The sequence below is a fragment of the Vitis riparia genome, chromosome 17 (assembly GCF_004353265.1).
Source record: "Vitis riparia cultivar Riparia Gloire de Montpellier isolate 1030 chromosome 17, EGFV_Vit.rip_1.0, whole genome shotgun sequence".
Taxonomy (NCBI): Eukaryota; Viridiplantae; Streptophyta; class Magnoliopsida; order Vitales; family Vitaceae; genus Vitis; species Vitis riparia.
The window spans coordinates 16,471,300-16,576,881 of record NC_048447.1 but is presented as its reverse complement, the minus strand read 5'-3'; the positions used below and the strand labels follow the sequence as shown (position 1 = coordinate 16,576,881).

The 105,582-nt window shown below is 33.8% G+C and overlaps 9 protein-coding genes across 15 annotated transcripts; 2 read left to right on the top strand and 7 right to left on the bottom strand.

The window, feature by feature from the left end:
- Positions 1-1,763: 1,763 nt before the first annotated feature.
- Positions 1,764-2,836, bottom strand: LOC117904441 (ribulose bisphosphate carboxylase small chain, chloroplastic-like). Its single transcript, XM_034817035.1, has 3 exons — positions 2,607-2,836; positions 2,329-2,463; positions 1,764-2,232 (listed from the first exon to the last, which is right to left on the bottom strand). The coding sequence occupies exons 1-3, from the start codon at positions 2,787-2,789 to the stop codon at positions 2,008-2,010; spliced, it is 543 nt and encodes a 180-aa protein (XP_034672926.1). The 5' UTR covers positions 2,790-2,836; the 3' UTR covers positions 1,764-2,007.
- Positions 2,837-4,526: 1,690 nt separating this feature from the next.
- On the bottom strand, positions 4,527-13,513 carry LOC117904439 (kinesin-like protein KIN-14P). 2 transcript variants are annotated; one of them, XM_034817032.1, is made up of 22 exons: positions 13,411-13,513; positions 12,853-13,134; positions 12,604-12,761; positions 12,408-12,518; positions 11,922-12,147; positions 11,563-11,690; positions 11,361-11,444; positions 11,153-11,230; positions 10,979-11,071; positions 10,846-10,875; positions 9,361-9,957; positions 9,192-9,273; positions 9,012-9,107; positions 8,746-8,925; positions 8,538-8,644; positions 8,272-8,450; positions 7,750-7,914; positions 7,411-7,664; positions 7,096-7,259; positions 5,508-6,010; positions 4,907-5,007; positions 4,527-4,814 (listed from the first exon to the last, which is right to left on the bottom strand). In XM_034817032.1, exons 2-22 carry the CDS (start codon positions 12,965-12,967, stop codon positions 4,741-4,743), a joined length of 3,525 nt encoding a protein of 1,174 aa, XP_034672923.1. In that variant the 5' UTR covers positions 12,968-13,134; positions 13,411-13,513; the 3' UTR covers positions 4,527-4,740. The 2 variants fall into 2 exon arrangements, with proteins under 2 accessions (XP_034672923.1, XP_034672924.1); XM_034817033.1 differs by having other exon boundaries at positions 12,613-12,761.
- Positions 13,514-16,796: 3,283 nt separating this feature from the next.
- LOC117904440 lies at positions 16,797-29,188 on the bottom strand. Its single transcript, XM_034817034.1, has 9 exons — positions 29,036-29,188; positions 27,921-28,072; positions 26,463-26,575; positions 22,824-22,902; positions 21,547-21,575; positions 20,544-20,637; positions 19,901-19,990; positions 19,597-19,786; positions 16,797-17,266 (listed from the first exon to the last, which is right to left on the bottom strand). Exons 2-9 carry the CDS (start codon positions 28,062-28,064, stop codon positions 16,848-16,850), a joined length of 1,158 nt encoding a protein of 385 aa, XP_034672925.1. The 5' UTR covers positions 28,065-28,072; positions 29,036-29,188; the 3' UTR covers positions 16,797-16,847.
- Positions 29,189-32,914: 3,726 nt separating this feature from the next.
- On the bottom strand, positions 32,915-34,256 carry LOC117934383 (LOB domain-containing protein 41-like). Its single transcript, XM_034856035.1, has 2 exons — positions 33,896-34,256; positions 32,915-33,795 (listed from the first exon to the last, which is right to left on the bottom strand). The coding sequence occupies exons 1-2, from the start codon at positions 34,083-34,085 to the stop codon at positions 33,167-33,169; spliced, it is 819 nt and encodes a 272-aa protein (XP_034711926.1). The 5' UTR covers positions 34,086-34,256; the 3' UTR covers positions 32,915-33,166.
- An 8,551-nt stretch (positions 34,257-42,807) lies between these two features.
- LOC117905159 (NADH dehydrogenase [ubiquinone] 1 beta subcomplex subunit 10-B-like) lies at positions 42,808-46,969 on the top strand. Of its 2 annotated transcripts, none has more exons than XM_034818079.1 (3): positions 42,808-43,117; positions 43,230-43,282; positions 46,668-46,969. In XM_034818079.1, exons 1-2 carry the CDS (start codon positions 42,829-42,831, stop codon positions 43,256-43,258), a joined length of 318 nt encoding a protein of 105 aa, XP_034673970.1. In that variant the 5' UTR covers positions 42,808-42,828; the 3' UTR covers positions 43,259-43,282; positions 46,668-46,969. The 2 variants fall into 2 exon arrangements, with proteins under 2 accessions (XP_034673970.1, XP_034673971.1); XM_034818080.1 differs by having other exon boundaries at positions 46,649-46,969.
- A 6,289-nt stretch (positions 46,970-53,258) lies between these two features.
- On the bottom strand, positions 53,259-55,219 carry LOC117904246 (zinc finger protein CONSTANS-LIKE 16). The gene is made up of 2 exons (XM_034816761.1): positions 54,069-55,219; positions 53,259-53,900 (listed from the first exon to the last, which is right to left on the bottom strand). The coding sequence occupies exons 1-2, from the start codon at positions 55,011-55,013 to the stop codon at positions 53,643-53,645; spliced, it is 1,203 nt and encodes a 400-aa protein (XP_034672652.1). The 5' UTR covers positions 55,014-55,219; the 3' UTR covers positions 53,259-53,642.
- Positions 55,220-61,938: 6,719 nt separating this feature from the next.
- On the bottom strand, positions 61,939-65,731 carry LOC117934440 (lysM domain-containing GPI-anchored protein 1-like). 3 transcript variants are annotated; one of them, XM_034856119.1, is made up of 6 exons: positions 65,645-65,731; positions 64,823-65,521; positions 62,789-62,903; positions 62,536-62,697; positions 62,321-62,352; positions 61,939-62,225 (listed from the first exon to the last, which is right to left on the bottom strand). In XM_034856119.1, exons 1-6 carry the CDS (start codon positions 65,646-65,648, stop codon positions 61,975-61,977), a joined length of 1,263 nt encoding a protein of 420 aa, XP_034712010.1. In that variant the 5' UTR covers positions 65,649-65,731; the 3' UTR covers positions 61,939-61,974. The 3 variants fall into 3 exon arrangements, with proteins under 3 accessions (XP_034712010.1, XP_034712011.1, XP_034712009.1); XM_034856120.1 differs by having other exon boundaries at positions 65,698-65,718; XM_034856118.1 differs by having other exon boundaries at positions 64,823-65,689.
- Positions 65,732-67,839: 2,108 nt separating this feature from the next.
- On the top strand, positions 67,840-89,501 carry LOC117934438 (carbon catabolite repressor protein 4 homolog 5). 2 transcript variants are annotated; one of them, XM_034856116.1, is made up of 14 exons: positions 67,840-68,233; positions 75,816-75,979; positions 76,495-76,560; positions 76,656-76,708; positions 77,120-77,201; positions 78,329-78,375; positions 85,387-85,468; positions 86,162-86,254; positions 86,363-86,395; positions 86,557-86,654; positions 86,847-86,964; positions 87,293-87,378; positions 87,461-87,545; positions 89,150-89,501. In XM_034856116.1, the coding sequence occupies exons 1-14, from the start codon at positions 67,918-67,920 to the stop codon at positions 89,216-89,218; spliced, it is 1,392 nt and encodes a 463-aa protein (XP_034712007.1). In that variant the 5' UTR covers positions 67,840-67,917; the 3' UTR covers positions 89,219-89,501. The 2 variants fall into 2 exon arrangements, with proteins under 2 accessions (XP_034712007.1, XP_034712008.1); XM_034856117.1 differs by lacking the exon at positions 75,816-75,979 and having other exon boundaries at positions 68,159-68,233.
- A 2,004-nt stretch (positions 89,502-91,505) lies between these two features.
- On the bottom strand, positions 91,506-93,811 carry LOC117905108 (ethylene-responsive transcription factor ERF118-like). Of its 2 annotated transcripts, none has more exons than XM_034818012.1 (3): positions 93,615-93,811; positions 93,260-93,471; positions 91,506-93,090 (listed from the first exon to the last, which is right to left on the bottom strand). In XM_034818012.1, the coding sequence occupies exon 3, from the start codon at positions 92,895-92,897 to the stop codon at positions 91,875-91,877; it is 1,023 nt and encodes a 340-aa protein (XP_034673903.1). In that variant the 5' UTR covers positions 92,898-93,090; positions 93,260-93,471; positions 93,615-93,811; the 3' UTR covers positions 91,506-91,874. The 2 variants fall into 2 exon arrangements, with proteins under 2 accessions (XP_034673903.1, XP_034673904.1); XM_034818013.1 differs by having other exon boundaries at positions 91,506-92,890; positions 93,615-93,810.
- Positions 93,812-105,582: the final 11,771 nt, after the last annotated feature.

Genomic DNA, 105,582 nt, shown 5'->3' with positions numbered 1-105,582 from the left:
ATGGTATTTTGAGAAAATATTTTTTTAATTTTTTTAATTTTTTTTCTAAAAATAATTATATAAATATAAAAAATGATTAAAAATAAAATACTACGTGTTAAAAACGTTACAACTTTCCAAACAAATTTTTATTATACAAAACATTCAAGAATATTGTTTAGTATTTAAAAACTCCTTGAAAACTATTTTTCAAAATTATTATCGAAAATACTTTTCAAATATAATTTAAATTTTATTTTATAAGGGATGTGATTAAACAAGGAATTAAAAACACCTCTGCTAACGAAAATTCAACAAATATGATCATAAAAAAACCTATGCCTAAATCCAAGTTTGATTTGTGCTTGAACTTGGTGAATATCAAAACCTTGAATAACCCTTTGAGGGCATCTACGGTGATCAATGAAAGATTAGATTCTATTTGAAAATTGTTTTAGAAAATTGTTTGGAAAAATAGTGTTTTATAACTGTTTTTAAAAATTATTTTTTGATATTTTGTAAAATAAATATCTATTTAAAAATTAATTTGAAATATTTTTATATTATTTTATATGTTTTTAAATATGCTTTAAAAATAACTTTTATATATAATATTTTATTTTTAATCATTACTGAATAATTATTTTTTAAAACAATTTTTAAAAAACAATCGAAAACCAGAAAATAATTGTTACCACAGTTAGGCAATTGCGAAGAATTACAGCACCGAACCAGGAAAGAAAGCCGGTCCCTGACGTTATGTTGAGGGTAGCTGTGCGGCTTGTGTCTCACCAAACTTTTGCCTTTGACCTTCAGGCACTTGCCAACGCTCTTGTGATTGCCATGGACCCGAGCAAGTTGTGCTGGCTGATGGGTTCCTTTCTATGCTCCTTTTCTTGGCTTTGGCATTGTAAATATTGGTCATGTGACAAGAAACTTCCATGATATTTTAATGCTATCCGAACTTATCTAACACTCAACCATATAGCATTTGCTTGAAGCCTTTCACATTTTCATGTGGAAAAAAAAAAGTTTATTTATAAAATTTAAGGAAGGAAAATAAGTTAAATCAGTAATCATTCTTACATCAACTTTAAGAATAAAACTTTTTCAAGGTTTTGACTAAATATATCTGATACTTATTGATTTAAAATTTCATCAAATACATACTTCTTTCGTCATTTTTATTTATCATTTTCACTCATTTTCATAACTTTTATTAAAATAAGATAGATATTTGATGAAATTTTAAATCAATAAAAATTATGTATATTTAACGCGAATTTGAAAAGAGACGAGTAAAATTAACCCTTTATATAATATATGTTGTCGGAAAAAAAAAATCATAGAATGAATTCATGGACATCATGGGAATTCATTGTTAAATTTGGAAGACTTTGTTGCCACCAAAGATCTTGAAATTGGGTTTTCATTGAAATGGAGGAAAGAGTATCATTAGCCTCTTTGACAAAGGCTAGCTAATTGGGTTTTCATTGTATGTCAAAGTTATGTACAACCCACTACTCCAGAAAAGAAACCCATCATCAAAGAATTAAATTAAAACAAGATTGAATACAGAGGTGCGAAATTGATCAATATTATTTAATGGTCCCACATGAAAATAGCCTTTCCAGCAAGTCCATTCAATTTTCACAAGACATCCAACCATATCCTCAAGGATGACCTCCCACCACACAATCCTTGTACCACCTTATCTCATATATAGATAGGAATGATCAACACTTACAGAAGTATATATTAAGCAAGCATGAACAGTAAGTGAATATAAAGCTGAAAGCAAAGAGCATAGGTATTATTAAAAGTGGTGGCGTTTACATGGCCACCAACGATTAAAACATCCGACGATGATGATACACCATATCCTCATACAATATTCCATTGCATTACTCCATCGGAGACTTCGAATAAGCAAAGAAAAAACAAAAACAGACACAAAAAATAAAATTCCACAAGGGTCCTAAACATGAGAGTGAAAAAACATGGACATCAAATATTGCGGAAACAGGATCAGCTGGGCTTGTAGGCAATGAAACTGATGCATTGCACTTGGCGGTTATTGTCGAATCCGATGATTCGGATGTGGGCGTTAGGGTACTCGGTCCTGGCTTCTTGCACCTCCTTAATCACCTGGGCTGAGTCAGTGCACCCGAACATGGGCAGCTTCCACATGGTCCAGTACCTTCCGTCGTAGTATCCTGGAGATCTGTTGTGCTCTCTGTGGGGGTATGGGTACTACATTCACATACAAAATAATAATCCAATTATTCTACAAATTAAACCTCTATAATCCTAGTTTAAAAGCTTCACAGAAAAGTTCATGAAAATAACCAGCTTGGTGAATTCCAAGCAAGGAATCCAGTTCATGCGGAGAAGGTAATCCACTTCCTTGCATAGCTGTTCGTCGCTGAGGGGTGGGAGGTATGAGAGAGTCTCGAACTTCATCAACCCTTCTGTAGGCCAAACCTGTGGTTTTCACATGTACAATATCCACAGTTTAATTCATCATATATATTAAAAAAAAAAAAAAAAACCCAGACGACTAATGTCTTCTAATAATTCATAATTGAAGTGAAGTTGTGGCTTGTGAGGCAGGGTGGTGGTAGTACCTTCATGCAGCGAACTCGGCCACCATTGCTAGCGACGGAGGTGATGTCGGTGTTGGCTTTTCGGGTGCCAGGGAAAGTCGACAAAGATTTGAGTCCGGTGAAGGGGGCCACCATGTTGGCCTGAGCCGGGGTAGCACGGTTGATTGTAGCCACGGTGGCGGAGGAGACCATGGAGGAAGCCATTTCGCCTTTTGGGTTTTGCTAACACCACCACTGCCTTGTGACTTGTGAGTTATGGCTCCTGCTTACCCCATCCTATATATAATCCTCCGAGCTTTACTCTCTTCTCTAACTGGCCTCACATTTGCATCTAAGGGCTGAAGGTCGAGGGGTCTGGGGTTGGAGGGCTTTGGGCCGTTGGATGATACCAGGGGATGACATGAAAATTTCGATGACCACATATCAGAATTGGATGGGTGCCTTATCGTTATGGCACCCCTCTCGGAGTGTCGACACGTGTCGACACCTCATTAACCTTATCTAACGTTGTGAAGAAGGTGATTGTGTGATGTTTTCTGGCCCTTCGTTTCTGGGGTGACTGCCGCTCTTCGCCCATGGATATTTGGAGTTTTGTTCAATTACCTAATTGCCCATCTGGGATTTTTTTTCAAATATTATTTTTTTATTATTATTATCATGTTTTTTTTTAAGTGATGCGATGAGGTATGGAGGTACCATGATAAGTAGTGGTGTGACTGCAAGCCATCAGATCAGAGGGTCCCCCACTTGGAATATTGCTCCAATTCTACGACTAGGTGACTAACACTCAGCAGCCCTTTAAGCGGAGGAAGAAATGTGACAGTTTCTATAAGTGGAGGAAGTCTGAATTCTAAAAGGCATCGATAAGGCCTTAAAACGTATCTATTGAAGGCATAAATCACTATGTTCTCTTTTGGCTTACCCCAAAAAAAAACACACATTCCCTGATTCATGTATTCTTACTTCTCGAAGTCCTCATTTTGGACTATTTTACAGGCTTTCTTCCTAGAATTTCAAATTCAAATTCAAATTCAAGATCATAAAGAAGCCTCCACCACTCGAGGTTTATCTTCTCTCCTAAAGGGAGATGATATTTTGCCATACAAAGGTTTCAGGACCTCCAATCGAAAACAGTACTAATTTTGTGTAATTTCAGTATGCTTATGAGTTACGACTCAACTCAAGTCCCGGTTGGTGAGCATCACTTCTAAAATGCAGTAGTGTTGGGTCAATTTGTTAGGTGGACCATCACTTCTCCACAGAAACTTCTAGCTCTTCTCTGCACTTGTGGCCTCTATTCTTTCATATAAGATGTAAATATTCTCACTAAATAAACCCAAAAGAAAAAAGAGAGAAAAAAGATTGGTGGAGGTTGTTTTGGAGGAGGGATCCCTGTGATCCACATGTAACAATCAAGGTTTCCATTCAAGTTGATGGATAGGCCTGTGTGCTATAACAAAATCTTGTGCAACTCCACCACAAATTCTCCAAATCAAATCCCACTGTCAAGCCAAGCAACATCCTCCAGAAAGCGAATTCTGAAACCTTTTCTAGATCAGTGACAACAGATGTGTTTGTGTTTCTTGTTTCAATGGAGAAGCCAAAGCCTCTTTAAGACGTATTAGTGCTGTAACAGGAAAAATAAACTCATGTTTTGATCTTGTAGAAGAGATTGAAAAGGCATGATGTATTGTTTATAATGCTGGTGTAAATAATGAAACTGTTAGAAAGGGATTGTAGGGAAATTGCTTGTGTTGAAGATGGTCCTTTGAAATCATAGTTTCTGCCTTACCTTCAGCTTCAGGCTAAACCCACAGGCAAAAATGGCAAGAGAAACCTTCTAACACTCATTATCTCCCATCTGCATTGGGAGGGTAATACCAAAAACTAATTTATGCGGATTAAGACTGATTGAGAGAGGGAATGTGACATTCAACAGGGAATACAAAAATCATAAACTGAAAAGTTTGTTTATTAAATCCAATTAAATATGACATTGCCCACCACGAAAAGCAGTGGAATACCAAGAATGACTTCCAATAGAGGAGCTTCTGTACAGTTATAAGCAGGAAAAAAAGAAAGAAAAGAGAAAAGAATTACATGGAAGTACAAACTGCATAACCAGGAAAAAATATGCTACTGACTTCCTTTTAATTTACTGCCATCGTCTAGGAGGCTTGGTGAAAGTAGAGCTTCCAGTGCCACTGATAGTAGCACTTCTTCTCATTCCTGAGAAGAGCAGTTACAGGGAAAGATAAGAGATTGAAGGAATATTATTAGCAAGGAGCAATTGATCCCAAAAACTCTAATATTTTACATACCTGTTGTCGCCTTTGGAGAATCCTTAAGATGTGATGGTGGAGGAGATGAAGTTCGCAATGTTCTTTGTGGTGGTCTTGTTATTCTAGAGGCTGGTTTAGACCTGTATAAAATAATTTAGTTCAGGTTTTGGACTTGGATTCAATTCCATCAGTATACAAGTACATATCAAAAAGCCCCAAAAGTAATCTCTACATATAGACAAAATCAAGCAACGAAATGCAGTAGGCTGCTGCTTTGGACTAGCTCATTACAAGAACAGAAAATTATTTCACCCAAGTCAGGGGTAAAGAATGGTCTGATATCTCATGATGGGAGAATTAGTACCCACATTGGTCAAGGTCTCAAGTTGAAGGGAGACATAAAATGGATATTACCACAGCAAATTATCAACACAACCATTACTTTCCAAAAAAAGATTTTGCACAAATAAAATGAATTAAATGTAGTAGCAGACCAACTGATAGAGCATTCAGTTTTTTAATAATGAAGAAAATGAAAACAGAAAATTGAAGCTCTCTTTTTCAATTTTCATATGTTTTACTCACAGATGAATCTTTGTATCAACACCCAAAGACTGAAGTAAAGAAGAAAAATACTCACTTCTCTGTGGTCTCTGATGCTTTAGATTGAGCAGGGCCATTATTTTCTGTTCGCATAGGAAAACCACCATCAGATGTATCACTTGATCTCTCGTCACAATCTGTCTCCCCAAATCCTAAGATCGAAGCATCTGCAGGATTATTCTGACCTATGTCCCCACCGGCAAGCTTTGATTTCCGAAGGGATTCATTTGGTTGTTTAAAGTCTTCCATGGACTGCTGGGAATCAGCATCAGAATGCTTATCACTGTATTCTGAGCTGTTGTCCTGATCAGAAGCTGCTCTCTCAGCTGGTCCTAAGCCTTTCCCACCTGGTAGTTTCTGGCTTAGTTGAGCAGTCCCACCCACGAAATTCCTGCTTGGTGGGGAAGATCCATACTTAAACGAACCTGTAACACTTCTCTCACAGTTGAGACCAGGATGTACATTTTTGAGATCTTTAAGTAGTTGCAACCGTTCAATCTCCTCATCTTTTTTGGCAATTGTGTCTTTGAGAGATGCCACCTGCAAGATCAATAAGGTATTTAGAAAACAAGGAGCTACCAGTGCCTTGAAAGATGATTACTAGTTTTGATGTTTAACTAAAATTTGAGATGACTAAACAAGCAGGTATATTCGGTATGAAAAGACCTAGATGGAAATCGGATGATAGAAAATCCACCTTTTCACATGTGCACATATATCAGTAATCAATCAAAAAGGAGTTCTAATGTATATAAACAAAAGAACAGGGTACAGTGTATTGCAAGAGCACAGTACAGGGCGTTCAAGACTGTCTTTGAATGCACCTCAATATGATCACTAGACTCCAAAGCTCAAGAAAAATGGTGTCCCTCCTCTTAAGCATATAGCTCCAGTTAAGTGATAAATAGAAAAATGCAAAAAGCACATACCTATCCCAAGTGTTTTCAAATATGAAATATCTCTTTCTTTTCATCTCCAAGTGTTCCTATATTCCTTCTTGTTTTGTGTATGTACCATGTATACACATAAAGATATATTTGTGTATTCTGTTTTCAAAACCAAAAGCCAAAAACATTATCCCCTCATTTCCTTATAGCGAAGGGTCAATAATCTCAAACTTATTTTTTCACCTTCTAAAACATTGGTGTGGAGGTGACAAAAGCAGGGTCCACAAGGACTCATTTGTAAAGCAAATCAATTATCTATGACAATTTTCCTCCTAGTAAATTGTTGTTGAACATATGAAAGCAGTAGCCCCTAGAAATCAACTGATATTTTATGTAACCATGTGACCCGACAACTAGAGGAGTAAGATCTCCTACATCCTCAGCAATTATTTTGAGATGAATGTCTGGAATTAAAACACAGTCCCTATTCTGAACGTAGGCTGAATTGGATAATAACTGAAAGATTGATTGATCGCTCTGCAAGTTAAGAAAAGCAAAGGAAAAGGAAAAAAAAAATGATCCTGAGGTCCACTGAGAAATTAGACCTACTCAACTACTTGAGTAAACCTTATATATTTCAATAGTGCCTGCAATACGTCTTGAAAAGCATAAAATTCTATTTAGCACCATGGCTAGTAAATATTCAACAAACTGCTACTTAAATGAATATGAGAGAACCTGATCCATTAATTCCTTAACGTCCCTGCCCTCTTTGCTACTCCGTGCGGCACCTAGCTCGACTCCAGAAACCCTCTCAGCAAATTTCAAAGTACTTGCAGTTTCAGAAAATGAATTCACATCAGGATTAAGCTGCACAAACATAAGGGTCTTTGCTTGACCACCTGTAGTTTATAAAGTAGAAAATAAAAATCCGCTATATGAAGTTCAAAAAGAGGACTATTGGGAGCTAAGGAAATAATTTAGAGTCTTGACGAAACAATAAGACAAGTGAAGGGATTTATTGCTAAAAGCAACTGGAAAACGGTGAATTACCTAGAGAACTCTGAAGGACTTGAGTAAGCTTGCTGTTTCTGTATGGTACATGAGAGCTCTTCTGGGCAAGAGCAAAGATAACATCTCCAAGGGCAGATAGCGATTTGTTTATATGTTGTGCTTCCCTAAGTCTATCTCCAGTTACCTCAGAGCGATCTACCCTTTCACTTCCGGCAAGATCCACCAAGTGAAGACTACCGCGCAAAGAAGCACCAGTCTTCAAATCCGTCCCCCAAGCATGAATAGTTACAATACTGCAATAACACATCTAAGTGAAGATCATAACATGTAGAACATATACAGTCTGAAGATGGTAATATCTAAAAATGAAATGAGAACCTGTGGGAGCGGCTACTTCTTTCATTCATAGCAGTGGCACCTACAGATCTATTCTTTTGTCCAATGTCCATTAATTCCATTACATCTGAGGTTGATTTGACTGGGAGCATGGTAGCATCAGGAACAGCTAACCCATGGGGCTGAGAGGTAGTCAAAATCCCAAGTGTGTGCAAATTAAGGAAAACAAAGGATTTCACGCCAAAACACATGAAAACTATTTTTCACTTAATCAAACCCAAGAAGAAAAAGGCCAAGATGCAGAATTAACAAAGATTTCAAAGAGAATTATACCACACCAGACAGATAAATCTGGAAAAATCTAGAAAACAAGAACAACCCGAATTAAGATGTAACTGGAAGATTATAGAGAAATGCTTTATGACAGTTATCTGTCAGACAAAAACTAGTCAATGGATTAGCCAGAACAACTCAAAGCAAAGCCAGAAGATGAAAATGAATAGAGAAGGATATCCTTTTTACATCTTTATGGCAAAGAATGAAAATGAATAGAGAGAAGGATATTTTTTTTGAGAACTATCACTTGATAGTAAATCACGCACTTGTTCATTGTATATTTCAACCATTTGAACTCCAATTTCATACATAAATGAGCTTCTCCTGCTTTGAGTGATCTCAAAGAGGTCACTTAGTGCACGATAATTGACACCCCATTCCTCCTTGGATGCTGCATTGGGGCCAGTCTAGAGGAAAGACAATACATTACATAAGTTTTTATTGAAAATATCGACGAATATGCCGTGTAGACTAAAACATATACAAGTTCATACCATTGTGTATGTCTTGCCCGAACCAGTTTGACCATAAGCAAATATACATACATTATAGCCATCAAGAACAGATCGTACCAAGGGTTGAGTGTCAGAAAACACCTCAGCTACAAACATTTTCCAAGCATAATATGAGTGAAGCATTATAATGATTTCTTGAAAGAGATCTATTCAAGGATCCAAATTATAAAATATAAGGATGAAAAACCTTGAGTAGCAGCTGGGCCATAGACCTTATTGAATTTGAACAACCGATGACTGTCTTTTCCTTGTTTTGAGGGATTCACAATACCAAGCTCCCCATCTTCACCAATATATTCTATGGTTGTCTGCTTTCCATTCTGTCCACGGAGAAATGGCCTTATCCGGCAATACACCCTAATGTTTCCTATCCAAGAAATACATGCATCAGCCAAAAGATGCATTCATATAAAACTAGTCGTGATTCCAACAGAGTTAAATTGGGCATGGAACCTTTTAAATCTTGAACCTCATTATAAAGTCTCCTATTATCAGCAAGAACTGCATGATAGTTTTCAGAGGCATCTACTAATGCTTTTAGCTTTACTCCTGAACAACAGAAAAATCGATCTATGAGAACATGCTACAGAAATTTATATAGAATCAGGAGAACTTTGTAGCAACCAACCCCACCTAAGCATTTAAAATCCTCTGAATAGCTCTTCTGTGTTTCCAATACTTCTTTCTTGATGGACTCAGAAGTGGACCTCAATCCCTGATTGTTTATTCAAAGTTCAAGTATAAAACATAAGCATTAAATAGTATAGTTTGAAAGGTCAAGATCAATTTGGTTAAAGCGGACCTGCAAGGCACTGAATAGAAAATTCACAAGTCTCAGGTAGCTTTGCTCTTTCTTATCCCACCTTTGGCCTTCTAACCCAGAATAAGCCTCAAGTTTATTTATCTTATTCCTTGAATCAGCTAGGAGCTGCTCAAGTTCCCTTGACCTCTTCTCAAACTCTGCTTTATCTCCCATACCTTGCTTTTCCATTTCTGAGAAACGTTCTTCATATGTCTTCCTGGCTATTTCCAGTTCTTGCTTCAGAGCAGTAATTTCAATATGATTTTGATCCTTCTCTTTGTTGGCTATTTCAAGTTCTTGCTTCAAAGCTGAAATTTCAATGCCACTTTGATCCTTCTTCTTCTTGGCCATTTCCAGTTCTTGCCTCAGAACCAAAATTTTAGAATCATTTGGATCCTTCTCTTTCTTCCTTGCTATTTCCAGTTCTTGCTTTAAAGCTGAAAGTTCCAGATGGTATTGCTCCTTCTCTTTCTTCCGGGCCATTTCCATTTCTTGCTTCAGAGAAGAAATTTCAAGATTTGTGTCATCCTTCTCTTTTATCAGTCTAGCCATATCCTCCTCAAGCTTCTTCTTGTCTTCCACGTTGGCCTTTTTAGTCTGAAATAAAAAGAAATAAAATTAAAGACTTCAAAGGTATCCATACAACCAAGAAAGCAATATTATTTTTTCTCAGGCAAACAAAATATGCACCATGTCATCTCAAGCAACTGATCAACAATTGCAGCAAGTTAAGAATAGAATCAATTGTGAATATGCCTTCCACCTCCATCATGAAAGGAGAAATTTGATATATCAGTGGGCAGTCCAACCCCACTATTTCCATCCTCATCTTTAACATCATTCAACTTTTGATTCTTAATGAACACAAATCAAGGATATCAAACATATTAAAGTGGTTGAAAATTGTGACAAGAAACACCAGAATCCAGTAAATGAAGGAAGAAGCATTGAGGGAAGGCGAGGATACCATAGGACTCAAGAATTTTTTTTTTTTTATAACCGAGGAACCTTCCATGGCTAAGCCCTTAGGACTCTCCATGGGGACTCAAACCTCGGGGTGCTAACTACCCTGCAACAACCAGCACCGGGTAAATTCAGGGTATCATCAATAGTAGGATTCAAATCTAGGACCATGTGCAACTTACTAGGACCACACTTCCCAATGTTCGCCCTAACCAACTGGGCTATCCTGGCAGGGACCATAGGACTCACATAGCTGGCTGCACATGTTTTCATGTAATGTTAACTAAAATTTTAGTAAATCTTAGACTACCTAAAAGTTGTTTTATGAATCCCTTGTTTTAGGTGCAACAAATTGAACAATTATGGGAAGCAAAAGCAAAAAATACACATCGGTATATTTTGGAACAGAGAATAGTCCCTAAAGGATATCAGATACAGGATGTTTGAAGTAAAAGATGAATAACATAAAAGAGACTTTCTAATATCTCAATTAAGAAAAATGCTCATGGATTATAGCCATACCTTTATCTGCTGGAGATGATTCAATACAATCTGCAGCAAATAATTTCATTTGGTGAATCCAGTAGTTGTACCAAATAAACAAAAAGGCAAACCTGACAATTTAGAATCTTTCAATACAACATATTTGAAGTACCTGGTTTTCATCATTAGTCCCAGTTGCAAGGGTTTCAAGTACTCTGATTCTCGACTGGTATTTCTCTTCCCGAGACTTAAAGAGATTGTTTTGCTGCAGGCACAAACCAATAGAAAAGAATTGATATGGACTAGACAATAAAAACCAATAAAAGAAACAAAGTAAGTATATTACAGTTCTTAAGTGTTCTGCTTGAGTTGATATTCGCCGCTCAATTTCCTGCACGACTTTTCTCAATAGACATGCCACACGCTGAGGAAAAAAAAACAAAAAATAAAAAGCATCTTTAGATAAGTTTTTTAGCATTAAAAATGCATTTATATTATCAATATATATATACATATGCCTTAATTTAACACCAGTTGCCCTCTCATTGCCATACGTGAGGTATCTCTTCATTCTTCCTTTCGACGCTTTCATCTAGAATTCCATTCACAACACTCAAAAGTGACTGAGTCGGGGCATTCTGCAAAAATGAGATGCTTGAATGCATTAAAGAAGCATAAAACTGAAAAGCCCACCTAAGAAATCCTAAATCTTGCCCAATTATGTCCATTGACAACATAAGGTGCCATATGACTTACATCTAAACTGTTAGATTTCATCATTTCTGTAAGCTTAGCAGCAGGAATATCCGCATAGCGTCCTTGTTTCAGTTGAAACACCTCATGGAACTTGTGTCCCACATGATACATTAATGCAGCTGATGGCTCTACGAAAAGGGGAAAAAGTAAGATAACAACACTACGTCAAAATAAAATTATCATTATTGAGGAGCATCTGCTAGTTTTGTGTTGTTAGAATACAAAAAAACTATCCACTGTCTCAATATAGCAGATCTCACTTCACAACTTCACTATGGATAAAAGCTGTTATCATATATTTATATGGCTGCATTAGAACAGACAAGCACATAGAGGAATAGAGTACAAAAAAACCATACCAGACTTGACAGGACTACGCAAAGCACGTTGAAATTTGGATTCTGAAAAACTCTTCTGCCTGTCTTCTCCACATGGTGTAGGCCCACGCAAAGGATCATCCACTTGAGGACTAATGTTTCCAGATTTAGAAAATGAACTGCTGAATGGAAAATTATTTCCACATACATTTGGTATACTGTGTGCTTTAAGTGTTAAAATGCACTCCAAAACATTCTTCATAGATCCCTGCAACATAAAATCAACATTATGATAAATGCCGAGAGCTCTGGTGAAGCTAAGAAAACATATACTCAAATTCATTTGAGCAAATTAATCAAAAAAAAAATTGAAATTCACTACTTCAACTTTGAGATGTTTGCAAATTGCTAAGAAAATAAATGTAAATAAACCTACAATGACTTCAGTGGGAGTACTACTAGTTTGTGTACATAATGGATAGTAATTCTTATAAACAATTGATAGTAGGTCATGAAAACAATTGATACCTTTTCCAGGTCTGCAATTTCAAACCCGGGCATCCCTAATGCGTCCAAAGCCTCCAGAAACTTTTTAACATTCTCATAGCGCATCCCAGAAGAATGATCATAATCACGCACCTAAAGTAAAAAAAATGCACATCAAAACAACAATTCTAACATCCAGAGATGAAATTCAACACTAACTGCATCTAAATGAACAAACCTCACTTACAGAACCAGGTCTCAGTCTGTTCAAAAACCGACATAAAACAGCACCATCAATCAAGCAGGCCCTCAATTCCTCTACTGAAGCTTTTACTGGCAAATTTAAATTAGGAAGCATGGAATTTAACCACTCCGCCACAATGGCTCGCTTCTTGTCTGCATAAAGGGGAATGAAATAAATACAAAGTTCAGTAAATTAAGATGGGAAAAACAAAGGAAGAGAGGAGCAAAATCACCCTTTCCTCACCTTTATCATCAGCATTATGAGTTGCCATTGGTTCAAAAACATCCCCATTACCAGATACTCTGAAACTGCCAATTCCCCCATATTTCTTTGCGTTGTAATCCAATGTAGAGTCCATGATGAAATACAAGGGAAGACATCCAGCTTCAAAGCTCAAAACCTCAAACTATGAAAAATAAGAAAAAACCCCCCAGATTGTTTCAATAAAATCCAAAGAAATCATTTGCAGGAAGAAGGGAACAAAAAGTTTATTTATCTCCAGACTTCCCCAGAAATGCAACAATCCTGAAAAGTTAAAAAAAAAAATGTAATCATCACCACAACTTTATTTCACATTCCCACATCAACTCAATACATTAAACGATGTTATGCATTAAACCCATGGTTCATGCCTGGTAATGGAATTATTTTAATTTCCAAAGGCAAGAGAATCAAATGCTTCTTTTGCATGGTGAGCACGTAACACAACCCATTACCAAACACCAACCAACCATTAAGTCAGAGCTCAAACTCTGACTGGTAGGAGCCCAAGCAGAAAACAAAAATACAAATATATAACACCTGCATGGGTGGAAAATGAGAGAGACCCAACTCAGAAAAGATTTCAGCGATGGCCCCTGGGCTCCTCCTCCATCTGGTGTAGCTTCAAAAGTTTCATTGGCAACAAGGATTTCAAGGAAGAGAAGAGAGGAGAGAAAATGGTGGAAACAAGAGAAGAAAAAAAAGTTTGCAAAAGGCATAATGAATGAATAAAAATTACAGAGAGAGGGAAGAAGATCGATGGACGGCCGGCCGTTTAATCCTGGTCAATCGTGGTTGAAATGTGTTGAAATTCATACGTGGCCACGTACTATACGGCAATTATATATTTTTTTAAATGTAATATTAATATTTTGAAAGAAATATATTAATAAATAATAATGATAAGATTCTGTTTAATATTTGAATTTAAAACTTAAGAGTGTTGATTTTTGAAAACGTTTCTAGTTTTTTAATATTTTAATAATAAAAATTTTAAAATGTTAAAAAGATTAGAAAGACTTCTTAAAATCGTTATTAAACAGGTTCTTAATTAAGTGATTAAAGGAGTATTAAAGGGACTTAATTTATTTTGTTGATTATAATTATTTTTATAATAAAAATTAATTTAAAATTTGCCTAGACCATCCAAACTTAACTCAGATCTAATTTAATGTTTTATAAATTTTACAATATATTATTATTTATAATTATATATTTTCAAATAATTATAAAAGAAAAATATCAATTTAATTGTATTATGTATTATTTTATTTTTTTAATAAAAATAAATTCATTTTGCATTTTTATTATTCTTAAAAATAATGTGTCATTTGATATGAAGTGTATCAAAAATAAAATTAAAATACTATCACTAAGTGGAATTTTCTTTTTCTTTATTTTTTTCTTTATTTTATTTATTATTATTTTTTTATCACAACGAAAGCTTTGATGCAAACATCGTTAATCAAGAATACAAAGATAAAATAATCAATATAAACAGTACAGGAGGTTTTAACATGGTTCAACCAACCATTCTTACGTCCACGGATGAGAGAATCATTTCACAATACAATAAATAATATTACATGACAGAACCATAACATTAGAGATGACATAACTAGATATAACTATTGGGTTCTTCAAACATGTCATGTTTCCCCACTTTTTGTATCTCTACCCTACCATGAGCTCTATCGCTTCACCATGTACCTCTTGTTTTTCCTCACATCTCTATTCACCTCATATAGTCTTTACAAACTCATCTTCAATTCATAACTTTTTCTCTTTCATGACCTAGAATATTTATAGACATATTTCCAATAACCTTCCTTATTTTACAAGGAAGTCTAATATCAACCTAAAAACATTCTATATAATAATTTTTTCTACAAAAGAAGAATATATACTAATTAGAAATTTGGGACACTTCTTAACAATCTCCACATTGGACCAAATTCCATAAAGTCGATCTTCAATGGCACAAACTTTTTTTTTTATTATTATACCACAAGAGAGCAATCAACTCCACCTTCATTGAAAATTTCTTTTGTTTTCATCTTGTGTACTTTGTGATCTTTTACTTTTTCAGAAATCTTTAACCTAAGTTTTGATACCGGTTTGTTGTGTCGGCGAAAGCTTTGATGCAATCATCGTTAATCAATAACACAAAGATAAAATAATCAATACAAACGATACACGAGGTTTAACATGGTTCAACCAACCATAACCAACCATGCCTGTATTGACGTATGAGAAATGATTATTTCACTATACAATAGAGAACATTACAGATGATAGAACTAGAATATTATAGATGATATAACCAGATGCAATTATTGGGTTCCTGAAACATCTTATATCTTCCCATTCTTTGTATCCCTACTCTACCACAAGTCTTCTCGTTCTATTGGTACCTCCCGTTCTTCTACACATTTCCCCTTATGACCTAAAATATTTATAAAAATATTTCCAACAACTTTCCTTATTATATAAGGAAGTCTAGTATTATAATAATATAATAACCTAAAAGTATTCTATATAATTTTATTTTTTTTACAAAAGAGAAATATATATTAGGAATTTAGGACACTTCTTAACAATATTAATTTTAATATAACTTGAATTTACCTTATGTTTGAAAATATGATATTATGATACTAGATAGTCATATTATGATACTAGATTAAAATGAATTGAAAAAATATTTATTAATTGAGATTGGGATCTTCAATGCAAACCCAACTTAATCTAATCTAAATTCAACCTTATAATGGAATCAAATTTAAATTCATGAATTTGAATAGAAGCTAAACTTAATATTAAATTAAATTAAAGTTTTATAATCCAAGCAATATCTTTTGTTTACTCTATACTCTTAAGAAAACATTATTTTTTTTTTATCAACTAAATTTATTTTCCTAATAAGCCATTTTAATTTCCACATTGGACCATGAAATAAGATAAAATAAAAAATAAAAAATAAAAAATACTCCTTTACGGTAGGACATTTTGTTAAAAAATGGTGGTTGTAAAAATAATTTGGGTGTATAATAATTTAAAAAATATTTTTAAATGTATGGCTAAAATGCCAATGAAAAATGGTGTTTTAAAAAGACAACTTGGCTTACATCACATTGAATTTATCTTTTGTAAAAACCATTTCAATATAAATTTTAAAATTTAAAGTTAAATTTTTTAAAATGGACTTTTATTCAATACTTTTTCAACTACTTATTTTAAAAACAATTATGTAAAAATATAATATTTTTTTCGAAATCCATGACGTTTATAACCACACAAGGAAAATAATTTTTTTTTAAAATAATCATATCATCAATTCAACTATAAATTTTTATAATAATTCCTATAAAATTTTATATTTAATAAATAGAATCCATCTGCTTGCGACATCAATATTGAGCATGGGATGTAAAATCAGGTGATTGAAGGTTTATAATAATTCTCATAAATTTTTATATCTAATAAATAGAAACCATCTGTTTGTTCGGAGAATGGAATGTAGAATTCATCAGCTATTGATTGTGGTAATAAATTTATCAGATATATATTAAGTGGGTCAGTGGGTGCAAAACCCCAACTCAAAACTGGTCCAACAGTCCAAAATCCCAATTTCTTAGACAACCTCTGCTGTAGGAACTTACATGAAACTTATAAACAAAATTTGATGTATGTTTTGTTAGTTGTTTTGTTCAGAGTTCGTTTGATAATGATTTTAGGAAACATTTTTAACACTTCTAATATTTGAAAATTTTTATATTTCAAATACTAAAAATATTAAAAACACTTTTTAAAATCACTACCAAATAATGATAAAACCCAATAATGATGAAAATTGGCTTTTCTCCCGAGGCTCATCTTTAATCTCAGCACCACAAGCCAAATTGTAGGCAAACACCCTACACATATGAAAAACAAAGAACAAAAAGCCATATAATACTTGATGAATTAATCAGTAATTAGAAGATGCTATCCTTTATGTTTCCACCAGTAAGCAGACTGAAAAAAGGATCTTCCTTGTTTTCATTGTCACTTTTGATTTCCTCAACAGGGAAAAAGGGTGTGGTAGCTGCTGATACTGTAGGTCTCTTCACGGAGACAAAAGCCACTTTATTGCTTGAATCAAATTTACGTTTTAAAGGATTTGAACTCGGAAATGAGCTTGTGTGGGGAAGCAAGCCTTGTTCTGGGAGGAGATTCTCAATAGAGGATCCTTCAACTTCTGAACCATTGCTAACTTGCACACTATCTTCAACCCGCTTCCCATCATCACTTTCAAGGGAAGGATTCACCAGTAGAGATTTGTCCTCACTGACCAGAGTTGGACCCTCTTCTGAACTGTGGAGCATGTCTGTCTTCTTGGAGCCAAGTTCATCATCTACACAAAAGACAAATGTTACAGAACTGGGCAAAAGAAATAGTAGCACAAGAATACAAAGCAACAGCAAGAAACCAGAGGTTAAGGCAGCTGCAAATAAATTATGAGAATTGGAAAGACTCATTTGTAGCATGCTAGCTTGTTTAGCAACAAAATATATAAAACTAGCACCAAAAATCCAATTGACAAGCCTCAAGGAAATTTTCCATCCAGTCAAAGTGTCCAAGTTGCAGGAAATCAATAGCTTCAGCATAACAACAGGGCTCTGTTATTTCAAGAATAAATGTTAACTTCCTAAACGTCTCAAATGGAACCCAACACAGCATCATGCCTCCGGAAGCAACTTTTCATAGCCTCCAGAAAAGTGAGCTCAAGCTTGAATTCAAGAGGACGAAGTTGAATCTTCAGCTATAAACTAAACATAATGTAGCTCACTATTGCTTCTGTCGAGTCTATGTCTAAAAGTAAATCATCATATGTCTGAGGATTAAATAAATGGTTAAACAGGAAAATTGAATCATTTTTTACCCTAATGAATATTCTTGATCATGAAATAGATGGAACCATTCTTATCCAATGGTCATTGGTAATGTATCTGACATTAATCAGTACTTATAAAAATATGATAGAATAAGTAAAAAAAAAAATTTTTTTTTTTTTTTGATAAGCAAGCACATATATTAAAGAAGGCTAAGAAGCCGCAAAGCATACAGGGAGTATACAAGGCGACTATGGCCTCCCAACCAAAAAACAAAACAACCTAACCCCTAATTGAAGGCTAACCACTCCAAGAATCCTATTAGGGAATTCGACTCCATACCAATGTACATTTTAGCCCAACCCCCAAATATTGTACACAAACGAAGTTTTTAACTTCTGAATTGCTAACACCCCCCCCTAAAAGCTAGCCTATTCCTCTCCTTCCAAATTGTCCAAAAGATGTACAACGGAATGGACTTCCACAATTTTTTCCTTTTTTTCCCCACAAAAGAGCCCTTCCAGCTACATAAAATCTCCTTTACAGATTCTGGAAAGACCCACTGAACACCACACAACACAAGAATGATATCCCACAACCCTTTTACCATTGTACAATGAATTAAAATATGATTGATCGTTTCCTCTTCACACCCACACAAGAAGCAACGGTTAAGGAGTTGCCACCCTCTTCTCTGCAGCTTATCCAGAGTGAGGACCTTCCCCCAAGCAGCTTCCCAAGCAAAAAAAGCAATTTTGGTTGGAACTCTGTCCACCCAAACATTGCTATGAGGGAACTCAGCGACTTCAGGACTTGCCAACACACTGTACGCTTTCTTGACTTTAAACAGCCCGTCATCTCCTTCCTTCCAAATCACCGAGCCTTCCTCCAAAGTTACTCTATACTCCCTCAACTCAACTAACAAATTGCCCACCAAATCCAACTCCCAATCATTAAAGGCCCTTAAAAACCTTAAATTTCACCCTCCTTGACCCAAATTTTGATCCCATGTTTCCTCCACTGTGACATGCCTTTGGGCAGCCATGGAAAAGAGGTCCGGGAAGCTTTGGGACAGCACATTATTCCCGCACCAAGGATCTGTCCAAAACCTGATTTTATTGCCTTTTCCCACCTTGAATACCATATTTTCCCAACACCACACGGACTCCTTCAAAATCTCCTTCCAAACTCCTACTCCAAACACCCCATTTGCCTTGTCCTCCACCCAAAGTCCTCTTGCTCGTACTTTGCCTCAAGCACTTTTTTCCAAAGATCCTCCTTAGCATGCGCAAACCTCCAAATCCATTTGCCTAGAAGAGCTTTGTTCAAACAAACAAGCTTCCTTAATCCCAACCCTCCCTTTTCTTTATCCGCGCACACCACCTCCCACTTGACTAAGTGTGCTTTGTTCCCCCCATTGGCTCCTCCCCACAAGAAATCTCTTTGAAGCTTTTCAAGTCTCCTTGCCACTGATTTTGGCATACGGAACTACGACATTTGATACAAGGGAATGCTGGCCAGCGTGCTCTTTATAAGAGTGATTCTCCCTCCTTTGGACATATATTGGCGTTTCCAAAGGGCAAGCCTCCTCCTCACCTTCTCCTCCACCCCATCCCACGCGGAAGTGGCCCTATTAGACGCCCCAAGAGGCAGCCCCAAGTAAGTAAAAAAAATATATATATATATATATATAAACCAAGAAAAATAAATGAACTTGGAAATCCCTCTTTTGATAACAAGCTCAATAACATATTCATATCAAAACCTAAGGCTGAAACTGACTTTTCCACAAGAGAAAAGCAAGGAGAGAGGGAAGGAAAAGGAAATAAAGAACAGTAATTGTTTTGCTCACCTGCAAGTAAAGCCTCAATACTTTGATATTGTATGGTTGATGTTCCCAGAGAAACATCTTCTCTGGGATCCCCATCTAGATTTTTCATCTCGATTTTCTTGATCCTCTCAAGCAATACAAACTTATCCGCTTCCCACACACATTCAAGGGTGACAAATTCTTCATTTGTTGGATAGTACTCCCTAAAAAACTGCACCAATTATCCACAGAGAGAGAAAGAAGAACCTAATTTTGAGTCAAAGGGTAACAGCAAAAAGATATTTACCAAAAGAATTTGCCAAATGTATAGAGCTGCAAAACCAACCTCAATTCCTGCTTGAGTCAATTTTACAGACTGCTCCTTTTGGGAGAGAGAAGAAACCATGTTGAAGACAGAAACAACATCAAGTAGTATCTGGCAAAAAAACAAAGAGCAATCCTAAGTTTTGCCATGGTGTCAACTAAAACAACGCACCAAGTAATTCAGATTGTCCTATTAGGCACACTAAATTAAGACACCATACAGTCATCCTTCCAACAATGGCCTATTCCTAAGAGTGAATGGTAGTAAGCAAATGCAAACATTGGTGAAAAGAAAGCATTTGTCCAGTGGGCTACATCAAAGTCCCAAATAACAAGGACAGACTTATATCTGTCCTTGCAACATTTGACACCTCGATTCCAAGTAAGATTTTGCCACCATCTCTTTGTCCATCCAATTTTTAGGGGGTGTTGCTGTGTCATATGCTTTGTATCAAAACAAGGCACCCAGGCCCTCTTCATACAACATACAATTTTCACCCTCTTGTTATGTTGGGACTAGGATGAGGCCATCAGCTAGACCATTGAGATTGATCACCTTATTGCCATAAACTAACAAGATTCGAAAACCAATTTAGATTTTTTTTTTTTTTGGCTAAGCAAAACCAATTTAGAAATTTTAATTCTTCCTCAAAATGAAAGCATACTTGCTGAACCAAAACTCGAAGGCGAGCAAGAAGAGCCAAGATTGTTAGAGAGAATCCCATGAAAAATGACCGAGCAAGCAAAGTAGATATCTCACTGTAGAATAGTTAAGAAGAAAAAATAGATAATTTAATTTTCCCAATCCATCCCCACATGATCAAACCAATATTCTAATACAATGATGATGAGCATGCAACCACTCAAAATAGGATGGTTTTAACGAGCCAAGACAGACTGATATTTGGCCAGTTTGCCTCAAGATGGCAGAAGAAATTGCATCTAAAAAAAAGGTGCAAAACATAAGATAGAAAAATCCAACTATATTTGAAGAGTGAAAATGATCAAAAGAGTGTCCTTTTCTTTTTCTTTTTCTTTTTCTACGATCCTTGTAAGCAAAGAAAAAAAAAGGCACGCACACAAACAAACAAAGAGACATGGTGGCCAACTGATTAGGTCCAGAAAACCTATCCCAGAAAGATATCTAATTACTGGACTTGAAAAGGAAATGGAAATAATTAAAACCTAGAGACCTGCAAATAATATAGCGAAACAAGAAATGGCAGAACAAAAAGAAAATTTGATGAACCAGAAATTAAATCTGGCAGAAAAGAGGATCATAGAATTTATTAGTGATAAAAAACTAAAAAGACCCAGACCATGCTATATGCCTTAAAAAAGAAATATATATGATAAACCAATATTGCATTACAATTGTATACCTTTAAACTATACTTTGGAGAAATACAGTTTCTGATGCAAACAAGTCTACTAAGACTACCAGGTAAGTGGAAAGACAGCTACACCGTTATGATGGGAAATGATTGGTATGGCCCTTGTTTAGGATGTGGTAAAAAAGATGTGCTAATTTATAAGTCACTTCCACAACCAATTCAATCAAGTCATTTTGAGATCTAAGAAAACTAATCAAATGTCCAAATTAATTCTATTAGCATCACAAAAAGTCCCATAACAATGACAACAAATTAACCAACTAATGAAGGATACATAGCTGCCTTCAACATCGGTTCCACCATCTGTGACAGAAACAGAGAAAACATTAGGAAGAGTAAGCACAACCTAAGGACATAGTGGTTTCCTCACTACACAATATATGGGAGATTGTGTAATCTAGCGTATCTGAAGCTGCATTGCAAGTAGCTGCCTCCTAGATTTGACACAATAAAAATACTGATCTGATATATGTATCTGATATATGGTAGCACTTGCACCAATGTACCCTTTTCAAAACCACAGAAGTTATATTAGAAAAATCTAACTTTTCCAATCAAAAAGGCTTGTATCAGAAAACAGATCGTTGAAATACCAACTTGCATGATTATACAAGGTGGCTAAATGGTTGAACAGGAAAGACCAGCAAACACTGCACTTGCACTTGGATCAAGAAAAAGAAAGAATCTATTCAAAGACATTCGGATTCCAATTGTATTCATTTAACAATGTCAGCAAGGTTAATCTTAGTTTAAAATGCTAAAAATATCCCAAAGAAGTTAGGTAAGTTTGGATTAGGCCAAGAATGCACTACTGTGTCCCTTCTCCAAAATTACAAAGCATCTAACATCAACATTTTCCACTCCCATGTGCCAATTCTGGTGAACAATAGGGCTGTTTTTACTCCCCTTGGAATTGAAAATCCTGTATTTACTATCTTTGTAATTTTTTTCTCCTTTTTTCTTATGGAATCTTTGTCCTTCTTAGTGTATCCCTTTTAAATTCAAAAGAAATTTTCTTGTTTTCTATTAAAAATTTATTGGCTGACAGTAAGCCAGATTTCCTGGTGAGGTTGTACTGTGATGATATCATGTCAATGTCACAACAATATGGCATTTTTCTTCCTTTCCTCCCCCATCTTCTTCATTGATATTCCCTCTACCAACACTTAGGCCCTTGACTTTTCAGATTATTACACTTGTTCAGAGCTCAGAAAAATGCATGAAAAGTTGCTTTTGCAGTTCTTTCAGTGTGACCTGAATAGTAAAAAAGGCTAAGTTGGGATCATGGCTGCTGATGCCATACTCAAGACATATCATACATATGAGTGAGAACCCTAGGAGTACAAATATATCTAAATAGTACACATGGGCAAACTGCAATGGAGTAATGCATTAAGGAACTTAGTAATATCATAGAAAAAGAAAAGTATGTTAATGACGAATCACGCTGACCTTTCCTTAACTGAGGGAGATGTAACTGCTGAAGAAACAATCAAATGTGAAAAAGGAAGAAACGGGATATAAGAGGGAGGAAGAAAACAAAGAACATACTTCAGATAGTAAACGTGCAGCTCCCAGAAGCCGCTCCATAAAATTATATTTACCACCATCGCCTTTTCTCTTCTTTAAACTGCATAGATATATATAAATAAATAGATAAGTGAAAAATCAAGCAAACATGTGTGAGCATATGTATGTACACTCAGAAACTTATGAACATCCTTTTGCTTCAAAGTACATTATTTAAATCTCAACATAGACATTTACCCCTATCAAATAGTGAGTAAATTAGATGGGGAAAAAATGAGGACAAACATAGACTTCAGTTCAAAAGAGAACCAAACCATCCCTCTGTAAAGCTACCACGTGATGATTTGAGATATTTGTGATACTATGCCAAAGCCCCAATGTTAAAGGCAATGTAGAAATAGATGGTCAATCAATTCTCCACTTCCCATGCATAAAATGCACCAATGAAGACTGAGAGACTTGTAGGATCTGCTTAATTGTAGGATGTCATTAGTGTTTACCTTTTTGTGTACCACTAACCTAGCAAAGGCCTTAACCTTTGAAGGGGCTTTTGATTTTCAAACAAATTTGGTCAAAAGGAACGGGAGTGGACTTGAGAAATTGGACAAGGTCAAGAAAAAGATTTTGTTGAGAATAAACCTGAGAATATAAGTCTTTCAAGATTTTTAATTTCCATGTCAGTGAAATTACGATGAAAGTTAAAATTCTAAGAAATTGGAGAGGAATTATCAAGGACAACTGAGATAGTGATATTTTTCAATGTGACAACTCTATAGAGACTTGAAAATTGTGAACACAAATGGTTATCACCCCACCACAAATCTTCTCAGAATTGAATTCTCTCCCCGTTACCCACCACAAAGCAAGAATATGAGGAAAATTCCTAGATGACTTGTGCAATAGCCTTCTAAGGACATCCTGTGACCATCTAACCAAAATGTTGGAGTCTCATCCATTAGGATGTGTCCTATAAATGCTTGAAATAACTTGATGTCATAGGCCACAACTTTCCTTAGGGAACCTGTATAGCAACTTCCCTAAACGAGCACGATTTCTCAAGGAAGTCTTCTCAATTCCCAGAACTCCAAACTCCTTTGGCCTACACACTATGTGCCAATTGATAATAATCTTTTTTACCCTCCCCAATCTTTGACCAAAGAAAATCTCTTTACATTTTCTTGATCTTTAATCCATTTGATTTTTCAAAGCATGAATTCCAAACCAAATGAACATAGGAGTATTTACTTGATGAGTTTTCATATATGTACAATATTCTTCTCTAAATTGATTCTTTTTTTACTTCTGGAAATGCAGAGAAAAACCATTTTCTTTTTTCTTTGTTATTTTCTAATAAAAATTCAAATATAATGTATTCTTTATCAATTGTAAATTTTCTTAATGTTATAAATGATTTTTTTTTTTGTTTTGGAGCATCATGTTGAATTTGAGACTAAGTTGGAGATAATCTTGGGCACTCATTTTCCTAATAAAACGGTCTTGGAATATCATGTTGAAAGTTTACTCCTCATAGTTCTTGGTTTCTAGTTCTAGCCAAGGTATAACTAAAAAAAGATCTTGAGGAAGAAGTTCTTGATTTATATTATTGACTCCTAGATATTAGAGAAGTGCATTCAATGGTTACTAATCCTTCTTTGTCTTCAAGTTGTTTTCAATTTTAAGAGTGATTAAATTTTTTAAGTCCCATTTTAATGAGGTTGCCAACTGTTCTAATGGTTACCAAATAGGAACCATTGTTGATTCATGTTCATCGTTTGCTTGGAATAACAAAATTTCTCTTTAAGGGAAGAAACCAAACATTTAGGATAGAGAGAGGTTGTCATAGCTTTCTAATATATCGATTTGTCAAAAAGTAGATTCACTCTAACTCACCAAGAACTATTCAAGATAAGATCTGTTGATTTGCCAAAAAGCAAAGTCCCTTCAACTCGTTAAAGAGTTGTTCAAGATAAGATTTGTCGAAAGCACATTCTCTTTAGCTTGATGAATTTCAACACAAGCTTAAAACATTTTGAAGTTTGTCACTCTGATTATTAAAAGACCCTCTGCAAGGAAAGCATTGACAAAAAAAATTAAAAAACCTCTTTGAAATCAAACCTTATTATCTCTTCTCCCCTTATATATATATATATATATATATATATATATATATATATATATATATATAGATATAGATTTCTTTCATTGTATACCTTTCATATTCCATACTTCTCAACTGATTTGTAAACTCTGTAATCAAGATCTTTGTAAGTCAAGTTTTTTTCAAATATTTTGTTTTTGTCAAGTATTTGTTCCTATTATTATTTTTCTCTTTTTGTTTTTATTATGGTTTTACTGTGTTTAATTTTACTCTATTGTTTAATTATAAAGATCCTGAGTAAATGGTATCAGAGCCATAAGTTTTATTTAGTTTAAATTAAGTTGAAACTTTAATTAAATTAAACTAAGGAATAGTGTTGATTAGCCCATCAAGCCAAGATATAAGGGGTGATCGCAAAGATAGTCTTACTAGACTTTGGAATTAGTGAAACAAAGGTATAACAAGCTTTAAAATAAATGAGTACTCTATTGAGAAGGCTCGCACGTAATAAGGGTACAAATAGTTTCTCTAAAATCGATAAAAATATTAGCTCTCTAAAAACTTCTTCAAGACTAGATAATCCCATGTATCAACAAGGTAGCGCTTATTTTAAGGGGCTACTTATGGATGCTAAAAGTAACATTTGAAGGCCAAATGCAACTTCTAGGAGTGTTTGGGTGGAATTCTCAAATGTAGGCCTCATATATCATATTGGGAAAGTGGAGAGGCACATGCTTTTCTTCAAATTTAAAAATGTATAAATTTCAAAGGAAACATGTGTTGTAGGTTCATCCTATTCAAGCATCTCATAATAATTGTACGCATCAAAAATTATTTCTTTCCAAATTAATACAAATCAATATGTCCACAATTTTGTGTGATTGTGCAAGACATGGAATTTATCTATACAAGTATAGTCCCAATTATGAATATCACAAGATTGAGTCCTCTTAGGGCAATCCACTAGTGATTTTTTAGATATGAAATAATAATATGTAACCATTTTGGTCCTTATCTATGCTTAGTGGACAATACAGTAGACATGCTTTTGCACAACTCCCTATAATCTAAATATGCGAAGATGGTAATGCATAATTATCTATATGTGTAGACTTTGAGTTCTATGGAGGCATATTTGTTTATTTATGCATTTGTGCACATGCAAATCAATGTTATTTCAACTTATCATCTATTTCAAAGTTAATAGGAATGATAAAGTAACCAAAATTCATGCCACATCAATGCTTCAAGAATTGTCACAAGGTAAAATGAGAAATACATTAAGAGTGGATCCTACAAAGGAAATATAAAACACACCCACCCTTCTCCACATTTTCAAAACAAATAAAAGGAAAAATGCCTTTGGGTGTCAAAATTGGATTCAACGAGAGTTTCATGTCAATATGTCTACAACCATTTATAAAAGTATTCTGAAGCAAAAACTACGAAGATCGTTACCAAATTTGTCATTCTATTTAAGTTACTTCGCATTCAGATATCAGCCAACATGGGAAAACCAGCCTACCAAATAAATAAGGCAAATATAGTGAATTAGAATGTACCTTTCTAAAAGATGGACCTTTTGTTGGGGTTTCTTTCCATGGATAACTTGAAAGCATGAACTCAAAAGCTCTTCCAAGTTAGCTGATTGCAGGAGTTTCAAGTCCCTCCTCACCTAAAACCATAAACAAGTATGGTAAACTACAATGAACCCATTAAAAAATATATAGATAGTCTAATGCTCAATTTGATTACAGAAAATTTATATAGGAAAAGAAAAGAAATTGAACTTTTGAAATTTAATAAAATCCACAGTTTGAAAACAAACATATTTCAGCTATATGTCTTACTCATGGACAATTTCACATTTTTATGAAAATTGTACACAAATAAAAATTACTATGAGCTATACAAAGCCTAGTCCTCATTTTTACTTACTAAGAAAATGTACGAAAAGAAAAGAAATCAAACAAGTTTATATTTGCATCCACCTAATCTCTCCACATATCCACCCTAAAACATAAAACTTCTTAATACATACACCTATGTATTTTTAATATAGCAAAAGTACTTTCACCATTCCTTTCTTCCACACCACACTTCTTCTACCTTCTTCTATTATTGTTCTTCTCTTCAACAAAACCCTAGGGCAAAATATTATTCTTCCAAGCTTGTTTGTCACCCAAAAAGTGTTGAAGTTCAAAGTCAATTCCAATATCTTCTATGCATTTTAGTTTGTATCCACACACTAACATTATATTTGTTTCACATAAATATATTTTGGGGCTTATCATTTATGTAATTATCAATAACTATTTATTGTAAAAATAGTTAGGAAATATTTAGGAATAATTTAGAAGTGATTTAAAGGTGAAAACATTTTAAAAAGTGGACCTCAAAAGGTTGAATGCTCTTAAGGATGTTTGGAGGTATAATATCAGACACCCTTAAGAGTGTTCGGAGGTATAGAACCAGAAACTTCAAAAACCTTCCAACCCTGAAATTACGAACACTTTTCTTGATCCTTTTATTTTAAAGCTCTAAAAAAATGGAAAAAAAAAAAGAACAAAAAAATCATACATATACAATTCTAGTATAATTAAAGATGATTATTTGCTTATTCATTGTTCAAAAAAACTTCTTCCAAATATGTTGTTAGTGTTATTAGAAGAAATTGAGAAAGAAGATGAGTGTGCATTGATTTGAAATGATATTTTGGCCTTTCACTAATGGATATTTTTGTCCTCAAAAAAATCATAATCTAGGCGGATACGTAAAGAGATAGTTGGATTCAAATACAAATTCTCAACCTTTGAATATTGGTTTTTTTTCCTTTATATGAAATCTAGGTGGTGCCTCTATTTGCAGCAATGTACCTTACTCAAGGTGAGTCTTACATTCCCACAAATCAAAATAATGTAAAAAGGTAAACAAAAGAAATTAAAATTTTCTTTTTTGCCACAGTTTTCTGACCAACCAAACAGAGAATAAAGCCCATCAAAAGAGGGGAGAAAAGGTACCTTTAGAAGGTATTGAAAGTAGGAGCATCTACGGTGTTGATTCTTGTTCTTGTATACAATTCTTTCAAGAATGGCACACTCAGATTGGAGCTGACCAGTGAAAGAGTTCAATCTTTCTTCAACAACTTCAATTCCTGAATCCATGCATGGGACTGCACAAGAACATTGAGAATAACAAGAGGCAAAACAAAAACACAAGAACCAAATTAGACTGTTGTTAGTGCATCAAACAGGAGTTGATCTTCATGCTAAATTGAACTTTTAGGGTTTAGGGTTTTATGAAACCGAAACCTTAGAAATGTTGACCATACATCCAAAACTTTATTTTATAATTTTGGTTGCAGAGATGGTAAGCAAATTATTTGAGAAAATTTATTCATAATCTAATTTCAAGGTCAGTCCCATTCATAACAACAATGCTATGCTCTTTACATAGAAATTTCTCATATTTTGCTTCCAAAAAAAGAAAAAGCCCATCTGTGAATTTTAAGTAAAGTGGCATGTTCCTATTCAATCATCTTTGAGAAAAAATTTACAATTCAAATCATGGTGAAAATTTTAAAAATTTTACAATTCAAGATTTTAATTACTTTTTTCATGTTTTCTATCATATTTTATCTGTATCTAAACTAAATCTATTTTTATACAAGAGAACATTCCCAAATAGCAAAGACGGTCAACCTAACAAAAATTTCAATCTGGGCTGTAATCGGCAATAGCTCCACGGCTGTTAAAAAAGAAACACTAAATTGATAGCTTACAGCACTAGCATATCCAACTGATAAAGCACACAAGTGAAATCCGACCCTCCGTTTGGTTACCAAGAAAAGAAGAAAAAATAAATAAATAAATAACACACACATTTTGATTACTAGGCTCTCTCTTTCTTAGCTGCCCAAAATCCAAAAAAAAAAAAAAAAACCTCAGATCAATTAAGCCAAAGAGTCTTATGAGTTTCAGATAAAGTGCAATGTTTAGCATTCTCGAACCCTAGGTGGTGAAAATTTTACGATTGGAAATTTTCTATCAGTTCCCTGTTATTTTCTCAGCATCCAAACGATTGTATCTAACGTAAATCTATTGCTTGAATTGGGGAAAACAGATTGGAACGGTACCTTGAACACAGAGATCGATCGTCTAAGGATGATTGAATGCTTTTGTGTAACGAGAAGTTGGATGCTTTTGTGCAGTGATCGGTGTACTCTGAAGCTTAAACTCAGAGATCGACTGAAACGCAGCGTTTGAAGGCTAAATGATTCGTTGCATTTGTGTAAACAGAAACTTGGGCTAGGTCAGTTCAGTCGGACAAGATGGGTTGAGCATGGGGCCTGGACAATTTTTGAACTATTGGGCTGTAAGTGGGCCTGATGTCTAATTTATGTCATGACCAAGTTGAATCTCGCCTTACTTCACTTTTCAGATTTTCAATCCATGCTCAATTTAATATAGTTTAAATTGATTTTAATTAAAAAAAAATAAATATATATATATATATATATATAAGTTAATTTTAGCAATTTCCACAATTATTTCATTTTAATTCTATGGTTAAAATTAATTTTTTATTAATTTAATAATTATAATTGAACAAACAGCAACCTTAAATCTTTGATGGAGAGAAAATCAATATCTCACAAGTTTTCTAATTTGAACAAAATTGTTACATATTCATCTTTATTTTTATTTTTATTTTTATTTTTATTTTTATTTAAGTTATATGATATTGACCATCAAAATGTAATGATATGAAAAAGACGATTATCTTGAAAACATAATTTCAATCATGTTGATAAAAATTACGTTCAATTCATTTCCAAAATTATGCCATCTTAGGATAATAAAATAAGTTTTAATTAATCTAAACATTTGATTTACTTATAAAAATGTGTTATAAAATAACTACTTTATTTAGATATATTTTTTTATTTTTAGAAATTAATTTAAGAATTATTTACTTTTGATGTTACTCTTAACCACTTCTTAAGAATTATTCTCATGTATGATGTTGAATTTTTTAATACATAAAATAATGAATAAAATGTCTTGTTTGACTGTTGGATAATTTCAGTTGAGTCCTAACCATTCTAGAGTGGGTATCTTACCATCTTCCATTAATTACTATATTGAAAAGTATTTTCAAAACAATCCTAAAAATCAGATTTTGAGAACAAATTTTTAAAACCGTTTATTAATGTTTTATAAAACAAAATTCTATTTGATAATTTTAAATATCATTACTTTGTTTCCTATGTTTTTAAATATGTTAAAGTAATTTTACTACTTTATTTTTAATTATTTTTATATTTGTATAATTATTTTTAAAACAATATTTAAAAAATAAGTTAAAACAAATAAATATATATATATTATTTTTTTTATTAAGAAAAAATTTTATTTTATGTTTTTTTGTTGTCAAATATATTTTTCTAATTTTTTTTCTAAATAATAAAAGACTGATTTCCAAAACAATTATTAAGTAAGAGGTTAATTTAATTCGGATAAGCTATTCCGGAAAGATTTTTCCTAAGTATTGGAGTAAGGGTTTGACTATTCTTCTTAGGCTAAAAATTTTACATAATTTCACCTAGGGTTTATCTACAAATTCAATGGACTAATTATTTCAAATTATATATGTTTTAAAATAATTAATGAATTTAGTACAAATTCACATTTGATTTAAAATTCATTTTCTCTAGTGAAAAAAATTGGAACAACAATTATCTACTTTACTTTGTTTTTAAGTATTGTTTCTAAAGAACAGCAAAATGGCAGCATGTCTAAATAGGTTTTTATTATTTACTAAAAAAAATTCAAGGATTTTTTTTAAATAAAAATAATTAATTATTTTAAGCTACAAATAATATGATAGTTTTTTTTAAATAAAAATTATTTTGAACTATATGTATGCATATTATTAGTAATTTATTTTTTATTTTATCATTTTTTATCCTCATTCTTATGTAACATTGAAATGAAAACAAATTACTATTCTTGTTTTATATTTCTATATGGGTCCAAATATAAGAATTAAAATCACCAAAATCATTTATATAAGGGAAAATAAGAGTAAAAATAAAACATTTATTCGCATATACCAAATATAACCTAAAATATTTGACATAGTGTAAAAATATGATATTTTTGTATATTCTTTAAGCTATGTTTGGTTCTCATCAAATGTGAGGGAAATAAAATAGAGAAAAAAAAACGGATTTAAAATCAATAATTTATTTTTATATATTTATTTAAATTTATTTTACTTTTTTTTCATTATATAAAAATTAAATAATTTTAAAGTATATAAATTTTTAACTAATTTCAATTATATATACATATATTTATTTATTTTTCACCCTAAACATTGGAAACCATTTTCTTTTTAACATCTTTTTTCTTTTCATAATGATTTATAGTACCAAAGATAGGATAAGGTATGGGGACTTTTAGGCTATTTCAACTCAATGAGATTTAAAACTTGTCGTGTTAAGTTCCCTTTAACAAACTTTAGCACTTTTGTCCTCATTGGCTAAGTGATATTTAATTCCTTATTAATCCACTACAACGGGGTGAGTCAATGTTAAGAAATGTGTCTACTAAAAGCATCAACAAGTTGATTTTTACTAGTTGAAATAAAATATTATAGGAAATCGTGTGGGGAACATGAAGAAACAGTAGGCGTGCAATGTGGATGGGTTCATTTAATCCGCTAATCCTATCCGAATCCAACCTATCTTTGAGTGAGTTGACACAATTGTTTTTAATATTTAATTTGAATTTTGATTAAATTTTTATAATATTTTACGATATGATCTTATATAATAATATTTTTTAAATATCAAATTATAATATATATATATATATATAGTTTTTAGAGAGATACATAAATTTATTTATTTATTTATTATTATTATAAAATGTTATCATAATTACTATTCAATATTTAATAAAAAAGTTCTAAAAAATATTATTAATGGATTTTGAATCATTCATATCACCCAATTAATTATAATCCCAATAATTCAAATTTAATTTGAATTTTAAAAAACAAGGTTGAATTAAACTTGATTTGAGTATTTTGAGTTAGTGGCTCTTCTTTTCATGGTCGTCCAATATCGACCATCCACAAAAATTTTAAAAAACAAAGTTGAATTAAACTTGATTTGAGTATTTTGAGTTAGTGGCTCTTCTCTTTCATGATCGTCCAAATGTCGACCATTCACGTACGGAGATTCAAACATGTACCAATTTCAGATTCTTTTAAATAAAAAAATAAATAAAAATGAATAATGATGAGATGGAAACAAGTGAGTAATGTGGAGTGCAACTAAAGGGTTGAATGGGTAGGTTTTGAATTAATCATCAAATTAAATACTATTATGACTTTTTGGGTGGTCCTTGTTTATCGATAACAATCAATCTTATAGATATAAATAAAATTAATCAATAATCACACAAAAAAATAAAACTTTTATTATAAATTCTAATTATAAGAAAATAGTATAATCCATTAATTATAAAAAAAAAAATGGATACATAATTTTAGTTGATAGTGTCAATAACTATCATCATTTTTCACATCTTACAACCTCGAAACCGAAGTTTTATGATAAGATATTTAACTTTGTTGAAATTAAAAGTTCAAATTTGAATCAATCGAATCTAAATTTGGTGAAGTAAAAGGTTATATTGAGATTTATAAGAACTAAAGAAAATAAGTTTCATCTAGTTAATAAGAAAGTAACAAAATTTCAACTTGGCATTTTTCTAAGTGCGTAAAGCTTATGACGTGGCGGCAGCGAAACTAAACAGTGGGGGTGTGAAGTGGGTTAGGTGAGCGGTAAGCTCACCAGCATTTTTTTTTGTTTGTTTGTTTGTTTTCTTCCTCACCATAAATGAGAACGCTCGCCTTCACACGTCAACTCCAATTTTGGAGTTGGTTGAAGCGAAAAATCTAATCTTCTCACGATTTTGAATTAAATTCACAGTACCGTATCAAAATCTGACAAAACACCATAATACCATTTTTCTAAAAATAGAAACTTACCCACATAATATGTATATTTCTCTGTGACCAAATGTGTACATTCCACACCACCCTCAATACATAATTTACCCAAAAAAGAAACTACGCTACTTCCACGATTCTACCCAAAAAAAAAAAACTCATTGCGATCACAGCCGTTGAATCCAACCCAATCTGAGCCGCCAAAACTGGTTCTATCTACGGACAAGAAAGTTGTTGTCTTTTAACCAGAGTATTCAAGAGCCAGTTCCACTTTACACGTGTCGTCTTCTGAGCCGGCCATCTCTTCCTTCTCTCTCACCACGGCACGCGCCTTCTGCACCTTCGGAAGCGGCTCCAAGCCCAGTGTCAGCTCCAGCTCCACGTCGCTCCCATCACGCGTCGGCTTCACTAGCGAAGCCTCCACAGTCTCCACCGACATGCTGTCTGCTTCTCCGCTCTCGCGGCTTCCTGGATGACTCACTCTCGAGTCACGACTCAGCTCGCTCTTATAGCACCGGCTTAGGATAACCCCAGCCGATTCGTCGAACTCCGCAGCCGACTCCACTCTGGCCCTGGGCTTCCCACTCGAGCGCTTGAACCGCCCCCTGCTCTTAACCTTGTGAAGCTCGTGAGAAGAGCCAGCAGAGTTCTCATCCTTTGACACGTGCCGAATATCTCCTGCTTTCAACGGCGGGCTCATGCTGCTGACGGCCGACTCAGCCGAAATCTGCATGATCGGAGCGCCGCTGAGCACTGCTTCCACCGCCGACTGACAAAGTTGCCAGCTTCCCGACCACAGAAGCCCGGCCGAGCCGTATATCGGATTCACGATCCTCCCACAAGCCTCGTACAGCAATGATCTGAATATAGCTGCAAAACCAAAAACAAGAAAATTAACCAGGTTTCAGAAAGAAAACTTTTGAAAACGAAAACAAAAAAATTCAAAATCAAACGGAAGTAGAGGACTGACCAGGGCGGAGGTGTTCGGGGCCAGCATTGATAAGGTTGATGAGGCCAGCGCGGCCGTAAAATTTGGCGAGGAAGACGGTGGCATTGGCTTGAAAATCGGGGTTTTTGATCCACTGAAGGCAAGGTCTAAGAGTGCAGCTATCATTACAGCCTTTGCGAAGGACTCGACAGCCATTACAACTCATCCGCATGGCTGGGGTGTTTGGAAAGGAGGAAAAAAGGGCGAGAAAATGGGGAAAAGGGGGAGGAGAAAGAGTGAGGGGATGGAAGAGGAGATGTGGGGGGATATTTAAGTGAGGGAGGGCGTGGGTTTGAGGGCGCAAGTGGATTGGGAAAGAGAAGGAGGTGAGAAAATTGTAAATTTGTGTTTGATGGGAAACTGCTTGTATTTATTGCCAAATTCTCTCATTGCCCCTCTTTTGTCTGCCTCCGGTTTTCAACCTTTCCCTCTCTGCTTTCCCCTTTTTCTATTCCTGCTTCCGCCACCCCCATCCTTCGTTATTCCTTTTCTCTCTTACTGCGGCCAGAGAAAGACGGTCAGTTACGTAAAAAGAATCTAATCTAAATCCCACACAAGCAACCACGTCCTTGGTTGATTCTGATGGACGGACGTTGATCAAGGTTACTGCGGTCTTTTCAATCCCCCAAACAACGAGGCCAAGATTGTAATTAAAGGGAATCTCAGGGTCAACAGTATCTTCGACGCCATGCATATTGCTCCAAAACTACATGCAGCATGAACACGACACGTGTAAAGCCTTACAGAGCTCAGAGTGCTGACTAGTCGCCACATAGTGGCTCACACCTTGAGAATAGAGGCATCCTCGCACGCGCCACGTTTACACGCGCCAAACACGGCGATTCATCCCAGTCGGGTGAGTCATCAGCCCACGTGAGAAGTCACACTTAACTGGGGTATGATTGGAGGGCAGGAGTGGAGGGCGCGTTGGGTAGGAATAAGAATTGGGGAGCGTGGAAAACGCCGCCCTAAGTTTCCACTCCCGGTTTTGTGGAATCCGTACACTGGTTTTAAATCGTGACTGTGGGCGCCCTTTGGACTGGGCCTCTGGTTTTGGTGTCCATGCTTATCCTATAAGCGTGGAGCCGACGTTTCCCTTTTCCAATAATTTAAGCCCCTTTTCTAATAATTAAACAAAACCACCACCCTTTAACATTAATTTATTCAATTAAAAAACCAATACCTTTGGATTCATTAATTATTACCTAATATTCAAATTAAATATTAATCATTCCATTAAAGACCAATAAATTTGGAATAATTTAAATCACACGAATAAAGTCTACCGCCCATCATTATTTTATTTATTTAAAATATAAAAGTAAAAAAAAAAATTAAGAATTAAGTTGTCATCATTATAGAAAATTTTTTTCTCCGTCACCATACTAGAGAATAATAAGGCCACGATTTTTTTTTGGAGATGGATTGTTTGACAGAGGCGGAGTCGGTCTGTGGCAATAATAATTATTCGGCGGAATATGAAGAAGTTTGACTCAATTCTTATTCAATATTTTTAATTACAAATTTTATGTTGCAATAAAACAAATATTTTATTTTGGAAACGTTTAAAATATTCGATCTCAAGTGCTTGAAAACTCGTAAACTTTACTAACTAAAAAAACTATAGATAATTAGGGCTAGTGATATTTGCAATTTGGAAATCTTAGGGAGTATTTACTCACATGATTTAAAAATAGTTTCTAAAAATTCATAACATTGTTATATCGTTATTCTCTATAAATAGTTTTTAGAGAATAAATAAAAATTATTTTCACCAAATTTTTAAAAAATATAGGTTCGCTTGGTATTGTTTTTTTAAAACTTATTTTTAAATTTTAATTTTTATCTTTTAACTTAAAATCAATTTTTAAAAAACATGGTTAAACATACCTTTATTTATCTCGGCTTATTATTTTAAAATATTTTTAATTTTAAGTTATTATTTTGTCAATAAAACCATGCTCAACGTATTTAGTGATTTAAATTAATAATTAAATTATCAAAATAATTTACCAAATACATTACACTTGTTATTCAATGTTGGATTGTTTGGTTTATTTTGTTAATAGTTTGCAACACCTATAAAACGTGAGATGGAAATCCATGTGTAAACAAGAATTTCAAAAAGCGTAAGTTCCATATTAGTTTAAATGAGAAGTATGTTTTTATATTTGCCTCATCTAACATCTTTTTCTCATTTAAAAAATAAAAAATTTAAAAATCAAATCAATTCAACGGGAATAAGAAGTGGAAATCAACATCTCATTCATTTGATCTTTTATTCCATACTTGGATGGGTGATAGAAATAAAATTAAAAGTGATTCTAATGGAAATGAAATTTTATGAAGAAGGTATTTTGATTCCGTAACATATTTTTAAATATTAAAAAATTAAAGACTTTTTTGAATAAGTTATTTTTTAAAACAATTTTTTTTTTTGTAATACTAAATTCAATTTTATATAATATAATTTTAATTTAATTAACATCTTATTAAAAATAAAACAATTTTTAATCAATAGATTCAAAATATTCAAAATAAATCATTTTTAATAAAATATTAATATTAATACTATAATAAAGTCATAAATTATATTTTTTTATATAAATATTATAAAAATAAAGGTATTAACATTAATTGATTTATTTTGTTAAAAATAAATAATAATAGTTTTTAATGCCATTTTGTAGACCCCCTTTTTTTTTAACCCAAGTTTTTTTTTTCTTTCTTCTCTTTTTATTTTTTTTGCCACCCGAGGGGAGCTGGTAGCACCTTGGACGAGTGGGGGACCGACTTCCATGAAGCTTCATGCATGCGACTCATAGCCTTGGACGTGACCACCTCGCCATTGTGGTGGTTGAAGTTTCAAAGGATGACGGTTGGAGCAACAAAGCGGGTAGCGACTTGCGAGGGAAGAAAGAAACATGGGAGGAGTGAAAAGCTTAAAAGGGAGCAAGAGAGGTTGAAGAGGGGTTCGGAGGAAAATTTAAGAGAGCTTGAGAGGGAACCAGTGAAGAGCCTTAGAGAGAAACTGAAGAAGAAGTAGGGGAGGAGCTCGTCAGTTTGTGTTCTATCCTGTTTTCTGATGATTTTTGGGTTCATTTGCTGATTGGTGTGGATGTTAAGGGCCACTTGTTTGCTTTGCTATACCTGCCTTTTATGTGCGTGCTCTGTTAGGGCCTCATGTTTTGATATCTTTATTTCTCTTTGGAAAATACTTAATGTATTAATCTTTCCCTGAATTTGATAAATAGAAATCCTACTGTTGCTTCATGAGATTTTTCCATCTATATCCAGCTCATTGATCATCAGGAAATGGAACTAAATGTAGCATAATTTCTTTCTCTTGTACATGTTTTGTTTTTCTTCATTTTACCTTCTGTTTTTAGCATTTTTTGGAGTGTTGGTATCATGTTCAGTTTGGCCATCTGGATTTGGGGTGTTTTTGAGAGAGATCAGCATTAGAGTCTTTGGGAGACATTGCTCCTATTGTATATTTGGTAAGCTGAAGGTTATCTATCTAAGGAAGGCTTGAAGGAGTGGCCTGAGTTGTCATCATTGGCTGCATCTCAACAACTAGTTGGTTCACTGAATATGTCCAGGGCTGATTTCAGAATGGCTTCCCAACAACATGGATCATTTTCCAGAGTTGGACCATACCCTGCATGCGTGAAACGCTATTTTCGCATGGCCACCTTAGATCCTATGTTTTCCATTTCCCACTGAACACACCTCCTGCCCACCGAACCCATTTCCCCTACACCACATATCCTCCATGCCCACCTTTAAACCCACTTCTCTCTCTAAATCTTCACATACCCATTTTCTCCATTTATCTCACCCCTTGTAGTAGCTCCCTTCACCATCAAACCATCACCAAACCACCACTTGCACCACCACCAAGCCACCCACGGATAGAGAAAAGAGAGGGAGAGATTTGAGAGAGAGAGAAATGACACCAATGTTGCAGAGCTCTCAGCCATGGGTGGAATAATATCGTCCAAAGCAAGTGAAGGGTGTAGCTCACTAGGACGAGGTGGTTCGAGTGCTTACCAGCGCTCTTGAGACCACAAACTGCCCACGCATGCTATTCTATGGGTCGTCCGGTACCAACAAAATCACCACTGCACTTGCCATTACTCATCAACTTTTTGGGTTTATTCTTATTAGAGGTTTTGGTGGGGAGGAGGGGGGAGAGAGAGAGAGAGAGAAAGAGAGAGAGAGAAAGAAGAAAGTTTGAAGATGATTGGACACTAATGCAATGAAGGAAATATATACTAGAGAAAATATCACTAAATTCAATATTTTATATTTTTGAACCACTGTGAGTTGGTGGAAGATATTTTTAAGAATCATACACTAGAACTTCCTGGTTAAACTTGATGGACCAAAAATGATATCTATAAAAGGAGAATCTTAATAAGAGAAACTAATTCTTGCAATTCATGTTGTTGGTGAGTTTGCAATTATGCTCAAAGTTGAAATTCCAAGGGAAGTTAGTGGAAGAAAAAAAAACAAAGGTTATTCAATTTTTAAGGGGCACACCCATGGTTATTGATAGTGACAACATGAGAGAGGCTAATTAATTTGTTAGAAAGTACCAATGACCATGTGTATGCCAAATAAACATTTATTAAGACTGACGTTTCTTTTTTTAATTTCTTTTTGCCTTGCTTTGATGTCTAACTATACTTGTGTGTTTCTAGTTTGTCGTATATCCATTTAAATGTTTTTTCAAAATTTCGATTTCTAAATTTAATTTTCAATTTTTCAAAATTCCATTTTTCATGTTTATTTATTTAATCATTATTATTTTCATTGTTATTATTATTTCATTTATTTTTAAAATTCCATCTTTAAATAATCCTTCAAAATTCCAATTTCCAAATTTAATTCATAATTTCCAAAATTCTAGTTTTCACATTTATTTATTTAATCATTATTATTATTATTCTATTTATTTATTTATTTATTTTTAAAATTTCATCTTTAAATAACTTTTCAAAATTCCAATTCCCAATTTTCAAAATTCCAATTTTTACATTTATTTATTTAATCATTGTTATTTTCGTTATTATTATTATTCTATTTATTTATTTATTTATTTATAAAATTTCATCTTTAAATAATTTTTCAAAATTCCGATTTCCAAATTTGATTCCCAATTTCCAAAATTCAAATTTTCACATTTATTTATTTAATCATTATTATTTTTATTATTATTATTCTATTTATTTATTTATTTTTAAGATTCCATCTTTAAATAATTTTTAGAAAATTCCAATTTTCTAATTTAATTTCCAATTTTCAAAATTCCAATTTTCACATTTATTTATTTATTATTATTATTACTTTATTACTTTATTTATTTTTAAATACCATCTTCAAATAATTTCCTAAACTCCAATTCTCAAATAATTTTCAAAATCCCAATTTCTTTCAAATTTAATTTCCAAAATTCTAATTCTTAAACTTAATCTTCAAAACTTCAATTTTCAAATAATTTTCAAATTTCCAATTTCTTTCAAATTTAATTCCCAAAATTCCAATTCTTAAATTTAATTTTCAAAACGCCAATTTTCAAATAATTTTTTAGTTTTCAATTTTCGAATAAATTTCAAAACTTTAGTTTTCTTTCAAATAATTTTGATTTCACTCCATTTTTCAAATATTTCTTTAATCCTACCACTCTTCATCTTTCCTTGAGGTTCAGGGTCACTAAAAATCCCATTTTTAATAAATTTGCTGACTTTTTCTTTCAGGCAAGCACCTTCATAAATTTTTCTTTGATTTTAAAATACTTTTTTTGTTCCTCTTGATTTTTAAATAAGCAATAATGAATTTTTTTTTTCATAATTCCAAAATAATGGAATTTGTGAAACTAATTCATGCAAGATAAATTGGGCTTTGGTGGGGGTCCTACAGATAAGTTTTCTCTCTTGATTATCAGCTATTGTGCTTAATGAATATTGTTTGATCTTTGTCTTACTCTTTGATATGAATGTGATAATTTTATACTTAAACTAACCTTGTTTCTATGATAGCGCACTATTAATTGTTGTTAAGGTACAATCTCATTTCCATTTTGCTTATTCTCATACATGATTCACTTTATTGTTTCATTATTTCACTGATATTTATTGATTTCCTTATCAATTGCCACATTTGCCTCACCTTATTTAGTATAGACTCGTTTTTAGGGACTTAGAGGGGTGTTACGGTCTTTACCGCACCTTCTCGATAAATAACATGACCCTCAAACTCGTATTTGGTTTTTCAGACTGTCTTTTCCAAATAAGGAGTCACAAGGTTTTCTTTCTTATTTTGTTTACCCTTTAAAAATAAAATAAAAATAAGTGGCGACTTCAAGTCATTTTTGAACAATAAATCATTTTTCAAATAAAAAGTGAGTTCGCCAATGAGTAGAAGTGCATGAGCCGAAATGTGGGGTTCATATATTTATAAAATTTTATAAATATTATAAAAATATGGATATTATCTTATAAAAGCATAATTAATTGTTAAAAATAAAGAAAAATCATTCAAAATTAATAATTGTTAATATTATTTTATTTTAAATGTATATAAAAACAAAGACAATTTAATTTTTTAAGGTATCGATGAATCAGATTTTTCATTATATGGATACATTTATTAATTAATTATGAATATTGTCTTTTAAATTATTTTATTTAATCTATAATTAATTAATCAATATAAAATATCACGTGACTTAAAATTCATTTTTTTTAAAGAAAAAAAAAATCTATTTTATTTTGTTTTTAAAAATTATTTTAAAGAATAACAACCAAATAGTGATATCAAATTTTAAAAACAATTTTGTTTGTAAATTATGTGCCCAAATAAGATTTTATTATTTAGCAAAAAAAAAAATCTCAACAAATTTTTTTAAATGAAAATAAAAAATTATTTAAAATCATATATACAAATATTATTGACAAATTATTTTTATTTTTTTTTCATTTTTATTCCTATTTTTACTTAACATTTGAATGAAAACAAATTATCATTACTACCTCACATTTCTATATGCATCCAAATACAAGAGTTGAACCACTAAATTCATTCATATTTAAGAGGAAATATTAATAGAAACAAAATATTTATTTTCATTTCTCATTCTTGCATACCAAACACTCCCTTATATTAACCATTGATTGAATGCAAAAAATAATTTTTAAATGTTCAATTCAGATAATTGTATGATTTGTTTTAATCAAACACAAAACATTTGTTTTTTTTTCAAGATTTAAACAAATTTTATATATAAAAAAATAATAATGAATTTTAAAACTCAATTTTACTTTTTTTTTTAAAGTAAAAGTTTCACTACTTAAATAAAAGGTAATTTTATTTATAAAAAATAAAAAAAGAAGTAAATAATAATGGTAAAATTATTGTTCTTCATAAAAGTGCTAAATGGGATTTTAGAGAAGCTTTAAAACAAAATATAAATAATTGAAAAATACAAACTTGTGCATTTGGTAATGATTTTAAAAAGTGTTTTTAGTTTTTTTAATACATGAAAAATAAAATATTTCAAGTGTAAGAAAGCTTAAAAACATTTTATAAAATTACTACCAAATATACCCCCAAGTCATTAATAAAAAAGATTTTAGAAATTAGAGTAACATTTACATGTCATTTATTTTGATGGCATGTAAAATGACACGTCAAATATTTTTTTAATTTATAAAATATATGAAAATGAGGGCATTTTAGGTATTATATTTAATGAAATAAAATGTATTGTAATATTTTTTGGATTCAAAAAGTGAAAAACAGGACATATTTTCATATTAGGAAAATGGGAATTAATGTCTATATTTTTTTTAAAAAAAATGAAGACGTGATAAAAAAATCAATATACATAAATTTTAATTATTTATGATACATGTACATATAATAAAGTATAATTATCTAATTTAATTTAAATAATTATATATTTAGTTAGTATCAATTGCTTAGGGCTTATTTGACAATTATTTTAGCACATTTGACAATCAAAATTGATAACACAAAATATGATGTTTTCAGAAAACATATTTTAATTTTTAATTTTTATGTTTTTACTTTTTACTTGTTTTCTTATAGATGTTTTAAAAATAATTATGCAAATATATAGAAGGATTAAAAAATAATTATGCAAACTTATAGAAGGATTAAAAATAAAACACTAGATATAAATATTATTTTAAAAATAGGTTAAAAATATTTAATAATTTTAAACAAAATCTTGTTTTATAAAATATTAGAGAACAATACTAAAAAATTATTCTCAAAAACTATTTTTGAGAACTATTTTCGAAAACGGTTATTGAATTCCAAACCCTATGCTAACCTAAATCCTAAAAAGGTTACACAAGGTTTTGAAAAATAGTTGTGGAGAACTATTTTTGGTTTTTTTTGTAAATAAATGGCTATTTGGGAATTTGAGAAATATTCTTAATCCATTTTTTCATATTTTTAAATATTTTTAAAAAATAAATTTTATCTGTAATATTTTATTTTGGATTATTCTCAATATTTGTTTAATTATATTTTAAAATATTTGTAAGAAAATATGTGAAAATAATAAAATAGATTATTAGAAAATAAATTTTATGAATAGGGAACGATTTTTTTTTAATTTATTTTTTTAATTATCAGGTATGTCTACCAAACTGTTTTAAAAAACAACGGTAAAACAGGGCCTAGTGTTTTTGTAATCACATTATGTTCTCATTTCTGTAATTCTCAACCCTTATACTACCGCATTATTTGAGCAGGCCTGGCCCAACCTGTTGATAGTGTGAGGGACTGGGCCCATAATCAACTCCTCTAGCCCAAACCAAGCCCTTATATATCAAATTAGGAGAGGTGAGTGTTGCGAGAGCTGAGGGAGGACAGGAGAAATGGGGAGAAAGAAGGGAACCGTGGAGTTCGATGAATCGCCGCCGGACGGGTACGATCCGGAGAATCCGTACAAGGATCCGGTGGTGTATTTCGATATGAGAGAGTATCAGGTGAGGGAGAAGTGGATTGACATAGAGAAAGCCAAGATCTTGAGAGAGAAGCTTAAGTGGTGTTACCGCATCGAAGGTGTCAACCACCTCCAGAAGTGCCGCCACCTTGTTCAGCAGTACCTCGACGCCACCCGTGGTATCGGTTGGGGCAAGGACGGCCGTCACCCGTCCCTCCACGGTTCGCCCCTTAATTCTCTGTTTGGTTTCCATGGACATGAAAATTTTTGTTTGTTTCTATTTCCATTCGTTCCGCCAGCTGTTTGATTTTGTCTTTTGATTTTATGGAGCAGGTCCTAAAGTTGAAGCCGAGTCGGAATGAGCCACCCTGCGTGGATTGTTCAAGGTATTGGAAATTTCTTGGTATCATAATCTGTCGTTAGTTCGTAATCGTTGATTGGTACTTCTTTTGCTTGTTTGTTGAAAATGCATATGAACTATTTTTTTCTTTTTCTCTGTCAAACGAATACTACAGATTCGGTTAGTTTTGATTATTATTTTCTCAGCTCTAGATGCTTAGTTACAATTATTTGTATAATTATGATCGTTGTGGCATTACATGGTCCTAAAATTGTAGGGATAGTATACAGATAAGTGGATTAGTGACTCCAAATGTTATGATTAGTTTAGATGATTGGATCCTGATCATAGTGTTAGCTTCTTAAGGTGGCTTGCACCTGTCACCAACAACTTGAAGACATGTATATTTGTTTAATATCATTTATGGTAGTTTAAACTACTATAGAATGAGCAAGCAGTGGTAGAGTAGTTTGGAATGGAGCACATTATAATGGTTGGAATATGATATCATGTTGTGCAATGCTGTGGAACGTTGTAGAGTTGTTGAAAAAGTTGGGAATAACAGGAGTTTATTTAGTTATACAGAATTATTTAGATTTCCAATTTTATTGGGATGTGAGACCAAATAAAGTTTATTTGAAAGGATTGTCTTTGATGTTGTATTCTTGAGTACTGTCCCATGTGGTGCTTTGGTATCTCATAGGTTAATTCATTTATTAGTGTAAGCAACCCCCTTGTATTCAAGTGTGTGCTTTGGCTAGGGTTTGCAGTTAGCTTGAATTCTTGTGTGCCTTACAGGGTTGAGCAATAAAATTGGGTGTTTTGAGTGGTTGACATTCTTAAAAGTGTTATACAAGTCTATTAGGATAGACCACTTAGCATCCTTGATTGAAAGACTGTTTTTTCATCCTCTCCCTCATTCAACTTTATAGTCTTTTCCTCACTTTTCCTTGCCCTTTTTATTGAAAGGTAATAATAATATTAGTGAGAAAAAGAGAAAGAAGCAAGGTCTTGTACCAGCAAGGTATACATATACACAGTCACACCTGTAGCTCAAGGAAAGACCATCTACAAAGTGCAAAACATTAGGATTTCAAATCTTCCAAGATTACTGTCCATAAAACCAAAATATCACAATAGTTCATTCAGTCTACGACCAGAGAGGAAAGGTTCTTGTTCTAAGCTATTATGATTTGGGTTACAATGTGTATCATTTAAACTTTGTGATAGTAGATAAATAGAGAGATAAATATTGGGGGGAGGATTCGAACTCAAGACCTCTAGTTAACCCAAACCTTTATGCCATGTTGAGTTACCAACTTTCTTAAAAGCCCAAGCTTTTAGGATTTGGACCCATAATGTATATCATGCTCTAACACTTCACTTAAAAGCTCTTTTATTTCACTCATTCTACATGCAAGACAAAGCAGAAAAGAGGCTGCTGCTTTCCAATATTGGAGTTCCTTTTTCATAACCATGAACTAAGTCAACCAATCACCTTCCAGTTCCTCTCGGAATTCCATTATTGGGTTTATATACCTAAGCCTAGTGCAAATGTGAATTGCTAAATTTCAATGATAGGATGGTGAAGAATAGCATGCTTTTCTGAATTTTCCTTACCACTTGCATATTCAAAATCCAGGACAAATTTTCCATGTCTACTCATCAAATGATCCATAGCTAAGACATCATCCCTATCAGTTGTCACACAAAAAAGGCAACTTTTATGGGTGCAAAATATTCCCATGCAGCCTTCATCAAAAAGTCCTCATTATCTGATGCTTGCCTCATTTGGAGAATTTGACCATTAAAAACCATTTCTATTATCCCCAAACCAACTTGGCCTCCTATTATCATCCGCTTGAGAACCAGAAACTTGACTGTTACCCCTTTCATCCTGGTTGAGAATGGGGAGGTGTGGTTTTATGTTTGAGGGTGTTGATTTGGTAGGGCTTTAAAAATTTTCATGATCAGAAACCTTGGGCAACTCAGGCCTCTTAAAATAGCATTCTTTGTATGGAGAAAATTTTGACTATTGACCAGGCTATGCACTAAGCACTGGCATTTCTAAGTTGCTTGGATTGCATCCATTGGAAACTTCTTGAAAACCAAAAACCAATTTGTTTACTGCAGGCAAGCTATTAAATTGGTTTTTGAAAAACCAGTTTTCTCATCGTCCCAAAAATAATAATAATAATAATAATAAATCACATTTACCCAGATCATATTGCAGCTTTGTTCAAGAGAAAAAAAGGGAAAAGAAGAAAAGAAGGGGGGGCGGGGGGGTGGTAAGATGAAAGCACTTGTTTTTATTTTTTATTTTCAATTAGAAACAAACATTTTATTGCCATGTAATATGTAACTACAAAGAAAGATGAGGGATCCTTCTCTAATCACACAATCCTCTATATAAATATGATCAAAAGTAAGAATAATTGTCTATTCTAGAAAGCAAATGTAATGATACAATTGAAAGCAATTACAATTGCAAAATTAATAATCCCTGAAATCAAATGGTTGGCTCCTCGTTTTTTGAACTTATCCGCCATGGGATTACTTGAGTGAGGAATCCAAGTACTCAAGTTCCTAATTCTAAAGCAATATAAAAAATTTGGTAAAACTATTCGTCAAACTTCCATGAGCCGCCTCCTTTCTTATTCAGCTAAAATAGGATGACAACTGAATCTCTCTTTATTAGAAGATTGGATAAATCCTGAGATTTGGTTAGCTTTAAGCCTTTCAACAAAGCATCTTTGCCTCCATGGCAATTCCAACTCCAGCATGTTTAGAGAATGCTCTAACTACTGTTCCATGATGATTCATGAACATTAATTCAATTTGTAGTGGTCTTGGGTAACCTAAGAAACACTTATCAAAATTCAACTTGACACAATGCAGTGTAGGAAGTCCATATATAGAGTTTCTCCTCAACCAATAGGTTCCTATCTAACAATATAGTGCTCAATGGGATGCCAATGAGTGTTGCATTAGTTGAGGCCTAGAGAGGAGGAAAAATAGATTAAATCCCACATTGTCTCCAAAGTCCTCCATTTGTCCTAAAAAATCCTTACATTTCTCTCCTGCTATGTAGTCCAAATTAATGTGAGACTAGCAGCATCACACCACAATGACTTCTCTAAAGGGTGATTTCCAAAACTGCTTGTGCTTTCCTCATTAGGGAAATTGGGTTTAACAAAAAAAAAAAACCCCTTTTAATGATTCAGGAGGCTTTTGCATGATTATCACTTCTTTTTTCTTCACTTATCTACAATTCTGTTATTTTTAATCAATTAGCAAAGAGATCTATTATAAAAAAGCTGGACAAGTTGATTTCTGAATACGCAAGGAATTTGTTAAATTTGTTGATATCAATCTTTATCCATATTTTGACTGATGAAAGAACATAAATTAGTTGTGCTTTCTTTCTGCAGGTGACTGAAATGGCCATCTGATAATTGCTTAAAGCAGAGGGATATTGGAACCTGCCTATTTATCAGTTTAGTTTCTTTGCTGTTAATTGTCTTATGCTTCAATGGTTTTCCCCTCATTCTTGTTATATCCAGATGCCGGATGTTATTGGCTTTGGTTTGGATATTAGATCTTTTTGCTTGTTAGCATCCAGAAACTGATAATGATTTGAACCAAGGCAATGAATCCAAAGATATCCTTCTATGAAATAAGTTACAGCTTGTGATTTGTTCCTTGTTGATAATGAATGGCATCTTTTATGCAATGTTTGTTTTCTAATAAATGCATTGGTGGACATGATTGTGTCAGAATTGTCAAAGTACTGTTTTTGTTTTATTTTATTATTTGTTTATTTATTCTGAAACTCGGTCAATTGATAGTTTGACTTTGTTCAGGAGTAGGCAGTTTGGGAGGTTTAGGGTCCACAGAACTATGGTAGATGTCTTTTGTGCTCACCCATTTACTGCCAGATGTTTTCCTGGTGTAGAACATATGGACTATTTGTTAGGCGATAAGGAAAAGGAAAAAGAAATGTGATTTTATGCTACTTCTAAGAAAAAAGTAAAGAGGAACCCATTCTCCTTGTGGTTTACACAGTTTTGTTCATTTCAAATGCTAAATACAAAGTATTATAGTTTGATACTCCTCTTTAGCAACTTCTGCTTCGGAACTTGGGAAACCCAAAATAGGTCAACTTATCTTGAGCCTTGCCCTCCACCCCCCAAACAGACTAAATTCATCCAATTAAGTGAAGCAAAACAATATCAAATTTAGTGCTTGTAAGGTTCTGATTTTTGAAGACAGTAATGAAACAAGTCTTAGAGACAATAAGACATAATGGCCTTTTTGCGCCCATCTCTTAGGTGCTTTTAATATATTATTTCTTTGCATAGGAAAAAAAAAAAAAAAAAGAAGACAAGAAGTAACATTTATGATTTACCTTTTCAAAAAGCACTCTGAAGAGTCCTTTTTTTCAGTCTTAGGCTCCAAAGTAGGATTAGTGATGCTCTTGAGACATGCTGATTGGACACCATCTTAATGATTACAATATAGTTGGGGCTGTGAAGCATGGATGATAGGGTTTTTGGTTTCATGATGTGTTTTTCTAATGAGACTATAATAAATCAAGGATGGTAGCTGCTTTCCTACCTTGAGACATTGTGTGCGCATAGCCACAGCTGGAACCTCTCAAAATCATCACTCTTCACTACTCTTCTTTCCTGTAAAGCAGACAAACTTGAAGAAATCAAGGTTAAATGTGTGAAGGAGCAGATTAGTGACAACTAAAATAAAACAACCACAAAAACTAATTAACAGTTATAATGAAAATCCTATCACAGAAATGGATAATGACTATAGACCAGGTCTAGAAGGAAACATATATTTCTTGGGAAAACTGAGATCTGCCCTGGGAGCTCCCTTCAGTCCAATGAGTGGGCAAAGCGCGCGGAGGAGTTGCTCCCATGTCATGCATCTGGCCAAACTTAGCATTTGTCACTCCACAGCCATACTGGAACCGAATTGATTGAGAAAAGAATAAGCATAGCCAAGTGCATGAGATGGCAGCTCTGGCCGCCCCTCAGCCCTCTTTATTGGACTAAAAGGAGCTCTTCAGCTGTTCCCCCAAATCATGTATACATGCCTCTCCTTCACACGCACATATGGTAGTAGTAGAAGAGAATGAGGAGCAGAAAGGTATCGCATGCTCCCTCCCTTGTGCTTCCTTTAAATGCAGCTTGTCACTCCCACAAAAGATGTTTTAAGATATGCTGTGAAAGTACCTTTTCCTGGGAAAGAGATTCATGGAAATCCTCTCATTTCTTTTTCAGATTTTTCAACACATTCCTGAATTTATATAACCTTTGGCTCCGAGCATCAGCCTTACCAGTCTTGTGCCAATTGCACTGTGCCACATAACACAGCACGTGTATGTCATGCATACCATGTTTGCTTCTTCTCTGTGCTGTAGTTGTGGATAGTGGATGCATCATGTCTACCCATTGGTTTGATGTTCTGGTCTAGCTTTTCTTGAACTGTTGTCAACTTTGGTGAAAGAATCATCGAACCATTTTATAAGTGAGAGAATCATTGGTTATATTGGGGTTTTTTTTGGCACATTTTTGGGTGAGTAGATTAATAATCCCCAGGCTACTAGGTTCTCTGCCCGCATTCTGACATTTGAAAATAATTCAAAATTTTAAATATGAATCTTTACCTTCTTTCTACATTCTGATTATGCTACACTCCAAACTTATCTTAGATGGCAGTGCATACGAGTTTCCACATTTGACTTCTGGCACATAAAAGAAAATCATAGAAGAGTGGAGCATAGGTATAGGATGGTCAAAGGGCAATTGAATACAGCCATCCTCTGAACTATGTTATGTAAGTTGCGGAGAAAGGACAAGGCTTTTAGCAAAAAATTGTAAAAGTATTGGGGTAATGAAATCTCGAAAAGAGATTCAATAGTACTGCATTATTCGCATGAGGTCACTTCTGAGTTCTGGCTCTCTCAAGTCTCAACAGCAAACACCCACAGCAACCCTTTTTCTTCTTCACTCCACAAAACTGCTCAAAAGCAAAAGGCAGAGAGCAGTACTCTAATGCCCCGCTTTGCTACTGTCAGACCCACCATACTCAAGTGCACCCCAACTCCACATCCTTTGGATTAGCATCAACTCAAGGCTAGTCCTTGTGATGAAGGGTGGTGGGGGTGACATCATGGGTTCCGTGTGTATGGTACGGCTGTGAGCTTAGTGTTTGTCCTGCTTCCGATTTGTGGGATTCTGATTCTCTTTTGCAATATGATTCCAGCTGAAATGCTGAATCCCTCCTTCACCTAGGAGAATAATGAAATGATATAAAACCAAAGCGTTTTTTTGTTTTTGTTTTTTGTAATAAGAAAAATGGATTAGCAACAGAGCAGATGCAGTAAGAAGAATGGGAGAATGAGTAAAGCAGAGAAAGTCACTGCTGTATTCTGCATCTCTCCTCCATACTTGTGAAGGAAGGACTCTTGTTTATAGCCTTATAGGCTTGTGGGTCATAAAAGTAGCCATACATAACTTGTTCAATGAGGGGCCTTGAAGGAGATCCGTGGCACAGAGGGCTTCCTCTTGGGAGCCAAGAGCCCTCCTGGTCTTTCACTACAAGCTCAAAATGAATGGGGGTTGTAATTGCGTCGTAAATTTTTATACTTTTGACCTTTATATGGGAGACGCAAGAGAGAAAAAGAGTTTTAGAGAAGCAAAGGAGAAATATTTAACGAGTTTTAAACTCTTTTTTTCCCCCTTTGTCTACCTTATTTTCTTTTCTACATTTCGCCCAAATTTTCAAGTTTGTGGAAATAAATAAATAAATAAATATGATTAAAATTATTTAAGACACATTTTGAAATTCTTTATTTTCCTATTTTTTATAGAAGGAGAAAAAAGAGAGATTAATTAAGAGAAATATGTGATGGATTTTGTTGGTTTAAGCCTAATTTTTATTTTATTTTTTCATTTTTCTAAATATTTTATTTACTTCTCTTTTCTCCAAACTTTAAGATAGAATGATAAATTTTCGGATTCAAAAAGTGAGTAGGAGAGAAAAAGGACCTCCTTTCTTAAAAATATTTTCCTGTTTCTTTAAAATAAGAAAAAGATTTTCTAACTTCAAAAATGATAAATTTTAGATTGAAAAAAGCTGTACCAAAATTTATTTTGTAAATGGTTTTTCAGAAGTTATTTAAACAATTTGGGCATTTTACTACATAACAAACCCGATATGAAAAATAATTGTGTTAAAAACATAAGCTCAAATATTATCTAATTATTACATATATAACCTATTTAACCCATTTAATATTTGAGTTCTTTTTTTTTAATAATCTAGTTAAATTAAGTCTTGTATATGACATAATTAACCTATTTTTTAAAAAATAAATTTTAAATAAGTCAAGTATGGAGTAAATAATTTAAATATATAATTATGTTAATACTAAGATTATTAGATAGGTAAATTTAGGTTAAATTTGTTTTACAGACCTAAAAATTATCTCTATTTGTTAAACGGGTTGATATAAATTTTACTCAAATTTATTTATATTTAACCCAAATATGCAAACGGGTAAATTATATCAAACTTTTTCACTCCTATTTTCAAATATTTTTGTTGTCGCATGGTGGATATTGAAATGACCTCCACGCACAGCATAGGCCCAGGCTCCAGCAGACGCTGTGGACCACTCTTTTGGTTGTTGCCTGCAACTCTGCAACACAAATCATGCAAGGTCAACACTCCTAACGTGATAAGTACAACTAAAATAACTAATCAAAATAGGGTCCAATATTTTAGTTATATGATTTCCATGCATCCTAAAATGTGGTTGCAATGACGACATTATTTCAAACTATTCAATTCTGTTCAGTCGCCTTCTCTGCTGCAACTCCTTTTGTCTTTTGTTTTGTTTGTTTTTAAACATGGGCAAGGCCATCACTCCTTTCTTCTTAAGCTTATGCTTTACACTTCTTCTTTTTTTGCTTTCTTTTTTCTTTTTCTTCAGTGAGATTGTTGGTTGTTTTGAGGTGAGTCCTACACCCTCCATTAAAGAAATCTCATATTCATGAATATTCCAGAGATGAGAATGCTAACTAAGAAACACCCATATGAAAAAATCTTACATGATTTATGCCATATAGTTGCATATGCCTTGCAGATACACAGGAAGAATTCACAATCTCAACCCCTTTATGTAGATGGTTTGTTTCATAAAAAAACAAAGAACTTCCTGTGGGGAGTTCCCCTCCACGTGTCTCTTTCTAACTCAGACACTTTGGTCATCCAGGACAAGTATGAAATCCAACCAAATAGTTGCCTCCAAACTTGGTTAAGATCAGTTTGACACCATAAGTGAGGGGATTCCTTTTCCCCACAAGGCCAGCGGAGTGCCTAGTCAGCACTACAGTAGTTGTGCCATTAGCTCTATAAAAACACTCTAAAAAGTATGAACAAGGGACGTGCACGAGAAAGCTCACTCTCTCTTAAAAATAGTCAGTACTACTCTTAATAGACTTAAACTTCGAAGGGGTGTACCCAGACTACTCGTCTGGACATCCTTTTATATAGGAAATAAGTCTATTGAATAGATGAACTTTTAGGATTGATTGAAATTAGAGTTTGACTCTATATCCTTAAGACAAATTTCATCATGTTCATATGTTTACGATACATGTGATTGTTTTTCATGATACAACGATCACTTTCTTGTAAGAATAACACTCCAAATTATAATAAACAACAAATCGCTTAATGATTTGTACTTTTTTAAATAAAAAAATAAAATAAAAGGCTTGGTAAAAAAAATGACCAAATTTGAAACTAAGGACTTGAAAGTTTAAGAAATGAGAAATGAGTGAAAATAATGGATGAATAAGAAAATACAAGGAACCTATTTGTAGATTTTGTTGGTGACTATAAGACAAAGATGTGTCTTTAAGGCACTAGACATATCATTTGAAAATGTTATGTCTTTAAAATATTAGACTCATCATTTGAAACAAGTTGTATCTATTAAAAAATAACAAGTCTTCCAAGAGAAAAAAAAGACCTAGTTTCAATTCCAACATTTAATCACCCTTAAACAAAAACTCGTTATTTTCTTTTATCAATATCGTTAGGATCATTACATTCTTTTTTAGATTAATATTTAGAGATAGAAACACAAAGAATAGATCATTTTCATTTTTATTTTGTATTTTATGTAAGTGTATTATGCCTTCAAAATTGAAAAAACTATTTTTCATATTTGAATCCTTAAATAAAATTTTGCTTTTCAAAAACCTAAGAAATATTTTCAAAAACTTATTCTTTTAGAACTGCTCCAAAACAATGTTGTCAAATAAGCTTAATATTTCATGTTTAAGCCTATCTAAAAATTAAAGCTATACTTGATTTTTGAAAATTTGGGGGGAATTGAATACGAGGAAATGAAAATATGGACAAAAAGTTGCCCAACAAAAGTGTTGGAAAATAAAAAAATTATTTAATTCTCAATAAAGTGTAGTAATCTCATGCTTACTACCTTGACAAGTGAACGCACTCTTTAACATGACCTTGAGTATATATACTACTACTCAAGCATAGACTTGGCAGTACTGATCATAAGATGATAACAGCACTAAAATAACTGATCAAAAACACTTTGTTTTTGGACTGGTAAAATGTGGTAGCAATGATGACATGATTTCAAGCAATTCAATTCTGTTATGTCGCCTTCTCTGCTGCAACTCCTTTTGTGTTTTGTTTTGTTTTGTTTTGTTTGTTTTTGAATATGGACAAGGCCGTCACTACTGATCCTTTCTTCTTCAACTTATGCTTTTCTTCCTTCTTCTCCATTTTTCTTTTTGGCACTGAATTGGTAATTTGAGGTGAGTCCTACACCCTCCATTAAAGGCTTCTCATATTCATGATCCTAGATATGAGAATTAATGACTGAAAAACCCACATGAAACTCGGTTCTTGAACAACTAATCAATCAATTGTAGAAATGAAAACAATCTATGAGATTTGTGTGAAATAAATATAGCCAGTCACTGTTTCATTGTCAAAATTAAATTAGTTACAAGTCTACAACTCCTCTATTTTCTTCTTCTTTCTTGCAGTGCAGTTGGAGATGTATGCTACATAGCTGGATGCCTTGCATATACACATCAAGCATTCATCACAATCTCAACCCATTTATGAAGATTGTTGTTCCATAAAAAAACAAAGAACTTTACAAAATTGAATGATGTCTAAGAAGAAAAGGGAGGGTTGTAGCTAGCTAGGTACAAGGTTGAAGGTGCTTAAGAAGCTAAACTCACTTCAACTTATTGTACAATATATATATAGCCATCAGAAGTCCAACCAAAACATACCAATTTTGCTAGCAAATAAGCAAACTTGGCAGTTGACGGTTATTTAACATTCAAGATAGGAAAACAAGGTCCTGCAGCAAAGGATGCCCTCTTCACAAACCTTCCTTTCATTCTAGGCCTTTTCTCCGCATTCAATTTCCTAACCTCGTACCTTATCTTCTTGGAAAACAGCCTAGTCCTTCGCTTCTCTCGGTACCTCAACACTCTTGCTTCTCTACCCCCATCCCTGCCTCCAAAATTTCCTCCCACTCCTCCCACATCTCCACACGGCCCATGAACATTTGTTGGACAAGCACCCTGAAAGATTCAACACAAAAATGGCAATTGTAAGTCGGTCATCACTATTTGATCAAATTATAATTAAGGGCATTCAACATCAATAAATACTTTGGATCATCATATATATATATATATATAAACATGCATCTCTTCAATTGGATTTTATGTTTGTGTGGGGGAGATTACCATGTAGTCTGGCCAGTAGTCGTTGGGATCGAATTCTGGACGATTTCCTGTTGTCCATGGAGAGCCTTGGCTGGCCCAGGCAGTGATGACATCCTCGTAATTAAGACTCAAAGATATCTTTCTCCTCATCTCCACTGCAGCCACCATCTTCTCCTCATGTTCCTCCTCGTCCATTACAGTTGACTCATAATCTAAGTTCCATGCTAACAATTCTTTTGTCATGTCCAATTCCGGGTCCAGATGGAAGGTTGCATCAGTTTCCACTCGTTCCTCTTTAACTTTCACCTTTTGGTCTCCAAAACAAGCATCCATATCATTGATTCCGCACGAGTCCTCATCCAGGCCTGCTCCTAGATAGCTCTCAACATCAGCAGCAAACTCTGCAAGATCCATTTCTGAGGGCAGAAACCCAGTTAGAGAATCCAAGTCACCTATTTCTTCATGTCCGTAATCCGATAAAGGCTTTGAATCATTTTCCATGCCGATTTCAGGTATCCCGTCATTGTTGAGTTCCGCAACGAAGGGATCAAAGGTCGGAACCCGAAAAAGGAACTGCTCTTCATTCTCATCAGGCGATGCTTCTTCACTCCCAATCTCCGGAACAAGTGGGGGAGGAGTTGGAAACTTGTTCTCATGTTTAGATGGTTGCACCGAGGTGCGCTTCACATTGCGTGGGCTTCTGGCCTTGCGAGTGAACCCCTGGTGCCAGGCGGGAGTAGAATTTTCACGCATTGAGTCAGCGTTCTTACAAGACGCGGCCTGGAGCCGAACCCTTTCATGCCTTTCGGCTAATTGGTTTGCCGAATGCACTGATGCATCGCATGCTTGGCATAGGAAAGCATCATCAGCGCCACAGTACCAACGAGCCCGCTTGTGCAGGCAGTTATCGCAGGCCCTTGCAGTCTTGCCTCCCATGGCATTTGCAACTTTCTTGTCAGTGATCATGGAAGAAGAAAGAGGAGAAGAAGATGGAAAATTGGGCAGAAACACAGAAACTAAAGACCCAGAACGAAGCGCAAATTGTAACAGCAGTGACTCTTCGTATTAGTGGGAGGGGCAAATGATGGAGTTATGGGGCCCATGAGCCCACACACACTGGGTTGCAGCGAATGGGCGCTTTGCCCATGCAATTTTTGGTTGGTTTTGTCCATGGAAAGAGATTGCTAGTTGGGGACTTATCTCGATGCTGAATGGCTGAAGTTATGAAATATGTCCTATTCTCCGCCTTCTTGTGGCTCTCTCTTTGAGTCATTTGGACCCTACTGGATTGTGGCCTTGAGAGAGCCTTTGCTGAGGGTGGGCACCATGAAAATTAACTCTCTCCCTCTCTCCCTCTCTCTCTCTCCTTCTCCCTCTCTCTCTGTCTCTCTGTGTGTCTCTCTCTGTCTCTCTCTCAAAATTTCAATTGTCAATATGAAGAGGACCCATTTGGTGTTCTCTCCTCTACATTTCAATTATTCATGCTTCAACTTTATGGTCTTTGTTTGCGGTCCCCTATGGTTGCAATCACCACTGTCTCAGCCTCTCTCTCACAGCTTGAGTTAGATCCATTTGCTGTTTTGTCTCTACATTTCCAATTATTCCTCCTACAACTTTATAAACCTTGTTTGCATGCTCTATAGTTGCTTTCATCTCTGTCTCTCCCTCAACGCCTCTTAGCCACTCTCCACCAGTTAACGCATTTGCAGTCGAAGAAGCATCCAGATGCTCCTCTTTCAACTTAAATTCATTCCCATCATGCATTTCTCGATCCCATTCATGACCCACCTTAGTCTGTGACCTTTTGGATCCATAGTTGGTCCTCCTTAATAATTCTTGTAGCCCAACTTCACTTACATATTTGATGAATTTTCATTTGAATCATCATTTTGTAAATATTGAAATATTTAGTTTTTCATATGTTTTACTACACCCAAAATTAAATTGACTTAGCCCTCGTTTGGGATTTCTGCTTTTCACTTTAATCAGAGGTTGAAATTCAAGTAAAATTTACACTTCTTAAAGATATCATAAGTAAAAAAAAAAAATACAACATTTTTTTTAATTATATATCAAATTCTTTTTTTAAGTTAAAAAAAGACTTTTTTATTTCTTAAAAGTCAATCCTTGACTTAATGATTTAATTTAGCTTTTTTTTAAATACATATAATATATATATATATATATATATAAAAGGTTATGTTTGGTTCGAGAAAAATTTAAAAGAAAATGTGAAAAAAAATAAAAGATAAATTCAAAATTAATAAATTAAAAATATATAAAATATTAATTAATTTAATTATATTTAATTTTCTTTTCCCTTTTTCATATTAAAACTAAACACAAAAAAAAATTATTATTTTTTAATTTTTTTTTTCTTTTCTTAATATTTCACGGTAGTCGAATGTAGCCTAATAGTTGAAAGTGGGGATTCTTAGGCCAGGTCTAATATTTCTTTAGTTCTTCATCTATTGGACAAATGGTCCCATTCCTGAGTGCGTTGTTGAAAAAAAAAATCACTAATATAGGATGACGTTGGAGATATTTTCTATTTCTGCTTTAAAAATAAAATAAAATAATACAAAATATAAGTACATTTTTGTATATTTAAAAAGGTACTTTTTAAAATTTTTAACGTTTGAGGAAATAAAAATTTTTAATTTCCTCAAAATTTTAAAATTTTAAAAAGAATTTTCAAGAATATAAGATAATTCTTTATTTTTTATACATAGGTTATTATATTTTCTATTAAAAAATAAAAAATAAAAAATATATGCAAACTTCACCTACAACCTTTAGCTTTTCAATTGCAAAACCATCACTTACAAGTCAAAGTTGTTAATGAAATAAATAAAAAAAAATCTTTAAATCTCATATCAAAAAGCATAATCTAATTAAAAGTCACTAACTATGTTTTTGACACTATTTTTTAAAACTATTTTTAAGAACAATTTTTAAAAATTATTTTTGATATTTTTTAAAATAAAAGTCTGTTTGGAAATCTAAATTATTTTTAACATGTTTTTAATATTCTTAAATGTGCTTTAAAAATAATTTTTATGTTTAGTATTTTATTTTTAATCATTCTACATATTTATATAAATATTTTTTAAAATAACCTTTAAAAAACTACAAAAAACAATTAAAAAAATGATATTTGAAAATATCATATTTTAAAACAATTTTTTATTACTAAACCTGTTTTATTTTGAAAAACAAAAATTTGTTCTAAAAAACAATTACCAAACATGCCTCATCTTTCTATATCTTGCATGTCATCTCATCTTTTTATATTTAAGAAAGGGTTTTTACTATAATAATGAATTTATACATTTCAAAAAGTGGAATTAATTATAATGTAATACATATGTAATTAGATTTTATTGTTTTACACGTAAATCCGTTACATTATTTGTTGGAAAGTGTTACAAATTCCTAACCCAAATTCTTAATTAGTATTCCTAAATTGATATATTATTATAATATTATATATATTTTTATATAAATAAAAAAAATTATTAAAAATATCTTTATAAATATTTTAGGTTATGAAAGTAAAAAGTTATACGATGAAAATGAACTTGTAAAAATTATATAAGATTGATAGAGATGTGATGAAGAATAGAAAACACCCGATGATGGAAAAATACAGAATATTTTAGGAATCTAACAATTGTATATAATTTTGTCATCTATAATATTTTATATAGTATGATAAAATGATTTTGTTCTCATTCATGAATATAAACATAATTAACCAAACCATGTTAAAACTCCATCTTTATGTGAATTATTTTATTTTTGTATTTTTCAATTAACATTGTTTCCATTAAAGCTTTTGTTGCCATAATATTATTTTATATTATGATTTTATTGTTATATAAGTTGGTGTCATTTTTTATCATTTAATTTTATCATTTACACTCTCATAAAAAGACATAAATTTCAAGGTACATTTTGATCTATGGAGGTCACAAAATCGATGGCTAAGGTTTAGGAGCCTAGCGTTTTCCTTGTTATGTTTGGTTCCCGAAAAATATTAAGGAAAGAAAAAAAATATAAAAGAAAATAATTTTTTCATGCTTGGTTGCCCTATGAAAAATATAAAAGAAAATGAAATATAATTAAAACTAATTAAAATTATGTATTTTTAAATTATTTAATCTTTATATTGATGAGTTAAAATAAATAAAATAAGTTTGAAGTAATAAAAAAAATAATTTATCAATTTTTAATTTATTTTTTATTTTTCTTTATTTTTTGTTTCTTCTATTTTTCCTTTATATTTTCTTTTCCTTATATTTTTCTTCAAATTTTTTGAAACCAAACATAGCCTACAAGAATCATTTCGAAGGTACATTGAATTGATGTAACATCTAACATAAAATCAGGAGAGGCCGTGTGAGATGTTTGTACTAGATTGTCTCAGTTACATCCATTTAAATGGATAAGTCTTAGAAATGAAAAGAATCTTGGGTAATATCAAATAGATGATGGTGATGATGATGATGATGGGGCTTGTGGGATGTAAAATCAGGGAGCTAAGGCGACATTGTGACTAGGATTTTGATTGAAGTTGTTGCACACAAGTTGCATTTTCTGAGGTCTGCCGGTTTAACTCATCTCCATCGTTACGTGGTTGTTGGAGCAGTGAGGCCCGTGAGGGCCACCCATTAAACTAGATCGCTACCAAAAAAAAATTCAACCATATCCACTATTAATTAATTTTGGCCTTTCCTTAATCCGAGGATAATCATCCTCATTTGTTTTTCTGGGTTTTTTTCTTAAATATTATTTTTAAAAAGTATTAAACCCCAACCCACAATCTCCTATCAAGTCTTCTGATATCACATTGAACTATCAATTTTTTTAAATATTTGATTCTGAAAAATTTAAAGGAAAGAAAATAAAAAGAAAAAATGAAATAAAAGAAAAAATGAAGTAAAATTAATAAATTATTTTTTATATATTTTTTCAAACTCATTTTATTTAATTTTCTCGATTATATAAAGATTAAATAATTTTAAAATATATAAATTTCTAACTAATTTTAATTATATTTAATTTAATTTTTTTTATAGTGAAATTAGATATGAGAAAATCATTTTCCTTTATATTTTTTTTTCTTTCCTTAGTATTTTTCTGGAACTAAACATAAAAAAGTTTAAATTTATAGAATTTAAATGCATAATGTATATTATATACTTTAAAACTCTTCCTCACGTATGCTTTGATGTTTCCTCAAAATATCAATTTTCCTAAAAATTTAAATATGTAGGATTTGGATGCAAAATGTATATGATATACTTTAACACCATTCCTCCCGTATACTCCATTTTTAAGCTTACATTTAAACTTAATAAATTAGATAAATAAATATGAATTAATGAGGGTTGAACACTTAATATCCCTTTAGACAAATCTATCATATTAAATTATCAATTTTTTTTTTTAAAATTTAAACTTATAAGATTCAGACTCAATATATATATCATGCTATTTAACATTTTTTTTATCACTTATTTTATTTTGTATTGAACTCTTTTTATTTTTATTTTTATTTTTTATTTTTTGCATTAAAACAATGAGTTTAAAAGACAAATTTACTTTTATACTAAATTCATTCCTTTAAAAAATAATTTCCACTTGAAATTCAAAACAATGGTAACTTTAGAACGATTTTTTATTGTATGGTTTTTTAAAAAATATTTTTAAAAAATTATATTACTCCTGCTAAAGACCTCCTTTTTCCACTTATTATAAATTTGAAAATATTTTTAAAACTATTATATTTTAATTTCTTAATTTACTTTATTTTTTATTTTTCAAAATCTCCTCTGGACCTCCTATTTATTTATTTATATTGGAGTGAGGCTTAGAATTTGGCCGGATGCAAGGCCACGCCAAATCTATCTATTTCTGAGTCTTGGCCATGAATTATTACTAAATAAAAAAACTTAAAATTGACTCTTTTAATTAAAAAATAATTATCTAAAAAATATAAAATAAAATGATATTATAAAATAAGATCTCTCGAAATCATAAAATATATTATTAATTTATATTATTTAAAAGGATGTTTGTAGTTTATACCTCAAAATCATAACATTGACTTATTTATTTTATGTTAACCAAATCACGCATACAAATAAAAAATAAAAAAACATAAGATTTTTAACGAGTTCGATGATTAATGTGATTTTTATATTTACGGAGTGCACTAACACTTGACAATCTACTAATATAAAGAAACGAGAAGAATTATAGTAGCGAAAGTCTCTTGCACCCTCTAAAAAATAAAACTCTAAAATATAAAATAGTTAAATATATAATGAGGGGTAAATTCGTAATTCATTTCATGAAAAAAAAAAAAAAAAAATCTCTAAGGGATGCTGTCCCTTCAACCCTTACAAGTAGTGATTTTCGTGAGCTTAGCAGTAAGGTCGACCTCCACAAATTTAACAAAAGAGCTTGACCCTTGGCATCATGAGTAAAATATAACAAAACTAATTCAAGCTTTGTATTAATCCAATATTTTATTAAACTTGATAGTTCACTACCTATCAAACCCTTTTTGTTCTAAAATAAATAAATTATAAAAAATTGTCTTATTGTTAAAACAAATATGTAACAAAAATTCAAGCCCTTATTATTATTTTCATTCACACCAAATCACCAAACACACACGAACAAAAAATAAATAAAACACAAGATTTCTAATATGGTTTGACAATCAATGTGATCTTTACGTCCACGGAATGCATCAATACTCAACAATTCACTAATAAAAAAGAACAATAAGAGTTACAATGGTGAAAGCTCTTGAAAACACCTCTCAATTGCGGTTGCACTCTCTTAAAAAAAAAAAATTAAAATATAAAAGGGTTAAATATATAATAAAGACAAACTCATCATTCATCTTATAAAAAAAAAATTCTCCACTAGGTGCTACCCCCTTCAACCGCCGCGAATTAACCAAACAACTTTATCATTGCAAACTCAACTATGAGTTCCACACCTTACGAGTTGACTAGGAAACTCAACTTTCAACATTCTAAGTAAAACACAATAAAATTGATTCAAACTTTACAATCTAATATTTTATTAGTCTTAATACGTCACTGACTATCAACCCTTTTTGTTCCAAAAAAACCAAGCTATAAATTTTTTGTATTATTTAAAACAAAAATACTTATTATTAAAGCAAAAATATCAAAAAAAAATATTTCCATTTCCATGATATAGAATTGAAGTGTTGAGTTGTTATTATTATTTTTATTCTTCACTTGAATAAAAACCCAAAAAAATACCTATTATTTATTAATAACATATTTGATGATTACACAAGAAAGTCCAAAACACTTTATTCGAAACTTGAAAATTCGTTGAACCTTTCACTCTTTTTTTGTTCCTTAATATATTAAATTTATAAAATATTAATAAGATATAGTCATGCTATTTCTTTAATTTCTATTTATTAAATAAAAAAAATCTGAATTTATGAAAGTGCCTAAACCATACTTTCAATGGAAATTAATTTTGATATCAATAAAATTTTATACACTAAAAATTCATGGGTGAATCCTAGAAAGAGTTTGAGATAAAGACAAATAGATTTATGATGAGTTTTAGTAGTTTTTGAAAACCTAAAATAGCTCGAGTATGACTTGTTTCGATCTGATTATATATAATTTTTGTTTTTATAAATAAAAATATTATTTCTATACCCACCTCATTTTGCCCCGTTCTATTTAAAAACAAAATTTGGATAATAATAAAAATACATATAAATAAATTAGACAGAGTTGGGTTGGAGTGAATTGACTTGTGTTGAACCCGTTTCATTAATGTCATTCCTATTTGCGACCACCACTTGCAAGACACATGGCGATAATTTATAATAACAAAAACATATAAACATAAACCCTCATTTCAAAATAAATAAAGTGACAAGTTGTAAAATCAACAAACTAAAGCACGAAATACTTAGACTAAGAAACACTCCACTAGAAGAATTAGAGGTTTGGTTACTTCTAGAATCGGATGCAGTCCCTGCACCAAAATAAAACGGGGATGGAACCGAAAATGGAGATGGAGATGGAGACAATGATATAGATGGGAACATGGTTTCCGGAGACGGGGATGCCATGGGCGATGTCTCCCAGTAACTCTCATTACCTGCAATATATTCATCATTAGTGTACGTACTCATAAATATTAGAGTTGGAGAAAGCTTCTGAATGGAGGAATTTCTAAAGCTCGATGGCAATTACCTGAGCAATTAGCATGAGAAGAATTTACCAAGCTGCACCAAGAGAAAAAAAATTAGGAACTTTTAACAAAGCTTGACATACGTAGTGAAGAAAAGCAGTAGTTGATTTGGTCTACATATATCTTGGACATGCAGGTTCTGCAAAATTATTTGGTCATATTTGGCTTGATTTTTAGAAAATGGGAGAGCCCCACATGAATAAAAGGGTTGTGATACCTTCTGAAAATTTTCCGACCGCCATGGCCACGGTACACACAGGTGGTGATGTTGCACCCAGCAGGAGTTTTGGTGACAACCACATCGCCTATGAAGAGATGGGATGCTTTGCACTGTAAACGATTGCAGGCGACCATGATCCCAGATGGAAAGCATTGCAGGCTGATCATCAAACAATGAAATTAAATATATGATGATGTAGAGCTGATAATGAAAAAGAAAATATATAGAAAAAAAAAGGGAGTTTGATTACTTGAGATGAGTGGGTGTGCAGCTACATCTGATGCAGTTATTGGCAGTGAGAGCATAGGAGCCATTTGCAACTATTAGGCTTTCGTTGTACCACCTGAGATTTGCTGATGAACATGCTGCATACACACCAACAAGCTAGCCAAAATAGTATTCACAATCACCAAGTAATTTATACACATGTTGTGAAAATGGTTTAAGGGACCGTTGGTAATTTGTGTCGGTACGTCGTGTTTGTGTCTTGTCAAAGACTAAGTATTTTAATTATTAAATAGGTAATACGTTGTGTCATCAATTTAATCTATTTAACGATCAGATCATCTTATTATATAATTATATAATTAATATCTTAACTAGATATTTTTTTACTTCAATTTATCGATATTTTCGTTAGACGATATATTTTACCTATATGTCATATCGATCTTCTTCGATACATGATTTGTCCTGATATTTTTGTCATTGATTATAAGTATATAATTTATATAATATTAAAAAAATTTTAAAATTAAGAATATATATATATATATAATTAAAAAGCTTAATAACATTTTATTTTTTATTTTTTAAATTATTAAATTAAATGATAAAGATAAATATAAATGTATTAAATATTATTAATTAAATAAATAAAATACATATAATATTTAAGTATAAATATATATTTGAGATAAAATAAAATTTTATCATTTAATTTTAATTACATGTCAAAAATTATTTATTCTATTATTTTATAATTTTAAAAATTATTATATTATTTTATACTTCATTAAAAAAATAAACGGGGAGTTAAATATTTACAACTTAGTAATTTTCTTCAATAGTTTCCCAAATTAAGACTTGATTGACAGAACATCATTTATTTCTAATATCCTATCCCCACCTAAGGAGACAAAAAAGGTAAAGACAAAGGTGGTTATGGGTTATGACCCTTATCAGATTAGGGCCTGGTTGGTGTGTGACAGTAATTGACCCTAATTTTTCCTCCAATCTGAGCAAAATTAAACCCTCAACAAACAACCGACAAGTAGTCCAAAAATTTTATGTAGCTCCAACGAGTCCAACCTACCAAAGAGCTCACGGGTTATGCAAGGTGACCAAGGACATAATCTACAGTTTTACTATACCACTAGTATAAATGCGTGTAGTGAAATCTAAATTATTGGACATGACAAAAACAAAGGTAGAAGATGTAGACAATGTACATGTTCCTTATCTAAATTATTGGACAATGACATAAAGGTAGAAGATGCACACAATGTACACGTTCCTTATACCGAAAAAACAAAGCCCTATGTTTCCTTGTTGTTTCTTCCATGTCTAATAACTTAAGATTTGCGAGGCAATTGATGGTTTATGATAGTCTTAATTGTTAATTAATCAAATTTATCTTAGGTGTTAGGAAGTGTCCTAAATTCCTAATTAGTATAGATTCATTTTTTGTAAAAAATATTATATAAAATATTTATAGGTTGATATATTATTGTAATATTAGACTTCCTTATACAATAAGGAAGGTTGTTGGAAATATCTTTATAAATATTCTAAGTCATGGGGAAAAAGTTATGAGACGGATACGAGGTGGATAGAGATGTGAGGAAAAACGGGAGGTACCCGGTGGAGTGAGAGAGAAATATGAGATGTTTCGGGAATCCAATAGTTGTATCTAATTCTGTCCTCTTTAATATTCTCTATTGTATAGTAGAATTATTCTCTCTCATCCGTGGACGGTTGGCTGAACCACGTTAAAACCTCGTGTACCATATGTGTGATTGTTTTATCTTTATGTTCTTAAACTAACATTATTGACATCAAAGCTTTCACTGACATAACACTAGGCAATTCGAAGAAGAACAAGCGTGTGAGAGTCTCATATATCATCAGCATATCTACAATTTTTTAGGAAATTAAGGGCACAACAATCCTAGGTTCCAGTGTGAGAGTCTCATATATCATCAACATATCTACAATTTTTGAGGAAATTAAGGGCACAACAATCCTAGGTTCCAGCAGAAATTGGTGATGATAATCGACTAACCTGGTATTGGGATAGCCAGAATGTCTCCGGGATCGATCACCAGTTGGCCGAGGCCGTTAACCGCGGCCAAGTCAGTGACAGTAGTACGATATCGAGCTCCAATGCTGCCCAAGCTCTCCCCTCTCTGTACCACATATGACATGTACACAGCAGTCGCACCGTTGTTTGTGTTACCAAAACATGTGCATGGCAATGGAATCACAAGGCTCTGCCCATACCCAGCCCCTTTTCCTCCATTAACGCTTCTTATCTGATCTGCACTCACAAGCCCCCCGAACCCCTCTGATATTAAATCCATCGTGTCAGCCGCTTTGACTGTGTAAGTTGTGGACAGAGAACGCCGAATGCCGTCCACACAAGGACACAGGATGGGGACTTTCACGAGTGATTTTGCAGGGATGATTTGGCTTGCAGATGATGGCTTTGTTGGGTCCATGGAGTTGGCAGCCAAGACATCAGAGATGTTGACTTGGAAGCGTGACGCAATCTCAGAGAGCTTGGAGTCCCAAGGAAGAAGATAGGAGAGAAGAGAGTTGCAGGAATCTGAAGAACTGCATGGTTCAATTACAGACTTTGCTTGCGTTATGGAACCAAAAGAAAGTAAAGAAAGAAGAAGAAGAAGAAGAAGACGGTGGAATTGATCTCTCATTTCTTTCTTTTTTTTCTCTGGAGTTGGGAGCCAGGTGGGTTGGCTGTGACCTGTGAAGAAGACAATATAATTATCAGAAAGATAGATAGTTGGGAAGACACAGACACAGAGAGAAAAGCAGAGAAGAATTAGGGATGATAAGGGGGTTGAAGGGAGGATAGGACAATGGATACCCATCTAACTCCTGAGAAGGTCAGCCAAGAACCTAACAGTCATTGGGGCTTACTGGCTTGGCAGGGATCATCACACTTCTCAAAAAGGTGATATATATCAAGCCAACCGCCTTCTTAATTGAATGGGGCCTCTCTCCCCCTTTCTGGAAATGCTTACATATCCCTCCAAGAGATTCCAAGCTGTAGTTTATAGCTTGCAGAACATTACAATTAATGGTCAGTGTCCTATTACAATTGCCTGGGATTTTTTCCTACAAATGAGTGAAGTTTAGTATGGTTGGTAGGTTGGAATTAATTTCTTTAAGGTGAAATCAACCCTAATCTTTGCAGATTTTCTGAAATAGTAACCCTAGTGTTTTGGAAAGTATTGCCATATTCTTTTAGATTTGCAGAGATTCTTGCTGACTAAAGTTTATTAGGAATGGATTGTAGAGCTGGAAGATTGGTTATTTTGTCAGGAGACTCAGGACATTGATCAGTTAGGAAATGACAATATTACCCTTTTGGTCTTCTTGGCAAAAAATAATGAAAAAAAAAAAAATCATCTCTATGGGGTGGAAAAACAACATTAGACATTAAGGGCCTGTTTGTTTAGTGTTTTCAAGAACTGTTTTCTGTTCTTGAAAACAAAAAACACCAAAAACTCGTTTGGTTGAGAGAGTCGTTTTTGTTTTTGTTGTTTCCCGTGTTCTCAAAATGGCATTGTTTAGAGAACAACAAAATGTTGTTTTCCCTATTTTTCTACTGTTTACATAACAAAATTAAACAACAAAAAACTCATCTGTTCTCCGTGTTTTTTTTTTTTTTTCTTCCCGTTCTCATCTCTTCTCCTCTCCAGCACAGTCGCGTGGCCTCTTCTTGATTTTTCCCATTTCTCAGTTTTGATTCAGGTTCGTGAAATTTAAATCCAATGGCACAATAGCAAAGAGACCCCTAAAACGGATCCAGAAAACACAGGGAGCAAAAGAAAATCAATTTTTTTGGTTTTCTTTGGGGGTTTTGCATGGATTTTCTCGGAAATCAAACGAGGATGAATTTTCCCGGAAATTGAATGGGGCATGGATTTTCTTGGGAATCAAACGGAGGTTGAAAAAAAATAATAATAACACGATTAGATTAGTACCTGCGAGGATTGAGAGTGGCAGAATGAGAGAAGGCTTTTTTTAGGGATTTTTCCGGCTGGAGGGCAACTTCAGAAAAGGGCTTCTTGATGGCAGAGTGAGAGGGCTTTTTTAGGGATTTTCCCGGCTGGAGGGCAACTTCAGAAAAGGGCTTCTTGATGCTCGAGTGAGAAAAGAGGGTGGCATTTTGAATTTTAGATTTAGTAGAGATAAAAAAAAAAAAAAAATTAACAGAATAATTTTATCTCCAATATGCTATAATTTTTAATAAAGTTAAAGATTAAATAAAAAAATATTAATAAAAATGATTTTATTATGTTTGATTTATTTAAAAAAAATATAAAAAATATTTTTATTTTAAAATTAATAAAATAAATAATTTTTTAATTTAAATGAACTATATATCTAAAATTATTTATAAATTTATAATATAAATTACTTGAAGAAAATATTTTATTAATTAGAAAAGAAAAAAAAATCATCTTTCAAATGTGTTTTTTGTTTTATTTGTTCTAATTCTTTTTTTATTAACTCAACCAAACATGTTTTTTTGTTTTTGAGAACAAAAACTGTTTTTCAAAATTCAGTTCCCAAACACAATTTTTTTTAAAAAAAACACCAAAAACTGTTCTTAAAAACTATTCTCAAAAACTGTTTTTCAGAACAGTTTTCAAAAACAGTAACCAAACAGGCCCTAATACTCCTGATTTTGGGTAATTTTTTTTGTTTTGGACTTTATTTTAAATTAATTCAAAATAATTTTTATGATTTAAAACCCAAAAATAAACATAAATATTTACTCCATATTTATTTTTATAATAATTATATAATAAAAATAAAAAATATATAATTTTGGAAATTAAATATTATAAATTTGTTTTCATCTTAAATATATCTTTTTACTTATATATGTTATTATAATTATAAATATTAATACATTTATATTTAATTTGATAATAGTAAATATAAAAATAAAATATTATTAAGTTTTTTAATTATGAATATTTTTAATTTGATATAATATATAAATCATATTTCTAATAATATTTCTGTGTTCAAAATTTTTTTCTTCAGCATCACATGCTAAAGTTAGGGGTTGGGGGGAACAACGGCATTTGATAATCGACGGCCAAGCACAGAATATCCCCGCTCATGAGAGGCCGCGATCGTCGACTCCCTCCATCCGTACACTATCCGGTGACGGCTGGACGCAAACGCAAGCCCTCTGCCATCCCGAAGCAATGTCATGATCGCGTAAAAAGGCAAAGATTGGTTGTCAAAGAAGAAACCGTAACCCTAATAGCCAACGGAGCTGACGAGCTGCCCACATCGAACAGATTCAGTTCAATTCAATGTTCACAACGACAGGAGAAGAAGCGGAAGAAGCTAAAAAGAAGACAAAAATCAGCAACAACAGAGGCTCATCGCAGATGGGTTTTCTCTACTCGCGATTTATCCGGTTACAAAGGTTCGAGATTCTAACTCATTACATGTGTATCTTTTTATTAATTCAATTTCTTGTAGTGGGTTTTAAGTGGTCCCATGTGACAATGGTTGTTGGTTCAATTTTGAGTTTACGAGAATTGTTCGTTTTTGAAATGCGTAGTAAGGTGTTACAGAAGATTGTCTTCAGTCTTGTTTGAAAATTAATTGATAGGGCCGAGTAGTTGGGGTTGGGCTAATTATCTACATTCAGTTCGTGGCCAAGTTTCAATCCAGGGATTGCTCCTAATTGGTCGCAGGGGACTTTGTTGATTGTGGGCCCATGTGGGTCCAGTGGAGGCAATGCGAAAGAATCCTCTACACCTGACAATTATGGACTAATTTGTAGGGAAAGCTCTCATTTTTTGTCAAAGCATGCATATAAGGACTTTCAAGATGATCAGTTTGATCCTTTTCGAATGAAGATTTAAGTGCATTATTTAGCATGTTTCAGCCTATGTTAGTGCAAAATTGATTGTTTTATAGACGATGTTTCTTATGGAATTTGTGACTAGCCTCTTAAATATATAGACCTTACTTTGGGAGGAAATCCAAGACCTACTGAATTGATGAGTTACAAAAACTTGAATGTTGGAGAGAGTGCAGTGAATTAATGTAATTCTACCTCCTATCAGAAATAAATTATCTGGAATTCTATCAACCTTTCTTTTGTTCGGGATTATGGGTGAGAGAGAGAGAGCGAGAGGAGGCGAGAGAGACTGCGTAGGAGAGTGCGATGGTGAGGAGGGGGAGGAGGGGCCGGCGCCGCGAAGCAAACGAAAGGAGTATAGCTTCACGGTGGAATCAAAGGCTTTTGAGATTATCGGGGAAGATAGAAAAGGAAAAATCCAGGTTATCATTGTGGAGAAGAAGGGAGGGGCTTCGTCATGGGTGCGTTTGGGAGCGCACGGACTAGGGCTTTTCCTGGAAGGCCTGAATCTATGTATAATGGATGAGAAAGAAGCAAGATGGGGAAGGGAATGGAAGGAGCAGGGCCGACTGTACTCCATGTCGCGAGGAAAAAACGAAGCGGGGGGATTTATCCGGCTAGGGGTCTCTGACCTAGAGAAGAAATGGTTCTGCGTCTTCATCCCGAGAGGCAAAAGGGATAAAAGGGGATGGGTGACCATGGCGGAGAAGCTTACCCAGATGGTAGGCTCCTTTGGTAGTAGTTCAAATACCCAGGTTGTAAAGGATACGGGTAAGATTGTTGGGGGAGTTCGTATGCTTCAATAGCAAAACGAGCTCTTTTGGGTAAAACAAACGTAATCACAGTGAAGGCGAAAAGGGAGGAATCAGTGGATCTGCTCAAGAAGTTGGAGTATTGTGTGGTGGCGAGTAAAATAGACAACTCAGGGGAAGACGATGACCTTGAGAAGTTGGGACGACGCTGGGCAGAATCGTGGGAGCTTAAGGGTAGTTTAGGGCTGGCTAGGTTGGGTAAGGGAAGGGTTTTGCTGGACTTTGAAGACTTGGAAGAGGCCCGTCGTGTGGTATCCTCTGGAAATCGCAGGATGGATGGGATTCAGTTAGGGCTGGATTTTTGGAGTCCAAGGAGTGGATGTTGGACAGAGGAGGAAGAGCCCGAGGATATTTGGGTGAGATTATTTGGTCTCCCTGTCTCGCTTTGGAGTTCGGAGATCTTCAAGAAGGTGGGGGATGAATGTGGGGGCTTTATCACAGTCGACGACCAAACGAGAACGATGGGCGAGCTCCAGTGGGCTAGAATATTGGTGAGAGGAAGAGGCGAAGCTAAACCGAGCGTCCTAGAAGTTGAAGTGGAGGACGAGGTCTATGCTGTATCGTTGTGGTGGGAATGTCGGCCGGTGATAAGGAGGAGTTGCAGACATAGTGATGGTCGTCACAGCAGTGAGGACAGGGGTAAGGAGATCTCACGCGCGGAGAAGCGAGTGAGGAAGGGGTGGGTGAGTGTGGGTCTCGAGACCCTGCAGACGTCAGAAGATGGGACGGGTGGGCAGAGGAGTGGTTCGGGTCGGGTTTCTCAAAGCCCGACTTCCAGCTCTTGGGCCCCAAATGGAGCTTCCTTAAGCCCATCTGTCAACCCAAAGCAGCTAAGAGGGGGAGAAGGGCCTGGGCTGAAGAGTGGTGTGTTGGGCCTGAAGCTGAAAGGTGTGGCGGTTAGCCCAGAAGCTGGCCCATCCCATAGACGTGATGAAGTGGGCTGCTCTTATGAAGGCCCAATGTCGCCAAAGGCCCAGTTTCCTCAGTTAGTTATAAAGCAAAGGGAAGGCCCAAATTCCTCAGCAGTCCAAGACCGAAATAGCCCTCAGAAGAAGGATCCTCTGCAGAAGGGAACAGCTCCAGGTAATCCTCATGTGCCTGAACCTTTTGTTGCACGGGAGACTGAAGATTTGAGGAAACTATATGGCGTGGCTGGGATTTCAGAAACGGATAAGGCGCTTAAAGAGGAGGCAATGAGGTATGGAATGGGATTGTGCTCTTGAGGGAAAAGGGATTTGGGGACCTCTCTTCTCAACTCTTCTAATTTTGATCGGACTCCCGGGGGGGAGTTTTTCGATCATTCTGGGGACTGGAATGAGGAGGATCGGGATGATAATACCATGTGGCTAACGGTGTATGAGGGCTGTAATGAAGGAAGAAGTGGGGGTAAGGAACTGGGAGCAAAGATAAGCCACAGTGATAAGGGCAAGGGGATTGCTGGGATAGGAGATATTTGTGATTCCCAAACAGAGAGAGGTGAGCAGGAGGATAAATGGGAGGAGAATGGCTTGGTGAAATTCAGCCAATTCCTGGGCTTCTCCACGGAGGGGTTGGAGAAGGAAATTCTGAATTTCCTGACCAAAATCAGAAAAAGAAGGGAGAAAATCCATAGTAAAGAGCTACTGGACAAATCTAAATTTGAAAGGGAGTTAAAAAGATTGGAATGCTCCATTAATTATGAGGGAGGAATTAAACAGAAAGGCTCGGTACAGGGCAAAGGGCGTCAGATTGTGATTGCCCAATGAAGTTGAAAATTCTGAGTTGGAATGTGAGGGGAGCAAATGATAGCTCTAAACGGAAAGTTATTAAGACGTTCATAAGGAACCAGAGGGTGGATGTAATTTGTATTCAGGAGACAAAAATCCAAGCTATGTCGGACAGCATTGCAAGAAGCCTAGGATCCGGAAGATTCCTAGCTTGGAAAGCTGTGAATGCGGAAGGGGCTTCAGGAGGAATCTTGATATGTTGGGATACAAGGACCTTGAATATGATAGATTGGGAAGAGGGTCAGTTCACGCTATCTTGCAGATTTCGGAATGTAGAGAATGGGGCTATATGGACTTTTACGGGAGTGTATGGTTTGTTTTCCAAAGTGGAAAGGGATGCCTTATGGGATGAGCTTGGGGCGATAAGAGGGCTGTGGGAAGACCCCTGGTGTATAGGGGGGGATTTTAATATTACCCTGTTTCCACGGGAAAGGAGTAGTCAGAGGGGAATAAATTCAGCAATGAGGAAATTTGCTGAAATTGTTGATGAGCTGGGGCTGGTGGACCTTCCTCTTCAGGGGGGTGATTTCACTTGGAGTGGGGGACTGAACAATCAGGCCTGGGCAAGATTGGACAGGTTCCTAGTATCCCCTTGTTGGATAGATCAATTCAATGGGATTAATCAGTGTAGGCTGCCCCGTCCGGTGTCCGATCATTTTCCAATTTCGTTAGTGGGGGGGGGGATAAGACGGGGCCCAACCCCCTTCAGATTTGAAAATATGTGGCTGAAGGTAGAGGGCTTCAATGATCTAGTTCACAGCTGGTGGCAAGGAATTGAGGTTAGGGGCAGTGCTAGCTACAGATTGGCTACCAAGATGAAGGAAATAAAACAGAAATTGAAAGTCTGGAATAGAGAAGTTTTTGGGCAGCTGGAGAGCAACAAATCCTTAGCCTTACAGCAGGTGGAATTCTGGGATAGGGAGGAAAATGAAAGAATTCTGACTGTGGAGGAAATTGAGCTTAAGAAAGAGGCAAAGGATAATTATAGAAAATGGGTGATAATGGAGGAAACGCATTGGAGACAGCTCTCTAGGGAAATATGGCTGAAGGAGGGGGATAGAAACACGGGTTTCTTTCACCGCATGGCAAGTGCTCACCGTAGATATAGCTCTTTGGAGAGAATAAAGATCAATGGAGTGTGGTTGGTGGAGGAGAAGGATATCAGGGAAGGAATTGCTAATGAGTTCCAAAGCTTGCTTTCAGAAGATACGGGGTGGAAGGCGGACATAGGGAATCTTCAATTTGACCAGATCAGTCCACAAGAGGCTGAGTACGTGGAGAGGCCCTTTACAGAAGATGAAATTCATGCGGCCTTGATGGAGATGAATGGGGATAAAGCCCCCGGTCCGGACGGCTTTACTATGGCATTTTGGCAAAGCTGTTGGGAATTCATTAAAGAGGAGCTTTTAGAAATGTTCAAAGACTTTTATGATCACAGCTCTTTCCTTAAGAGCCTCAACAATACCTTCTTGGTATTGATCCCTAAGAAATGTGGGGCTGAGGATCTTAGAGATTTCAGACCTATAAGTCTCTTGGGGGGGCTTTACAAGCTGTTGGCTAAAGTGCTAGCTAATAGACTGAAGAAAGTAGTAGGCAAGGTGGTTTCCATTTCTCAGAATGCCTTTGTGAGGGGAAGACAAATCCTTGATGCGTCTCTAATTGCAAATGAAGTGATAGACACGTGGCAGAAACAAAAAGGAAGGGGTATTATATGCAAATTGGATATAGAGAAAGCCTACGACAGCATTAATTGGAAGTTCTTGTTGAAGGTGTTACAAAAGATGGGCTTTGGGTCTAAGTGGGTGGGGTGGATGTGGAGTTGTATATCCTCAGCTAAATTCTCAGTGTTGGTCAATGGAGTGCCTGCAGGTTTCTTCCCTAGCTCTAAAGGTCTTAGACAAGGGGATCCTTTGTCTCCTTATCTTTTCATTATGGGGATGGAAGTGCTAGATGTTCTTATCAGGAGAGCTGTGGAGGGGGGATTTTTATCAGGATGCAACATCAGGGGTGGAAGTGGTCCTCCAATGAACATTTCTCACTTGTTTTTTGCTGATGACACAATTATATTTTGTGAGGCTAGAAAGGATCACCTCACTCACTTAAGTTGGATTTTATTCTGGTTTGAGGCGGCTTCAGGGCTAAGGATTAATTTAGCCAAGAGCGAAATCATTCCAGTTGGAGAGGTGATGGAGATGGAGGAGTTGGCGGTTGAGCTTGGTTGCAGGGTGGGGGCTTTACCATCTCAGTACTTGGGTCTCCCTCTAGGGGCTCCAAACAGAGCGCCTTATATATGGGATGGGGTGGAGGAGAGAGTTAGGAGGCGACTAGCTCTTTGGAAACGACAATATATTTCTAAAGGTGGAAGAGTCACCTTAATAAAAAGTACTCTGGCTAGCATGCCAATCTACCAAATGTCCCTGTTCAGAATGCCTAAGATAGTGGTTAGAAGGATTGAGAAACTACAAAGGGATTTTTTGTGGGGAGGGGGACATATGGAGGGAAAAGCTCATCTGGTCAAATGGGGGGTGGTTTGTACAGACAAGGATAAAGGTGGGCTAGGTCTTAGAAAGCTAGCTCTGTTGAACAAAGCTTTGCTTGGCAAGTGGATATGGAGGTATGCTTGTGACAAAGATAATTTGTGGAGACAAGTGATCAAGGTGAAGTATGGGCAGGAGGGGCTTGATTGGAGGCCCAAAACGGCAAATGGGGCGGTTGGAGTAGGGGTTTGGAAGGAGATTTGGAAAGAATCAGAGTGGTGTTGGGATAACATGACATTCCGAGTAGGGAAAGGCAACAGGATCAGATTTTGGACAGATGTGTGGTGTTCAGAAGCTCCATTGTCTCAGTGTTTCCCTCATCTCTTTGGTATGGCTGCGCAAAGGAACTCAACGGTTGAGGAAATGTGGGATCAGGAATTGGGTCAAGGAAATTGGAACTTTCACTTTGTGAGGGATTTCAATGATTGGGAGTTGGAGTTGGTGGGGGACTTTCTCCACTCTTTGAGGGGTTTCAAACCCTCCTTGGAGGAAGACTCAGTTATGTGGAGGAAAGGAAAGAGTGTTCAGTTCAGGGTAAAGGAAGCTTATAGTTTGTTGGCGAAGTCTGATGATATAGGTTTTCCTGCAAGAAGTATTTGGGTGGCAAGGGTGCCAACTAAGGTTTGTTTTTTTGCCTGGGAGGCGACATGGGAGAAGGTGCTAACATTGGATAGGCTCCAAAGAAGAGGATTTCAACTGCCAAACCGTTGCTTTTTGTGTGGTAGTGAGGAAGAAAGTGTAAATCATATCCTTATACATTGTACAGTGGTTAGAGCATTATGGGAGATTATTTTTGGTTTAGTTGATGTGAATTGGGTTTTCCCAGAAACTGTAAAGGAGGTTTTAGCTAGTTGGAGGGGTCCGTTTGTGGGAAAGAAAAGGAAAAAGATATGGGCTGCCATTCCGTTGTGTATTTTTTGGACGGTGTGGAAGGAGAGGAATAGATTAGCTTTTAGGGGGGGATATTGAATATTCAAAAGTTAAAGAATTTTTTTGTTTGTAATTTATGGAGTTGGGCCAAATTGTATGTAGGAGAGGAGGCGTTCTCCCTTATAGGCTTTTTAGAGTGGATAGCTTCCACTTAGAGGGAGGTAATCCTTTTGTCATTGTTTTTTGAGGCTTATGTTGCCTTGTATACTTCCTGTATGCTTTGCGGCGTTTTGCCTTTTTAATGCATATCCTTACTTATCAAAAAAATAAAATAAAATCGTGTGCTGTAAACAATATAGTGGCCTGGGCTTAGGAGATTGGTGACCTTTAACTAAGCTTTCTTGATTGAATGATTGTGGAGGTTTGCAGTAGAAATGAGTAGTTTGTGAAGATGTAAGTGGCTGGGAAGTACAGAGAGGAGTATTGTTTGTATTCTTTCATTAGTAAAGATCTGCAGAGGATGGTCCTTTAGAGAGGGATTAGGAAGGGGTGGGAAACGTTCTTTAGACAGATGTTTGTTGTAGTTAGGGATGCATAACAAGTCCATTTTTGGGAAAGCACTTGGCTGAACACCGTGGGAGATGGCATTGAACTACTTTAGGGGTTCCCACATTTACTCCATTTGGCAGAACAAAGGAGGTTATGGCGGAAAACTATTTGAGCCGCTTGGGGGTGAGAAATCTTGGACATTTTGCTTTATTACGGCTTTACATAACTATGAGGTGGCTGTGGTTGCCAGAGAGTCATGATAACAAGGTTAAGTGTCTTTTCTTTAGAGGGTATCTTCTGAAACACTACACCTTGTTAAGGGTTTCTATTTGTCTTTGGGCATTTTCTTATCTTTAGCACTTATGGGGAATCTGGAAACCTCTTTTGTACTCTATTCTCTTTCTCAGTTCAATTTCCCATGAAATATATTCTTTCTAAATTTTCATTCTATAGGATTATGCATTGAACATAGATCTTGAAATGAAGTAACTGTAAATCATATAGGAAAATTGCTCTTATTTTATCTGTGCAGCTTGATCTTTCATCTAGATTACAATGTTCATCACACCTTTGCTCTAGCTAAACCTTTTCTTTCATTCTGCAGATAAGGTTGTTGTTGTTTCCTACAATATACTAGGTGTTGAAAATGCATCAAACCATCCAGATTTGTACTCTAAAGTCCCAACAAAATTGTTGGATTGGAACCGGCGAAGAAAGCTCATTAATAAGGAGATCAATCAGTATAATCCAAGCATTCTTTGTTTTCAGGCAAGTGTCAGGATGTTCTATAAGCATTTGGTGTGTGAATTCTTTGTTCTAAGGAAGACTAGAGGATGAAGATATTAGTCCTTTAGCTGAAGATGAGGGCTTTGCATTAAGTGTTAAGTATCTGGGTTCTTTTTTGTTTTCATCTCCCTTTCTCTCTCTCTCAGATCCTTTCTCCAGTCCACTTTTTTTCATCTGTGTCCATTTGATGTATCTTGTTTGCTGAAGTTTCATTTTGATCACCTTATGATTCCTCTATATTGTTTCCCAAGCTTGAAATTGCGTCTTGATGTTTGTAAATGTTAATCATCTTACTGGGGGTGGGGGCATGTGCATGTATGCATGTACCTGCTTGTGTTAATCTATGTTATAGTTTTCCTGTGTTTATGGAGAACGAGTCACTGGATATATGCAGTTGAAGTTTTTGCCATTCATTCTCAATGATTTTAAAGAGTGGAGCATGTTGCAAAATGTCTTGGATGCACTTGCATTCTAATAATTTGCTCGCATGGCCGCAGGAGGTTGACCGTTTCAATGATTTAAATAATCTTCTGAAAAAAGGGGGTTTTAAAGGAGTTTATAAGGTATATCCTAGATCTAAAAAATCTTACAACATATAATCTGACGTGACTACTAATGTACGATCTAAGTGCTGATTTCCAATTACCATTTGCTCCAGGCTCGCACAGGTGAAGCATATGATGGGTGTGCTATGTTCTGGAAAGATGATCTGTAAGGTTTCTCAAGTGCATTGAAAATTGAAAACCCTTATTATGTTTCTGTAACATGATGATAAATGGAATAGTAGAGTTAATCATGTCAATTATTGATTCACTTGGAATATGATTTAATTATTTGAAGGTTCTTATTTATTTGCTTGGTAGATCTTTTCTATGCCTGTTAATGAAGAATTTGAGTTGTATTCTAGTTCCTTGGTAGCTGCAATTGGAAAAAAGTTGGATGTGGAAACAGGCATCATGATTTTGTTTTTTACGAGGATGTTCATTCATAAATTGAGTATTCTAGTTCAATAGCAGTGAGCATTTTCTTTTTATAAATTAGTTCATGTTTTGATTCTTCATTTATTTTCAATTTCCTCTTTTCTGATATTTGACTTTTAGCAAATCATATTTCTGAATACAGCTTTACTCTTTTGCATCAAGAGAACATAGAGTTTCAAAATTTTGGACTCCGTCACAATGTTGCTCAACTTTGTGTTTTGAAGGTATGAATGGTTGTTGATATTAAGAATTATGACTTCTATAGCTTCTCTTTTCAGGTGCTTGTGGCTTTACTTCCTGGAGGCATGTATGTTATATTTTTAGTGCATTTATAGAAAAACTTATCTGCTGATTCCTGATCATTTTCAAGTAACTTGGTAACTTTTTTTTTTTAATTGAAATTACAATCTACCATGTAAATATCTTTTCTAAAATTGCTCATCTTTCCCTGTTTCACCCTATCTACTACCTCTGCATGTGTGTTTGGGTTGTGATAAATGAACTATATGAAACTAAAATATCTTTTAGATGTGATTGCATATTCTAACAATATATGGTCCCAACTTAAGAACAAGGATTCTGAAAAGTGCCAAGGTTTGGTGAAGGATATAATTGTACATAGGCTTGATGGTAAAGAAGGATTTAGCTAGACCCAAGCAGTGGGATTAAGGCTTTGTGGAGTTGAGAATAATCCATCAATCTATACTCAATAAATGTTTGGGAGCACTCAAATTAGGTATAGAACTCTTGGTGTCAGATCAAACTCCAATCACCGTGTAGGGAAATTATCTAGTGATAAATTTGAATTTGAAGTTCAATATGAGTCTCAGAAAGTTTTAAATGCTTGACTTTGATCAAACTTCTTCCAGTCTATAAGTAGAATTATGTTGTCTTCTTATATAAAAGTTTACAAAAGTTTTAAGTCCATTTACATAGGCAAGAGTATATAAAAGTAACAGATCTTTTGGGTACCCTTTCCTTGCAACCTACAATTTTACCAACAAAGGCGAATTGGCTCATAACATTTTGTGAGTTGCATTTGTTTAGTTATACTATTTGTCTTTTTATTTTGTGGATATTTCTTGAACTTTTGACAATTTGTTTTTAAATTGGTGAGCCACATCAACTTGTTTAAGATTTGAGGGACATGTGCTTTTAGTCTGTCCAGCATGATGCCAATATTATAACTTTTGTGTTTTCCACATCTATTGTTTTTATATTTCTTTGCCTACATGCTTTGCTGCTGTGGAGAAGATCACTCTTGCTTCCAACTTTTGACGTATTTTCTTTCTCTTAGTTGACTTTTCTTTTTCTTGTATAATAATTCTATTTTCATTTTTTTTAAAATCAGATGAATCGAAATCAGTCCAATTCCGATGTAGATACTAAAGCATCACAGTAAGTTCTCACACATGATTTTCTTTTTCAAGTAACAAAATTATATTAATAATGAAAATGCATTACAACAAAAGGATGAGAGATATCTAACAGAGGCTAAAGGAGAATAGAAAAAGAAAAATGTGGTGGTACAGATTAAAAAAACACAAAGCAATCCAACCACAATTCAAGGGGGGCTGAAAACCCCCATGAACACATCCATGGACATGGCACCCTTCTTGGTTAGCCTGTCAGCTGCTTTGATCTAGGCTCCAAAACTCCATGCCTACTGATAAGTTGGAAATCTCTCTCACAACCAATGCTCCAGCAGTCTCTCTCTTGGAAGTTGAGCAAGAAAATACCAGCGAAGCATCCCCTTGCATAAGAAGGTTCTTGATCCTCATAGAGAGCCTCTCTCAAGCAGCCCAAGAAAGCTAAAATTCCCACCTTGATGCCAAAACCAAAATCAGCTAACTTAAAGAAATCCCCACATGATATTACGATCATACTTGTCATATCTTTTCCAGCCATGCCTTGCATGCTATAGCTGGAGTAGCACAAGGCTACTGCAATATGCTTCTTTTCTTGCCAAAGCCTTCAAAGGAAACAATCATCATATCTGAGAGGTGACCGTTAAATCCCTGCTTAGGAAATAGTCATCATAAGATCAGGGCTTTTTTATAATGCTATTCTTCTCCTATGAAATTAATTGTTTGTTTCCCATCAGGGGGGAAAAATCATGTGCAGTTTTTCCATTAGCTAGGCAAGAATACACCTTTCAAGACATTAGATTTTGTGAATTCCAATTTAAAATATGCCTTTGTTATTGTTCTCATTGGACCGAACTGATAAACCTTTGTAATTGCACTTAATTCTTGTAGTTTTAGCTTTTTATTTGTCTGGGGTGCTCATGAAGCCATGTCTTCTGTCAAGCCTCACCTTACAGATGTAGGCCTTATGCATTGTGTGTTAGACTAAAATGGGTTCTGATTATAACATTATAAGTTTTTTTTTTTTCTTTCTTTTTGATAGGTAAGTAGAGCTTGTATTAGAAGAGCCTAGAAATGACGAAAACAGTACACGCTAAGTATACAATCAGAACACCAAAAAAACTAGGCGAAGAAAACAAAAAACCTTTCCCCTAGCTAGACATATAGCCATTCTATAAAGTCAATCATAGACAAAGTATGATCCTCTATAAACACCCTAACCCAATTTACAAGAGTATACAAAAAGGAATGTTTTAAAGCTAGGTTCGACCGTTCGATACCATTGAATGCTCTTTCATTTCTTTCCTTCCATAAGGTCCACATTAAGCATAAAGGGGCAGCCCTCCAAGCCTTCTCCCTTCTCTTACCCACAAAGGCACCATGCCAACCAAGCAAATTCCTTTTAATTGAAGAATGCAAAACCCACTGCACACCAAAAAGGGAGAAAATCAAACTCCAAAGCATTGTAACCTTTTTACAAAACAAGATTAAATGATCGCTAGTTTCCTCTTTCTCTTTACACAAGTAGCACCTATTCGGCATATTCCATCCCCTCTTTTTGAGTTGATCGATGGTCAAAATTTTTGTTCCAAGACACTTCCCAAGCAAAAAGGCTCACCCTCATAGGAGCCCAAGACCTCCAAATAAGACCCCAAGGAAAAGGGTCACTATAAGCCCTCATGAGGGAGCAGTAGAGGGATCTAATAAAGAAAATGTCATCCCTACTTTCTTTCCAACTCAAAGCATCCTCCACTTCTCTTCTCACTACCAAATGATGCAATTTTCAGAACAAGCCCTCCAACTCTTCCAATTTCCAATCATTAAAATGCCTTGAGAAGTGAGGATTCCAACAACCTGACTCCCCACTCCCCTCCCAAGCATTTGACACCCACTCATCTTTGCTAACCGCCAATCGATATAGGTTTAGGGAATGCTTCTTTCAATGTTTGGTCTTTGTACCAAGTCCTTCCAAAACTTGACCTTTCTCTCATTCCCAACAATAAAGCGAGATCTACAACGAATACCCTCCCATTCTTTTCTAATGGCTTTCCACACCCCCACACCATGGCCTCCCCTTGCTACTCTCGAACACCACCCTCCTTCCTCTAACCCAAATTTGTTGATGATGACTTGTTTCCAAAAGGACTTCCTCTTTACCGCAAATCTCCAACTCCACTTCCCAAGTAAGACTTTGTTTAGAGCCACAAGTCTACGAATTCCTAAGCCTCCCTCCTTCTTATCAATACAAACCAAGCTCCAATTCCCCAAGTGAGTTTTTTTTTTTCTAAGGCACCACCACCCCATAAAAAGTTCATTTGAATCTTTTCAAGTCTTGCACACACCTTCCGCAGAATAACAAAGAGAGATAGGAAGCAAATTGGAAGACTTGATAAAGTACTTTTTATCAAGGTGAGCCTCCTCCCCTTAAAGAGATATTGCATTTTCCACAAAGACAATCTTTTCTTGAATCTCTCCTCCACTGCATCCCACACCCTAGAAGATTTGAATGAGGCACCTAAAGGAAGTCCCGGATAAGAAGTAAGGAGCTTCCCAACTCTATACCCCATCATTGAAACAACATTTTCCAAATACTCAATCCTTCCTCTGGGGATAATCTCACTTTTATTTCTATTCACTTTTAAATTAGAGATTGCCTTGAACCACAAAAACACCAAACTCAAGTATCTTAGATTTTCACTATTGGCGTTGCAAAAAATTAGAGTGTCGTCAGCAAACAGGAGATGGAGCAAGTCCCTCCCTTCCCCATTGCTTCTTCCCATCTTAAACCCCTCAACGAAGCCCCCACAACTGGTTCTAGACAGCAGTTGACTGAGAGCCCCCATGACCAAAATGAAAAGATAGGGAGATAGCGGGTCACCTTGTCTCAAGCCCTTAGTGTTGTGGAAGAAGTCGGAATAGGTTTCGTTGATTAAAACTGAGAAGTTAGTGGTGGAGAAACACCACCTGATCCAACTAATCCACTTTTCTTCAAACCTCATATTAGACTTGACAGCAAAAAGGAAGTCCCAGATGACATGGTCAAACACCTTCTCAATGTCCAATTTTAGAAGGAGGCCAGGATGTTGGCCTTTAACCTAGAACCCACAGCCTCATTTGCAATCAGGGCAGTGTCCAGAATCTATCTACCCCAAATAAAGGCATGCTGGTTATAACGATCCGCTCCCAACCGTGTAGATATTGTCCGCTTTATTTGTTTGGGACCTAATCACCAATTTAAGCAATTTATGTTTCTCCCTATCATTGAGCTCTCTAACATTCCAAGAGAGGATTTTGATCTTCATCAATCCACCGAAATTAGCTCCCAATAGTTTCTGCTGCTCCTTTTGGATGCAAGTGCGGAATCTCCATAATTGATCGAACAATCCAACCTCCTAAGCTCCCTTTCAGAGCAAGAAACGGGCACTGATTTCTTCTTCCTCCCTTTACAAGGGGTCCCGCTACTAGCCTTCTTCCACAGCTTACTCAGCAACAAGCGGATCTCTTTATCACACCCCTCAATCGGCATTCCCAAAAAACTGCTAAACTCTTTGAACTTGGAGAGCTCCTTGTTGGAAAGCAAGCCCTCACCAGGAGAAACATTTTCAGGGAAGACGACCTCTAAGCCATTTGGCAAAACCATAGACAGAGGCCCTTTCTCCAACACATCGGGAGAAGCCATCTCGGGGGAATCACCCTTTACCTTCTCAAGAACACTCCCTCTATAGTCCCCACCAACAATAGCAAAACCCTAAGCCTAGAAATGAGAAGAAGGAGAAAAAGAAGAATAAGGCCCTTCCCCTTAAGAAGTACAGGACGAAGAGAGCATACCTTGGAATTTGAGGACTTCTTCTAGAAGGGCATCATCAGCCGAAGGCTTCAAAGCCACCACTGAAACCATCAGAGTTGACGCGCAAGGATCGGGGCCTTTAAAGGAGGCCAATGCAGTCGATGAGCTAGTAAGGTACCAATCTGAAGGAAAATAGCAAGGAAGAGGAAGAGAAAATGATCCAGAGACAAGCTTTTCCCCTCTCCTTAAAGGGCAGCCCCGACCCAAATCTAATTGGGCTTTAAATAAAGAAGGCCTTTTAAGTTTAGCACCTTTCTCTTGGCCCAACAAAGTCTGGCCTAACACAGAAGAGTCCCCTCCATTAAGCTCTAGCCCATCACCTGTGGGGAGCAGACTGGTCTGTGCACTAGCAACTATTCCCATCACATCAAGGATGGTGCCTTCTTCCCCTTTTGCAGAGATCAGTGGGTCATCCAATGACACCAGGCTAGCCCCCTTCACAAAAAGAACTTCAGCTACTCTCTGAGGGGCATGTGACCCATCCACGCCCTCATCCCCTCCCCCCTTCCTTTGCAACACTGCAAGGGTTGCACCTCGCTCTTCCATGGAGGAGTCTCCCACCACAGCTGGATTGCGTAACTGGTGGAAACAACCACCACCTGCAGGGAACTGGGAAAGTTCCACCCTTTGACTTTGACAAGAATCCTAGCCCACTACAAAAACTTGTGTTCCGACGTATCCTCATCCTCATCAACAGCAACAAGCTTCCCCCTAACTTTTGAACAGACTCTTCACCCAAAGATGCAAAGGGAGACCCAGAATTCTAACCCACACCTCACAAAACTCCTTGTCCTTAGTGAGACACCCAACAAAGGGGTTCCACCAATCCAAAAAGAGACTTTTTCCCCTAAACCACTTCACCCTTGTATGAAGCACCCATTCAGCTTTGCCAGTATCTTCAAACTCAAAGAGGATTAGGGGTCCTCCCAACAGAGCCAGGTGAAGATTTCCTTTCAACCTCCAAATGGAGTAAGCTTAGGGCTTAAGAGAGAACGGGTCAGAGAGTCCCCCCCCCCCCCCCCCCCCCCAATCTCCCCATCAAGCTCCTATTCAGAATTTCCTCATTACTGTCAATCACTTCCTTTTCGATTTCCGGCCACACCGCATTACGAAGTTCAGCAGAGCTAGAAGTCTTTGCCTCTACCATGGAGTACTCCTTCCCACCAGGGGCTCTAGGCTCTTCTCCCCTTTGGGCCAAGGAAAAACCCAAACTTCTCAACTTTCCAGCCAAGAGTTTCCATCCCCCAACCACACCCCTTCCTTCAGGAAACACCAAAGAGAATCTCTTGCTTTCCACATCCCAAGCTGTGCAAAACAGAAAACATCCTGCCTTGTTACTGCGCAACTCCAACCGGTACCTTCTGCCCCTCTCCGCCCAAGATTTTCTGAAACGATCCCCTATCTTGAGACTGTTGCAGGTCTCAGCCCCTTCCAACAGAAGGCCAAACCTTTACCACTGAAGCAGACCCAGGAAGAGAAGTTTGGGCCCCTCTCGCAGACTCTCCCACTCACTTTCCCTTTGACCTCTCCAATAGAAATCTCAAAGGTCTTTGAATCCACACCGAACCAGCACTTGCCTCTGGGAGAAACCACTGCCATTGTTCCAGAGGACAGGATCTTTCCTTATAAGTTATTTTTTTTTTGATAGGAAACGATAACGGAATATATTGATAAAAAGAAGGTACAATTAGAAGGATGAGAAATCCTCCCACCAAAGAAAAACAAGACTACAAGTAATCAAATATAAGAAATACAACGAGAAAAAGACAAACGGCCTATTTACACACCGCTAACCAATCAAGTTGTAACACGTTAAGAGGTATCCCCTTAAAAACCTTAGAACAAAAAGCCCATAGAGAAGCCAAAAAACGAATAGAATCCCAAAGATACCCTGAATTCCTTGCTTGATCCTCAAAAATCCTTGCATTCCTTTCCCGTCACACCACCCACATTAACGCGATGCACGCGTCATGCCATAAAACAACCCCTCTCTTAGAAGATCTGAAACCATTAAAATTAGTAAAAAAAACATGTCAGATATGCTCCTTGGGGAAACCCAATCCATCTTTGCTAACTGAAATAATCTGTGCTACAACCCCTTGGTCAAAGAGCAATGGAGGAAAAGGTGATCTACTGTTTCTCCATGCTTCATGCACCTTATAAGTTATTTTTTCTTCCAATTTCTTTTTAACTTTCTCTATAGATGTAAGAAAAGAGGAGAAAATGACCAACTAACTATAAAGAAAGGTTCCTTACTACCATCTAAATTTGACCATTGAACCATTATAGGAAGTGCCTGAACTTAGAAATGATAATGAACCATCAACCATCTCTGAAAGAAGGTTCTAGTTTTGGGAAATCTGCCATCTGAACTGGTGTATTCATCATAATTTCAACTTCTGCTTTAAATGAAGAATCTTTGTTAAAATAAAGAGTGAGGAGAAAATGACCAATTAACTATACAGAAAGACTCCTTAACACCAACTAAATTTAACCATGAAACTATTATAGGAAGTGCCTGAATGTAGAAATGATAATGAACCATTGACCGTCTCTCAAAAAAGGTTCTTGTTTTGGGAAATCTGCTATCTGAGCTGGTTTATTTGTCATTCTTTTAACTTTCTGCTTTAAACAAAGAATCTTATCAAGCTACACAAATATATTGTGTCAAAACTCAAAAGCAAGTTTAACCATAGGATTTGTGTTTCATACATTCTTTATTGTGATGGAATAATGGACACTAAGGACAAGTCTAACCATAAGGTTTTTGTTTCGTAATTTATTTAGTATGTTAAATACCTCCAATAATATGTTACATGTACATGTTATTTTTACCTGGCCTCTTCATATTTTAATGATTGGGTGTTACTTAACTTTTGGAGTTGTAAGTTGTAACTTGTACAGCATCTCAATTGTCCTATGCCATAGGCATGCAAAGTTGAAATGTTAAAAAATAAAAATAAAATAAAAAACCCTCTACTTTATTCAGAAAAGGAGGAATAGATTTTTTTTCCATTGTTTTCATTCCACATATTTCTTGAACAAATTTTATATTTAAATTGTTGAATTTGCATTTTTAGCTGGGAGGCTATTGAATTAGCTGTACTTGTAATGGTTTTCCAGGATATTCTGTTATATTATCCTTGTAATCATGGGTCACTAGTTAAGCAGCTGATGTTGAATGTGCATATTTAGGATTCCACCTACTCGAAGTTTAATTGTTGGAAATATACATGTGCTCTTCAACCCAAATCGAGGAGACATCAAGCTAGGTCAGGTAATAATTATTACTAGCTGTCTAGCACTGGTGAAGTTCTTATAATTTGTAAGCTGTGATTTAATTTGTAAGCATTGAGATTGAAACCTTTTTTTGTTTTAATTTTTTTCTATTATTTCTTGTTTTTCTTTTCCTCTGGTATAGATCTGAACACAATATCATGTTAGATTGTCGTAAATTTGGAGCTTCAATGTTGAATTTTTGTGCATTAATATATTCATTAAGGTACCGCTTTATGACTGGTTATGGATGAATCAAACATATTCAAGAAGGGGTCCCATATTATGTACTTATACATAATTTACTGATTAAGATAGTTCAGTCGGTGTGAGGTAAGCACTATGCTAGAATGATAAAATTCATTATATGCAAACTTTGCAAGGAGAAATTATTTTCTTGTTTTGATCATCCACACGGTGGGGTGTTTCACATGGAATTCTGGAAGATAGTTTTGCTAAATAACTTTAAGACATTATGTAAAGGTGGTCTGAAATTTGAGATGACTTTCAAGTTGTTCCTCTCACATTTGCTTGGGAAAATATGTTTCTTGCGAAAACTGAAGAAGGATTGAAAATGTTTCTTTTTGTCAATGCAATTGTTGTGCCTTGAGTTATCCCCCATCAGAACTGTGTTGGTGTTCTTATACCATCGATCTCTGTGATGTTTGTTAATATATGTGAAATCATGATGCAGATGCGGCTGTTTCTTGAGAAGGCTCACAAACTATCACAAGAATGGGGCTGCATCCCTGTTGTACTTGCTGGAGACCTTAACAGCATGCCACAGGTGATAGATGTAACTATTAATTGAATAGTGTCAGATCAAATGCTTTTTGTTGGGGTTTATGGTTTCCTTGTTAATTTATAACTGTGCTTGTTTTTATCTTGCTGTCAGAGTGCACTGTATCAGTTTCTGGCCTCATCTGAGGTGAGTCTCAAATTTTCATATTGTGTCAAGCTCATAGGTATTGTCTTATTGAATATTCTCATGCAATATTGTGGCACTCAGGTTTTATATACCTCCTACCTATATTTCTCTTTCAATGGAGGATTTCTAAATTTGTGCGAAAATGTTGGGATTTATTGCAGTTGGACGTCCAGTTACATGATCGCAGAAAAATTTCTGGGCAGGTGGAACATCAGTCACAACATAGGGCCTACAGATATCAGAATGAAGATGCATCCAGGTATTGCTTGAAGTGCTTTGCATAGTCCTTGAGGTGACTGTTGACATCCATGATTCACATTCAATTTCAAATGCATTTTAACCGTGTTCATGACCTCATAAAAAGAAAAAAACAGTAAAGTTCATGATGTGAAATGCTTTACACTCTGTTAATTGAGCAGTGTTACATTTAGTTTAGCTTTTGCATGTCCAGATCAAGGCCATTGGTGCATAGATGGAGCAATGAAGAATTAAGACTTGCCACTGGCAGTGATGGAGTTACTCATCTTCAGCACTGTTTAAAGCTACGTAGTGCATACTATGGCATTCCTGTAAGATGTTCAAGTCTTATAATAAATGCTTGTGACTTTCTGGAAATATCACAGTTAACTTGCCCTGGGAAGTTTCTTTCATTGTCTTTGACAAAGATAGAGCCATGACTTCTGGTGTCTTACATGGATAACTGTTGTTGAATACTAGTCTCCAAAAAGTTGTGATCCTACATTTTATGTTGGCATCTGATCGGGGATAAGGAGTGTTCAAGACAGGGAACAAAAATAGGAATGCTTTTGTTGACATTTCTATTAGGTCAATTTCTCTTGGCGCATTTCTATCTCTTATCATTTTTCCCCTCTAATATATGGTGTGCGATGTGCCCAGGGATGCTGTAGAACAAGAGATAATTATGGAGAACCCTTAGCAACATCATACCACTCCAAGTTTATGGGAACTGTTGATTATATATGGTAGTTCAATTTTATTATAACAATCACAATATTGGTTGTGCATTCAAAAATTTCTCGATACTGATGATAGTGATTGACACAGGCATTCTGAGGAACTTGTTCCTGTGAGAGTTCTTGAAACCTTACCTGTTGATATTTTAAGAAAAACAGGAGGGCTCCCAAGTGAGGTAACTTTCCTCTTTGTATACTGTATAACTATTTCTGCCTTTCATCTTTATAAACGTATCACATCAATATTATGCTTAACATTACTTATCTAAGCTGCAGTTAGTAAGCTTTCATTTGAGAATCATAGGCCTCTTCATTTTGTTGAAATAAAACTTGAAGTTGTTGTGATTGATGATCATTTGCACTCATGCATTACAGCTATCCATTCTGCCAAGTCCTATTAAGCACACCCTCATATTTTGAATTTCTTTCTCTTGAAGTAACTGATGCCTGATCAATATGGTGTGTTCTGGAAGAGACTTCAAAGGAAAATTTTCAAGTAATCAATTCTAATGTTCCCTAGAATGATTTCCTATAGTGCTTGTTTAGATACATATTCTATTTTCTGTTTTTAAAAACAGAAAATAGTGATAACTATACAAGATATAGTAACTCTTATATAAAAAGTATGAACTTATGTTCTTCAAAACCATTTTTAAATTTTTTAAATTTAAGGTAGTAAAAGATTTTTAATACCTTAATTATTTTTTAACAGTTTTTAAAAGTCATTATCATTTTAAGGTAAGTCCCAAGAATTCTTGTATTTAATATAGGAGCTATTATCATTTTCTGTTTTGAAAAACAAAAAACCAGAGATGTGCCCAATCGACACTGTGGTTAGCAATTTTGGACACGCCTTCTGTCTTTCTTGTATTGTTGCTTGGCACAATATGAGCCTATTAGATTAGATTATCTTAGATGCCTGTGAAATGAAAGGCTAACTCTTTTTCGGACAATTTAGTTAAAATATTGATGAAGATCTAACCTACTAGATTAGATTTCCTGGGTACCTGTGAAATGAAAGACTAACTCTTTTTTGTACTCTCTTTATACCTATATATATATATAAAATAAAATAAAAAGGGGGGATCTTGATTTCTAGGCAATTCATGTATGCACATCCTAAACTTTAAGATACAACTTTCCATGACCCTCAGTACACAGATGGCACCTACTTTTTGAAAGAATAATGCTCAATGTCATGGAAGACAGCTGGGGTGACTTTGGGAGTCCTGTGAGCATCCATGCCCTTTTGGATCCGAGGCAGGGTGATGGAAGATCAGGAAGAGTGCACTATTTTTTCTCTAAGAAAGCCAATCAATGGCATGGTGGAAATTTTGAACCCACTTCCCAGACGTACAGTTATTGTCAAGGAATAATTGACCACTTCATCCATGATGTTGAACAAACTGGATGGTAAACCGATCTCATGCTGACCTAGAATATTGCAACTTGAGATCCAATGATAGGTGATTCCTGAAAGCCCTTCTTTGTGGAAGTTGGTCAACCATTTCTGGCATCAACTTCATTGTGGAAGTAGCATAGGCAGCTTAAGTTACATTAAATTAAAATATTTCTCTGCAACAAATGTGTTTATCTAAAATTGCTTATGAATAACGCTTTATTATCTCTAGTATGGAGTATCTTTCCAGATAAACAGTCAGCGGGCCATTGTTTTCCAAGTAATCTGTTTGTACCTATGACACTATGCCATGAGATTGTGTTTCTTCACTTTAGGTTTCTGTCTATTTGGATCTACCTATTGATGTTTGCTTTCCTGCAGAAATGGGGCAGCGACCATCTTGCTCTCGTGTGTGAATTGGCCTTTGCAGATGATGGCAGTAGTTCTTGACCTAGTTCAAGTCCTCTAATTGGCATTTATTGGAAGCTAGTGTACAAAATGCCATTTTATGCGGTGTCTTGGAGCTGGGCTGCTGCTCTTTAAGTTTCCATTGTAAGATATATGGCGCAAGCAATGTGATTCACACTACACTGTAATAAACATCAAGCATCTGAATGCACCCTGATGCATGGTATGAGTTCCTCCTCCTACCACATCTTATATTTATGGATATGATAACCATGTGCCCACAGGGCATCATTAATGTGGCACATTAGAAAGATTTCCAAATTTACTTTGAAGAAAAGTCTTAACAGAGAAAGAGGGTAGAGTTTAAGATAGTTATGTGATTGGTTAATGGTGATTCTGAACCCAACTAGAATAATTCATGGGGCCACTGCAGAAGAAATTCTGGGATGGCAATTGCCAACCACCTTTGAAGAAGAAAAGTCAGATGGATACGGAAGTATCGTGAGGTTGAAGAAAAAGTCTGAAAAGTGATGGACACCAAGGAAGATGTTAACAAAAAAGTCGGAGATAATAATGGAATCACAAGAAGTGAGGAAAACAGCGAGAAATCAAAATCAAACATGTCGTATGGTTCAAGACAAAGACAAGGAACAGAGAGGGAAGAAGATACATCCCTTGGCTCAAGGAAATGTCTTCCCACTAGCACAATTACCTGCTCTCTTTTCATTATAATTAGTAATTAAGAAGTGGGCTCGGCCGAACACTTCATTGTCAAACAGAAACAGCCGTGAACCACCTTCTCTCTTTTCATTACAGATCAAACAAATTTCTAATCACTGGGGTCCCTCTGTGCAGTTATTTTTGGATGGCAAGGACAATAAACAGAGAACAACGTTTAAGAGAGTGGCATTGACTAGAATATTACAGGCTACCCCCATGATCCTGATGGGTGGGGCGGCTGCCAACATGTTTCATTGACGCAAACTTGACAAAATCAATGAGGTTACAGAATTCAAAGAGAATGCTTCTGTCTTTTACGATTCCAACATTTTTAAATATATTTTAAGCTTTGATAAATGTTAGATATGTTTAGTGGTTCTAATTTTATTTTCCTTTTTTAAAATAAAGCTAAAACATGTTTGATAACCATATCCTAAGAAATAATAAGTCTTTTTGCTTGTAAATGAAATATAAGGGTTTATTCGATAACTGTTTTGGAGAATAATTTTTTATTTTTTGTTTTTTATAACAAAAAAATAAAAATACATCTAACAATAAAAAATTACTTTTTATTTTAAAAAACAAAAAATAAGGTGTTTTTAAATAATATTTTTTATTATTTTAACTTGTTTTTTAAGAACTATTTTAAATTATACATAAAATAATTAAAAATAAAATAATAGATATAAAAATTATTTTTAAAACATATTTAAAAATATTAAAAATAGGTTAAAAGCATTTTAGGCTTTCAAATAGACATTTGTTTTATAAAACATCCTAAAACATTTTTCAAAAATTACTCTTAAATACTCTTGTTCAAAATTGTTTTCGAAAACGATTACAAACAAGCCTAAATGTTGAATTTTTGTTTAGAAATTTTTTTATACACTTACTTTAAAAAAAAAAAATTACTATCAAATTCCAAAAACAAAAATGACAACTCATCAATATTTAACCTTTTTTTTTTTTTTTTCCCAAAAGTAAGGACCAAACATACCTTATATCAAGTTCTCAAAAAATGTAATTTATTAAAATGATAAAAAGAACATGAACTTTTTCACTCCCATAATATGAAGAAAATTCCGAAAATTTTCTTAGGCGTCAAAATTTTTAGATACATACAAAATATTACTCGAAAATAATTACCAAACAAAACATTGAAACAAAGATGAATAGAAAAATATGAAAAATGTTGAAAATAACTTTTTCTTTGTTAAGACAATGATATTAAACTAGTAATCCATAACATACATTCAACATCTGGATATCCTCTTTTTAGAGTCCAGGAGTATCCACATCAACCTTTTTTTTTCCTCCATGGGCAATGGAATATTTCAATGGCCATAGCTTATAACATACTTCACACGTATCTCACATGAATGAAATGAGAATCAAAATCCAGGAAAAAGAAAGCATATAAGCATAAAAAGAAAAAGTAAAAATAGGATAAGAGCAACATCCCAAGCAAATGAGAAGAGGACACTCATCACCCTGCTTTTGTCACCCTTCTTGTCTTGGGGTGGCGAAGCATATGATCTATCTACAACATGACATTGGGCGAAGATGCCCATTTCAAACTACCCCAGCCAAGAATCCATCCATCACATTAAAAATAAAATATGAAGAACAAAGACAAGTCTCAAACCTCAAGCATTAGTCTCTCTTGCATAATTCAGATTCTCGTTTCCCAATACAAAATTTTACTGCCTTTTATTGCTATCATTGGCTGGAGTTTGCAAACACATTTCACTCAAGATTGAAGCAAAAAACCACTCTATGGTCTCATTGGAAGAGTTGAAAATCTTGGACGGCTCTGAGGCCACGGACAAAAAACCCAAGAACTCTTCGTCTTTTTCTCTTTCTCTCTCTCTCAAAAGAAGCAAAACTTCAAGATCTCCACGCCTGGCTTTGGAGCTCTTTTATTTTCCAAATGAACTATGAATAACTTAAAACTATGATTCTATCCTAACTGCAAAACTTAGAGGCAGGCTATATTTAAGGTTTCATCAACCCATGCCAATTCCTTGTCCAGCTCAAAGTCGAAGTTGGGAAGGCCATTTGTTGCGTCATCTTCAAAACCGCACATTGGAAGACCCTCCATGTCGAGATCATCGAAAAATTCTTCAAAGTTGTTCCCAAATAAAGAGTTGTCGTCAAAACCCAAGTTAAGCTCTTGATTGAATGGTGGGAAAAACAAGGGCTCTTCCAAGAGGGATGCAGCAGGAACCTTGTCTTCTTCCATGGCATTGTCTTCTGTAATTGAACTGGCAGGGCCAGTCAAAGACGAAATAGGTTGCTCTTCTTTGTCGTTTCTCATTGCATTGTCATCTTCTTTAACTGAATTGCCAGAGCCAATTGAAGCCGATCGGGAGATCTCCAGGACGGATGATGGAGAGGGATGGGAAAATAAGCCATTGGTCTCCACTGAGGAAGATGGCTTCTGCCTTGAAGAGCATGTAACAGCTGAACTTGAAGGCGATGAATGCTTATTCTTAAGCTTCTCCGATCCAAGAATGGTATCAAACTCGAGCTTCTTCGTTTGATAAGCTTTGGCAGCTTCTTCTGCAGTATTATAAGTACCAAGCCACATTCGAACCCCTCGAATTGGGTCTCTGATCTCTGCTGCATATTTTCCCCACTTCCTGCGCCGAACTCCTTTATAAATAGAGGATGATCTTGGGGTTTTCTGAATTTTGCTGTCCAACTTGGTGCTGAGTTTGCCCCCATTATTACTGATATGGGGAGAAGTCTCTGCTGATGATTCATATGGAATTCCATGAACAAACAACTCCTTGACAGTGCGTTTGGATCTCAGCAATTGCTTCTTCTTGCCATTGTATTCTTCATCTTCACTGGAAGAATCGGTGGCATCGGGATCACAGTAAGTGACTCGAACTCTCCTCATCGGCTGTGAAACCTCTAACATGCTAGGTTTCTTTGTGTTCGGTTTCTTATTCATCATATCTTGATCCATCAAGAATTGCCTGCTAAACCCTGGCATTTTCGCGAAAAAAATGTATAAAAATCCCAAAACCCCAAAAACCCCTAAAGCCCAAAACCACCCACAAAAGAAATGAAAGGAAAATTGAAGCAAATCTTAGGAAGATTCTCTCAATCAAGACAACCCCAAAACCCCAAAACTCAACACACAAAAGAGGAAGTGTTTTATGATGAGAGCCCCAAAGCACCAACTCCTGCATAGCAAAAACCCAAAACCCTAAAACCCATCAAAACCCATATCATGAATCACAAAATGAGCACATATAAAGCGGGGTTCATGGATTTCATTTTAGAAACACAAAGAAAAACTAAAACAGATACAGATAAAAAGCGAAAATAAAATCAAAGATAAAAAGCCATTACCTTTTTGACCTTAATCGCATGGAAGAAACTGGTGAACGCTGAATCTTCCTCTGATGAAGAGGACAAGTTTGCATACAGAGCAACAGAGACTCAGAAGAAATCCAGAGCTTCCTTGGAGCTCCAGTCAACAGCCTAAATCCAGACGACATAAATCCTCTCTCTCTCTCCTCGAAAACTTCTTGCTGTTGCAGAGAGGGAAAGCGAGAGACGCACTGAAACAAAAAACAAATCACACCCACTCCATAAATCACAAAACAAAAGGCACAATAATATCAATCACACCCCACAAAACTCCCGCAGATTTGCTACCAAAAGCACATACATAAAATCAAAAGAAAAATACTAATGAAAATACCAGCTTTATTCGTCTTTTTAGCAAACCCTTTTTTGGTCTTCCCTCCCTTCTCTCTCCCCTCTCCTGCTTTCACACACTCAAGACTGTGTGTTCTTCGCCTCTCTCCACCAGGGCGGCTGACCGGTGGTTAAGGCCCCAATATCAACACGCGTGCCTTCTGTTTGGACCATTCAAAACTCCATCTCTCCCTCACTTTTATAGCTTTCACTCTCTCACAGTCTCCTCCCACTCCCCCATCCCAGCACCGTCTTGTCTCTTTTACTCTATGACCGGGTCCTCTTGGTAGGCCACACCTTCTTTCTTGAGGGTACTTTTGTCATTTCACTTCATCTTCTAATAGGATTTTTGTCCTCTAATTTATTTTTTATGTAAGTCCTGTCCTTCTTTTCCTTTTTACTTTTTGTTTTTTTTTCAAAATTTTATGGAACCTTCTCATGGCCACAATGCAATATATTGATATATATATATGAGAAATTATTTTTTTATTAAGAAACAAAATTTATAAATTTGACTTTTGAGTGATTTATTGCCATTATTTTATCACCTTAATTCACACTATTAGTAAATTAATATATTCGAGGTGGATTTTATGATATTTATAATAAGATTAAAATTACATTTAGTATATTTAAAAAGTGTTTCTAATTGTTCTAATATTTGAAACATGAAAATATTTAAATATTAAAAACGCTTTTTAGAATTACTTAAATAATAAATTTGGTTATGTCTAGCGGTAATGAAATGGACTTTAAGCAATTATGGTTAAAAAACCAAATTACTTCACATAAAAACAATTCTAGCCCATTATTTAAGACACGAATTTAATTGACTAATATATAATTATTTAATTTTTGAATTATAGATCCATGTGGGCATAATGCTAAATTTTGTTTTGTAAATCACTAATAATGGAAACTAAGAAAACACGATATGATAGATAGGAAAAGAATCCAAAATTAATTGAATTAGTAGTATGAATTTTTATTATTTTATTTTTAATAATGAACAACAAAAGGAATATATATATATATATATATAGAGGTTGATATTAGTGGTGTGTATACTCTCTTCCATATTGGCTTTATTATTTTGTCATGACTCATTTTTACATTTAAAGCACTTTGTTGTACTGCAATAAAGAAGATCATCTCATAAATGGGACACAAAGAAAACAGACATTAAAGGAAAACATTAATTAGATTCATGGATTTTATTGTTTTTTTATAATGTATGATAAAATCTAAATAAAATAATGAGACTTAAATATATACCTGTGACATGACCTGATTGATGATGTTGTTCAATATATATTATTTGAACAACTCAAATTAATTTAATAATAAAAAAAATGGTATAAAATATGAAATTGCACCAACAATAAGTTAAAAGGAAAAAATAGCAAGTGTAACAAACATAATTTCAAGCGAAAAATATTAAAAGCTCGATTGAGAGCGACTTTATGAAGGGCTAAAAATGTTTTTTAATGTTAGTAAATGTTTTTTTATTAAAAAATAAACATTTTACAATTTTAATTAAAAAAATTGTGTGAACCTAGTATGATAGAAATAAAAAATAAAAAATAAAAACAAAGAAAATTGATTCTCAAATGAAAATTTAAGGTCTTGTTTGACAATTGTTTTTTGAAATAGTTTTATATTCTTTAGAAAAAAACACGTTTGACAACTTAAAAATTGAAAATTATTTTTTGTTTTTAGAAACAAAAAATATGATGTTTTCAGATAACATATTTTAATTATTTTTATTTATTTTTTAAGGGTTGTTTTAAAATAATTATATAAATATGAAGAATGATTAAAAATAAAATACTATATATAAAAGTTATTTTAAAATCATATTTTAAAATATAAAAAATAGATTAAAAATATTTAATATTCTAAACAAACTTTTATTCTACAAAATATTAGAGAAAAGTTTTCAAAAACGTTTCCAAACAAAGCTTAAAGCTTCCTTATATATATATTGTTTTTAAAAATTTAAAAATTATATAAAAATAAAAATAAAAATTCTTTTACAAAAAATATAGGCTTACTTTATGCCCCTAAAAATTACTTTTAAATTTTTAAAATCTTGATATAAAAAAAAAAATTATAACACATTGATTTTTTTAATTAGTTTCAAAACTATTTTAATTTAAAATGTGAATTTCATGAAGAATTGAAAAAAAAATGTGAAAAATACCTTTTTAAACCTAGATTATTGGTTGAGATATTCTTATACTTTTAAGAGAGTCAAGAGAACATAAGGCCACAAGAGGGCACATTTGATGTCATCACTTATCATTCTCAGGATAAGGGGTAAATTTGTATTGTCACATTTTTATTAAATATAAAACTTCATCTTGCATATGTCAAGAAGTTGCTTTTGTGAAAAGTGACTTTTTTGCACATTTTATCCAAGTAAGTACAAAAGCAATTTTACTAAAATCATTGGACATTTCTAAATTTTAATTATACTAAGAAGAGGATGGTTAGTGTCATCAATCTTAATCTTTTTTGAGAGGTTATATTTAATATGATAAAAAGAATAAAAGTTTTGATGGAAAACAACGAAAAGATGATTTGGTATTGAAATCATAAACAAAAAATATAAGTCATTAGGTTTGATAAATCATCGAATAGAAATAATTTTATATCATGGCCACGCTTATATCAAGGCACGGTGTGTTAATACTATCACAAAAAGGGACATATTAGAAAATATTAAAAAATTTTGAAAAATGTCTTGGAAGAAAGAAGACCCAACAAATTATATATATATATATATATATATATATATAAACTTGTAAATAAATGGAGTGTTATTTGCCTTCATAGAGACTAGTTTGACATATATGAATCACATGGTTGTGAGAATATTTTAATGGGTGGTGGTTCATGATGTGAAGTTGATAAAATATGAATAATTGGATTCAAAATATTTGATAGAGTGGTTAAAACTCTCATAAGAGTTGGACACTTCCTTGAATTGAAAAAGAATTAGATTTCCCTTATAGCGTTATATGGATTGGGATGTCACTATACAACAAAAAATAAAAAATTAGGAGTCAAATGAGCAATGGGGATCATGAACGATGAGAATATTGAAATTTTGTAAAATTTGGTAGACACACTATTGTAGATAAAGTCGCACTTTCTATAATATTAAAGTTAGATTCAAATGATGTGAAGTTTTGACACACTTAGTTTTGAACTCTTAGTTTGATGAAGCATCGTGGAATTTGTTAGAAATAGTGAAGTTATCTAACATAAATTTTTGTGAATTTAAGTAATTGGGAAACCACACAATGTTGATTTCAAGTTAACATCTCACAAAACTTAAGTGCAATTATGGTCATTATGATATTTTGACTTTTAGTTTAGTTCCTTCTATTGATGGTGCATATTTTATTTTTTGTTCGTTTCATCAAATATCTATTCAAGAAAATTATAAATCCATTTAATAAAGCATAAATAAGAATCTTTAGGATATTTAAGTAATGAAAAAAAGAAGTTTAAAACCAAAAAAGAAGGAAGATAAAATATTTCAAATAAGATAATGGATTTGGACACAAGACAAAAGGTTTAAGAGGTATTAAAAGAATTGTAATTTTGTTTTATATTTCTCAAGCAAATGAACTTCGTAATAAAACGGAGTGGTTCAAAGGATGAACAAAACACTATTGGAACATGTTAGATGCATGAGATTAAATGCTATAATTTCTTAAAAATTTATGAGTTAAGACTGATAATACGACTTGTTATATAATTAATATATTTTTATATAATTAATTTCAAGATTTTGGAAAAAGAATGGGTAAGTAAATCAATTATTTTTTTAATTCCTAACATTTTATTATCCTACTTGTGTCTGCGAGTAGAGCGAAGAAAGATCAAAACCCAATTCCAAATCAAAAGAGTGCATATGCCTTGGATTTGTAGGATTTAGCAATGAATAAAAAAATGGTGAGTAGAGATATAGCATTTGATGAGGAACATACGGTAAGAGAAAGATCAAAATGAATAAAACTATTACTAAAAGCAGTCAATTACAAAAAAAAAAAAAAATGTAAAAAAGCGGAAATGAAATTTGAGAAAGAAAGAATAGACAATATTGAAAATGAAAATCAACACCTATAAATGGATGTGTGGACCTAATCCAATGATTCTTAAAGCAGTGTGAAAACTATAGAAACATACCAGAAGTGAAGCTGCCTGTTGTTTTTCGGATCCAATTTAAAGGATTGACAGTGACTAATGAGGAGATAGAGACTCATTGCAATGAATGCAACATGAAAAGTAATAAAAATTGCATTAAAGGAAGAAATCAATCAGATGTGAATAGGTCAAAAATTGCCTTCATAGAGAATAGTTTGACATATATGAATCACATGGTTGTGAGATTGTGAGAATATTTTAACGGGCAGTGGTTCATGATGTGAAATTGTTAAAATATGAATAATTGGATTCAAAATATTTGATAGAGTGGTTAAAACTCTCATAAGAGTTAGACAATTCTTTGAATTGAAAAAGAATTGGATTTCCCTTATAGTGTTATATGGATTGGGATGTCACTACACAACAAAAAATAAAAAATTAGGAATCAAATGAGCAATGGGGATCATGAACGATGAGAATATTGAAATTTTGTATAATTTGGTAGACAATACTATTGTAGATAAAGTTGCACTTTCTATAATATTAAAGTTAGATTCAAATGATGTGAAGTTTTGACACGTTAGTCTCGAACTCTTAGTTGTTAATACTATCACAAAAATGGACATATTAGAAAATATTACAAAATTTTAAAAAATGTCTTGGAAGAAAAAAAATATATATATAAACTTGTGAATAAAGGGAGTGTTATTGCCTTGATAGAGACTAGTTTGACATATATGAATCACGTGGGTGTGAGAATATTTTAATGGGCAGTGGTTCATGATGTGAAGTTGTTAAAATATGAATAATTGGATTCAAAATATTTGATAGAGTAGTAAACTATCATAAGAGTTAGACACTTCCTTGAATCGAAAAAGAATTTGATTTCTCTTAGAGCATCATATGGATTGGGATGTCACTATACAACCAAAAATGAAAAATTAGGAGTCAAAGGAGCAATGGGGATCATGAACGATGAGAATTTGAAATTTTGTATAATTTGGTAGATAATACTATTGTAGATAAAGTTGCACTTTCTATAATATTAAAGTTAGATTCAAATGATGTGAAGTTTTGACATATTAGTCTCGAACTCTTAGTTGAATGAAGCATCGTGGAATTTGTTAGAAATAGTGAAGTTATCTAACATAAATTTTTGTGAATTTAAGTGATTGGGAAACCACACAATGTTGATTTCAAGTTAACATCTCACAAAACTTAAGTGCAATTTTGGTCACAATGATATTTTGACTTTTAGTTTAGCTCCTTCTATTGATAGTGCATATTTTATTTTTTGTTTGTTTCATCAAATATCTATTCAAGAAAATTATAAATCCATTTAATAAAGCATAAATAAGAATCTTTAGGATATTTAAGTAATGAAAAAAAGAAATTTAAAACCGAATAAGAAGGAAGATAAAATATTTCAAATAAGATAATGGATTTGGACAAGACAAAAAGTTTAAGAGGTATTAAAAGAATTGTAATTTTGTTTTATATTTCTCAAGCAAATGAACTCCATAATAGAACAGAGTGGTTCAAAGGATGAACAAAACACTATTGGAACAAGTTAGATGCATGAGATTGAATGCTATAATTACTTAAAAATTTATGGGTTAAGACTGATAATACGATTTGTTATATAATTAATCAATTTTTATATTCTACAATTAATTTCAAGATTTTGGAAAAAGAATGGTTAAGTAAATCAATTATTTTTTTAATTCCTAACATTTTATTATCCTACTTGTGTCTACGAGTAGAGCGAAGAAAGATCAAAACCCAATTCCAAATCAAAAGAGTGCATATGCCTTGGATTTGTAGGATTTAGCAATGAATAAAAAAATGGTGAGTAGAGATATAGCATTTGACGAGGAACATATGGTAAGAGAAAGATCAAAATGAATAAAACTATTACTAAAAGCACTCAACCACAAAAAATAAAAAATAAAAATGTAAAAAAGCGGAAATGAAATTTGAGAAAGAAAGAATAGACAAGATTGAAAATGAAAATCAACACCTATAAATGGATGTGTGGACCTAATCCAATGATTCTTAAAGCAGTGTGAAAACTATAGAAACATACCCATATAAAATGCCAGCCACGAAGGTATAGAAGTGACGCTGCCTATTGTTTTTCGGACACAATTTAAAGGATTGACAGTGACTAATGAGGAGATAGAGAATCATTGCAGTGAATGCAAACATGAAAAGTAATAAAAATTGCATTAAAGAAAGAAATCAATCAGATGTGAATAGGTCAAAAATCAAGTCCAAGAAGAAAACAAAGCTGAAAGGTAAAAAATTCAATTAGTGGAAAAACGATTCTTGCAAAATGAACGAGAGAATATGTTTTACAGTGATTTTATGAATTATTTTTCGTTTTTTTAATATTTAAATTTTTTTATCTTTTGAACATATAAAAAAAAGACTAGAAACAATTTATAAAATTACTATCAAATGTACTCATAATCGATTATTATGAAACTTTTTTTTCTGATTATAAGGTACTTTTCAATTTAATTTATTTTTGTTATGATTTTCTTATATGGTGATCGACATGAGGAAATTTATTTACAACAATTAGTATATGGATTAAGAAGGATCTTATATGCTTTGAACCGAGCTAATCATCAATGGGATTAATATTTCAACATGTTCATATCATCTCATGGATATATGTCATGTGAGTATGATTGTTGCCAATATATACGTTATTATACTTATACGTTGATTTAGATTATACCAAATACCTTTATTCCAAAAGGCATTGATTACTTTTTTTTTTTCCGTAAACTAATAACATGTTTAAAAATCATAGCTTTCACTTAACTTCACCTTCCACTCAAAATAGAAAACAATAAAAAGTTATTCCAAATGGGTCTAGACCTCAAAGGCCTTCAATGAAAGAGAGAGAGAAAGAAGAGGATAAGAAGAGGATGATAGGCTTTTATAATTTTGTGGAAAGCATAAGGGAAGTTGATTGAGACGCATGAGTCATCTTCCCACTCATTTCTCATTTGGATTTTTCGTCTTTGTTTTTGTTTGAATGTATGGGTTTGTGCCATGTCAAATTTCACATATAATTTGCTTAGAATTTACTTTGATTTTCGAGAGGCTGCTCCTACCCATTTTTTATATTTTCCATGTGGAAAATGTTTGTGATGGACTTGGAAGCCTGCATGGAAGAATAGCCGAATAGGCTCTCTCTTCTCTTCTTGGCTGTTTCTGAACTTTCTTCACATGATAACTGTAAGTCTGTAACCACAGAAGCTCACCCACAGGGCCACACCACACACCCCACATCCCACATCCACTGATCCACAAACTCACCAAACAACACTTCTATCTACTCTTCATGTCATTGTTATCTACTTCTTTTTCAATGAATTTAATGATGTTTTGGTTGATTTTTTTTATAAAGTAAAAGATATTTTTGTGTTATATTTGTTGAAATATTTTTGAAGTGACATGGTTTTTCTCTTTCATTAAAAATACAAGGCAATAAATCTAATATTACAAAATTAAGAATATTTATAGATATTTATTTTTAAAAAAGCTATGGTGTAAATCAATGAAAACCCTAATGATTGGAACCCTTATATAAGAAAGAGTTAGTTTGGGTGTGATTTTAAAAAGGGTTAAAAGTATTTTTCGAAATGTTTTTTCTTATGAAAATTAGAAGTATGGTAAATTTATATAAAATTATTCATAAATAATCACTTTGTGGGTAATTATTCTAAAAATTACTTTTTTGCTATATAACATGTTAAGGTACTATCAATTTTTATTTTTTTTTATTTAAAGTTTATATCCAAATTATTGGAGTTGGGTTAAGATGTTCAAATGGGTCAAATGGGCTCACCCAACTCAATAAATGGAGAAATAAGGGGAGCAACTTTTTAGGGTTTTTAAAACTACCCATAAATTGTCACTATTAAATAAATAAAAATTCCCTCTGTGTGAGAACAGTCCTTAAGAAAATATGTCTTTTTTTTTTTCTCTAAAAAAAATACAATTCTTCTTTTTGAAAATAAAAACTTTTCTTTCTCTCAAAATTTTTGTTTGTTTTCTCAATAAAAAAAAAAAGTCAAGACTTTTGTACTATGAAAAAAAATTGGTTCTTATATTCATAATTCTATTCATAACTTTTTTTAGTAAATTGGTCAGTGAAATAACCCATCGGGATTCTTAGGGATCTCAAAAGTTAACCCAACAGTCTTATTTGATGTCAAAATACTAGTCATTCTCTTTTAACAATTGATTGAGATGTTCAAATGGGCTCACCCAACTCAATAAATGGAGAAATAAAGGAAGCAATTTTTTAGAGTTTTTAAAACTACTCATAAATTGTCACTATTATAAATAAAAAAATCTCTTTGCGTGAGAACAATCTCTAAGAAAAATATGTTTTTTTCTCTCTAAAAAAAATACAATTCTTCTTCTTAAAAATAAAAATCTTCCTCTCTCTCAAAATTTTTGTTTCTTTTCTCAATTAAAATAAAGGTCAAAATACTTTTGTACAGTGAAAAAAATTGGTTCTCGTATTCATAATTCTATTTATAAGTTTTTTTGAGCAAATTGGTCAGTGAAATAACCAATCGGGATTCTTGGACATCTCAAAAGTTAACCCAAAAGTCTTATTTAACATCAAAATACTAGTCATTCTCTTTTAAAGCGCTATTGATTAAGGTGTTAATGATCAAAGTCTAAAGCTAAAAGCGTTTTAACAAGAACCGCTTCCGAACGGCCTCTTAGTGAATGAATGTCAGCAAACGGGCCAAGTAAACCCAAGCCAACCCATTCCGCAGGTAATAAGCCCAACCGATTCTCATCCATGAGACTACGGCCCACCCCACTCCGTTTATATCTATTGTCTTTTGCCAGGCATAACTGGGCTTCATCGGCCCATCATTACACACAGCAAACAAAAGATCCCACTTAATTGGGCCCCCTAACGTTTAAGCTCTGCCCAACCTATTAAAAACAAGGCAAAGAGAAAATAAAAATAAAAAATAAAAAAGGATAAGAAAAACAAAAGTAGATAATTGGTCAACCATTAAATTTCGATGATGAAGAGAGGAAAGAAATGGGAAATTCTACTATTTTGACAATAATTGTAATAACAATGCCATTCAACTTCACCTCTTCCTTTTCTTCTCTACAAACACCTTTCAATCCATGCCGTCAAACCCTAATATTCCTAAAATTTAGGTTGACCAGTTTTGGTCATATTTTTCTTCCACTTTTCTCTTTTTTCTTAACAACCAAACATCATTCAAATTTGAGACACTGTCTCCATTTTCTTGCCATAGTCTTTGTGCTCTTGTCATGACTATGAATAGTGTTCAATACCTACTCCACTTATGTGGTTTTTTTTTTTTAATAAATATTTTGGTCATATTTTGTTATTGAAATTTAAAAAAAAAACAAAAATAGATTATTATAATAGACAAATGGAGGGTGGTATAAGATCCAATGAGAAATATCGAAAATATCCAAAAAAATAATTTTACAAAAAATATCGATAAAATAAAAATTAACTAAGACTCGTACAAAATGTACGAAAACATTTATAATAAACTATGTGACATGAAATACCTTAAAAAAAAAAGGGGGATAAGATTTTATTTTGAAATATTTTTTAATAATAATAATATTACTATTAATAATTAGTTAGAGAAATGAAATAAGGGCATCTAAATCAAGTCCACTCACAACAAATTTCCAATCAATCATCATTACATTTTCATAATTATCCATGAGCGTTGGAAGTTCTCTTATCACAAGTTGCCAAACAAGCATAGTTAAGAAAGACTTGCTTTTCCATGTATTCACATTTCTTTAATCTAATTCTTTTCCGCATGTTCACATTCTTTTGTCTAATTCCACCTCATCACATTGATATGACTTACGTTTTAATCATATGAGATTATAGAAATGGAAATAAAAATAATAATAAATCATAACATAATGAAAAGAGGAAAAATTAAAATTATTATTAAAAAACATTTTTATTTTCATAAGAATTGCTATTTTTTTCCTATTTTTATTTTTAATAAATAATTAAAATAAAATAATGAATACAAAATGAAATAAATTGGGTTCTAATTTTTTATTTTATTTTTTTTTTTTTTTTTGCAGGTCGACAGCAAAACACTCTTTCCTATTAAGCAACGTTTCTCACACCATTGGTCTTTGGAGAGGAGAAGCATAAATCCTGGCCACTCGTTGAAAAAATTGATGGTGCCTGGTCAAAGTGAAGCTTTTCAAATGGGCCCGGCCCATCCAATTGAAAAATAGATTCCACTTCTGCGTTTGGTGGGTGACATTTTGCGTCTTTCCCCTTCATTTTGTCACCTTTTGGTGCACCCCACTCCCCACCACCTCATCAAAGCTCCACATTTTCTCTCTCAAACCACCTCCAATTTTTTTTTAAAAAAAAAAAATAAATAATTTAAAAAAACGCTCCCAACCTATAACCTTTTAAATATTTTTAAAATATTATAAATATTAAAAATACTTTTTAAAATCACTATCAAATATAATCAAAATTAAAATTAACATAATAAAAAATTAAAACTAAAAAGGAATGGGAAAGGGAGGCGTCGCCCGATACATGTTTGACAAAATTTATAGAACTTGAAACACATGGTGGAATGCAATTTTCCCAAATTTTATAATTGGTTTCATATTCACCTAAAAACAACTTCTTTAAAGACATGGTTTTGCTTTAGGTCTGATTGTATGTAAAGTTTCTCTTAAACTTTAGATTAAATTAATACCATAATTAAAGAACAGCCTTTTTTTTTAAGTTACGTCCTTTCGCTATACCTCATCTTACATCATACCATTATTAAATTAAAAGGTTGTCTCAATTTATTTTGTTTTTTTAATCTGATTTTTTTTTTAAAGTAAGCAAAGAAAAATCAAACGGCTAAAATTATTGGGAAAAAAGTAAGAGCATAACGATTTTTTAAATTGTTTTTCTGTTATTACAAATTTTAAAAATTAATTATATAAATATGTAAAATAATTTAAAATAAAGCATTAGGCATGAAATTAGAATATTTTAAAATTTTAAACAAACTTCTATTATAAAAATATTAAAAATTATTTTTAAAATGGTTTTTTTTCATTAATCTAAGGACTTGTTTGGAACTAGTTTTTAGAACAATTTTTTGTTTTTCAAAACAAAAAACATGGAAAATATGTTTTGTAATAAAAGAAACCGTTTTCTATTTTATGTTATTTAAGAAATAAAAAAAAAGTGTTTTTAAATAATATATTTTAGTTGTTTTTTATTATTTTCAATATTTTTAGTATTGTTTTAAGAAATAATTGAAATGGGTTAAAAACATATTTTTATTTTACAAAAATCAAATAAAAATTTTTAAAAATTATTATTAAAAACTATGTTTTATAATTATTTTTAAAAATAATTATCATAGAAACCTAAGCATAAGAATAAAACACGATTCCATATCTATAATTAATAAGACATAGGTTTAATAAAATAATGATTGATTTTACCTGAAGTATGAGATTTTATATAAATATATTTAATAATTATTAATTTTAATTTTTATTATTTAATATTCTTATAATTTTTTTAGATTTGTTTTTAAAATATATATTTTTTAAATAATCAAATATTTTTAATAATTTTCTAAAAAATAAATTTTATTATCTAAAAAGTAAACTTTTCATATAAAATATATTATAAAAAAATCTATTTATGGAAATTTGAAACCCATGGAATAAGTGTGAACAAAATTCATGTGTGAAACGATTTGATTGATTGACATCGTTGG

Excerpts from the sequence above, each read along its gene's own strand:
- LOC117934440 (XM_034856118.1), bottom strand. The coding sequence starts at position 65,648 with ATGGGTATCCATTGTCCTATCCTCCCTTCAACCCCCTTATCATCCCTA. Across the intron at positions 62,698-62,788 it reads TGCACACCCACTCATCTCAA|CCTGCAATGCTTTCCATCTG; the intron begins GTAATCAAACTC and ends TTTGATGATCAG. Across the intron at positions 62,226-62,320 it reads TTCTCATGCTAATTGCTCAG|GTAATGAGAGTTACTGGGAG; the intron begins GTAATTGCCATC and ends AATATATTGCAG.
- LOC117934438 (XM_034856116.1), top strand. The coding sequence starts at position 67,918 with ATGAGAGGCCGCGATCGTCGACTCCCTCCATCCGTACACTATCCGGTG. Across the intron at positions 76,709-77,119 it reads ATGTTCTGGAAAGATGATCT|CTTTACTCTTTTGCATCAAG; the intron begins GTAAGGTTTCTC and ends TTCTGAATACAG. Across the intron at positions 86,255-86,362 it reads ACCTTAACAGCATGCCACAG|AGTGCACTGTATCAGTTTCT; the intron begins GTGATAGATGTA and ends TCTTGCTGTCAG.
- LOC117904439 (XM_034817032.1), bottom strand. The coding sequence starts at position 12,967 with ATGGACTCTACATTGGATTACAACGCAAAGAAATATGGGGGAATTGGC. Across the intron at positions 12,762-12,852 it reads TCATAATGCTGATGATAAAG|ACAAGAAGCGAGCCATTGTG; the intron begins GTGAGGAAAGGG and ends CCCTTTATGCAG. Across the intron at positions 11,445-11,562 it reads TGAAATCTAACAGTTTAGAT|AATGCCCCGACTCAGTCACT; the intron begins GTAAGTCATATG and ends TCATTTTTGCAG.
- LOC117905159 (XM_034818079.1), top strand. The coding sequence starts at position 42,829 with ATGGGGAGAAAGAAGGGAACCGTGGAGTTCGATGAATCGCCGCCGGAC. Across the intron at positions 43,118-43,229 it reads CCGTCACCCGTCCCTCCACG|GTCCTAAAGTTGAAGCCGAG; the intron begins GTTCGCCCCTTA and ends TTTATGGAGCAG.
- LOC117904246 (XM_034816761.1), bottom strand. The coding sequence starts at position 55,013 with ATGATCACTGACAAGAAAGTTGCAAATGCCATGGGAGGCAAGACTGCA. Across the intron at positions 53,901-54,068 it reads ACTACTGGCCAGACTACATG|GGTGCTTGTCCAACAAATGT; the intron begins GTAATCTCCCCC and ends TGAATCTTTCAG.
- LOC117904440 (XM_034817034.1), bottom strand. The coding sequence starts at position 28,064 with ATGGATTCAGGAATTGAAGTTGTTGAAGAAAGATTGAACTCTTTCACT. Across the intron at positions 19,991-20,543 it reads TTCGAGTTTTGGTTCAGCAA|ATACTACTTGATGTTGTTTC; the intron begins GTATGCTTTCAT and ends TTTTTTTGCCAG. Across the intron at positions 17,267-19,596 it reads TATTGAGGCTTTACTTGCAG|ATGATGAACTTGGCTCCAAG; the intron begins GTGAGCAAAACA and ends TCTTTTGTGTAG.
- LOC117905108 (XM_034818012.1), bottom strand. The coding sequence starts at position 92,897 with ATGCCAGGGTTTAGCAGGCAATTCTTGATGGATCAAGATATGATGAAT.
- LOC117934383 (XM_034856035.1), bottom strand. The coding sequence starts at position 34,085 with ATGCGGATGAGTTGTAATGGCTGTCGAGTCCTTCGCAAAGGCTGTAAT. Across the intron at positions 33,796-33,895 it reads CCCCGAACACCTCCGCCCTG|CTATATTCAGATCATTGCTG; the intron begins GTCAGTCCTCTA and ends TTGGTTTTGCAG.
- LOC117904441 (XM_034817035.1), bottom strand. The coding sequence starts at position 2,789 with ATGGCTTCCTCCATGGTCTCCTCCGCCACCGTGGCTACAATCAACCGT. Across the intron at positions 2,464-2,606 it reads GCCGAGTTCGCTGCATGAAG|GTTTGGCCTACAGAAGGGTT; the intron begins GTACTACCACCA and ends TGAAAACCACAG. Across the intron at positions 2,233-2,328 it reads GCTTGGAATTCACCAAGCTG|TACCCATACCCCCACAGAGA; the intron begins GTTATTTTCATG and ends ATGTGAATGTAG.